General features: G+C 32.5%; 7 protein-coding genes and 2 pseudogenes across 7 annotated transcripts; 1 reads left to right on the plus strand and 8 right to left on the minus strand.

Moving 5' to 3' along the window:
• Window positions 1-38,212: 38,212 nt before the first annotated feature.
• Window positions 38,213-40,446, minus strand: LOC132316360 (F-box protein At5g07610-like). Its single transcript, XM_059814850.1, has 2 exons — window positions 39,323-40,446; window positions 38,213-38,330 (listed from the first exon to the last, which is right to left on the minus strand). Exons 1-2 carry the CDS (start codon window positions 40,444-40,446, stop codon window positions 38,213-38,215), a joined length of 1,242 nt encoding a protein of 413 aa, XP_059670833.1.
• A 12,413-nt stretch (window positions 40,447-52,859) lies between these two features.
• LOC132316362 (F-box/FBD/LRR-repeat protein At5g22660-like) lies at window positions 52,860-53,430 on the plus strand. The gene is made up of 2 exons (XM_059814851.1): window positions 52,860-53,268; window positions 53,360-53,430. The coding sequence occupies exons 1-2, from the start codon at window positions 52,860-52,862 to the stop codon at window positions 53,428-53,430; spliced, it is 480 nt and encodes a 159-aa protein (XP_059670834.1).
• A 689-nt stretch (window positions 53,431-54,119) lies between these two features.
• Window positions 54,120-55,319, minus strand: LOC132316363 (F-box protein At5g07610-like). The gene has a single exon (XM_059814852.1). The coding sequence runs from the start codon at window positions 55,317-55,319 to the stop codon at window positions 54,120-54,122; it is 1,200 nt and encodes a 399-aa protein (XP_059670835.1).
• Window positions 55,320-58,464: 3,145 nt separating this feature from the next.
• LOC132316364 (F-box protein At5g07610-like) lies at window positions 58,465-65,690 on the minus strand. The gene is made up of 2 exons (XM_059814853.1): window positions 65,593-65,690; window positions 58,465-59,704 (listed from the first exon to the last, which is right to left on the minus strand). Exons 1-2 carry the CDS (start codon window positions 65,688-65,690, stop codon window positions 58,465-58,467), a joined length of 1,338 nt encoding a protein of 445 aa, XP_059670836.1.
• Window positions 65,691-67,814: 2,124 nt separating this feature from the next.
• LOC132316366 (F-box protein At5g07610-like) lies at window positions 67,815-69,059 on the minus strand. The gene has a single exon (XM_059814855.1). The coding sequence runs from the start codon at window positions 69,057-69,059 to the stop codon at window positions 67,815-67,817; it is 1,245 nt and encodes a 414-aa protein (XP_059670838.1).
• A 3,286-nt stretch (window positions 69,060-72,345) lies between these two features.
• On the minus strand, window positions 72,346-91,680 carry LOC132266710 (protein farnesyltransferase subunit beta-like; annotated as a pseudogene).
• Window positions 91,681-95,169: 3,489 nt separating this feature from the next.
• Window positions 95,170-96,107, minus strand: LOC132316367 (uncharacterized; annotated as a pseudogene).
• Window positions 96,108-105,482: 9,375 nt separating this feature from the next.
• Window positions 105,483-107,778, minus strand: LOC132266711 (SCARECROW-LIKE protein 7). Its single transcript, XM_059767683.1, has one exon. It carries the CDS (start codon window positions 107,578-107,580, stop codon window positions 105,754-105,756), a length of 1,827 nt encoding a protein of 608 aa, XP_059623666.1. The 5' UTR covers window positions 107,581-107,778; the 3' UTR covers window positions 105,483-105,753.
• A 14,660-nt stretch (window positions 107,779-122,438) lies between these two features.
• LOC132266712 (succinate dehydrogenase [ubiquinone] flavoprotein subunit 1, mitochondrial) lies at window positions 122,439-130,960 on the minus strand. Its single transcript, XM_059767684.1, has 16 exons — window positions 130,753-130,960; window positions 130,177-130,344; window positions 128,765-128,852; window positions 127,588-127,734; window positions 127,357-127,497; window positions 125,984-126,069; window positions 125,808-125,900; window positions 125,651-125,714; window positions 125,304-125,447; window positions 124,733-124,920; window positions 124,451-124,625; window positions 124,203-124,373; window positions 123,861-123,930; window positions 123,649-123,769; window positions 123,527-123,564; window positions 122,439-122,765 (listed from the first exon to the last, which is right to left on the minus strand). The coding sequence occupies exons 1-16, from the start codon at window positions 130,834-130,836 to the stop codon at window positions 122,663-122,665; spliced, it is 1,881 nt and encodes a 626-aa protein (XP_059623667.1). The 5' UTR covers window positions 130,837-130,960; the 3' UTR covers window positions 122,439-122,662.
• Window positions 130,961-144,179: the final 13,219 nt, after the last annotated feature.

The raw sequence follows: 144,179 nt of genomic DNA on the forward strand, positions 1-144,179 counted from the left end.
TGGTGAAGTCCACTTCGTATGATTTTGGAATATTCACACTGATGAAACAAATGTCTATATTACAAATCAAATTCATTTTGTCACATACTTTTAAGTATTGCAATGTTACACTTTTTTTTCTTACTCACTTTTTTTTTCTGCTTATTTTTCCCTTTCTATTAATTTTTTTCATAAATAGTGATTTGCGCACTCATCCTCTGCACTCATCCTCCGCATTATTAATTTTTTTAGTTTCATAAAATCACTATTTCAGTTTCATAAATAGTGATTTTTTGCTTATTTTTCCCTTTCTATTAATTTTTTCAGTTTCAGTTTCTATTAATTTTTTCAGTTTCATAAATAGTGCTAAAAAATAGTGATAAAAATTTAAATGGCCAGGTAAAATTAAAACAAAAACTAAAGAAATTGGAAAAGACAGTCAGAAGACTCAGAACTTAAAATTAAAACTAAAATTAGACCATTAATGCAAAAGATTATCAAAACATGATGAATAATTTCTAAGAACAAGTAGATAAAAGGTTAGAATAATCAAGGTTAGAACAATCTTAGAATAATCAAGCTCCGAAGGGTTATAGAGATTAGAAAAAACTCTAGAAATTTCTTGATCAAGGAAGAACATACCTGGCCGAACCTGTAAGCTGCTATATGGATTCGATGATTCCGATCTGCTCGTTATAAGCCTCTGCACTACCGCCTCCTTTCAGTCCTCACTCCTCTCCTCTCTGAGATAGGGTCCCCGTTTCTAATATTATAATAGAGTAGGTTTTGTATTTTATGATTTATAGAATATATAATTTAGTAAATTTCTATACAAAATTTGGGACAGGCTTTGGCCCAAACAACTAAAAGAATAAAGGCCCAAAGACCAAATAGTATAAAAGCCCGCCCAAACACACATTTTGGTAGAATCGGTAGAATCATGTAGAATCGTACGATTCTACGATTCTACCAACGATTCTACCGATTCTACCCCCGATTCTACCAATTGGGCGATTCTGATCCGATTTGAGTCAATTTTAAGAGCTGAGTCGTAGAATCGTGCGATTCTACGACTCAGAATCGCGATTTTGATAACCATGGTAAAAAGCAATTAAGTATTTGATGATACATTGAATGAAGTAATTTTTATATTTGAATGCTTCTATAATTATTTGCCAATAATATTATTTAAAGTATTTTTATTATTAATTTTATTATATTACCTTTACATTAAACATATAATAATTTCTTAATATTAAATATTACAAAATTTTATTGAGTTCAATGAGTTATAAAGATGAACTTGTATGTTCTTTTTTTAAAAAAATATCACATATTTTGTTTATGATATCAAATTTGTATTAAGTACTAAAATATAAATGAATTAAACATATTTTAATGATGATTTTTTTGTATCTGATTGGGGATCTTTTAGAATAAAATAAACAAATTTGCTTATATTCTATCTAATAATGAAATTTAATAATATAATGTTTTGCAATATATATACAACATATCATAAAATAAAACTAAACACTCTACCCACAATAAATAATCTATTGAGATGGGAAGGCGGCTGAAGAGTCCAAAATAAACTAGAATCTTTATTTATTACTGAGTCGCACGCATTGTTTGCTATTTGTTTATAGAAGCCTAGGAGGGATAAAATTGTATTAATAAAAAGAGGATTGCAAAAGGACAGTTGCTTCACAGGCATTCTTCTTATTAGTTACTTTAAGTCTCATTAATTACTCTTTCTCTATTATGAAGAATGTGAAAAATATAATCTACTTTAAAACAAAACTCACCTTTTTAAAAATAAAACTACCCTTTAAATCATTTTTCATTACCATTCTTGTATCTCCTCTCTCAATTACGTGTCGTGTATATATATACACACACATATTACTGCCTTTGGTTCTTTCCTTTTTATTTCAATTGTTTTTTTCCTTCCTTTTTTTTTCTAAATTGTTGCCATTAGGCATTAGCCTTTTTTCCGTCCTTCCTTTCATTTTTTTTTTTTTTTTTAAACCAGAACAAATAAGAATAGGAGAATGTTCAGCAAATTTAGAAAAAAATATATTAAACCAAATTGTTATTAAATTTTAAACCAGAACAAATAAGAATAGGGGAATATTCGCCAATTTAGAAAAAAATTTAAGAATAGGGGAATGTTTGCCAAATTTGTTATTAAACCAGAATAATTTTAAAAAAATAGCAAAAAACAAAAAAAAAAAAAAAAGGAAAAAAAATGAAAGGAAGGACAGGAAAAAATATATATAAAAAAATAAAAAAATAACTAGTGACGACAATTGAAACAAAAAGAAAAGAAATAAAGGCTATATATACTACACCTATATGAATTGATGGAGATACAAGGTAATGAAAAAGGATTTAAATGATAGTTTTGTCTTTAAAATGTGAGTTTTATTTTAAAATAGGTTATACCTTGAGAAGAGCGACTTAACCTACTGTCCTTAGCATTCGTCTTAATAGAAAGAGCAAATTACACTGATCTCTCTTGAGGTTTCTTATTTGTCAAATAAGAATGACCTCCCTCGAGGTTTGTATACCTATAACAAAAGACTTCCCCTCCATTAACACAAAATACCGTTACTAACCAAAAATAATGATGTCATCAATTTTTTATTTTTAAATTCCTACTCTACCCCCTTAAAGAAATGTAAATAAATTAACTAAAATATCTAAAATACCCTCATAATTATTTATCCTCCCTTCTCTCAAATTCTCTCTCCAACGTCTTTTCTCTCCTCTCTTCTCTCTTTTTCCTCCATCAAAACCAAAACATAAAACGTAAAGCGCCATATCAATTCTGTCCCAGTTGGCTGGAAATGGTTCCGTTGCCGGTACAAACTCCTTGATGTCCCATGCACGCCGTTGTTCATCACTGGTTTATTTCCAAGCCGCTTGCTCGCCGGGAAAGAGATACCCATTTCCTCGCCGGCATTTCCTTGCTCCACTGTTGATCCGTCCGCTTCACTACCGGACATCTCTGTCTACGCCGAACTGAACAACCAAACTAGTCATTGCAGTCATCAACATCACAACCAAGCTTTCAACGCCGTTAAGTCAAGCCGCCGGCATCCTTGCTTGTCGCCACTGTACCTCATTTTACTGCCGTTGCCGAACAGCCCCGTGCCGTTCTTCTTGCACCCGCGAGCAGTCCAAATGCACCAGCACCGGGCCGATTGCTTTGAGGAATACTGGTATAAAAAATGTGGTGGCTAATACCAATGCGAAACAAGAAGGAAGAAATACAAAGTGCTTATGACCATCTTAATAAATTATTCTCATATATTTCGAATATTCCCAATATCTCAAATTGGGAGCAGTCCGATGACGAAAAACTCCATTAACTAGGGCACTCAACCAGTGATTGTTCAAAACTCAGACCAGACACAAAATCGTCTAGTGTGGTTCCATGGTCTGTGGACTGCAAAAATTTTGTTCTTGTGCTGAGAGTGTGAATTTGTGATTATCGTGAACAACAGGTAGAAAGGATTTGTTTATGATCTGTTTCGGTTCATCAGAATCCGGAAAACTAAGCTCCACCATCAGATCGGTAGCGGTAGAGCTTGCCGAAAACGTGGAGGGAGATCTTGAGTCCGACGGGTTTCGACATCTCATGCTCTGCAACGGCGAGGGGCAATTACAGAATATGAAAGAATGTCGTGATTCAGGCAGAATATATGCAACGAGCTTTGTGCTCAGCGATGGCTGCTGTTTGATGGGGCCGGCGATGGTGAAGATGATCGCATGGGTACGACGGTGACGGATAGAACAGGGATTCACAAGTATTTGGGATTTTTGGGCATTTTTGTCTTTTCAAATTACATTATGTTTTTAATAAAATACAATATAAATATAAAAGGGTAGAAAAGTAATTTCATTAGAACTCTTAACGCCGTCAATCCAAAAACTCTTATAGGGGAGGTCATAAAACCTCAAGAGAGAGCAATGTAATTTACCCTAATAAAAAATATAAAGAGATTAAATTGTATATAAGAAAATTAGTTACCTAAAAGTACGGACCTCTACCTTTAACGCATTTTTAGAAGTTACGGTTCTTCACTTTAATTAAACGTACTTTTACACCCAACCTCCACCATCTTTAATAGTTTTTTTTTTTCACCATTACTATGCAATTTTTTAAAATAAAAGTGCTTTTTAATACCACTTTATACATTATACGTTATATTTTATATAATATATTATACAGAGTATATTATTATATAATTTAACTTTACCTTTTGACTGAAATTAAAATAAAATTAAAATACAAAATAAACTCATTTTAAAACAATTCAACAAAAATTAAAATATGTATACAAAACATGCTGCTCAAATAAAATTACAAAGAAGAATAAACAATATAATTATGGGTTATTAGGGTTAGTATATCCATACCTTAAAAATAGATCTAAATCACTCAATTTCCAAAACTTCTCTCTAGTTGCGTAGGATTCGATTGAATTGAACAACTTTAATTCTTGTACCACAAACTAAATCTTACTCCCCTGACCTTAAATTCTAAAGAGAATGATTTTTTGTTTTTTTTTTTTCACCTTTCTCCTTATATATATACACAAATATGTGCCAAGGCAATCAAGGCAATCAAAACAAAATTAGCAAATATAATATATATATATATGTGTGTGTGTGCGCGCGCGCCATGGAAATCAAAACAAAATTAGCAAATATAATATATATATATATATATATATATATATATATATATATATATATATGTATTATTTTTATGTAGTTATTCTTTTGTTTTAGGTCATTTTTTAGATTATTATTCTTTTTTTGAGTTTTCATTCTTTCTTTTGAAGATGTTAAGATTTCAAACAAATGACATATGAAGTGAAAGTCAATTCATTAAATAATAGATATGTTATATACGGATGTTGTATGTAAATATATATTAAAAGTTTGATAAATATGAATTTAATTCAACCGCTAAGTCAGCTTTTTTACCTTTCACTAGACCAATCCAGTGAGAAAGCAATTGGAGAGGATTTTTTTCATATAATTTGACACTTGTCGAAAATAATAATAAATAAACAAATAAAATAACTAAGAATGACACTATTACAAAGGAATCGATGATGTTCGTGTTAGATACCAATACTTTTTCAGACGAAGGGCTAAGAATGACTTCATATCAAGCACGGACACTTCTATAAAGGAACCGATGGTGTCCGTGTTAGATACCGACACTTGTCAGACGAAGGAGCGGATTGTGTCCGTGTTGGATATCGACAATCATCATCATACACATGTTTGACATTTCATATACCTAAATAAATAAATAAAAATAAAAATTTTATTATTTTGAACAATTTTCTAACACTTCTTGAATACTTAGGCTGATACTTTCAAACATATCTAATACCCGATTATCTTAAAAAAAATATAAACACGTTACAAAGTGTTCAACTTTACATTATAAAATGTTCAACTTTTTGTTTTAAAAAAATTTGACATGCATTAAATTATATTTATTCATTTAAAATAAAAACATTATTATGACATATTTAGGAAAAAAAAACATTATTATGACAAAGTAATGGAATAACAGTATATATTTCTATATAAAAATAAAATGAATTAAAATAAAAGAATTTCTATAAATAAAATGAATTAAAATAAAAGAGTTTCTATAAAACTATTAAAACACGTTACCTATTAAAATAAAATAGGTAATTATTTAATAAAATAATTTATCAAATAATAAAATAAATTACCAATTAAAATTAAATAGGTAACTATTTAATTAAAATTCAATCAAAATGTTTCAAATAAATCATATTATATTCGTAATTTTTCAAGGTTAAAACAACTTAACTTTATTATATTTTATTCTATTTTTAACTCTTTCCTAAATATAAATATAGATCTAAATCTTTCCAAGGTAGTTGTATTAATTGAAATTCAATCCAAGACGTTTCAAATCATTCATACATAAAATAATAAAATGATTTACCAAATAATAAAATAAGTTACCAATAAAAATAAATCATATTATGCTTTGACTTTTTAAAATTTAAACAACTTTACTATTTCTATTTTATTTCTAACTCTTTCCTAAATATAAATATAGATCTAAATATTTCCATTATAATTTATAAAAATATTATTCTTATGTTTTATTATAATGTTATGGTGAGAAACATTAATTACATTTATATATGAAAAATTGAGATATGTCGATATAACGCAGGGTCTTCCAAAAGTGGAACAACTGATATAACGCATGATGGTTCAAAATTCTTTATTTTTAATTAATTTTGATTGATCTGTTTCGCAGCATGGTTCAAAATTCTTTATTTTATTACAGGTACATTGAATTAATCATGTTGAAATTATTATTTTTTTAATTATGTTTTATTCCTTGAATTTCATTAATAATGTTAATTTATTATATTTTATTTTTGTTTGTTTAATTATGTCATGTCGCCATTTATTTTTGAAAAAGCATCTTAACTTATTTTGATCGATTTGCTTCGCAGCATGGCTCAAAATTCGTTATTTTATTACAAATACATTATGTTTTCTTTCAACTTTAATAGTAATTTTTTTGAATTGCATATAGTTTTTCTTTTGGCTGAGTCCATTTATTTTTGAAAAAACATCTTAATTTATTTTGATTGATCTATTTTGAAGCATGGTTCAAAATTCTTTGTTTTATTATAGGTAAATTATTATTTGAATTGCATTAATCATGTGGATTTATTATTATTATTTTTATTATTATTATTTTTGTGTTTGTTTAATTTTGTTTTATTATTTGAATTGCATTCATCACGTTGATTTTTATTTTTTTTTTTATTTTTTTGTGTTTGTTTAATTGTTTCATGTCAGCATTTATTACCTAAACAAATAAGTTTTCTAATATTATATTTTTTCTTCCCTATAAGTTTTTGAATATTATATATTTCATTATCTAATTATATATATATTATACAAATAATTGCAACCCCTTAAACTTGAGGTTTTACTTTTAAATTTTAATCTTGGCAACACATTTTGTTTCATAAATAATTAAAATTTTAATTACTCAAACAAATTACTAATCAATTATTTGAAAAAAGTGATTTTATTTTAATAATTTTAATATATTTTTTTTAATTAAAATTATAAAATAACTTTTCGCACGTGTGTTTTACTAGTATGTTATAAAAGTCATTAGAACTCTTAATATAAAAATTATAAATGAATTAAAGTTTTATATTATTATTATTCAATACATGTATATATAAAAAATATTCATATTTATATATAGTCATGTCCAAACCATACTCGTGTCCAAACCATACTCATAACCTACTTTTTAAAAATTTGGCCTAACACGTATCTGTATCGTGTCGTATCCGTGTTCGGGCTACATAGATATTTCAATTAAATGCAAAATTAGAGTGAGTTTGGAAAGACACAGTTATCTTTTTCATTAAATGTAGAGATTTCATAATTTAAAGATGCACCGTAATCACTCTTCTAATTTTAATTGGAGTAGAAAATTCTCTCCTCCTATCAAAATTGGTCAAAAACTATCAATCTGTCCATTTCCGCTCGCTTTTTAATGGTTATAGGTGAATCATATTTGAGATCGGTAAAAAAATGGGTTGGGTAATTTTTAACCACTTAATTTGAGGGTCAAGATGGATTGGATATGGTTACTCACATTTCACCCATCACATAATAGATATATAGCACATATCAATTCTATATTACACACAACTCATTTCTCCCTCTCACGAAGGGCTGTAAGTTGGACTGGCCTAACCCAGCCCAGTCCTAGCCCATATTTTAAGCCGGTCGTGCGAGTTTCGTAGGTCGGCCAGCCCAGTCCTAGCCCATATTTTAAGCCGGTCGTGCGAGTTTCGTAGGTCTTTTTTTTATTATTATTTATTTATTAACAAATATACAAATTAAACATCAAAATTTTGGGCGAGTCAGTTGGTTTTCATGGATAAAATATATATATATATATATATATATATATATATATATATATATATTTCAAATATGCAAATTATATTTTCTTTTTCCATGTTTGTAAACATCAAAATTTTTAAGAAAATTTTATTTTTAAACATCAATATTTTGAGCGAGTCGATCGGATTTTACAAGTCAATTTTACTATTTATTTATTTATTATTATTATTATTATTATTTTTTACAAATACACAAATTACGTTTTCCTTTTCCATGTTTGTAAACATCAAATTTTTTAACAAAATTTTATTTTCTAGACATCAAAATTTTGGGCAGGTCGGTCGGGTTTCACGAGTCAAATTTTATTTTATTTTATTTTTTCAAATATGCAAATTACATTTTATTTTTCTATGTTTGCAAACATCAAAATTTTTAAGAAAAATTTATTTTTTAAATATCAAAATTTTGGGCAGGTCGGTCGGGTTTCAAGGGTCATTTTTTTTTTATTTTTAAAATATGCAAATTACATTATCTTTTTCCATGTTTGTAGACATCAAAATTTTTAAGAAAATTTTATTTTTAAACATCAATATTTTGGGCTGGTTGATCGGGTTTCACGGGTCAATTATTATTTATTTTTTTACAAATATACAAATTACATTTTCCTTTTCCATTTTTGTAAACATCAAATTTTTTAAGAAAATTTTATTTTTTAAATATCAAAATTTTGGGAGGGTCGGTCGGGTTTCACGGGTCAAATTTTATTTTATTTTATTTTTCAAATATGCAAATTACATTTTATTTTTCCATGTTTGTAAACATAAAAATTTTTAAGCAAATTTTATTTTTTAAACCTCAAAATTTTGGGCGGGTTGGTCGGGTTTCACGGGTTAAATTTTATTTATTTATTTTTTTTCAAATATGCAAATTACATTTTCTTTATCCATGTTTGTAAACATCAAAATTTTAAAGAAAATTTTATTTTTCAAATATCAAAATTTTGGGCGGGTCAGTCAGGTTTCAAGGGTCAAATTTTTTTTTTTTTTTTCAAATATGAAAATTACATTTTTTTTTTTCCATGTTTGTAAATATCAAAATTTTAAAGAAAATTTTAATTTTCAAACATCAAAATTTTGGGTGGGTCGGTCGGGTTTCACAGGTCAAATTTTTTTTTTTTTTTTTCAAATATGCAAATTACATTCTGTTTTTCTATGTTTGTAAACATCAATATTTTGGGCGGGTTGATTGGGTTTCAAGGGTCAATTATTATTATTTTTTTTTTACAAATATACAAATTAGATTTTTCTTTTTCATTTTTTTAAAGGGATAATTTCACTGACACCCCCAGTAGTTTGGCCAAATATCAATCTAAAACATCTTTCGAAAATAACTATCACTCAGGTCCATTTTCGATTTTTCGTTACAGTCTCCGTTAAAAACATGTGAAAAGACAACTTTGCCCCTATTTTTTTAATAACATTTATTTTAAAATATCATATTAGTTAAAAGACAATTATACCCCTGACAATTATACCACAAATAAAATCCCTAAACTTCATCATCTCTCCGACGATATCAATGCCCTCTTCGAATGAGCATTGGGTAGATGGTGCTATTGGCAGTCGTCGTGGTGGTGGGTGGTGGTTCCAAAAGTTAAGGCTTTTTTGGTGGTGTTTTTGAGTGTTGCAGAAAAGAGAGAAAGTGTATAGAGAGATTGGTGGTTGGTGGTCGGTGATGATGGGGTGGTGGTGGTGGTGGCGCCACCGACGACTATGGTTGCATAACCCAAATCCATTTTTGTTGTCAGGTGAGGTTGAGGCGGGGGTTGGAAGTGGTGGCATGGTTCACAGCAGAAACTTCAGGCGACAGAATCAGCAACGTGGTTTAGGGCGGCGACGGTGAGGACGAAATTGACTCGAACGACGATATCGTCTCCAGCATCGGCGAATCAGGCACTGAATGAACATCCTGAACTAACCCCTTTAGCATTCCCAAAATATTCAATCTGTGCCTCCACATCTTTGTAATTCACATTCATCGACACCGAATCTGAAGGCCCTCTATTCGCGCCTGTGACGGCCCAAGTTTTGTAAACCCGGTGCGTCAGTGATGACCAAAAGATGACCCGATAATGGATCCGAAATGCGGAAGTAAAAGGCGAAACAACGGTCTCTAGAGATACAATATGTCTCTAAGACACCAATGTGACCCTCAATGTCACGGAACCCAAAGGAAACAAATGCAGAAGTGTCGTTTCAAAAATGGACAAAAATAACCTAGGGGCAAAATGGTCATTTTGCAAAAAGTGGATTCAGATGCTATCGAGCACACCGCTGGAAAGACAATGATAAATTAGTCAAGTTCAAAATTTTTTTTACTCAATTTGGAGTCCGGACGGGGGAGAAAGGTCAAAAACAAAAATGATGTCGTGGCGGCCCGACGAGGACAACCCACCACTGCTGCAACTGAGAGTAAAAACGGGTATCTAAACAGACTTTTTTGGAAAAACTCAAAGAAGAAACCCCCCCTAAAATCAAGTTTCCTACCCCGAACGCAGACAGAAAAAAAAAAAAAAAAAAAAAAAAAAAGAAAGAAAAAGAAAGCATTGTAAAGTGCCCAGAATGCCCCCAAGAAAATCAGGTCAAGAGGAAAAAAACTAATCCGAGCTACTGCCTAAGTTTTGGAAATAGGGTTTCGGGAGGTTTTTAAATTACCTAAATTGAAAATGTAATCTTAAAATACACCCACAAGACCACCGGAAGTTTCGGATCGGTCATGACGATTTTAAAAAAAAAGTCGATGAATAGTACCAACTACATTTGTACTAAAAATTTGCAAAACCTGGCAGCAAGGATTTTTTGGAAAAATATTGATTTTTGAGGGCCAAGGTGATGTTTTCTGGAAAAACACAAATAAGAATCCCCCTCAAAATTGAGTTTTCTACGTGACTCGCGAGGAAAAATGAAAAAAACGCATTGTGAAATACCTGAGATGCCCCTGGAACAGAATATGGTAAAACTCCCTAAAAACGTTACTTAGATTTTTGTTTCATCAAGGAAGGTATTGTTTGCCAAAGTGAGCATGCAAGTGTATGTAATATGATAAAATAGATGTGCTACAATGGCTTATGGCCATATTATAATACATTTATAACATTTGACATGTCAAACCTCCAAGTTAGAAAAATTACATTTCATAGACAAATCATGAACACGCTAACACTTACATGTGAACAAGAATGCTTCTAAAGAAGCTCAACTCAGCAAATCACCCAAGCAATTGCAATCTCCAATCTTGTATCCTGTACTTGAAATATGCTCCAGTATCGTAGGGGTAAGTAACATAAAGCTACTCGTAGGAAATGAGCATGCATCGACCTAAAGTTTTACAAGATGCATGATTTAATTATTGTGGTTCATTCCACCTAACGTCTATGTCAAGGTGAGACTTAGGGAGCATCATAGCTACCTAAGATCATTTCTAGCATCAATTACCTCATTCATGCAATTTTAACAACATAGGATCATGCTTACACAAAGCAATAATATAGGAGTATGCTTACACAAAGCAACAACATAGTGGTTCTCAAAGTTATCAACTTGAAGTCTAAAATGCAACATCAACTAAATATAACAATTTAGCATAATTAGAATATCTAATACCACACATCAAGACATAGATTCTCTAGGCTATCAACTAGCAATCTAAAAGTGTGAAATCAACTAAATATATCAATTTAGTATAGATGTACTTAACAACATCAAATCGCCAATTACCAAAACCACAAGTCACAATTAAACATTGGTTGTCAACTTGGAATTGAACGTGAAATCAAATAGTGGAAGACTTGGACATCACAGCTTGGATTTCCGCCGAGACAAGGCAAATTTGGAGCTATTAACCCCCAGGGAGCCTACCCAACGCGCGAACTTTACAGGGCTAATTTGGAGCTATTAACCCCCAGGCAGCCTACCCAACGCGCGAACTTTTGACTTAGAGGACTCTTGTCCCCGTACTAGAGCCAAACCTTAGCCATCACAGCTTAACAATGTCCCAAGCAACTCCAAAATAAATAAGTTAACAACTTATATACGTATTAAATAGTACACGAAACTACCTTCATGCACAAGTAGGTAGTAACCACACAACACATGCTCTAAATCCACAACAACTATAGGATGACAATGTCGAATCTTCATAGCGCGATTCGTTACGCGCTATAATAACATCACATGTCGAATCTTCAGTGTGCGATTCGGTACACGCTATAACAATATAATCCAATATTGCAAAACATAATTTATAAATCTATTACAAGTCTAAAATCATGCTTCAAACATACTATCAATGCCAATTTCAGGATTTAATCATTAAAGCAATAGAAACGGAATTTAATCAAATAAACTAATTAAATTCCCTAACTTTCAAATCTCAATCAAATGGCCCCTAATCAATGCATATTATACAATATAGCATAGTATATACATACATTCACTAAAATCTCAATTAAGCCAATGGCATAACAAGGTAGAATTTAATTATATTATGATAATTAAACTTCTAATTTCAAAGCAACTTCAAATGGTCCCAATTTAATATATACTAGTACACAAGTCCTAGTCATCATGATTATCAAGTAAAAAAACTTAATTGGGCCAAGGGAACCATTAAATAGATTTTAATTAATCATTTAATTTAAAATCTCTAGATTTTTATACTTGTCCAAATACTCTTAAATTAAAGTATGTTAACAAACATGCTAAGACTTAATTTAAAAGTATATTACAAGTTCATTTCATGAAAAGTATGGCCATGGGATTTAATCTTTCACTAAAGATAAATTTTAAATAAAAAGTGCAATTCTTATTCAATTAATCCCAATTTAATATATATTAACAAATATATTAAAATATGATTTTCTAGCATGCCATAATTCCATTCTAAGTTATACACATCCTTGTGAATTAAATTTCATACAAAGAAATAATTAATACTAATTTTCTAGAATTGATACAAAGTATGCAATTAAGTTGTATAATCATGCTAAACACTCAATACAATACACACAAAAGCCTATAACATCCCCTACCTCAATTTGAGATGAAAATCTCAAAAGCCACCAAATGGAAACCGCTCCGAATCCGACGAAACTTCTAGGTTTTGTCGGGGACTACACTGTGCATATAACCCCCAAGAAAGCCCCATCAAAATCACAATTTGACTTCAAACCCAAACTCCAAGAATGGTCAGAAATGGGTTCTAATAAGGGTGAAAGAAGCGCGTAGTCAACACGAACACTAAACGCAAAGGCCCTTCTATGTTCTGACGAAGGAATGAAGCTCAAAAGAGGAGAGAGAAGGTGGCAGCCTCCCTTGGGCTGCCATGTAAGCTTTAGGTCGTGCAAAAGAGTGGGGAAGATGAAAAAAATAAAATATCTCACCCCCCTTTTATAGAAATCTCAAAAAGTGCCCCGAACGGGCCTTGCCGGGTCCGAAAAAGTGAAATTTGAGCAGACGCGCTCAAATGATAAAACTCTGTGAACAAAAAAGATTCAAAATGAGAAAATATTAATAACGGAAGAAACGACGTAAAAAACTGAGTCCTGAGCAGAAAATTATGCCCTAAACAAGTTTGGCGCTAATTGGGGCCAGAAACCTTGAAACTGGAAAACAATGACCAGAGGGAATTCCTAAGAGTACACGACTCGACGAAAAGTGAAAATGAATCCCGTATGAGGATCCAGGCTCAAAACAAGGCATTTAGCAATAACTTTCATTAATTGCACAATGGCCCTTCCAAAAAGTGAAAACTGCACTAATGGCCCAGAATGAAAATATCTTCCAAAAATATTTTCTTAAAAACCCCTGAAATAAAATATCTTCAAAAGATATTTACGAAAAAACCCCAAGAAAAGAAAATAATTTCAAAGAACTTTGCATCCATGTCCCTATGGACACCAGGAGCAACCAGAGTACTTTCTTGCAAAAGTAAAGATACGTATTTCGTGGAAACCACTCAAGATGGAGATACATGAAGTCAAAAACTAACTCCGAACACAAGAAGTGTGGTTACGCCAACAAAGTGTCAAACGGGGAAAAGACAAAATAGGGAAAAGGACGAAATAAGGAAAATGACGAAAAGTGAATAGTGTCGAAAAACGAAAAATGTGGAAACGACTTGGTCCTCAAAGGAAGTTGTCAATCCACAGAAAAGAGTCTCGGAAATCACTCCAGAGCACTCGAGACGACACTAAGTAAAGAGGAACTGAACTCAGAAAGGAAAGACAACGGAAAAAAAATATCCGTGAAAATCCGGGTTATTACAACCTTCCCACCTTAAAGGGATTTCGTCCCCGAAATCCAGCCCTAACCAAAACAAAAAGGCGAAACCAGGATAACTACGGAGTACATCTCCGAGTATCCCACACAACGCGATACAAAAGCAATCCCAAAGCTGAAAGACAACGCACAAATCAATGTCATTCACACCCACGTGCTAATGACAGGACAACCTCTCAAAAGGAAAGTGACTAAATGGCCACCCAACAAGCCAGAACTCACACACAGAACCTAAGGTGAGACAAAGGAACGGAAGACAACAACCGTAAACATCCCTCTAGATGAACCATCATACCGATCCAACAACGACCACCAAAAGATCTCCAAGATAACCACGTATCATATCAGGGTACCGAACAAGACGATGCGGTAGTACGAATAGCGACCAGAACCCACCCACGACGTACTCAAATGTGTGGTAGCAACGACAGTGCCTAGTGCCCGCCCACACTTATTCGTCAGTAAGGTAACATCGACGGCAACTAGTACTCGCCCACAACACACAACTTGTACGGTAGCATGGCAGTATAAGGCACTAATTCATAACCTGCCCCCCACTAGGTCTACCCAAGAAACCTCTCGATACAAATGACATCAATGTCAAAAATGATCATTGCCAAAAGCACTACGGAGACTAACATTTTGTGAGAGTTGAGATATGGTCCAAAGATGTCTGGCCAGACTATCCTAGCCAATCCCAAAACTCTGACAACAATGCCATAGGTACCGCTATGCTTAAGGCATTAAATCCTCAATACAACAAAACCAACATCTCCAATGTCTCAAAATACCCCTATTAACAACATTAATCAGGAATCCAAAACTTGACAAGCAAATCAACGCCTACAGAAATCAAAACGAACCTCACAATAAGACATTTCATCGAAAGTCCTTCACATCTCCCTGAAACAGATTAACTACAAGACTACACCGTAATCAAACATCAGATCCACATCTCTATCACGGATAACTAAATCCTCAAAATACAAATCCACCAAGTGGCACACACATCAAAATGCCAACAACTAAGGTCACAAGATGAATCTCTCAAAACCATGCTTGGCAACACCAAGCTAAATCAAAATTCCTCAATTTCTATCGATCCATAAACAACCACTGGAACTACGATTCCTCGAAACCATGCCTAGTTATAACTAGGACGAGAAACTCCACAACAAGCCATATCCAACAGCGATCCTCCAAAACTCCTCCTAAAAGTTAACCACATCCAGACCTCCAAAATAGAAACAAGTCTCTAAAAGACATTCTCAAAAGATCATCGAGCTCACCTCACAATCAAACAAATCCTCAATGATATGGACACAAGTCCCCATAAAATCATCTCACACCAATCAACTCACTCCGAGCACCACAATTCCGTCAACAACCACAGCAAAAACTCCCCAAGGAAGACACGAAAGAAAGGGAACCACCAGTTCTAAAAAGGACAACACCACAACCCCATCTTTGAAATGAAAGACAACAAGGTCAAAGACTTCACCCCCTACATGGAAGTAAGTCGACCAAAATCCATCAAATCCTCACCAAGGACTCAAAACAACAATGGTGATCCTCACGGACCAACCAACCAAGAACTGTGCACAACGTAACGAAAAGAAGAGACTCACTCCTTGTAAAGTCCTTAACACGAACCAAGAAAAGGGAAGAAACCCTATCCTCCTACAAGTGTCGATATGACAAACACGAAAATGGAGCATCATTCCCACTGTAGGGAAGTGGACAGCTCAAGATGGAACAAATGTGACAACTCCTCTACAAGGAATCTCACAACGAAATTCTTACGGAAACCCACATACACACTACGTGCAACTGAGGAGAAACAAATGGGAACCTAAACCTGGAAGTCATGCATGTGACAAGGAATGCAACTACCAGAAAGAAATCTACTCACATAGATAAAAATCAAAGGTACATGCAACACGTCTCCACGTAAGCACAAAAGTATGTCATTAAAGCGTAATAACAGTATGGCATCTCTAAGCATATAAGGAAGCCATACTAATGCCACACAACAAGAAGGTAAATGTGGATACACCTCCATCTACTCATGCATCACAATATCATAAATCATACTACTAACATGGTAGTAAACGAAACTGCAAAAGACAAAATGATGCAACAATGAACCCTATGGACATCGTGTCCTAGAGTGTCTAAGTAAAAGGAAGGACAAGTCCTAGCCATAATCTGTCTCCAAAAAATAATACGACATCAACCTGTCTCCAAACAAATGTGAGCCCTTACCACAATGGTAAGACTCTAACAATCTAACTCCAAATCTAGAGGTCACACTACAAGTGACGCTAATAATGCAATGCTCTCCCTACCCGAAACATCAATCAATCGACTTGATCCCAAAAGCGTCATCACTTAAGGAGAACTCCAAAGAAAATGGCAACTATAGCCATGCCAACAACAACCAAATCAATCACCACGACTGATCCCCAAAACAAACACCATCATCATCGATCAAAAGGATAACGCTTATCAAAACAAAATCGACACTGATCCATCCGAACTGCACATGTAGCATGCCAGTATGGTAACATAATATTGCCATGCACCTACCCATAACGTACCCGCCCACGAAAAACGCAAGTTCCAGAGGAATCATCCTGAACAATCAAGGATCTTAAGAGGTCCATAACCTCATAATGGCCCCAAACCAACAAATCCAGCACTATGGTAACGCTAAACAACTCATCTTGCGAGAGCCTAAACAAAAGGTGACCATCCACCTACCTTAAAACCAATACTAGGTCGACAACAGCTTATACTACCACGAAACTGTAACTACAATCACCATCAACCTCAACTCGTGCCTCAATGACCAATCCCGTGTCATGTCAAATATGCAACATAATTATGCATATACAATTCTAATCTAGTATACGTCACATGTCATGCTCTTTACATTAGAATAAAATAATGCTAAACGAACGGCAAACAACATGTAGCACGTAAGCACATAAACATGTTATCAACAAAAACATATTATCATAAAGCATATAAACACATAGAGCATGGCAACAAAAGCATGATATGTACCCAAAACCCATCGTCCTAAGGTTTTCAAATCTAGGAGCTCTGATACCACTTGTGGCGGCCCGACGAGGACAACCCACCACTGCTACAACTGAGAGTAAAAACGGGCATCTAAAAGGACTTTTTTGGAAAAATTCAAAGAAGAAACCCACCCTAAAATCAAGTTTCCTTCCCCAATTGCAGACGGAAACAAAAAAAAAAAAAAAAAAAAAAAAAAAAAAAAAAAAAGCATTATAAAATGCCCAGAATGCCCCTAAGAAAATCAGGTCAAGAGGAAAAAAAACTAATCCGAGCTACTGCCCAAGTTTTGGAAATAGGGCTTCAGGAGGTTTTAAATTGCCTAAATTGAAAATGCAATATTAAAATACACACATAAGACCTCCAGAAGTTTCGGATTGGTCGTGACGATTTTCAAAAAAAAATCGATGAATAGTACCAACTACATTTGTACTAAAAATTTGCAAAACCTGGCAGCAAGGATTTTACGGAAAAATATTGATTTTTGAGGGCCAAGATGATGTTTTTTGAAAAAAAACAAAGAAGAAACCCCCCTTCAAATTGAGTTTTCTACGTAACCCGCGAGAAAAAATGAAAAAAACGCATTGTGAAATACCCGAGATGCCCCTGGAAATGAATAGGGTAAAACTCTCTAAAAATGTTACTTAGAGTTTTTGTTTAATCAAGGAAAGTATTGTTTGCCAAAGTGAGCATGGAAGTGTATGTAATATGATAAAATAGATGTGCTACAATGGCCTATGGCCTCATTACAATACATTTACAACATTTGACATGTCAAACCTTCATGTTAGAAAAATTACATTTCATAGACAAATCATGAACACGCTAACACTTGCATGTGAACAAGAATGCTTCTAAAGAAGCTCAACTCAGCAAATCACCCAAGCAATTGCAATCTCCAATCTTGTATCCTTTACCTGAAATATGCCCCAGTATCGTAGGGGTGAGTAACATAAAGCTACTCGTAGGAAATGAGCATGCATCGACCTAATGTTTTACAAGTTGCATGATTTAATTATTGTGGTTCATTCCACCTAACGTCTATGTCAAGGTGAGACTCAGGGAACATCCTAGCTACCTAAGATCATTTCTAGCATCAATCACCTCATTCATGCAATTTTAACAACATAGGGTCATACTTACACAAAGCAACAACATAGGAGCATGCTTACACAAAGCAACAACATAGTGGTTCTCAAGGTTATCAACTTGAAATCTAAAATGCAACATCAACTAAATATAACAATTTAGCATAATTAGAATATCTAATACCACACATCAAAACATAGATTCTCTAGGTTATCAACTAGTAATCTAAAAGTGTGAAATCAACTAAATATATCAATTTAGTATAGATGTACTTAACAATATCAGATCGCCAATTACCAAAACCACAAGTCACAATTAAACATTGGTTGTCAACTTGGAATTGAATGCGAAATCAAATAGTGGAAGACTTGGACATCACAGCTTGGATTTCCGCCGAGACAAGGCAAATTTAGAGCTACTAACCCCCAGGGAGCCTACCCAACGCGCGAATTTTACAGGGCTAATTTGGAGCTATTAACCCCCAGGCAGCCTACCTAACGCGCGAAACTTTGACTTAGAGGACTCTTGTCCCCGTACTAGAGCCAAACCCTAGCCATCACAGCTTAACAATGTCCCAAGCAATTCTAAAATAAATAAGTTAACAACTTATATACGTATTAAACAGTACACGAAACTACCTTCATGGACAAGTAGGTTGTAACCACACAACATATGCTCTAAATCCACAACAACTATAGGATGACAATGTCGAATCTTTAGAGCGTGATTCGTTACGCGCTATAATAACATCACATGTCGAATCTTCAATGTGCGATTCGCTACACGCTATAACAATATAATCTAATATTGAAAACATAATTTATAAATCTATTACAAGTATAAAATTATGCTTCAAACATACTATCAATGCCAATTTTAGGATTTAATCATTAAAGCAATAAAAACAGAATTTAATCAAATAAACTAATTAAATTCCCTAACTTTCAAATCTCATTCAAATAACCCCTAATCAATGCATATTATACAATATAGCATAGTATATACATACATTCACTAAAATCTCAGTTAGGCCAAGGCACAACAAGGTAGAATTTAATTATATAATGATAATTAAACTTCTAAATTTCAAAACAACTTTAAATAGTCCCAATTTAATATATACTAGTACACAAGTCCTAGTCATCATGATTATCAAGTAAAAAAACTTAATTGGGCCAATAGAATCATTAAATAGATTTTAATTAATCATTTAATTTAAAATATCTAGATTTTCATACTTGTCCAAATACTCTCAAATTAAAGTATGTTAACAAACATGCTAAGACTTGATTTAAAAGCATACTACAAGTTCATTTCATGAAAAGTATGGCCATGGGATTTAATCTTTCACCAAAGATAAATATTAAATAAAAAGTGCAATTCTTATTCAATTAATCCCAATTTAATATATGTTAACAAACATATTAAAACATGATTTTCTAGCATGCCACAATTCCATTCTAAGTTATACACATCCTTGTGAATTAAATTTCATACAAAGAAATAATTAATACTAATTTTCTAGAATTGATACAAGGCATGCAATTAAGTTGTATAATCATGCTAAACACTCAATACAACACACACAAGAGCCTATAACATCCCCTACCTCAATTTGAGATGAAAATCTCAAAAGCCACCAAATGGAAACCGCTCCGAATCCGACGAAACTTCTAGGTTTTGTCGGGGACTACACCGTGCACATAACCCCCAAGAAAGCCCCATCAAAATCACAATTTGACTTCAAACCCAAACTCAAAGAATGGTCAGAAATGGGTTCTAATAAGGGTGAAAGAAGCGCGTAGTCAACACGAACACTAAACGCAAAGGCCCTTCTATATTCTGACGAAGGAATGAAGCTCAAAAGAGGAGAGAGAAGGTGGCAGCCTCCCTTGGGCTGCCATGAAAGCTCCAGGTCGTGCAAGAGAGTGGGGAAGATGAAAAAATAAAATATCTCACCCCCCTTTTATAGAAATCTCAAAAAGTGCCCCGAACGGACCCTGCCGGGTCCGAAAGAGTGAAATTTGAGCAGATGCGCTCAAATGACAAAACTCTGTGAACAAAAAAGATTCAAAATAAGAAAATATGAACAAAGAAAGAAATGGCGTCAAAAACTGAGTCCTGAGCAGAAAGTTATGCCCTAAACAAGTTTGGCACTAACTAGGGCCAGAAACCCTAAAACTGGAAAACAATGATCAGAAGAAATTCCTAAGAGTATACGACTCGACGAAAAGTGTAAATGAATCCTGTACGAGGATCCAGGCTCAAAATAAGGCATTTAACAATAACTTTCATTAATTGCACAATGGCCCTTCTAAAAAGTGAAAACTGCACTAATGGCCCAGAATGAAAATATCTTTCAAAAATATTTTCTTAAAAACCCCTAAAATAAAATATCTTCAAAAGATAATTATGAAAAATACCCCAAGAAAAGAAAATAATTTCAAAGAACTTTGCATCCATGCCCCAATGGACACCTGGAGCAACCATTGTACTTTCTTGCAAAAGTAAAGATACGTATTTCGTGGAAACCACTCAAGATGGAGATACATGAAGTCAAAAACCAACTCCGAACACAAGAAGTGTGGTTACGCTAACAAAGTGTCAAACGGGGAAAAGACAAAATAGGGAAAAGGACGAAATAGGGAAAATGACGAAAAGTGAATAGTGTCGAAAAATGAAAAATGTGGAAACGACTCGATCCTCAAAGGAAGTTGTCAATCCACAGAAAATAGTCTCAGAAATCACTCCAGAACACTCGAGACGACACTCAGCGAAGAGGAACTGAACTCAGAAAGGAAAGGCAATGGAAAAAAAATATCCGTGAAAATCTGGATCATTACAGCGCCGTTGAGGAGCCAATCCTCCGATCTCGTAAAGTTTTAGCAGAGACCCAATTGCGGAGGCCGACTTAGGTTTCGACGGGAACAGAAAGAGGCGGAGGCGAAACGACATTCGAACTTTAAACAGAAAGAGACGGGTTTCGCCGCCGCTGTCTCTTGTGCCAACATCCTCGCCGGTGTCGGTGGTGGTGTAAATCAAACCCAAACTCGGCAACGATGGCTGCCACCGAGACCCGTAGAACCCAACAAACCCCGCCAGGGATGAATCCGAACCGGAATCGGACTCAAACCATGGCAAAGACAAGTTCAGCACCTCGTTGCACCCCATCGCTGGAATTGCACCACACGCGCCGATCGACATCTTCTTGAGGAGAGCAGTCACGGAGTGTTGTAGGTCATTTTTACCGCGATCGACGGCGATTGGTGGTGGTGTTGTGCTTGTGTGAGTGTGTGTGTGTGTGTATATATATATATGTTTGTATGTGTATAAAGGAGTATATATATGTCTGCTGTATATATACTATAATTTGTAAATTTACAAATTTTTAAGGGGTCATATTGTCTTTTAATATTGATATTTTGTAAAAAAATAAATTAAAAAAATGAAGGTAGACCAAAGTCAAGGATCAAACCAAATTCAAAGGGTAAAAATGTCTTTTTACATGTAAAAAGTGGTCTGACACACTTGCAAACTAACTTTTGGAATGTGAGTGAAAAATGGAACAAACGTTTGTAATGTGAGTGATAGTTATTTTCGAAAGATATTTTAGACTAATATTTAGCCAAACTACTTGGGGTGTCAGTGAAATTATCCCTTTTTTAAATACCAAATTTTTTAAAAAAATTTATTTTTTAAATATCAAAATTTTGGGAGGGTCGGTCGGGTTTCACGGGTCAAATTTTATTTTATTTTATTTTTCAAATATGCAAATTATATATTTTTTTTCCACGTTTGTAAACAGAAAAAATTTTAAGCGAATTTTCTTTTTTAAACATCAAAATTTTGGACGGGTCAGTCGGGTTTCATGGGTAAAATTTTATTTATTTATTTATTTTTCAAATATGCAAATTATATTTTCTTTTTCCATGTTTGTAAACGTCAAAATTTTTAAGAAAATTTTATTTTTCAAGCATCAAAATTCTGGGCGGGTCAGTTGGGTTTCACGGGTCAAATTTTTTTTTTTTTTCAAATATGCAAATTACATTTTTTTTTTCCCCATGTTTGTAAACATCAAAATTTTTAAGAAAAAATTATTTTTAAACATCAATATTTTGGGCGGGTTGATATGGTTTCACGAGTCAATTTTTTTTTTTTTTTTTACAAATATTCAAATTACGTTTTCCTTTTCCATGTTTGTAAATATCAAATTTTTTAAGAAAATTTTATTTTTTAAACATCAAAATTTTGGGAGGGTCGGTCGGGTTTTACGAGTCAAATTTTATTTTATTTTATTTTTTCAAATATGCAAATTACATTTTCTTTTTCGATGTTTGTAAACATCAAAATTTTATTTTTTAAACATCAAAATTTTAGGCAGGTCGGTCGGGTTTCACCGGTTAAAATTATTATTATTATTATTTTTTAAATATGCAAATTACATTTTCTTTTTCCATGTTCGTAAACAACAAAATTTTTAAGAAAATTTTATTTTTAAACATCAATATTTTGGGAGGGTCGATCGGGTTTTACAAGTGTTTTTTTTTTTTTTTTTTTTTTTTTATATTTTTTACAAATATACAAATTACGTTTTCCTTTTCCATGTTTGTAAACATCAAATTTTTTAAGAAGATTTTATTTTTTCATCAAAATTTTGGGCGGGTTGGTCAGGTTTCACGAGTCAATTTTTTTTTTTTTTTTTAAATATTGAAATTACATTATTTTTTTCCATGTTTGTAAACATCAAAATTTTTAAGAAAATTTTATTTTTTAAACAACAATATTTTGGGTAGGTCAGTTGGGTTTCACTGGTCAAATTTATTTTTTTTACAAATATACAAATTACACTTTCCTTTTCCATATTTGTAAACATCAAAATATTGGGTGGGTCGAACGGGTTTCACAAGTCTTTTTATTATTATTATTATTATTATTATTTTTTACAAATATGCAAATTACATTTTCCTTTTCCATGTGCGTAAACATCAAAATTTTTAATGGGTCCACGGGTCATAACGGGTTGACCTTATACATTTTTTACCTTCCCATTTTCAACCTGTTCTGAGCGGGTTGAATATGGGTCTTGACCCATGTTTGACCAGCCCATTTTCAATCCAGCCCAAATCGGACCCAACCCGCCCATTTGCCAGCCTTAGGTAAATTGCATTGATACCTTCAGGTTTAGGTTAAGGACAACCATTTACAACTTAAACACGTTTTGAACAATGACACCTTTCTAATTTGATAAAATGAACAAAGCCACTCTTAACCACGATAAAAGTACGTATTTGCCCTTTAACTTATGAATTGACTCATATGAATCATTAAATTACTTTTATAATCTCCTATTAATTGACCAAAATGACCCTTGAGAATGAAAAAACAAATATGATTTAATTGTGAAATGTTTTCTTTTCTTTTTTCTTTGTTTTTGTGGAAGAAAAATGTGACATGTTGTGTAAGTAATGTTCAAGTAAATACTAAGAAATAAAAACATTAGCTTGTGTTTGATTACTTGAAGGTGATATTTAATATTTGAATATTAAAAATGGTCTTTTAATATTTAATATATTACTACGGAATAATAAAGATATATATATATATTTGAAAAACATATTTCATATTTTTTTAGATAGGAAGTCAGAGTTTTGTATTAGAATTTTGTTTAAGTATTAGATAATATAACTAATCCATTTATTTCAGCGAGGGCATTAAACATGCACAAAAAAAAAAATTCTTACAATAATTTTATATTATTTTAAAATTATAATTTTGGATTACTAGTTTGGCCCCCCTAATTAAAAATTCATAACTCCACCCTTATCTCTATGCATATGGTGTTGGCGGCCACAACGGTGGAGTTTGTTTATTTGTATTATTATTATTTTTTTGTTAATATTATACTTAATAATTTAAATGGGTCAATTCAGAAGTCAAAGGGCAATTACGTACTCTAATTATGATTGAGGGAGTTTAAGTTTGCAAACTTGGGGGACAATTGGAGGATCATAGTCTCCATAAATTGTATCTACATGTCTTTATTGCAAATCTAAGAACGTGTGAGTGCAATAAGTTTAAATCTGTATGGTGCTATATGATTGATTGATATTAAATATATATATTTTTAGTTATTTCAAAATTTTATTTTTACAAAGGTGACACTCTTTGCTAATTTTATGATTGTATTAAATAAATTTTTTTTTTTTTTTTTTTAGTTTTTTCACAATTTTTAATTCAATATGAGGTTTTCATATTGAATTAAACCACCTAAAGAAAAATTTCATTTACCTTCAAGCTTTTTCACTTGCCCAACATTGGTAGTCTTAAAATTGGGAGTTGGACTATGTTTCAGTGCTATTTCTCGCTTGGTCCATTTTAAAAGTCTTAAGGTTCTCCATGTTTCAATTGATCATCCCAACAATGACTTCGCCCATAATCTCTTTAGTAATTGCCCTGTTCTTGAGGACCTGTTCATCCTAGGAAATGTTGAGAGTGGTGAAAAACTTGTATTTGATGTCTCCGTACCAGTCCTAAAGAGTTTTAAGTTTCTTTTAGCTGGAGAAGAATACAAAGTTTTAGTAGATGCACCGATTCTTGAGTATCTTTATGTTCAAAATGTTTGGATGCCTTCCTATGTGCTAAAGAACGTAACATCGTTGATTAAAATAGATGTTCATCTTGGAGGCTACTGTGTTCTATTAATGGATGCAGAACGACATGCTGATAAGTACTTGTACTTCTTAGAGGAATTTGTAGTGTCAAATTGTTGGGATTTGTATGCCTTGGCATAGTGAATTTCTATTTGGATTAAAGTGACATATATTCCTCGTAGGTGAAATATTTACGTTTTATACAATTGGTGAATTCAATGTATTATGATTCAATTCATTATGGAATTGATAGTGTCCACTTGATTATAAGAGATATTTATATGTATGTGATGACAATCAATACATGAACATAAATAGTAATCATAAATAGTTCATAGTCTATAATTATGGATGGACTCTTAATTAACTAAGACTTGAACCGGATCCGCGTTAGGTTAAGATATATTGCGAGAGCCATCATATGCAATTGTTCCTTATCACTGTCATGGCATTTGACTCTTAAGCATGAGAGAAGTATATACTCTTTTATTAATTAGTAATTACTTTAATTTATTCGGCGGATTCTTCAGAATCCAAAGACCGGCACTTTGAGTAATTCTGTAATTAATAATTTGAGGGTTATATTCTCAATATTTGTATCATTGCTACTTGTATTTATTTTATATTGATTATGGTTGGTCACGAAGTAAATTCGAAGGCCTTCGTGTGTTTTTAGACAAAATGATTTTCTATATATTTATTTACTAAATTATTATTTTTGTCAAACAAATTTTTATTATGATCAAGCCTGATATAATCAAAGGTACCAAAATAAATATATTATTTTAGTAGTCGGATTGATTGCTTTATTTATCCAATAATTAATTATGCATAAAGGGGTCAAAATGCAACATTCATTTAGAGGTTATTAATTACTTAATTGGAGTTCAATTAATTTCTTTTAGTAGAGTAGAAATTGATTTATGAATTAATTAAATTGGATCCATGGTATAATGAATCGGGCCAATTATTAATTCATTGTAGCCAATAAAATAATAAGTCTAAATGATTCTCACTTATAGCACAACTTAATATTGGAACCCATTAGATTTGAGATATCATGTGAATTTTAGAGATTGAGAAAAATATATTGTCTTCAATTATTATTTTTATTTTGCCTATATATACATTGGATCCATGTATATTTTAGGTTACGGCTTTGTACAATATTTTTTTGGAAGACAAGAAAATATTTTCTCTTAGTGTTCTCATCTAATGGAGGTCATTCATGAAAGTTTATGAGTAATTCCTAAAGGCAAGATTACCAAGAAGAGGAAAGGCCTATAGCAAAGGAATCTACAATAAATGAGAACATTTACTTTAAAGGAGAGATTTAATGTTTACTCAAACCTTGATTTAAGTTTTTTTTTATCTCTAATTGAATGGTTTATCATTTTTTTTTTTTTTAGATGGTAAAGCAAACACACACACACATTTTTGCCCACGCCGGGGCTCTAACCCCTCCCCTCTTCTTTGAAGATGGGGAGGTTATACCATTGGGCCAAAGACCATTTGGTAATGGATCATAATGTTTTTCATGCATAAAAATTGTCTCTACACATGAATCAAGATTTTTATTTGAAAAACCCTCTAATTTTTTTTTTTTAAAAAACTATTGTTTTCCCAGCACAAATATGTATCTATGGTCACTCGTATCAAGGGGTAGTTCTTTTCTTGATCATACTATTAATGTAGAATCTCTTATTCTTTTTATATTTGTTGGAATTAATTGTTATTTTTTAAATTTGATTTAGTATATGGAGCACTTTCATTTGACTATTATGTTAATATGTTACTAAAGCTCTCGACTATGTTGACGATATAAAACTGTTTTCGTTCCCTAATTTGATTCGGCTGGAGCTGCATTTTCACAATTACTATGGCTGGAAATGTCTACTAGACTTGTTGATCAATAACATGCCCTATATGGTGTATCTTGTTTTGAAGAAATTCAAGGTGACTAAAATTATGCTGAACAATATCAAGTATTCATGTAGTTTACGATTTAGAATATGTAAGCTTCTGATTTTTGTCTCCAGTACTTTCCAGATAATGACTCCGAGGATTTCAATTTTGTTGAACAAGAAGTGGTGCCTTGTTATCTATCGATACATTTTCAAGAAATCGAAATTGCTGGATTTCTTGGTCGGCAGTTAATGATTTTTGCTTTGAATACTTATCGAATGTCAAATTTGGAGAATTTTGGTCAACAATTTCAATAATTTTGAAATTAAATGTACAATGCGTTATAGGATTGTTCAGATTGAACCTCTTAAAATTCTCTAGTTGTGTCTTTCGATCCTCATTTGCTTTTATTCTCTATATTAAAAAAGGCCCAAGTACGAAGAGTTTCAAGCAAGTACACTTTTGTTTCATAACATTCCTAACCTAGTGTATCTTGTTTTGAAGAAATTAAAGGTGACTAAGGTTCCGTTTGTTTCGACGTAAAATATTCTTAAGAATATTTTTACTTTGACGATGTTTAACAAAACTCTGTTGGGTTTATTTCCTTCTATATCGAGGAAAGCCCAAGTGGGTTTTATTAAAAGCCCAAAGCCCAGCCTTTAGGGAAAAGAAAACCCTAAGGAAGTTAGTATAAAAAGAGAGAGAGGTTAGCCGCAAGTGGAAGAATAAAGAGAAGAAAAACGCAGGTTTTTTCCATTCTGCCCAGGTTTGATCAAACGTCCGATACCGCTTCATCCGTGGTCCGATTAAGCTGAAATTTGGAGGAGAGGTTCACGACTCAGTGACACACAATCTGAACGGAGATCAGATTTTGAGCTCAAGAATAGTGATTCGTACCCGTAAACAGTAACCGGGTTTTGGTAGAAAAACTCAGGTTTTTCTATTCTGCCTAGATTTCATCAAACGTCCGATCCTACTTCGTCCATTGTTCGATCGAGCTGATATTTGGAGGAGAGGTTCACGACTCAATGAGTTAAAATCTGAACGGTGAAGATCGGATTTTGAGCTCAGGAACAGTGATTCGTGCCCGTGAACAGTAACCGGGTTTTGGTATTTTTCTCTCCAATTCTCTTTATTTTTTGCCAAGATTGTTACTATCTTGTTGTAGCCTCTAATTGCGATTAGAGAAGACTTTGTGTACCCATTATTTGGTTGATAATGGAGATTTTAACTGGACTAGGTCCCGTGGTTTTTCTTCCTCACACTGGGGAAGTTTTCCGTGTAAAAATTGCTTGTGTTCTTGTGGCTTGGTGCGATTGATTTATTTTCTATTATTTTCAGCGCATATAAAAGTAGAGATATACTATATTTGCTTGCATATAGGGAGAAGAATTATTCCGCTGTGTTCGTTTATTGTCATCTCTTCCAACAAAGTGGTATCAGAGCTCTAGGTTCACAGATTGCAAGGTTGGCAGTTTGAGTTATGGAAGCAAATACGAGTAGAATGATTAATTTAAATGGAAAGGAAAAATGGAGGATCTTCTTTATGTGAAAGATTATTACCTACCGGTGTTTAGTGCTGAAAAACCAGAAAACAAATCTGATGTGGAATGGACTTTGTTACATCGACAGGTGTGTGGGTATATCAGGCAGTGGGTAGATGATAATGTTTTGAACCATATTAGTGGAGAGACACATGCACGTTCTCTATGAAGTAATCTTGAACAGCTATATGCTAGATAGACTGGAAATAATAAATTGTTTATGATTAAGCAGATGATGGCTTTGAGATACCAGAACGGGACTCCTTTATCTGATCACCTGAATACATTCCAAGGAATTATTAATCGGCTGGCTGGAATGGGTATTAAGTTTGATGATGAGATACAAGGGTTATGGTTGCTTGGTTCATTATCGGACTCGTGGGAGACGCTCAGAACTTCATTGTCTAACTCCGCTCCAGAATGTGTAATCATAATGGATATGGCCAAAAGTTGTTTGCTAAATGAAGAAATGAGAAGAAAAACACAGGGATCCTCTTCACAGTCAGAGATCTTGGTTACAGAAAAGAGGGTGAGAAGTAAGAGCAGAGGTCTGAAGAACAAAGATAACAGCAGAAGCAAGTTCAACAAGTTTGCAAATGTTGAATGTCATCATTACGGGAAAAAGGGACACATCAAGAAATATTGCAGGCAATTAAAGAAAGAAACAAGAATGATAAAGATGGTGATGACAGAGTTGCTACCACCACTCTTGCAGACTTCCTCATTGTTTATGATGATGAGATGATAAATGTTGCATACTATGAGACTAGTTGGGTGATTGACAGTGGTGCCTCCATTCATGCTACATCTCGGAAGGATTTCTTTACATCTTATAAATCTGGTGATTTTGGAACAGTAAAGATGGGCAACGATAGCTTGGTTAAAGTCATTGGAATTGGGGATGTGTATCTGAAGATGAATAATGGCACGAGGTTAGTTCTCAGAGATGTGAAGCATATTCCTGACATTCGCTTGAATTTAATTTCTGCAGGTAAACTTGATGATGAAGGGTATTGCAGCACTTTCAGTGATGGCCAGTGGAAGCTCACTAGGGGTGCTATGGTTGTGGCTCGAGGTATGAAGCACTCTGCACTGTACGTTCTGCAAAAAAAGATCTCCAACGACATTGTTAATGCGATGGAGGATAATGATACAACAGAATTGTGGCACAAGAGACTGGCTCACATGAGTGAGAAATGATTAGCTCTACTAGGGAAGAAAAGTCTACTATGTGGACTGAAAAGTACACTTCTGAAAAAGTGTACTCATTGTTTGTCAGGGAAGCAGAGCAGAGTCTCCTTCAAGAATTCCTCTAATTCGAGAAAATCAGAGATACTGGATTTGGTACATTCAGATGTGTGTGGCCCTATGAAGACGAGAACACTTGGTGGGTCTAGATACTTTGTGACCTTCATAGATGACTATTCAAAGAAATTGTGGGTATATACCTTGAATTCAAAAGACCAAGTGTTGGCAGTGTTCAAGCAACTCCAAGCCCTAGTTGAGAGACAGACTGGGAAGAAACTGAGATGCATTTGTACTGATAATGGCGGAGAGTATCTGGTCCTTTTGATGAGTATTGTAGACAACAGGGTATCCTGCATCAAAAGACAACTCCAAAAACTCCTTAGTTAAATGGCGTAGCAGAAAGGATAAACAGGACACTGGTTGAGAGAGTGAGATGTTTGCTTTCACAAGCCCAATTGCCAAAATCTTTTTGGGGGGAGGCATTGAGCACAATTGTTCATGTGTTGAATCTTACACCCTGTGTTCCTCTACAGTTTGATGTGCCAAACCGAGTTTGGACAGGTAAGGATGTATCCTATAATCATCTGCGGGTTTTTGGGTGCAAAGCATTTGTGCATATTCTAAAAGATGAAAGGTCCAAACTTGATGTGAAAACGCGACAATGTATATTCCTTAGCTATGGCCAAGATGAATTTGGGTACAAGTTTTATAATCCAGTTGAGAAAAAAATTGTGAGAAGCAGAGATGTCGTGTTTGTAGAAGATCAGACGATTCAGGATATTGAGAAAACAGGGAAATCTATGTCTCAACAAGGTGATATCTTGACTGATATGGATCCAGCTCTTCTGAAGAATCTACCATCTCAGGTTGAGAATGATGGTCAGGATGACCACCGGTGTACAGGTGATATGGATGTTCCCTTACAGGTTCAGGGAGATATTGAGACTGATAAGCAGTTGACAGCGCCAGAGATTCCACCGGTGATTCCATCTAGGAAGTCTGCCAAAGACCGACGTCCTTCCACTAGGTATTCAGTAAAGCAGTATGTGTTATTGACTAACGGGGGAAAGCCCCAGTGTTTTGCAGAAGCCATAGAAGATGAACAAAAGACAGAGTGGGTTGAGGCCATGCAAGATGAGATGCAGTCATTGCATGATAACCACACCTTTGAGTTAGTGAAGCTACCTAAAGGAAAAAGAGCTTTGGAAAACAAGTAGATTTACAGGAAGAAGCAAAATGAGTTATCTTCACGGCCATGGTACAAAGCTAGATTGGTTGTCAAAGGGTTCAGTCAGAGAAAAGGTATTGACTTTGATGAGATCTTCTCTCCAGTCGTAAAGATGTCATCGATCCGTATAGCACTCGACCTAGCAGCTAGTCTTGACTTGGAAATTGAGCAGATGGATGTGAAAACTGCCTTCCTTCATAGTGATTTGGAGGAAGAGATTTATATGAAGCAGCCAGAGGGTTTCAAAGTGAAAGGGAAAAAGGATTATGTGTGCAAGCTGAAGAAAAACCTATATGATTTGAAACAAACACCGAAACAGTAGTATAAGAAGTTTGAGTCTGTTATGGGGAAGCAAGGGTACAAGAAGACAACTTCTGATCATTGTGTATTTGTTCAAAAATTCTCTGATGATGATTTTATTATTCTACTGCTTTATGTGGATGACACGTTGATTGTTGGCAGGAATGCTTCAAGAATTAAACAGTTGAAGAAGCAATTGAGTAAGTCATTTGCTATGAAGGATTTGGGGCCAGCAAAGAAAATTCTTGGCATAAGAATCAGTCATGACAGGAATGCTAAGAAGTTATATTTGTCACAGGAGGAGTACATTGAAAAAGTGCTTTAGAGGTTCAATATGGACAACACTAAAGTGGTTAGCTCTCCTCTTGCTACTCACTTCAGACTGAGTACAAAGCAATGTCCTTCTACAGATAAAGAAAATGAAGACATGGAAAGAGTTCCTTACGCCTCAGCAGTAGGAAGTTTGATATATGCAATGATTTGCACAAGACCAGATATAGCCCATGCAGTTGGTGTAGTTAGCCGATTCTTGTCAAATTCGGGAAGAAAGTATTGGAATGCAGTGAAGTGGATCATGAGATATCTTCGAGGCACTTCCAGTTTGAGACTTGGTTTGGGAAACGGACAACCATTGTTAGTTGGCTACACAGATGCAGATATGTGCTTCAGGTTATTTGATCACTTTTGCAGGTGGGGTTGTAGGTTGGCAATCGAGACTTCAGAAGTGTATTGCTCTTTCTACGACAGAGACAGAGTTGCAGCAACAGAAGTGACTAAAGAGTTCCTATGGGTAAAGAAGTTCTTGAGAGAACTTGGTTTCAAGCAGCAGAGGTATGTGTTGTTTTGTGATAGCCAGAGTACTATTCGTTTTGCTAAGAATTCCAGTTTCCATGCAAGATCTAAGCACATCGATGTACGATACCATTGGATCAGAGATGCGTTGAACAATAAGTTACTTGAACTCGAGAAGGTTCACACTGATGATAATGGCTCTGATATGTTGACAAAGACATTACAAAGAGAGAAGCTTGAAGTTTGTTGTTCGATCGCCGGGATGGTGATTCCCTACACATAGTCGGAAAGGGAGAGATTTGTTGGGTTATTTCCTTCTATATGGAGGAAAGCCCAAGTGGGTTTTATTAAAAGCCCAAAGCTCAGCCTTTAGGGAAAAGAAAATCCTAAGGAAGTTTGTAAAAAAAGAGAGAGAGGTTAGCCGCAAGTGGAAGAACAAAGAGGAGAAAAACACAGGTTTTTTCCATTCTGCCCAGGTTTGATCAAACGTCCGATCCTGCTTTGTCCGTAGTCCGATCAAGCTGAAATTTGGAGGAGAGGTTCACGACTCAGTGACGTACAATCTGAACGGTGGAGATCAGATTTTGAGCTCGGGAACAGGGATTCATACTCGTGAACAGTAACTGGGTTTTGGTAGAAAAACGCAGTTTTTCTATTCTGCCCAGATTTCATCAAACGTCCGATCCCGCTTCGTCCGTGGTCCAATATAGCTGAAATTTGGAGGAGACGTTCACGACTCAATGAGTTAAAATCTGAACGGTGAAGATTGTATTTTGAGCTCGGAAATAGTGATTCATGCCCGTGAACAGTAACCGGATTTTAGTATTTTTCTCTCCAATTCTCTTTGTTTTTTGCCAAGATTGTTGCTATCTTGATGAGATATTTTGTAGTCTCTAATTGCGATTGGAGAAGACTTTGTGTACCCATTATTTGATTGATAGTGGAGATTTTAACTGGACTAGGTCCCGTGGTTTTTCTTCCTCACACCGGGGAAGTTTTCCACGTAAAAATTTGCTTGTGTTCTTGTGGCTTGGTGTGATTGATTTATTCTATATTATTTTCAGCACATATAAAAGTAGAGATATACTATATTTGCTTGCATATAGGGAGAAGAATTATTCCGCTATGTTTGTTTATTGTCATCTCTCCCAACAAGGTCAACGTCGAGCTTGGCGGAAGTTAAGACGAAAAAAAAGAATCGACCGTTCAAGTATTCGAAATTGCATGGAACCTAGGAATTTCAATTGCGCTTATATTCATCACTGTAGGAATTGGGTTCAAGCTTTCTCTAGACCCTTCTCATCAATGGACTCCTGACGTATACGAAGGAGTGCGGTTCGTTCGATAAATTCCTAGATCCGGTTGTATTTTATTGGAATTGAGAGAATAACCCAAATGAATTTGACTTTACTCTTTTTGTTTTCGAAATAACTCTCATCAACTAGCACTATTTTGATGTAAACCTTTAGGAGTAATTCATCAATTTGGTTAGATAAAAAAAATAAAATCCCCTTAAAGCGAAAAGAAGTTCATCAAAAATTAAGCGAATAATTCAAAATGACTCAGACGTTGAGGCGGGCGGACGCTAAGATGGAATAGACTCGAGATCTCGATTTTTCATATATAAATGTAACTAGTGTATCTCCTTCGTAAAGGGTTTCACCATAATGGCCATGAACAGTTGCTCCTAGGGTAGCCAAATAAGGCTTAGCTGATCGTATTACTAATGAGTCAATTTGAACAATTAGAACTTGACCCGATTTTAGGTGTGGTCCGTTTTTGGCTATACATACATTTTCGCAAATAAACTGTCCAAGATTAATTATTTTTTATTTTAGCCTACTTAAGTCCAACCCAATTGGACCCCTTAAAGGTTCTAACCAGGGGGCACGCAGATCCCAAAAACGCATGGTTTCTCCTCCAAAAATGACTTCTCCAGTCGGGGAACGCATTAGATATTTACCTAAACTAGTAAGTCCTTGAGCGGATCCCACGTTAGCCCCAAGACGTTGGTCTTTAATCTTAAGAATATTTTTACTTTGATGATGTTTGACAAAGGTCAATATCGAGGTTTAAGTCGAGTCCATCGGGCGGAACATGAAAAATAACTTGCCAAAAATTTATGAAAAAATTATTTTTGTTAAATTTTAATATTTTTTTTCGTCATAAATATTTTACCATATTTTTTACGTGGTATGTAAGTTGTTGTATAACCAGTTGGCATCAATAGAACTGTTCTTCTTGATAACTTTTCTGTGTGGTTTCTTTTTCTTTTTTTTTTTTAGCCGTAATTAAAATTAAAGGGCTCTTTTGAATTGGAGATGTGGAGGGTAAGGAATTTTTATCTTTTGCTATCTGTTTTTGAAAGAAATTTTTTTGTTTTCGTTAATCTTATTGAATTTCAGTAAGATCCCAAGAGTAAAGTAGTTTAATGCTATGCTTGGCGACCACGTGTTTATAATAAATAAAAATTTAGTCATTAGAAAACCTAAGAAGTTAAAAGAAAATTTATAACATAAGAAAATTGAAAAAGAAAAAAAAAAAAAAAAAAAACACTAGTTAATATAAAACTTGCTTTCAAAATTAGAGTTAAATGCAAAAAAAATCTCCCTAAATTAATAATATATTACAATTAGGACTCTTGAATTATAAAAATTTTCTATAAACTATAAATTTATTGCGATCAAGGACACTCCGGTACATGAGTTGATAGGAAAACAAGATTACCCTTACATAAAATGACAAAGTGGGAGACAATCTGCAAACTGAATCAAATGAGGTGGCAATTGTAATCTCAACAACCAATGATTATTTCACAACACAACCAACCTAATCACTTTTCCACAGACAGTTATCATTTTTGGCATCAACCAAACAATTCCTTTGGCGAATTTGATGCAAACAATGGCTTTGGAGAGGAAGATCATGGCATCAATGGAAAAGCTACCGAAGTCGAGGTCGCCGAAAGGGTTAGGAAGGTGACGGTCCGACGGAGATCATTAGTGTCGTTCGTTCTCTCTAATATATATATATATATATATATATATATATATATATGAGTAATAGAGATGAGTGACTGATTTATTTTATTTTTATTTATTTATTTATTTTGTCTTTAATCGATTTGGAGTTTGGTGATTTTGGATGGAAATTACTTAATTTGAGAGCAGTATCAGCGTGAGAATAATTGGGTGGGTTGAGAAATCTAAGATTAGGGTTTCGGTTATGGAGATTGGGATCAATGAGACCAGAGGGTTTTGGAGGTTCTTTGGACAATCAGTGTTGGAAAGAATTGCAATACCAGGTAGTTCATACGGGGAATTCAATCTGATATATAGAGTGATATATATATATATATATATATATATATATATATATATTACAGTTAGAGAGAGTGAGAATTATGAATTTTTGAGGAAGAAAGGTCTATACATATAGAACGATATATATATAAAGGGAGTGAGTGATTTAACCCATCTCTTCAACTTTCTTGCTCCTATTTGGCCTAACTTTTCTGTAAAAATCAAAACAACAATATACATATATACACACACAAGCACACATATATATTCTGTTTTTGAACCTCGATGCTCCTCCTCCGGTGCCGCCATCGGTTACCTTTTCACGCTCGATTCAGTCATGATTGAGGAGGAATTGGAGTTTGATGAAGCAGACAATTAGGTTGTCCTCTATACTGAAAAGGATATTGAGGAAGAAGCATACAACTTGATGAAGCTGTCACTGGATCTAGTTGGGTTTTCGTGACTGATAATGCAGAGGTTATGTCTTAGGTGGTGTTTGGGTGATCAGGTGTTTTGGTTTAACTTATACAAAAAATAATAATAATAATAATAATAATAATAATAAAAGGGTATTATTGTACTTTAATGCTTACAAGGGTATTATGGAATTTTAGTTTTAAATATTGGTCACGTGATCGTGATCGCACTTGCTACTTTTTCCGGTTATATTAACTGGAGCATCGCCGGATGGACTAATTTGTAATTAAAATGTAAAATTCAGTGGATTTTTTGCAATTTTTATAATTTAAAGGGATTTGTTGCATATTTCCTAATAGTTTACGAATTTTTTTTGTAATTAACCCTAAAAATTATATATAAATAAACAAGAAACCTAACTAATAAAATATAGTATTAAATACAATAAAATTGAACTACATCTCAATAGGCAGGGGCGGAGCTGGTAGGGGGCCATGGGTGGCCATTGCCCCTCCAAAAAATTTCAATTTTTTTAGTACCCTTCAAAATATTTATATTGTAAATAAATTTAATTTATAATCCCAAAATTTATAATAAATTCTAATCCCCCTCCAATATTGTAAAATTATTATTTTATGGTAAAATAGCATGTAATTTTCCATAAAAGAAAGGGCATTAATATTGTAAGTTCACAAAACTTTCTCAATAAATCAAAATTTTCATGTGATTTTTGGAAAAAAAATTTATGGGAAAATTAAATAGTTATGGAAAATGATTTTCCTCAAACATTTTACTTTTCTTGCTAACAAAACTCCTAAAATGTTTTAAAAAATTTCATTTACTTTCTTTTCTTACTATTTTCATCCAACCAAATGAAGTCTAAAGATGGTGTTTATAAGAAAATTATTTAGAATTATATATAAATGTCTATCAACAAGTCTAGGGAGTGTGAGAAGAAAGAAAAACTAAAGTACTGTGAGAGCACAATAGCAAGAATGCCAACAACAATAATGATATTATATAGGGTAAAGTGTATAAAAAAATCCCTTGAACTATGTTTGAATTTGCAAATAACCCGCTTGAACTATATTTTGTGCATAAAACTCCCTTAACTATCTTATTTTGTTGCAACATATCCCAAAGACTATATTATATTTTATTAAATGACCATAATACTCCTTCCTATTGAATTACATTTAATATATTTTTCTTATTTAAATAAATTATGAAAAAAATCATACTAATTTGAAGAGATATTTTCCATTAAATTTGCACAAATTTACCTTTAATTTTTTAAATTAATTATTAAAATAAAAAAATTTAGTACAAATTTTTTTTAAAAATCAATTAATTTTTTAATTTTTAATGATTATATTACATGAAAAGAAGGTATTTTTTTAAAAGTATTTTATTAAATTTTCATCAATATATTGTATGAAAAGGATGATATTTTTTTTACGATAAAAATATTTAAATTGGTTATGATATGTTTTATTATAAATAATAAAATTTTAATAATAAGTTAATCAATTTAGAATATGGTAGTTACAAATCCATTTATTATTTTTTTTTTCATTTTTACAATAATTTGATACTAAAAATAAAATTAAGGTAAATAGTATAATTAATATTTATATAAGAGAAAAGATAATATAAATAATTTAATAAGAAGTGGAAAATTTTAATGAGAAAGGGTAAAATAGTCTTTTGTGATGAATTTGTCCTTAATTGCAACAAATCAATAGTTCAGGGAGCGGTTTTTAGTTCAGAGGAGTTATTTGCAAAAGGGTAATAGTTTAGAGGTTTTTTTTGCACTTAACCCTATTATATATGTTAATCTTTTTAGTTATAAATAAAAATAAAAAAATCTATAACTACTCATTATATAAATTATTAAAATACTTCTCCATTTTAATCATAATAATTGTGTTTTATTAAAACTTGTGAGATTTGTTTAGTTAGAATTATTTATTAAAGTTTTTAAATCTTTCATCAAGCTAATAATGATATATATTTGCCAAATTAAAATCAAAGTATTCAAAAAAAAAAAAATCAAAATTAAAATTTTGAAAATTTGAGACAATTACTAAAGAAAATTTGATTTTCTTTCTTATATTAGTTTTCCATATATATTTTTTTAGGTTGCACTTTTTTTTTGGATTATATATTTTCAATATATATGTATATTTACACACCTACTATGATACAGATCAGATACAACTCCCATTGTTTGAGATTGAAGCCATGGTTATGTAATGCTGAAATGAGAATTTTTGTAGTAGTCAAGCAATTATAAAAATAAAAAATAAAAAAATAAAAATAAAAAAAGAATTATCTTTTGTATTTAACAAATGAACTCCTATGAGATAAAAGTTTACCTGCTTGAAACACTTCGTACTTGGCCTTTTGCTTCCGCTAATCCTTCTAAATTTATGGATGTGATTTTGGATGATTGGTCTTCCGGCTGCTTCTTCCTCTTCATCTTCCTCTTCCTAAGATAGCAATTGTTCATTTCAAATGGAGTTATGAGTCATGACACAGTCACCATGGAGTTGTATTGTAGTTGACTCTTGAAAATAGAAGTTTAACGCTTAAAGTTCCCAAAAAAAAAAAAAAAATGAGTGGTGTGGTATTAAAATATTATTCATCAATCCCTTAGAAAGACATGTCACAAAATCATTCTGTTCATGGAGTGGGACACTCTTTGCTAATTTTCTGATTGATTGTTATTAAATAAATTTTTTTTTAGTTATTTCACAATTTTAAGTCAATATGTTTATGCACTGTGATTATACATAGAAATAATGAAGTTGGAGAAAATTGTATATACTATTGTATATAATTTTTTGAATAAAGTACCTAGAATGTGAATCGTTCAAAAACTTGCTCTAACATGTTAAGGCCTTTGAATATGATAGGCGTGACCAATTTCATGAGAATAACCAATTTCTAATGAATCATATTTGAGTTAACTCATATAATAAAATACTTTTATTTCAACGTGACACGAATACAAATTTATCACCTCTAACTGTTCTTCTTGATAACTTTTCTGTGAATGTAATTAAAATTAAAGGGCTCTTTTGAATTGGAGATGTGGGGGTAAGTATCTGTTTTTGAAAGAAAATTAGTAAAGTAGTATAATAGCAACACAACCAAGTAAACATCTGTGAACCCAAAGAATAAGAGAATTTTTCTAAGTAGAACAAGGATAATAGTTACAGCCCAAGTGATCAATGAATATCATAAAACAAAATAATATTAATATAATAAAATTGATGGACATAAAACAATTAAAATAATAAAGTAAATAGATTTTAAGATTGGAGTTGAAGCTAGAATTAGAACACTGAAATAGAAACCACCCAACCCTAAGGGATTAAGATGTACCACCACGATCAATCAAACAGGAAAGAGTGTCTCAATGTAACTATGGATACAAGAGTGTTTACGCCACCGAAAACAATCAGACCAAAGATCATACCAAGATGCAATAGGATGGCGTGGTACATCAACACGCTTCTTAAAGGTGTTCTCCTTAATGTTGTAGGAGATGATCATATAATTCATCTCGGTACGTACAAGAAGTACCAAAAACACATCCCCTTCATCTTCAACATGGATTAAACTAAGCGCTGTATCCATGCGGACAACCTCTAATGAAAGATCAACAACCATCGTCGTCGAATACTTGGGTGTCCACTTGGAGTAATCACTTTCCATCTCCAAGACGTTGACATTGAATCCCATATTATCATAATATCTAATATAATGCAAATGACCTCCGAACTCCCCAAAATTCCGGCATTTAAAACCTGTAGTGTAGTTATGCGGTGGAGATGGCATTGGGCAAAATCTTTCTTGATCAACATCCCAGTATAAGGAAGTTTTTTCTTCGCGGAAAGAAAGCCAATGGATGGAACCATTGCAATAGACTCCTTCACTCAAGTCCACACTATGAAAATCACCATTTAATGGTGATCTCCGCCAGTCATTGGTTTCTGACGAATAAATATGTATTTGAATCGAGCAGGCACTACCAGGCTCTGAAGCCTTAATTACCAAAACAACTTTGTAGTGAAGTGATTTTAAAGGATCGAAAACCAAATATACATTGTCACCAAGGAAAGAAGTGAAAGTGACCGGAAAAGGCCACGGAAGAGTAGAGAATTGCTTGGTAGTAGGATTATAAACGTGGTACGAGTACGACTCCCTCCAAACGGAACTACAGCTCTGCAGCTTAGAAAAATAGACAAGTAGAAAACCATTACGAGAGTCTATGATTCTAGCAGCAGGTGAATTGTTTTCTTCTCCACCATTAATAACGGTTGCAATATCACATTGATTCCTTAAGTCGTCGGAGTGAGTGAGAGGAACGTATTTGATGGTTTCAGGTCGGGATCTAGGGTTGAAGAAAAGGCCGGAGACTTTGGGATGATGATGGGATTGCCAGAGGAGAGAGAAGCGAGGAGCGGAGATGAAAGAGAGCCATGCTTTCGAGACTGACTTGAACCGAATGAGGGATTTCGCTGGCAGACGCTGAAGGATCTCCACCGCCAGCTTCTTGTTGCCGCCGATTATTTCAGCAGCAGCGGTGGAAGCAGCCATTCAATCAAACTTTTTCGTCCCTCTCTTGGGATTTGAATCTCTTTTTTTTTTTTTTTTTTTTGAAATTTTTGGGATTTGAATCTTGTGACTATGTTTGGTGTAACACACGCCGTATTTATAATATAAAAAAAAAATTTAGTCATTATGAAACCTAAGAAGTTAAAAAAAAATTTATAACATAAGGAAACTAAAAAAAAAAATAAAGACAAAAAGAAAAAACTACCGAATACAGTATTAAACTTGCTATAAAAATTATATATAAATAAACAAGAAACCTAAATAATAAAAACTAGTACTAAACACAATAAAATTGTACTACATCTCGATAGGGTACTCCAAAACTCCAAATCATTCCTTCTCAGCAGAGGGCGGGGCTAGGGGTGGCCATGGACCCCCCAAATATTTTCAAAATTTTTTTTAGTAGCCTCCAAAATATTTATATTGTAAATAAATTTAATTTATAATACCAAAATTTATAATAAATTTTAATTTGCCTCCCAAAAATATTGTAAAATTATTATTTTATGGTTGAATAACATGTAGTTTTCCATAAAAGAAAGGGCATTAGTATTGTAAGTTCACAAAACTTTCTCAATAAATCAAAATTTTCTTGTGAGTTTTGGAAAAAAATTTATGGAAAAATTAAATGGTTATGGAAAGTGATTTTTCTCAAAAATTTCTTAAAAAATTCCTATTTCCTTTCTTTTCTTACTATTTTCATCTAACCAAATAAAGTAACCAAATAAAGTCTAAAGATGGTGTCTACAAGAAAATTATTTAGAATTATATATAAATTTCTATCAACAAGTCTCGGGAATATGGTAAGAAATAAAAACTAAAGTATTGTGAGAGCTCAATGGCAAGAATGCCAACAACAATAATGATATTATATATGTTAATATTTTTAGTTATAAATAAAAAAATCTATAACTATTCATTATATAAATTATTAAAGTACTTCTCTATTTTAATCATAATAATTGTGTTTTATTAAAACTTGTGAGATTTGTTTAGTTAGAATTATTTATTAAAGTTTTAAATCTTTCACCAAGCTAATAATGATATATATTTGCCAAATTAGAATCAAAGTATTAAAAAAAATCAAAAATCAAAAATCAAAAATTAAAATTTTGAAAATTTGAAACAATTGCTAAAAAAAAATTGATTTTCTTTCTTATATTAGTTTTCCATATATATTTTTTTAGGTTGCACATTTATTTTGGATTATATGTTTTCAATATATATGTATATATTTACACACCTACTATGATACAGATCAAATGTGATTTTGGATGATTGGTCTTCCGGCTGTTTCAATATATATGTATATATTCTAGGGTAAATTACATTACAAGGTTTGCCATTATTTTGGTACAAAATTTCATATTATATTATTGTTAACTGTTGTTCCTTTGATGAAAATTTCTCACTCTCTATTGTAGTTCTCTTAATTGTATTCTTGGAAACTTTGACCTTTGAGTTAGTGGATTTGACATGTAAATATGTCTCAAAAATGAATTTATCAATATATATGTATATATTCTAGGGTAAATTACATTACAAGGTTTGCCATTATTTTGGTACAAAATTTCATATTATTGTTAACTGTTGTTCCTTTGATGAAAATTTCTCACTCTCTATTGTAGTTCTCTTAATAGTATTCTTGGAAACTTTGACCCTTTGAGTTAGTGGATTTGACATGTAAATATGTCTCAAAAATGAATTTATCAAAAAGAAAAAGAAGATATTTGGTGATCCTCAGCGTTATTAGTTGAATTAATGGTCATTAACCCTGATTGTATGAGCTCTCTACAAAGAAGACGATTTTGATTTTGAATGCTCGGTTCGGTACAGGTGCATTTGTTTGAATTTTTTTTAAAATAAAAATAGAAAATTGCACATTCTGATTTATAAGATGGATAAATGAATGAATTTCAAGTACAAAGTATAAAAGAGTTATTTGAAATTTATACCCAAAATAACTGCATCATAATTGTTATAATATATATCACTCATACCTTTGATTAATAGTTCTCAAAGAAATAAAAATATAGCAACCCTAACCTAATCCTTGTTAATATAATGGAAAATAATTTCCCAATAGATTCTAGATTCTATAACTCCCGGATGTCCAATCTAAAGTATTTCAGAATAATAAAAGCAATATGAACATAATTTCGCATACCAAAAGCAATATACCTATATACCATAATGCAATAATAAAAAAATTCTATTTATGTAAATAAATCATTATTTTATTTAAAAATAGTACATTTAAAAGTTTTGCCGTGATTTCATTTCTACAATCTCATTTTGTTTCACATTGAGAAACAAAAACAATAAAAACGAATTGCTTTTTTAAAAATTCTCATTTTTGTTTCTCTCTCAAAACCATTTACAATACTTTCAATTTTTTCCAACAGAAAATACAATAAGACTACAATAAAACATAAACCGCAAATATGCAATGAATTTTTTTTTTTTAATAAAAAGATTCCACTAAAGTAAATGAAAATTTCAACAATGGCACACAACACAGACTTAATTAATAAAAGAAAATAAAAAAAGAAAAATGCAAAGGTAAAACTGTATGTGAATTAGGATACAGAACCGAGATGCTAGTAAAGAGCAGCTCCCAACTATTTGTGCCGCTTGTGAGAAGACATAAGCAGCTCTTGTGCCGGTGCTACTAAGTGACGAAGCAAACTTAACAAAAAACGACGACCAAAATACAGCCATAGCCAACTTTCTTAAATATACATATACATATGTGTGTGTATATATATATATAGAGTAATGATGGAGTAAGAAAATTCATCCGCACTTTCTATAGTGATCATTTGATCTAATCTAACGATTATTATAGAAACCTACTTACATCATTTTCTTTTAATATAAAACCATTGTTACTATTTATAATTTCTAAATTTAATATTTTCATACCACTAATTACAATAATAAAAGGTAATTACTCCCAAAAAAAATTGAAACCTCTTCTTCTATGGAAATCACGTCTCTCTCCAACAAAAAATTACAAGAAACAAGAAAAAAATAATAATAAAAAAAGATATTTTAATCCATTAAATTTTAATTATGATTCATTTTTATTTACTTATTATTATAAGGAGACAAAGGCGGTAGAGAACTTGCAAATTCAATTTGTATGGAGAAAGAGAAAGTACTCTTGTAGGTCTTTGTTTAAAACAGACGTTATTTTCATAGCTGAAGAGTTTTCTATATATATATTTTTGAATAATGTTATAATTAGTGGTTTGGTAAATGTTAAATTTGGAAACTAAAAATAGTGATACTGGTTTTATATTAAAAGGAAAGAATATAGGTGTGTTTTTATAGTGAACATTAGATTAGATTTAACGGTCTCAATAGAAAGTGCAAATAAATTTTCTTACTCCATGGGGAACAAGAGATCATTACTCTATATATATATATATATATTACTAAAAATGAAAAACTATAGAACATATGGTAAATGATAATACAATAACTTCAAAATCAAAATCAGTTGTGTCCAAAATATATATTTGCACAATAAAACAGTGTCGAAAATACAACTCAATGTTGCACAATAAAACAGACATTGAGAATTGGCCAAAACAAATAATATATATTATGGGAATCGATTATTTTATTTACTTTTTTTAATTATATTTTAACTATATATATATTTGTGTGTGTGTGGATTCACATTCAATTCGTATAATGTTATTCATTTTGGCAAATCCAAAAAGAAAGAAAATAATATGTATTGTGATCATAGGAATTGAACGTGAATTTATATATAGCGCGCGCAAGCGTGCGCACACACACACATATATATATACATACACTTAAAATATAATTAAGAAAAGAAATAAAATAATTCATTCCTATAATATTATTTGTTTTGGCAATCCAAAAGACAGAAAAATATATATTCCTGAAAGTGTTTTTTGGCAATCAAGAGTATTATTGATATAAGGGATAAAATGAATAGAGGAAAATAAAGGAGAGAGATAAAAAAAGATTAAATGATAATTTTATCTGAAAAATTTATATTTTTAAGTTTTTTTTATCTGAAAAAATTATATTTTTAATTTTTTTTAAAGATAAAAAACATTTCCAACGTGTAATGGTAAAAATTGTGATGAATAAGAAGCGAAAGGACAGCAGCACTCCTCTTTGGAGGATGGTCTGTGATTAATGAATGATATCGACAAGGATAGATTTGGCAGTTTTTCCTTGGAACTTGAAATGATTCATTGGCAATATAAATACACAGGCCAATGTGTTGGACTAAGACTAATTATACCCAACCAGAAGTGGACATGTGTCAAAGCTTAAAGCAATGCTCATCATGCTAAGTTTTTATTTTCTTAATTAAGTATTACTCCGTATTATTATTATTATATATTTAGGTAAGTTTCCCGCGCAGACTGTCCCTCCCCTTCCCATTAGGTATATTATTGGATTAACACCTATTTTATATATTCTTACTTAGTTAATTGAAAATTGTAAAAAATTATCTACTCTGTTAAATATGTTTTTATGTGAAACTCATTTTTTATACTTAAATATATTTAAGGACATAAAAATTAGTGAAATGATGTTTTAAGTTTGAATTACTTATTAGAGTAGAGCATTCTAGTTAATTAATAAATAATGAATCAAAGTTTCACATACGAATACATCTGAGGGTCGGAGTTGCATTGGCCCTTGGTTTTGGTGCATTCCCTCAGCACCCAAAAAATATAAATAAATAAATAAATTCTATAATTCAAGCTATTACCTACTTGAACAAAAAAAAAAAAAAAAAAAAAAAAAAAAAAACCTATTACCTACTAAAGCGACTCTTGGATAAGAGGAGCCCACATTAGTTAGGGATTAGGAATAAAGAGGTGCAATTACTCAATTTAAAGGTAATGTCTATACTTCATCATTAATGTAATGATGTGATATAAATATTACTATTTTATCAACGCGATTACTAGTAGTAATGATTTACAGGCAAGATTAATTACTAGTAGTAATGATTTACAGGCAAGATTAATTACTAATGATTTACAGGCAAAGGCTAACTCTCTTTCCCATGGTAATAAAAACACAATATTCTTTTTTGTAAAATATACTATGTCGTAAATTTTTTTAATTTCAAGCTACACTGTCATATCACCAATGTATAAAATTATTGTGTATTTTACACAATTTTTTTACACATCAACATATTTTTTTTCTTCTCCCTCTTTCTCATTACATTAAGGAATCAAACCTATATTAAGTAAATTTATAAAAATTATGCGGATCCTGATATGACATGTGATTGGTTATTATTGAAAGATATATTTTTACACATAATATATAAAATAACCAATGAAGTTAAAAATAAATAATCTAAATTTTTTTTGTGTAAATCTATCATGACACATCAGATATATATATATAATGAATTGGCCCTTCGTTTTGGTGCAATCACTAGTAAGAAGGGTTCAAGCTACTACCTACTTGACCAAAAAAAAAAAAAAAAACAAAAACAAACTATTACCTTCTAAAGACTTAGCGGGAGCAGCCCGCATTAATTACGCATTAGGAATAAAGAGGTGAAGTACTCAATTTAAAGGTAAATATCTCTACTTCATCATTAATGTAATGATGTGATATAAATATTACTATTTTATCAACGCGATTAGTAGTAGTAATGATTTACAGGCAAGATTAATTACTAATGATTTACAGGCAAGGCTAACTCTCTTTCCAATGGTAATAAAAACACAAAATTTATGAAACTTGTATTTTATTTTTTAAAATGAGTGGATATTATGCAAGAGGAAAAGAAGAGAAAAAGAATAAAAATAAATAAATTTCTTCCCTTGAAAAACAAAATTTTAAAAAATCATATACTAGAAACTATCTTCTTCTGCAACAAACAGCATCCCAACAAAGAGGGACAATAACACACAGTAAAACTCAGCTTCATTTCCTATATATATTTTTTGGTTTACTACCAAAAACAAAGCTTCAAACACAACAACTATAGTTTTAATACAGGGCATGCCCCACTTATAACTCATTCTGATCATAAGATCATATGAATATTAGTCTCATATTACAGATTTGCAGCATTCATGCCACCTCCTTTAAACTTAAACAAAACTAGCAAAACTAAAAATTGGCCCAAGGCCTTGACAAGAAGTCATGAGCCTCATAAAACCGATCTAAGACAAACATTGAAGAGGGGATGAATGGGTTCCAAGAGATTGGAATAAGGGCCCATTACTGTCCTGGGCAGAGGTGGAGAATCAGCATCTTTTGACCGGCTGTACTGACACACGGCTAGGCCGCTTAGACAATAACACGTGTAATCATTATCATCTACAATCTGCATCCCATATTGAACTAGGCACTAATATGTGGCGAATTGGTAAGTATCTAACTAAACACAATCTTCAGCTGGGCAGATGTCTAAATAGTTAGAGCCCAAGTGATCAATGAATACCATAAAACAAAATAATATAAATATAATAAAATTGATGGACATAAAACAACTAAAATAGTATTAATAAATATAATGTAAAGTAAATAGATTTTAAGATCGAAGTTGAAGCTACAATTAGAACACGGAAATCGAAACCATCTAACCCTAAGTGGATCACAATGTACCACCACGGTCAATCAAACAGGAAATAGTGTCTCAATGCAACGATGGATACGAGGGCACGGCGTCCACGAACAACCATCACGCCGCCACGAACCACCATCATTCCAAGACGTAACATGACGGCGTGGTACATCACCAAGCTTCTTAAGGGTGTTCTCCTTAATGTTGTAGGAGATGATCATATAATTCATCTTGGTGAGTACAATAAGTACCAAAAACACATCCCCTTCATCTTCACCATGGATTAAAGTAAACACTGTATTGTTGCGGACAACCATCCAATCCTCTAATGCAAGATCAACAACCATCGTCGCGTCTACGATCAAAATATATAATATTATGCAAATGACATCCGGACTCCACAAAATGCCACAATTTAGTGTTATATGGCGGAGATGGCATTGGGCGAAATCTTTCTTGATCGACATCAAAGTACAAGGAAGTTTTTCTTCGTTGTAAGAACCCCAATGATGGAGCCATTGCAATAGACTCCTTCATTCAAGTCCACACTATTTAATGATTTATTTAATGATTTCGGGAAAGGATGAAAATCACCAATATCATCATCCAGTGGTGATCTCCGCCAGTCATTGGTTTCCGATGAATAAATATGTATTTGAATCAAGCAGGCACTACCATGCTCTGAAGCCTAAACCAAAACAACTTTGTAGTGAAGTGATTTTAAAGGATCGAAAATCAAATATACATTGTCACCAATGGAAGTAGTGAAAGTGACTGGAAAAGGCCACGGAAGAGTAGAGAATTGCTTGGTAGTCGGATTATAAACGTGGTACGACCACCACCTCCAATCGATTCTACAGCTTTGCTTCTTATTAAAAGAGATGAGTAAAAAACCATTACGAGAGTCTATGATTCTAGCATAGATATCACGAGGAAAGAGAGGTGGTGAATTGTTTTCTCCTCCACCATTAATAACGGTTGCAATATCACATTGATTCCTCAAGTCGTCGGAGTGAGTGAGTGAGAGAAACGTATTTGATGGTTTCAGTTCGGAACATAGGGTTGAAGAAAAGGCGGAGACTTTGGGATGATGATGGGATTGCTAGAGGAGAGAGAAGCGAGGAGCGGAGATGAAAGAAAGCCATGCTTTAGAGACTGACTTGAACCGAATGAGGGATTTTGCCGACAGATACTGAAGGATCTCCACAGCCAGTTCCTCATTGCGCAGCGGTGGAAGCCATTAAATCAAACTTTTTATTGGGATTTGAATCTTGTGACTATGTTTGGCGCACGTATATATATATATATATATAATAATATTTTATATAAAAGAAAGGACATTAATATAGTAAGTTCACCAAAGTTTATCAATAAATTAAAATTTTTTTTCTGATTTTTGAAAAAAAAATTATAAAAAAATTAAATGGTTATGGAAAGTGATTTTTTTTTTAAATATTCTTTTCTTGTTAACCAAACTCCAAAAATATTTTATATAAAAGAAAGGACATTAATATAGTAAGTTCACAAAACTTTATCAATAAATAAATTTTTTTTTTCCTGATTTTTGAAAAGAAAATTATGGAAATATTAAATGGTTATGGAAAGTGATTTTTTTCAAAAAAAAAAAAAAATTCTTTTCTTGTTAACCAAACTCCTAAAATATTTTTAAAAAAAATTCCATTTCCTTTTTTTCTTACTATTTTCATCTCACCAAACGAAGTTTAAAGATGGTGTTTATAAGAAAATTATTTAGAATTATATATAAATTTCTATCAACAAGTCTCGGAGTATAGAAAGAGAGAAAAACGAAAGCATAGCATTGTGAGAGCACAATGGCAAGAATGCCAACACCAATAATGATATTATATATGTTAATATTTTTAGTTATAAAAAAAAAAAATCTTTAACTACTCATTATATAAATTATTAAATCATTTGTATATATTAATCATAATAATTGTATTTTATTAAAACTTGTGAGACTCGTTTAGTTAGAATTATTTATTAAAGTTTTTAAATACTTTATCTAGCTAATAATATTTTTTTCCAAATTTGAATCAAAGTATTAAAAAAAAAAATCAAAAATTAAAATTTTGAAAATTTGAAACAATTACTAAAGAAAATTTGATTTTCTTTCTTATATTAGTTTTCTATATATATATTTTTAGGTTGCACTTTTTTTTTGGATTATATATTTTCAATATATATATATATATATACATACACACACCTACTATGATGCAGATCAGATACAACTCCCATTGTTTGAGATTGAAGCCATATGGTTCTGTAGATGAATGAAATGAGAATTTTGTAGTAGTCAAGCAATTATAAAACAATAAAAAATAAAAAATAAAAATAGAAAGAGTTATCTTTTGGTATTTAACAAATGAACTCCTATGAGATAAAAGTTTACCTGCTTGAAACATTTCGAATACAAATTTATCACCCATAAACTCTTTAAATAAAATTCATTGAGATAAATTTATATTGTGTGTCAGTGGAGCAATTTACTTTCTTTTTTTTTAATGTCAATAACTTAAGATTTTAAAATACAAACTTTATTCTTATTATATCAATTTTATTTTAATTTTAAATAAAAAGTATTAGGGTAACTTACATTACAAGGTTTGCCATTATTTTTGTACAAAATTTCATATTATATTATTGTTAACGGTTGTAAAGAATATTTCTGACTCTGATAGGAATGTCTATAATGGTTCTCTTAATAATATTCTTGGAAACTTTGATGCTTTGAGTTAGTGATTTGACATGTAAATATGTCTCAAAAATAAATCTATCAAAAAGAAAAAGAAGACATTTGGTGATCCTCGGCGTTATTCATTGAATTAATGGCCATTAACCCTAATTGTATGAGCTCTCTCCAAAGAAGATGACTTTGAATGTTCAGTTCGATACATGTACGTTTGTTTGAATTTATTTAAAAATAAAAATAGAAAATTGCACATTATGATTTATAAGATTGCTAAATGTATGAATTTCAAGTACAAAGTAGAAATGAGTTATTTGAAATTTATGCCCAAAATAATTGCATCATAATTGTTAAAATATATATCACTCATAGCTTTGAGTAAGAGTTCTTATACCAGAAGGCAATAATAGAAAATTTCTATTTATGTAAATAAATCATTATTTTATTTTAAAATAGTACATTTAAAAGTTTTGCCGTGATTTCATTTTTACAAGCTCATTTTGTTTCACATTGAAAACAAAACAATAAAAACGAATTGTTTTTTTAAAACTTCTCATTTTGTTTCTCTCTCAAAACCATTTACAATAATTTCAAAATTTTCCAACAGAAAATCCAACAAAAAACACTACAATAAAACATAAACCACACATATGCAATGAATTTTTTTGAATAAAAATATTCCACTGAAGTAAATGAAAATTTCAACAATGGCACATAGCACAACCTTAATTAATAAAGAGAAAATAAAAATAAAATAAAAAAAGAAAAATTACAAAAATGCAAAGGTAAAATTGAATGTGAAGTAGCATAAGATCTGAGATGCTACTAAAGAGCACCTCTCAACTATTTGTGCCGTTTGTGAGAAGACATAAAGTAGGAGTGGGAGCAAATTTGAGAGTGGGAGTGTAAGAGCGGCAGAATTAAGTCATGAGTCGTGAGAATTTGAGAGAGCGCATGCGTAGCGTGAGAGCGGGAGAGCGTTCGGAGAGAGAGAGCGACACCTATCGAGAATGATTGTGTGACTTAGTGACGGTGCTACTAAGTGACGAAGCAAATTAAACAGAAAACGATGACCAAAATACAGTCATAGCCAACTTTCTTATATATACTTACACACACACATATATGTATTACTAAAACAATAAAAATGAGTTGTGTACAAAATATATACCTCAATGTTGCACAATAAAACAGTGTCGAAAATACAACTCAATGTTAAAACAAACATTGAGAATTGTAAATTTAATGATGGCCAAAGAAATATAACAAGTGGAGACTTAACTGGCATGAGATTGGCATGAATAACAATCTATTTTGGATTAACACCTATTTTATATATTCTTACTTAGTTAATTGAAAATTGACAGTTTAATTGATAATTCAGGTTTAAAAGATAAAAGTAAAAATTTATTTACAGTTATATATGTTTTATGTTAAACTCATGTCTTTATACTTAAATATATTTAAAGACATAAAAACTCGTGAAATGATGTTTTAAGTTTGAATTACTTATTAGAGTAGACTATTCTAGTTTATTAATAAATAATGAATCAAAGTTTCACATTATAGGAGCCCACATTAGTTGGGGATTAGGAATAAAGAGGTGCAAGTACTCAATTTAAAGGTAATGTCTATACTTCATCATTAATGTAACGATGTGATCTAAATATTACTATTTTATCAACGCAATTCATGATTACTATTAATATTTACAGGCGAGTTTAATTACTAATGATTCAGACGCAAGATTAACTCTCTTTCCAATGGTAATAAAAGCACAAAATTTATGAAACTTTTATTTTATTTTCATTTATTTTTTTAATTGAGTGGATATTATATTATGCAAGGGAAAAAGAAGAGAAAAAGAATTAAAAAAAATTTCTTCCCTTGAAAAACAAAATTTTAAAAAATCATATACTAGAAACTATCTTCTTCTGCAACTAACAGCATCCCATCAAAGAGGGACATTAACACACAGTAAAACAACCAAAAAAAAACTCAGCTTCATTTCCTATATATATTTTTTGGTTTACTATCAACAACAAAGCTTCAAACACAGAACAACTATAGTTTTAATAGAGGGCATGCCCCACTTATAACTCATTCTGATCATAAGATCATATGAATATTAGTCTCATATTACAGATTTGCAGCATTCATGCCACCTCCTTTAATAAACTTAAACAAAACTAGCAAAACTAAAAATTGGCCTAAGGCCTTGAGAAGAATTCATGAGCCTCATAAAACCGATCTAAGACGACATTGAAGAGGGGATGAATGGGCTCCAAGAGATTGGAATAAGGACCCATTACAGCCCTGGGCAAAGGTGGAGACGACATATGCAAAATCATTATCATCTACAATCTGCATCCCATATTGAACTAGGCACTAATATGTGGCGAATTGGTAAGTATCTAACTAAACACAATCTTCAGCTGAGCAGATGTCTAAATAGCTGTCCTATATTGGAGCGTTGGAACAGAAGCGTGTTAATAGTAGATTGAACGCACTAGCCAAAATAGAAAGCTTGAGAATGCGCACAAGTTGAACATGTTCAGTCACTGTTGAATGTTCACATCCGACCCCCCCATCTAGCCAAATATGCCCTTCCTCAAGCAACTAACTAAAATCAGGTTTGGCAAGATCAGGTGCCGTATAAGTCTTATTTCACTTATTCACAAGCCACGATACCCTTGGTCAAACAACCAAAATCTTCATTTAGGCAGTGGCAGCCAAATCTGGCCCTTGTTATCATTGAATCTCGCTTGGAAAACATGGAGCTAAAAGCTCGTGTCTCATATAAATTCTAAAAAGAAAAAGGACAATTTCTTTCCTTTTAGAGGTGAGGCGGGTAATTTTGCCTTTTTAGCAATGAAAAATTTGGTTGAACCATTTATGATTACTAATTTATAACTTAATATTAATTGCCATTACATACATATATAAATTTATCTTGCATTCAAGTGGACACAATCAATTTCATAATGAATCGAAAAATAATATATTCCATTCACCAATTGTATAATGCCTTAATAATAATATTTAGATAAGAAACATGACTTTTACAATCCAAAATAAAATTTTGCTATGCTATGGCACACATATTCCAACAGTCTCAACAATGACTTCGCTCAAAATCTCTTTAATAATTGCCCTGTTCTTGAGGAACTGTTCATCCAAGGAAATGTTGAGAGTGATGAAGAACTTGTATTTGATGTCTCCGTACCGGTCCTAAAGAGTTTTAAGTTTCTTTTAGCCGGAGAAGAATACAAAGTTTTAGTAGATGCACCGATTCTTGTTTATCTTTGTGTTCAAAATGTTTGGATGCCTTCCTATGTGCTAAAGAATGTTACATCGTTGATTAAAGCAGATGTTCATCTTGGAGGCTACTGTGTTCCATTAATGGATGCAGAACGACATGCTGATAGAGTAGTTGCGCTTTTCAGAGGAATTTGTAGTGTCAAATATCTATCTCTAGGGCACTCGTATCATGGGGGTACTTCTTTTCTTGATCATACTATTAATGTAGAATCTCTTATTCTTTTATATTTGTTGGAATTAATTGTTATTTTTTAAATTTGATTTAGTATATGCAGCACTTTCATTTGACTATTATGTTAATATGTTACCAAGGCTGTCGACTATGTTGATGATATAAAACTGCTTTCGTTCCCTAATCTGATTCGGCTGGATCTCCATTTTCACAATTGCTGTGGCTGGAAATGTCTACTAGACTTGCTCAATAACATGCCCTATATGAGGTATGTAAGTTGTTGCATAGTTGGCATCAATATAACTGTTCTTCTTGATAACTTTTCTGTGTGGTTTTCATTTTTTTTTTATTTTTTTTATTTTTTTATTTTTTGCCGTAACTAAAATTAAAGGGCTCTCTTGAATTGGAGATGTAGGGATAACGAACTCTTACCTTTTGCTGTATCTATTTTTGAAAGAAAATTTTCTTATTTTTGTTAATTTTATTTACATTGTAAGAACAAATGTCAATTAAAATCGAACACCAGCAGTACTTTAGAGAGGATTAGTCAATTCATAATGCAGTGTTAAAATTAAAATAATAATAATAAAAAATAAATAAATAACACATACATGAGAACTCTAGTAATAAGATGATTTTTCTAAACAGAACAAGGACAACTAAAACTCTGAAATAGTTACAGCCCTCAATGAATACCATAAAACAAAATAATATTAATATAATAAAATTGATGGACATAAAACAACTAAAATAGTAAAGTAAATAGATTTTAAGATTGGAGTTGAAGGTAGAATTAGAACACTGAAATAGAAACCACCCAACCCTAAGTGATTACAATGTACCACCACGATCAATCAAACAGGAAAGAGTGTCTCAATGTAACTATGGATACAAGAGTGTCTACGCCACCAAAAAGAATTAGACCAAGGATCATACCAAGATGCAATAGGACGGCGTGGTACATCAACACGCTTCTCAAAGGTGTTCTCCTTAATGTTGTAGGAGATGATCATATAATTCAGCTCGGTACGTACAACAAGTACCAAAAACACATCCCCTTCATCTTCAACATGAATTAAACTAAGCGCTGTATTCATACGGACAACCTCTAATGCAAGATCAACAACCATCGTCGTTGTGTTAAGGCAAACTCGATACTTGGTTGTCCATTTAGAGTAATCACTTTCCATCTCCCAGACTCTAACATTGAATCCCATATTATCATAATATCTAATATAATGCAAATGACCTCCGGACTCCCCAAAATGCCGGCATTTAAAACGTGCAGTGTATGGCGGAGATGGCATTGGGCAAAATCTTTCTTGATTGACATCAAAGTATAAGGAAGTTTTTCTGTCCCGGAAAGAAAGCCAATGGATGGAACCATTGCAATAGACTCCTTCACTCAAGTCCACATAATAAATAACATCCAGTGGTGATCTCCGCCAGTCATTAGTTTCTGACGAATAAATATGTATTTGAATCGAGCGGGCACTACCAGGCTCTGAAGCCTTAATTACCAAAACAACTTTGTAGTGAAGTGATTTTAAAGGATCGAAAACCAAATATACATTGTCACCAAGGAAAGAAGTGAAAGTGACTTGAAAAGGCCACGGTAGAGTAGAGAATTGCTTGGTAGTAGGATTATAAACGTGGTACGAGTACGACTCCCTCCAACCGGAACTACAGCTCTGCAGCTTAGAAAGATAGACAAGTAGAAAACCATTACAAGAATCTATGATTCTAGCAGCAGGTGAATTGTTTTCTTCTCCACCATTAATAACGGTTGCAATATCACATTGATTCCTTAAGTCGTCGGAGTGAGTGAGAGGAACGTATTTGATGGCTTCAGGTCGGGATCTAGGGTTGAAGAAAAGGCCAGAGACTTTGGGATGATGATGGGATTGCCAGAGGAGAGAGAAGTGAGGAGTGGAGATGAAAGAGAGCCATGCTTTCGAGACTGACTTGAACCGAATGAGAGATTTCGCTGGCAGACGTTGAAGGATTTCCACCGCCAGGCTGCCACCGATGATCTCAGCAGTGGAAGCAGCCATTCAATCAAACTTTTTTGTTCCTCTCTTGAAATTTGAATCTTGTGACTATGTTTGGTGCAACATACGCGTATTTATAATAAATTAAAAATAAAAAAAATTTAGTCATTATGAAACCTAAGAAGTTAAAAAAAAAATTATAAGATAAGGAAACTAAAAAAAAAAAAGAGAAAAAAAAACTACCTAATACAGTATTAAACTTGCTATAAAAATTATAAATAAATAAACAAGAAACCTAAATAAAAAAAAAATAGTACTAAATACAATAAAATTGTACTACATCCACTCCAAAACTCCATATCATTCCTTCTCAACAGAGGGCAGGGCTAGGGGTGGCCATGGACCCCCCAAAAATTTTCAAAATTTTTTTTTAGTAGCCTCCAAAATATTTATATTGTAAATAAATTTAATTTATGATCCCAAAATTTATAATAAATTTTAATTTGCCTCCCAAAAAAATTGTAAAATTATTATTTTATGGTTGAATTACATGTAATTTTCCATAAAAGAAAGGGCATTAATATTGTAAGTTCACAAAACTTTCTCAATAAATCAAAATTTTCTTGTGAGTTTTGGAAAAAAATTTATGAGAAAATTAAATGGTTATAGAAAGTGATTTTCCTCAAAAAAATTTCTTTAAAAATTTCCATTCTAACCAAACGTCTAAAAATGGTGTTTACAATAAAATTATTTAGAATTATATATAAATTTCTATCAACAAGTCTCGGGAGTATGGGAAGAAATAAAAACTAAAGTATTGTGAGACCACAATGGCAAGAATGCCAACAACAATAATGATATTGTATATGTTAATATTTTTAGTTATAAATAAAAAAATCTATAACTACTCATTAAATAAATTATTAAAGTACTTCTTTATTTTAATCATAATAATTGTGTTTTATTAAAACTTGTGAGATTTGTTTAGTTAGAATTATTTATTAAAGTTTTTAAATCTTTCATCAAGCTAATAATGATATATACTTGCCAAATTAGAATCAAAGTATTCAAAAAAAAAAAAAAAAAAATCAAAATCAAAAATTAAAATTAAAATTTTGAAAATTTGAAACAATTAATTACTAAAAAAAATTTGATTTTCTTTCTTATATTAGTTTTCCATATATATTTTTTTAGGTTGCACTTTTTTTTGGATTATATATTTTCAATATATATGTATAGTTACACACCTACTATGATACAGATAAAATGTGATTTTGGATGATTGGTCTTCCGGCTGCTTCTTCCTCTTCCTCTTCCTCTTCCAAAGATAGCAACTGTTCATTTCAAATGGAGTTATGACACAGTTAGCCTTGTATTGTAGTTGACTTTTGAAAATAGAAGTTTGACACTTAAAGTTCCCAAAATAAATATATAAAAAAAATAAAAATGAGTAGTGTGTTATTACTCATCAATCCCATTGAAAGAAATGTCACAAAATCACTCCGTTCATGGAGTGGGACATTCTTTGCTAATTTTATGATTGATTGATATTAAATAATTTTTTTTTAGTCATTTCATAATTTTTAATTCAATATGTTTATACACTGTGATTAGATTACACCGTGAAAATAACAAAGTTGGAAAAAATTGTATATTATTGTTGTATATAATTTTTTGAATAAAGTACCCTTGAATGTGAATCGTTCAAAAACTGGCTCTAACATGTTAAGGCCTTTGAATATGATAGGCGTGACCAATTTCTTGAGAATAACCAATTTCTTATTTTTATATTTGTATTTTGTATTAATAAAAAATATTAAACATATTGTTAAATGGATCATGTCGGATTAAGATGCAACAACACGAACTGAACAACAACAACTGCTATTAAACAAACGAAATGGAAGACGGACAAACGAAAATACGATACCGCCTCGGAGAGAAAACGAGACGAACTAGAGGACGAAGGGAGGATGAAGGAGGGAAGACAAGGTGAACCAAGAACAAGATAACAGAAGTTGAGGAAGAAAAGTCAATGACCAAAGGGAAGCCGCCGGTGCACGGTTCGGACGAAAAACAGAGGACGACGAAGGAAGAAGAGCAGAAGCCTGAAGAAGAAGAATACGAAGAGAAGAGAAGAAGATAAAGTAAAAAGTGTAATTTGGGCCCACGTATAATTTTGGTATACTGTATTCGTATATGGTAAGTATGTATTTTGTTTGTAGTATTTGTACATGGTAAAAAAAATACGGTCAAAAACTTAATGCTGAGATGGCGCTTCGTCATCGCTGACAAGGCAATGACATGACAAGATGGGCTGATGTATCTTCATCCTAGTCCTTAGATCTGTCATGGTAAGAGGTGCCATGGAGAAGATTATTGCCCGGAGTTGGTGCCGTTAGAAGTGAAATCAAGTATATGCTGAATTCAAATTAGGGTTTAATTCGAGACTACATCCACAATCAAATGGCAATTTCCTTGAAGACTACTATTTAGTCATAAAGTAAAATCCACTTCCTTGTCAACTCTTTCTACGCCCAGTTACAGAAATAAGCCACATATTTAGGGATCTCATGCTTAAACATAGCAGTAGTAACAAATTAGTAAACTCTATTAATCCATTCCTATATTAAAAAAAGGCCCAAGTACGAAGAGTTTCAAGAAGCAGGTACACTTTTGCTGTATATTGTCGATTTCTTGATAACTAATTTTTTTTTTTTTTCCCCCTTAATTAAAATTAAAGGGCTCTTTCAAATTGGAGATGTGGGGGTACTGAACTCTTATCTTTTGTTGTATCCGTTTTTTAAAGATGTTTTTGTTAATCTCATTTACTTTGCAAGAACAAATGTAAATTAAAAATGAACACCAACCAGAAATTTAAATACTTAATTTCAGTAAGATACCAAGAGTAAAGTAGAATAATAGCAACACAATTAACCAAATAAACACATGAGAACTCTAGGAATAAGAGGATTTTTCTAAGCAGAAAAAGGACAACTAAAACTCTCTGAAATAGTTACAGCCGAAGTGATCAATGAATACCATAAAACGAAATAATATTAATATAATAAAATTGATGGACATAAAACAACTAAAATAGTATTAATAAATATAATGTAAGGTAAATAGATTTTAAGATTGGAGTTGAAGCTACAATTAGAACACTAGCTGAAATAGAAACCACCCAACCCTAAGTGATTACAAATAATCAAACAGGAAATAGTGTCTCAATGTAACTATGGATACAAGGGTGTGGTGTCCACGAACAACGATCATGCCACGAAACATGACAGCGTGATACATCACCAAGTTTCTTAAGGGTGTTCTCCTTAATGTTGTAGGAGATGATTGTATAATTCATCATCTTGGTGCGTACAACAAGTACCAAAAACACATCCCCTTCATCTTCACCATGGATTAAACTAAGCGCTGTAATACTGTTGCAGACAACCATCTTCATCTCCTCTAATGCAAGATCAACAACCATCGTCGTCATATTAATGCAAACTCGATACTTGGTTGTCCACTTGGAGTAATCACTTTCCATCTCAGAGACATTGACATTGAATCCCATATTATCATAATATCTAATATAATGCAAATGACCTCCAGACTCCCCAAAATGCCATTTAAAACATGCAGCATATGGCGGAGAAGGCATTGGGCGAAATCTTTCTTGATCTACGTCAAAGTACAAGTTAGTTTTTTGTGAGTAGCAAGAAAACCAATGGATGGAACCATTGCAAAAGACTCCTCCATTCAAGTCCAAGTCCACGCTATTTAATGAATTATTTAATGATTTCGGGAAAGGATGAAAATCACCAATATCATCATCCAGTGGTGATCTCCACCAGTCATTGGTTTCCGATGAATAAATATGTATTTGAATCAAGCAGGCACTACCAGGCTCTGAAGCCTGAACCAAAACAACTTTGTGGTGAAGTGATTTTAAAGGATCGAAAACCAAATATACATTGTCACCAAGGGAAGAAGTGAAAGTGACTGGGAAAGGCCTCGGAAGAGTAGAGAATTGCTTGGTAGTCGGATCATAAACGTGGTACGACCGCCTCCAATCAGAACTACAGCTCTGCTTCTTATTAAAAGAGACGAGTAGAAAACCATTACGAGAGTCTATGATTCTAGCATACATAGCACGACGAAAGAGAGGTGGTGAACTATTTTCTTCTCCACCATTAATAACGGCTGCAATATCACATTGATTCCTCAAGTCTTCGGAGTGAGTGAGAGGAATGTATTTGATGGTTTCAGTTCTGGATCTAGGGTTGAAGACAAGGCCGGAGACTTTGGGATGATGATGGGATTGCCAGAGGAGAGAGAAGCCAGGAGGGGAGATGAAAGAGAGCCATGCTTTAGAGACCGACTTGAACCGAATGAGAGATTTCGCCGGTAGATACTGAAGGATCTCCACCACCGGGTCCTTGTTGCCGCTGATGATTTCAGCACCACGGTGGAAGCCATTCTATCAAACTCTTGGGATTTTAATCTTGTGACAGCCAAATCAAATCCTAATAAAACACTGAATTGCATTAATTCTATGTTTGGCGCACCATACACTATTTAAAAATAAAAAATAAAAAAATAAATAGTCATTAGGTAACCTAAAAAGTTAAGAAAAAAAAAAAAAACTACCTAATATTAAACTTGTTATAATAATTATATATAACTAAAAAAGAAACCTAAATAATTGGTACACCATCTTAATAGGTGCTCCAAAACTCCATATTAAATAGTAAATACAATAAAATTGTACACCATCTTAGGTGCTCCAAAACTCCATATCATTCCTTCTCAATAGAGACTCTTGTTGGCGGAAGGTGACACGAATATCAATTTATCACCCATAAACTCTTTAAATAAAATTCATTGAGATAAATTTATATTGTGGGTAGCGAAGCAACTTTACTTTTCTTTTTTTTTTAATGTCAATAACTTTATTTTTATTATATTAATTTTATTTTAATTTTAAATAAAAAGTATTAGGGTAAATTACATTACAAGGTTTGCCATTATTTTGGTACAAAATTTCATATTATATTATTGGTAACGGTTGTTCCTTTGATGAAAATTTCTCAGTCTCTATTGTAGTTCTCTTTAATAATATTCTTGGAAACTTTGAGTTAGTGGATTTGACATGTAAATATGCCTCAAAAATGAATTTATCAAAAAGAAAAAGAAGATATTTGTTGATCCTCAGTGTTATTTGTTGAATTAATGGTCATTAACCCTGATTGTATGAGCTCTCTACAAAGAAGACGATTTTGAATGTTCAGTTCGATATATGTGCATTTGTTTGAATTTTTTTTTGAATAAAAATAGAAAATTGCACATTCTGATTTATAGGATGGATAAATGAATGAATTTTAAGTACAAAGTATAAAAGAGTTAATTGAAATTTATACCCAAAATAACTGCATCATAATTGTTATAATATATATCACTCATACCTTTGATTAATAGTTCTCAAAGAAATAAAAATATAGCAACCCTAACCCCTAATCCTTGTTAATATAATGGAAAATAATTTCCCAATAGATTCTAGATTCTATAACTCCCGGATGTCCAATCTAAATTATTTCAGAATAATAAAAGCAACATACCTATATACCATAAGGCAATAATAAAAAAATTCTATTTGTGTAAATAAATCATTTTTTTATTTAAAAATAGTAAATTTAAAAGTTTTGCCGTGATTTCATTTCTACAATCTCATTTTGTTTCACATTGAGAAACAAAAACAATAAAAACGAATTGCTTTTTTAAAAAATCTCATTTTGTTTCTATCCCAAAACCATTTACAATACTTCCAATTTTTATCAACCGAAAATACAATAAGACTACAATAAAACATAAACCACAAATATGTAATGAATTTTGTTTTTTGAATAAAAAGATTCCACTAAAGTAAATGAAAATTTCAACAATGGCACACAACACAGACTTAATTAATAAAAAGAAAAATGCAAAGGTAAAACTGAATGTGAATTAGGATACAGATCCGAGATGCTACTAAAGAGTAACTCTCAACTATTTATGCCACTTGTGAGAAGACATAAGCAGCTCTTGTGCCGGTGCTACTAAGTGACAAAGCAAACTTAAGAGAAAACGACGACCAAAATACAGCCATAGGCAACTTTCTTAAATATATATATATATATATATATATATATATATATATATATTACTAAAAATGAAAAACTATAGAACATATGGTAAATGATAATACAATAACTTCAAAATCAAAATCAGTTGTGTCCAAAATATATACCTCAATGTTGCACAATAAAACAGTGTCGAAAATACAACTCAATGTTGCACAATAAAACAGACATTGGGAATTGACCAAAACAAAAAATATTATGGAAATGGATTATTTTAATTACTTTTTTTTAATTATATTTTAACTATATATATATATATATATATATATATATATGTGGATTCATCTTCAATTCGCATAATGTTACTTGTTTTGGCAAATCCAAAAAAAAAGAAAATAATATGTATTGTGATCATAGAAATTGAACGTGAATCCATATATAAGCATATGTGTATATATATATATATATATATATATATATATATATACTTAAAATATAAAAAAAAATAAAAATAAAATAAAATAATTCATTCCCATAATATTATTTGTTTTGGCAATCCCCAAAAATATATATATATATATATTCCTGTAAGTGTTTTTTGGCAATCCAAATAGAAAGAAAAATATATATTCCTGTAAGTATTTTTTTGACAATCTAAAATATTATTGATGTAAGAGATAAAATGAAAAAAGGAAAATAAAAGGAGAGACATAAGAAAAGATTAAATGATAATTTATTTTAAAATTTTATATTTTTAATTTTTTTAAAGACAAGGGACATCTCGAAGTGTAATACCAATAAGAAAGCACAGTAGCACTCCTCTTTGGAAGATGGTCTGTGATTAATGAATGATATTTTATTTTTTTTACCAAATTAATGAATGACTCACGAGCTCTCTATTTTCAGCCGCACGATGTGCTTTCTTGGGATTAGAGAGCACCAAGAAAACTGATCCGTTGACCCTTAACCCAACTCTCTCTCTCTGTTAACCCTTAACCCAACTTTATCTTTTTGTTTAACCCTCAACCCACTTTATCTTTATCTCTCTTCTTTTGCCTTCGTTTGTTATCGTATACCGTATTAGTTTAATTTTTTATTCATTTTTTCTGTGTCATTTGGCCCAGCAGTTTCTCGATTACTCTGTCTCTCCTCTCTCTAACCTCTCTGCAACTCATTTTCATTCTTCTCCTTCCCCTCCCCTCCCCGACCAGCCCAACGCTTTTATTCTCTCTCTAACCTTTCTCCATCTTTCATCTCTTTTTTATATATATATATATATGTACACACACGTGTCTTCTTTTGCTGCTCAGAGGGAAAAAAAAAAAAAAAAAAAAAAAAAAAAAAACAGATTCAAACCAAATTGATTGAAGAATACTTTAAAATTGTTAGATCGCGGCAATGGTGGTGTTGGATTTGTTGCGGTGGTTTTTTTTTTTTTTTTTTTTTTTTGTGGGTTTTGATTGTGGTGTTTGTCGGGTGGAGATTGTGGCGGTGATTTGGGGGTGACCGGGTGAGGATGGTGGTGGTTAGTGGCTGTTCATAGACAGGAGAAAGGGATGCCAAAAATATTTTCAGTTTGAGAAATACAGAGGGTAACAAAGAGGCATTTTTTTTTTCACCCAAAGATAGATGACTGATTAAAAAAAAAGCAAAACAAAGAGAGAGAAAAAGAGGAAAGCAAAACAAAGAATTTGTTTTCCTGTACCGGAAGAGAGAGAGAGCGAGAGGAAGTGAGTTAAGGGTAAAACACGAGAAGGATAAAGTTGGGTTAAGGGTTAACAGAAGAGAGAGAGTTGGGTTAAAAAATGTCTGTTTCTTTAGTGCTCCGAATCTCAAAAAACAAACACATCCTGCGGCTAAAAATAGGGAGCTCGTGAGTGCTATTGCGAGCGCGCGCTCGCAGTAGCACTACTCGCACTATAAACACACAGGTCAATGTGTTGGACTAGGCTTATTACACCCAACCAGAAGTGGACATGTGTCAAAGCTTAGAGCGATGCTCACGCTAAGTTTTTATTTTCTTAACTAAGTATTACTCCATAATATTATTATTTATTTAGGTGAGTTTCCCGCGCAGCCTGTCCCTCCCCTTCCCCTTATTCCATTAGGGTATATTATATGATTAACAACTATTTTATATGTTCTTACTTAGTTAATTGAAAATTGTAAAAAATTATATACTCTGTTTTTATGTAAAACTCATTTTTTATACTTAAATATATTTAAGGACATAAAAATTCGTGAAATGATGTTTTGAGTTTGAATTACTTATTAGAGTAGAGTATTCTAGTTAATTAATAAATAATGAATCAAAGTTTCACATATGAATACGTCTGAGGGTCGGAGAATAAAATAAAATAGTTTAAAAACTCTATAATTCAAGCTATTATCTACTTGAAAAAATAAAAAAACAAAAAAAAAACCTATTACCTACTTAAGCAACTCTTGGATACGAGGAGCCCACATTAGTTAGGGATTAGGAATAAAGAAGTGCAATTACTCAATTTAAAGGTAATGTCTATACTTCATCATTAATGTAATGATGTGATATAAATATTACTATTTTTTCAACGCAATTCATAGTTACTAGTAATGATTTACAGGCAAGATTAATTAGTAGATGATTTACAGGCAAGATTAACTCTCTTTCCAAAGGTAATAAAAACACAAAATTTATGAAACTTTTATTTTATTTTATTTTCTTTTTTTAATTGAGTGGATATTATGCAAGGGGAAAAGAAGAGAGAGAGAATGAAGGCGGTGAAGAGAGAGAGAATAATAATAATTTCTTCCCTTGAAAAACAAAATTTTAAAAAATCATATACTAGAAAATATCTTCTTCTGCAACTAACAGCATCCCAACAAAGAGGGACAATAACACACAGTAAAACAACCAAAAAAACTCAGCTTCATTTCCTATATATATATTTTTAATTCCTGCAGCAATAGAGGGCATGCCCCACTTATAACTCATTCTGATCATAAGATCATATGAATATTAGTCTCATATTACAGAGTTGCAGCATTCATGCCCCTTCCTCTAAACTTAAACAAAACTAGCAAAACTAAAAATTAGCCCAAGGCCTTGAGAAGAATTCATGTGCCTCGTAAAACCGATCTAAGACGACATTGAAGAGGGGATGAATGGGTTCCAAGAGATTGGAATAAGGACCCATTACTGCCTTGGGCAAAGGTGGAGACGACATGCAAAATCATTATCATCTACAATCTGCATCCCATATTGAACTAGGCACTAATATGTGGCGAATTGGTAAGTATCTTACTAAACACAAACTTCAGCTGAGCAGATGTCTAAATAGCTGTCTTATTGGAGCGTTGGAACAGAAGTGTGTTAATAGTAGATTGAACGCACTAACCAAAATAGAAAGCTTGAGCATGCGCACAAGTTGAACATGTTCAGTCACTGTTGAATGTTCACAACTCACCCCCCATCTAACCAAATATGCCATAACTAAAATCAGGTTTGCCAGGATCATGTGCCGTATAAGTCTTCTTTCACTTATTCACAAGCCACAATACCCTTGGTCGAAGTATGAGGAAGTTTTGTTAACGCGAGAAATCCAATGGATGGAACCATTGCAATAGACTCCTTTATTCAAGTCCACACTATTTAATGGTTTATTTAATCATTTTGGGGAAGGATGAAAATCACCAATATCATCATCCAATGGTGATCTCCGCCAGTCATTGGTTTCCAACGAATAAATATGTATTCTAATCAAGTAGGCATTAACATGCTTAGCCTGAACCAAAACAACTTTGTAGTGAAGTGATTTTAAAGGATCGAAAACCAAATATACATTGTCACAAAGGGAAGAAATGGTAGTGACCAGAAAAGGCCACGGAAGAGTAGAGAATTGGTTGGTTGTAGGATTATAAACGTGCTACGACTGCCTCCTCCAACTGGAGCTACAGCTCTGCTTCTTATTAAAAGTGACGAGTAGAAAACCATTAAGAGAGTCTATGATTCTAGCATAGATATCATGGAAGTGAGGTGGTCCACCATTAATAACGGTTGCAATATCACATTGATTCCTCAAGTGGGGAGAGGATCAAATAGAGGAACGTATTTGATGGTTTCAGCTAGAGATCTAGGGTTGAAAAAAAGGCCGGAGACTTTAGGATGATGATGGGATTGCCGGAGGAGAGAGAAGCGAGGAGTGGAGACGAGAGAGGGTCATGCTTTAGAGACTGACTTGAACCAAATGAGGGATTTTGCCGGCAGATATTGAAGGATCTCCACGGCCAATTCTTTGTTGTCGCCAATAACTTCAGCAGCAGCGGTGGAAGCCATTCAATCAAACTTTTTCGTCCCTCTCTTGGGATTTGAATCTTGTGATAGCCAAATCAAATCCTAATAAAACACTAAATGGCATTAATGCTATGTTTGACGTATTTATAATATAAAAAAAAATTTAGTCATTAGGAAACCTAAAAAGTTAAGAAAATTTATAACATAAGGAAACTAAACAAAAAAGACAAAAAAAACTACCTAATATTAAACTTGCTATAAAAATTATATATAAATAAACAAGAAATCTAAATAATAAAAACTAGTACTAAATACAATAAAATTGTACTACATCTTAATAGGTGCTCCAAAACTCTATATCATTCATCTCAACATAGATTAGCTGGAAGTGGCCATTGCATAAAACTTGTCCCTACACATAAATTAATTAAGATCTTTATTTGAAAATTCCTCATAAGGTTTTAAAAACTTCCGTCTCCACAACACTTCCAACTTCATGAACTTTGTTGATCAAGTATTTCTTAATCATGAATTGTCAGTTATGTTTATACTCTAGAAGATCTGGACCGGATCAATGTTATATTGAAATTGATATATGAAGAATATATAAATGGATAAATTTAGCCATAAAATGTGGAGTTCAAGAACTTGATATAAGGATTAAACCACCTAAAGATACCTTCAAGCTTTTTCACTTACCTTCAAGCTTTTGCACTTGCACGGTCCATTTTAAAAGTCTTAAGGTCCTAGCTCCATGTTTCAATTGATCGTCCCAACAATGACTTTGCGCGAAATCTCTTTAGTAATTGCCCTGTTCTTGAGGAGCTGTTCATCCTAGGAAATGTCGAGAGTGTGAAGAACTTGTATTTGATGTCTCCGTACCGGCCCTAAAGAGTTTTTAGTTCATTTCTTTTAGCCAGAGAAGAATATGAAGTTTTAGTAGATGCACCGATTCTTGAGTATCTTTCTGTTCAAAATGTTTGGATGCCTTCCGATGTGCTAAAGAACGTAACATCGTTGATTAAAGCAGATGTTCATCTTGGAGGCTACTGTGTTCCATTAATGGATGCAGAACGACATGCTGATAGAGTTTTGTGCTTCTCAGAGGAATTTGTAGTGTCAAATATATTTTTAAATTTGATTTAGTATATGCAGCACTTTCACTTGACTATTATGTTAATATGTTACCAAGGACAATTGCTGTGGCTGGAAATGTCTACTAGACTTGCTCAATAACATGCCCTATATGGTGTATAAAATTATGCTGAACAACTATTCATGTAGTTTATGATTCAGAATATGTAAGCTTCTGATTTTTGTCTCCAGTACTTTTCAGATAATGACTCTGAGGATTTCAATTTTGTTGAACAAGAAGTGGTGTCTTGTTGTCTGTCGATGCATCTTCAAGAAATCGAAATTACTGGATTTCTTGGGCTGAGGGATGAGATGAAGGCAGTTAATGATTTTTGCTTTGAATACTTATTTCTAGCCCTTTTATGCTCAACGATCTAATGTCAAATTTGGAGAATTTTGGTCAACAATTTGAATAATTTTGAAATCGAAAGTACAATGTGTTATAGGATTGTTCAGATTGAACCTCTTAAAATTCTCTAGTTCTGTCTTTCGATCTTCATTCACTTTTATTCTTTCAATATCACGGTTCTTGAAAGCATGGCTAACCTGGTGTTTTTTTTTTTAAATTACAGGGCTCTTTTGAATTGAAGATGTGGGGTAACAAACTCTTATCTTACAGTGTAAATAAGATTAACAAAAACAAGAAAATCTTCTTTCAAAAACTGATACAGCAAACAGCAGTACTTTAGAGAGGATTAGTCAATTCACAATGCAGTGTTAAAATAAAAATAAAAATTAAATTAAATAAATAAATAATTTCAAATACTTAAAGATACCAAGAGTAAAGTAGTATAATAGCAATACAACCAAGTAGACACCTAATAACTCCAGGGATAAGAGGATTTTTCTAAGAACTCTCTAAAATAGTTAGAGCCTAAGTGATCAATGAATACCATAAAACAAAATAATATTAATATAATAAAATTGATGGACATAAAACAACCGAAATAAGATTGGAGTTGAAGCAACCATTAGAACATTGAAATAGAAACCACCCAACCTTAAGTGATTACAATGTACCACCACGATCAATCAAACAGGAAAGAGTGTCTCAATGTAACTATGGACACGAGGGTGTGTACGCCACGAAGACGAAGCAGGGCCATCATACCAAGACCTAACAGGACGGCGTGGTACATCACCAAGCTTCCTAAGGGTGTTCTCCTTAATGTTGTAGGAGATGATCATATAATTCATCTCGGTGCGTACAACAAGTACCAAAACCGCATCCCCTTCATCTTCACCACCGATCAAACTAAGCGTTGTTTCCTCTACTGCTGTATCCTTTATTGCAAGATCAACAACCATCGTCGTCGTGTTAAGGCAAACTCGATACTTGGTTGTCCACTTGGAGTAATCACTTACCATCTCCCAAATGTCGACATTGAATCCCATATCATCATAATATTTAAAATAATGCAAATGACCTCCGGACTCCCCAAAAAGGTCACAACCTGCAGTGTAGTTATATGGTGGAGTTGGCATTGGGCAAAATCTTTCTTGATCGACATCGAAGTATAAGGAAGTGTTGTATGCGCGGTAAGAAATCCAGTGGATGGAACCATTGCAATAGACTCCTTCATTCAATTCCACACTATTTAATGATTTATTTAATGATTTCGGGGAAGGATGAGAATCACCAAGTGGTGATGTCCGCCAGTCATTGGTTCCCGACGAATAAATATGTATTTGATACAAGTAGGGATTACCATGCTCGGAAGCCTGAACCAAAACAACTTTGTAGTGAAGTGATTTTAACGGATCGAAAACCAAATATGGATTAATGTCACCAAGGCCAGTGAAAGTGACCGGAAAAGGCCACGGAAGAGTAGAGAATTGCTTGGTAGTAGGATTATAAACGTGGTACGACCGACTCCAACCGGAACTACAACTCTGCTTCTTATTAAAAAAGACGAGTAGAAAACCATTACGGGAGTCTATGATTCTAGCATACATAAAGAGAGGTGGTGAATTGTTTTCTCCTCCACCATTAATAACGGTTGCAATATCACATTGATTCCTCAAGTCGTCGGAGTGAGTGAGAGGAATGTATTTGATGGTTTCAGTTCGGTATCTAGGGTTGAAGAAAAGGCCGGAGACTTTGGGATGATGATGGGATTGCCAGAGGAGAGAGAAGCGAGGAGTGGAGATGAAAGAGAGCCATGCTTTAGAGACTGACTTGAACCGAATGAGGGATTTTGCCGGCAGATATTGAAGGATCTCCACCGCCAGTTCCTCGTTGCCGGCGATGATTTCAACAGCTGCGGTGGAAGCCATTCAATCAAACTTTTTCGTCCCTCTCTTGGGATTTGAATCTTGTGACTATGTTTGGCGCACCATACACGTGTGTGTGTGTGTATATATATTTATTTATTTATTTATATAAAAGAAAGGACATTAATATTGTAAGTTCACAAAATTTAATCAATAAATGATTTTTGGAAAAAAAATTATGGAAAAATTAAATGGTTATGGAAAGTGATTTTCCTCAAAAAAAATTCTTTTTCTGCTAACAAAAACTCCTAAAATATTTTTAAAAATTCCATTTACTTTTTTTCTTACTATTTTTATGTAACCAAACGAAGTGTAAAGGTGGTGTTTACAAGAAAATTATTTAAAATTATATATAAATCTCTATCAATAAGTCTCGAAGTATGGAAAGAAAGAAAGAAAAACTAAAGTATTATGAGAGCATAATGGAAAGAATGCCAACAACAATAATAATATTATATATGTTAATATTTTTAGTTATAAATAATAAAAAAAAAATCTGTAACTACTCATTATATAAATTATTAAAATATTTCTCTATTTTAATCATAATAATTGTATTTTATTAAAACTTGTGAGATTTGTTTAGTTAGAATTATTTATTAAAGTTTTTAAATATTTCATCAAGCTAATAATGATATATACTTGTCAAATTAGAATCAAAGTATTCAAAAAAGAAAAATCAAAAATTAAAATTTAGAAAATTTGAAACAATTTAAGAAAAAAAAAAAAAAATTTGATTTTCTTTCTTATATTAGTTTTCCATATATATTTTTTTAGGTTGCACTCTTTTTTTTTGGATTATATATTTTCAATATATATATATATATATATATATATATATATTTACACACCTACTATGATACAAATCAGATACAACTCCCATTGTTTGAGATTGAAGCCATGGTTCTGTAAATGAATGAAATGAGAATTTTGTAGTAGTCAAGCAATTATAAAACAATTAAAAAAAATAGAAAGAATTATGTTTTGGTATTTAACAAAAATAGAAAGAATTATCTTTTGGTATTTAACAAATGAACTCCTATGAGATAAAAGTTTACCTGCTTGAGACATTTCGAATACAAATTTATCACCCATAAACTCTTTAAATAAAATTCATTGACATAAATTTATATTGTGTGTCAGCGAAGCAACTTTACTTCTTCTTTTTTTAATGTCAATAACTTAAGATTTTAAAATACAAACTTTATTCTTATTATATCAATTTTATTTTAATTTTAAATAAAAAGTATTAGGGTAAATTACATTACAAGGTTTGCCATTATTTTGGTACAAAATTTCATATTATATTATTGCTAATGGTTGTTTCTCTGAAGAAAATTTCTGACTCTGATACAAAGTTCTATTGTGGTTCTCTTAATAATATTCGTAGAAACTTTTATACATAAACCAAATAAACACGTGAGAACTCTAGGAATAAGAGGATTTTTGTAAGCAGAAAAAGGACAACTAAAACTCTCTCAAAATTTCTGTGACTCTTATATGAATGTCTATTATGGTTCTCTTAATAATATTCTTGGAAACTTTGATGCTCAAAAATGAATTTATCAAAAAGAAAAAGAAGACATTTGGTGATCCTCGGCCTATTCGTTAAATTAATGGCCATTAACCTTGATTATATGAGCTCTCTCCGAAGAAGACGACTTTGAATGTTCAATTCGATATATGTGCGTTCGTTTGAATTTTTTTAAAAATAAAAATAGAAAATTGCACATTCCGATTTATAAGATTGCTAAATGTATGAATTTCAAGTACAAAGTACAAATGAGTTATTTGAAATTTATGCCCAAAATAATTGCATCATAATTGTTATAATATATATCACTCATAGTTTTGATTAATAGTTCTTATACCATTGGGCAATAATAGAAAAATTCTATTTATGTAAATAAATCATTATTTTATTTTAAAATAGTACATTTAAAAGTTTTGCTGTGATTTCATTTCTACAATCTCATTTTGTTTCACATTGAAAACAAAAACAATAAAAACGAATTGCTTTTTTAAAACTTCTCATTTTGTTTCTCTCTCAAAACCATTTACCATAATTTCAAATTTTTCCAACAGAAAATCCAACAAAAGACTACAATAAAACATAAACCACCCATATGCAATGAATTTTTTTTTAATAAAAAGATTCCACTAAAGTAAATAAAAATTTCAACAATGGCACACGGTACAGCCTTAATTAATAAAAAGAAAATAAAAAAATAAAAAATACAAAAATGCAGAGGTAAAACTGAATGTAAATTAGTATACGGATCCGAGATGCTAATAAAGAGCACCTCCCAACCATTTGTGCCGCTTGTGAGAAGACATAAGCACTGAGTCACATAAAGCAGAAGTGAAGGCGAATTAAAGAGCAGAAGTGTAAGAGCGGCAGAATTAAGTCATGAGTAGTGAAAATTTGAGCGAGAACGCGCACGTAGTATGAGAGCAGGATCGCATTCGGAGCGGAGAGCAGCACCTATTGAGAAGGATTGTGTAACTTAATGACAGTGCTATTAAGTGACGAAGACTCAATGTTGCACAACAAAGCAAACATTGAGAATTGTAAATTTAATGATGGCCAAAGAAATAAAACAAGTGGAGACTTAACTGGCATGAGATTGGCATGAATGACAATCTATTTTATATATTCTTACTTACTTAATTGAAAATTGACAGTTTAATTGATAATTCAGGTTTAAAAGATAAAAGTAAAAATTTATTTACTGTTAAATATGTTTTATGTGAAACTCAATTTTTATACTTAAATATATATTTAAAGACATAAAAATTCCTGAAATGTTGTTTTAAGTTTGAATTACTTACTAGAGTAGAGTATTCTAGTTTATTAATAAAAAATGAATCAAAGTTTCACATTAGAGGAGCCCACATTAGTTAGGGATTAGGAATAGAGAGGTGCAAGTACTCAATTTAAAGGTAATGTCTATACTATGTAATGCTGTGATATAAATATTACTATTTTATCAACCCAATTCATGATTTATTTACAGGCAAGATTAATTACTAATGATTCACAGGCAAGATTAACTCTCTTTCCAATGGTAATAAAAACACAAAATTTATGAAACTTTTATTTTATTTTCTTTTATTTTTTTAATTGAGTGGATATTATATTATGCAAGGGAAAAAGAAGAGAGAAAGAATTAAAAAAAAAAAAAAATTCTTCCTTTGAAAAACAAAATTTTAAAAAATCATATACTAGAAACTATCTTCTTCTGCAACTAACAGCATCCCAACAAAGAGGGACAATAACACACAGTAAAACAACCAAAAAAAAAACTCAGCTTCATTCCCTATATATATTTTTTGGTTTACTATCAACAAAGCTTCAAACACAGAACAACTATAGTTTTAATAGGGCATGCCCCACTTATAACTCATTCTGATCATAAGATCATATGAATATTAGTCTCATATTACAGATTTGCAGCATTCATGCCACCTCCTTTAATCAACTTAAACAAAACTAGCAAAACTAAAAATTGGCCTAAGGCCTTGAGAAGAATTCATGAGCCTCATAAAACCGATCTAAGACGACATTGAAGAGGGGATGAATGGGTTCCAAGAGATTGGAATAAGGACCCATTACTGCCCTGGGCAAAGGTGGAGAATCGGCATCTTTTGACCAGCTGTACTGACACACGGCTAGGCCGCTTAGACAATAACATGTGTGGTAGTAATCTATCCTTCACCGGTTTGTCTCTGAATCCTCCGTCGTCCAGCTGCATCAACCACATCATGTGAGAATCCAACTCTTGCAAGAAAAGGAAAAATCTACTAATTAAATACATATGCAAAATCATTATCATCTACAATCTGCATCCCATATTGAACTAGGCACTAATATGTGGCGAATTGGTAAGTATCTAACCAAACACAATCTTCAGCTGAGCAGATGTCTAAATAGCTGTCCTATATTGGAGCGTTGGAACAGAAGTGTGTTAATAGTAGATTGAACTAGGCACTAATGTGTGACGAATTGGTAAGTATCTAACTAAACACAATCTTCAGCTGAGCAGATGTCTAAATAGCTGTCCTATATTGGAGCGTTGGAACAGAAGTGTGTTAATAGTAGATTGAACGCACTAACCAAAATAGAAAGCTTGAATGTGCACAAGTTGAACATGTTCAGTCACTGTTGAATGTTCACAACCGACACACCCACCCCCCAATCTAGCCAAATATGCCCTTCCTCAAGCAACTAACTAAAATCAGGTTTGGCAAGATCAGGTGCCATATAAGTCTTATTTCACTTATTCACAAGCCACAATACCCTTGGTCAAACAACCAAAATCTTCATTTAGGCAGTGGCAGCCAAATCTGGCCCTTGTCATCATTGAATCTCGCTTGGAATACATGGAGCTAAAAGCTCGTGTCTCGTATAAATTCTAAAAAGAAAAAGGACAATTTCTTTCCTTTTAGAGGTGAGGCGGGTAATTTTGCTTTTTTAGCAATGAAAAAATGGCCATATCTGTTTTAATAGGCTAAGAACACTGGAAAATGATAATTTTGAACAAGTTGCGCTACTTAACAAGGTTTCCCAGAAGGTACGCTAAGGTAATGAAGGCAGATAATAGGAAGACAAAACCAGACGTGCAAAATTAACCAACTGGGTAGTAGTAAACAATAGTTTAAAGAATCTTTAAAATTAAACACACCTGAGAGCACAGAAGAATATATTGTTGCAAAGCAATGCTGTTGAAAAGAGGTTCCATTTTAGAACGTCCTTTAATAAAATCAAAACCAATGTTGAAAAAATTTACTGGATCAGAAACATTCTGTTCTCCTGCAGGTGGGTCTAGAAACCACAGAAGAGAATCTATCATAAGGAATGCAGTTTCTATCTGTTTTTTTAAATAACAAAAAGTAAACATCAAGAATAATAAAAAAGAACAGAACATATAAGAGGTGAGGGAGATCAGATCCCCTAGCTTGAGGAAATAGATAACATTAATTCTCCCTTACTCTTCTAAGTTAGCATACCTTCCTGCCTGGAACAGCAAGTTTCATTAGCATGAGATGAAGTTCCTTCCAAGCCTCGTTCACCTTCAGACAAATCGGATGCTACAGATTGTGCGCTATCTGAACTGCAGTCTCCTTCAGTATCCGACAGCAGCAATTGTTCATCAGTGAAACATAATCTTTGTATCAATACAGAAACTCCTCCCTGGTTCACTTTATATATTATTACTCCATTATAGAAATTGAAACCAACATTGATACATGATGAAAAGAACAGTCATCACCTGCCAAAAGGAGTAGCAGCCATCGACCAATTTATTTGTTCTCCCTTGAAATCCACGCTCCGACCCTTGTCTAAACACAACCCAATCCTGGTACCATAGTAAAAGATAAGCTGACACACGCTCAAGGACATTATCACAAATAAGCATTACAACTAAGGGTTTCATCTAACAACAGAAAATATCGGTTTTTACTGCCAACCCTTTTAAAAAGAACACCATCTCAGGTTTTTGCTGAAATTTGTTGTTATATTCTCAATGGAGATTTACCAAAGGAAGGCTCCCAATGTAGTGAAGCATTTCCTAACTTTTAGTTTTAACCTGCAAACCTGGTTTGAGGAAAGAAGCTTCTGCAAAAGGCTTCCCACCACCCCCAAAAATAATAAATGAAAAAGATAACTTTTAGTCCAATTTATATGCTTCAAAGATGGAGCTAGAAAATAGATTATACCCATAAAAACAAGCGGTCCATGAGATGATGAGAACCAACACTGAATGCTTTTTACAACAGAATTTTCATCCCAGATTTTGTTCCTTCAATTTTAGCCGCTGACCTTTAACAAATTCTCGATCGTAAGCAGGGAAGCTAATTTCAAGATTGAGGAATATTTGAATGGTTTAATATTATGATGAAGGGATATATATCCTCACTGATTCAGGGGGAAAAAAAATATATATATATCTTAACTGGCCCTTAGTTCAACAACATCATCAGTTAAACATTTATTTAAAAGTAAAACTTGATCAGCACAACATTAATACTTTGTGCCCATAATTGAGCCCAAAAGTGAAAGACGGACAATTAGAATATAGCAGATAAGCAATGCATAGTCAGAGAAACCATGATAATTTATTACAAGACAGATAATGAAAAAGTTCATAGAGAAGCAACATCTAAGAGAAGGAAAGATCCTCTTACAATTAAACTAGTCAAGTCCAAACGATTAACCTCGTTGATTAGAATCATCGTGGCCAACCCGCAAAAGGTGTACCTAATAAAGAAAAAAATTAGATTAGTGGTTTTTCCAAATACCATAAGAGCATGAAAGAGACACCTGAAAGATATCACACCAAAGACAACGTCGTGCATAAAAAGGAGAAGTATCTCATCCCAATGGTTTACCATCACAAGAAACAGAATCATAGCCCCTTAGCAGATACAAGAACAAATATAAGTGAGAAACATACCCACCATGAGCTTCAGAACCAGGCTCTCCAGCAATGCCTCCCTCATAGGTCTGACAGCTGCAGGGTAGATGCAAGTGAGTACAGCCATCTATTATTCATAATGATTAAAAAAAAAACATTAAGAAAACACTAAAATTCGTAATCCACTATAATATCAACATTCGTTGCAATGGGAAAATTTTACTAAAAGCTTGATCATACTGTGCAAATCCCCCACCCCTAAAACTAATGGCATTAAATTTCCTTCTCAAACAAAGTATCATACTGATTTATTATTTAACCAACTTTAGCAGTTTAGTCATCTTCGTAACAGATCTCTTGCAGGAATTCAGCCACAAAACCGAGCCTTAAGGTAGGTATTTCTATTTTTTTTCAGGAGCAACAATAATAAAAAGACGAAATCTCTTTCTTTTTCTTTTTTTTGATAAGTTAAAAAGACGAAATCTCTTGCAGAATATAATCCTCTGCACCAGCACCAAAATCTTTTCTTCCCATAAAGGTAGAATGATTAGAATCTGAACTGCATATGTCACTTTGTTCTCACTTCCATTTTTTCCTAGCAGTTACTTGTAATAGCTTTTATATTTCTCTAATGGCGATAGATACAAGAATTTTGTTGCTTCAATACAATCACATGCTAATTAATAAAAACAAATTCAAATTTACCGGTATTAATGTATATATATATATATATCACAAACTCAACAAACTTAGGGTAACAAAAAGGCAAACCAGAGACTGCTGGACACTGGAAGACTGGAAAAATAACTAACTTTTGACATGATTTTGCATGAAGTAATTACTCATACTTGAATCTGCGTCCCCGTGCTTGTAACCCAAGCTTTACAGTTGCACCAAGCAATAAACCATTATTACGTATATTTTCATATATTTCAAAAAATATAATATAAGTCCATCCTCCTCGTGTCGAGCCCTTGTGTTATCTTGATTTTCTATTTCTTATAATGGCATGAGTTTTAGATAATTCGATACTATATATATATATATATATAGATATAATTATTTCTGACACAACACTAATTTACAATATCTTGAAAGAAAGGAAAAGAAAAAAGTTTCATCTTAACATGTTGCATACACACATGTATTTGCCACTATGTTACATGGACACTGATATCCATAGACTATCAGGTTACTCAACATGAGTAATGGTTATGGATATGCATCTGACACATTCATTTTAGACACTTCGAAGTGAGACTGTCCTCCAAAAAAATAAAGAAGAATACAACTATTTCATTCAAAGATGCATAGGATACTTCCAAATTTGTTCCTTTCATTACATGGATTATCCACGTCTAAGAAGCTATATTGCATAGAAGTTTCATTACACCTAAATTAACAACAATAGAAATCAGCCATGATTTAATTTGTCCATGTCCGTGTATAATGAGATATAGCAATTAGATGAATGTGAATATGCAGACTGCATCTGCAACCCACACAGTTACCCAAAGTCCATATAATGTAAAATTTGTCACGAGTATAATTATATTACTTTGCCCATGGAATATACTTGGGGCAAGTCCAACAGAATTGCAGAAATGTCACTAATGTGCTAAATCATGTCCAAAGCCTTTTCTTGACACTTGCTGGATTTATATTACATGATAAGTTTCACATAAGTTCCATAAACACATTAAAATACGTCCACTTGTGACTTTGGGCCTTCAGCTCATACAAAATTCAACTGAAGAAAGCCTTGTTTCAAGTTTCAACTATTCGCAATTAGCTCCCTTCTGCTCTATGTAAGGACATAACTTCATAAAATTATGCTTACATGTTTAAATAAACCTGGGAGAGGGGGAACCTATGCATCAATACAAGGTGTAATATGCACTGCATTTCAGATGCGGTTATTCTAAGTTCATAGTGTGGATATATAATAGTTCATGCATCTGAAAACATCTTCGGGTTCAAACATGCACGTAGAATTCAAAACAGCTCAAGCAGGTAAAAAACAGCACTACAGAGAAATGAAAAGTAATTAATACATATAGAACAAGCATGAAACAGATTGCTGAATTAGATGGCCCCAGCAGTAAAATTGAGGGTAAAAGCTAGTTGAGACCAACCTCAAGATGTAATTTCCAACATCTTTTACAAGTTCATAGTCCAAAATGTTCAGAATGCTTGCAGCCTGGGCGGAAAAGTAAAACGGTAGATATCAATAAAAGATTGAAAGAGCAGTATTCAAGAAAACAAAGATAAATAAATAAACCATTTAAAGTATATGGATCCATGAGAAAGTAATACATAATATTAAACCTGATACTATGCTTCTAAGTTTATCAGCAACCCCTTTAGTTGCAAATGTTAATGCGTGTACTGGAAACAAGTGACTAATGCAAGTCCAATCGAAGGAATGTGCATTTCTAACAGAGTGGAAAGGCTGAAATGAAGATGAATTTGTATCTGTCCTCTTTTAAGTTTTAGCTAAAAGAGAATTTCCTTTTGTTGGCATTCCATTAATTTCCCATCTTTTTTCTTCTTTATTTTTTTCTCATATTACCTTGTTAATACGTGGTAATTTGACCCACATTTAGATATAGTACAACCACCACCCCCTCTCATAAAAACCACTATTCTATCCTTATATTTCAATTACATAGATATTGTTAACTACCTACCCTAAAAGCTAAAGCTATTAGAGAGGGTGTAACTTTAATATTTAAATCCTTCAACACGCCCCCTCACATGTGGCTTTCTTTTGGTCCAACACGTGTTTCAATTTTTTATTAGGGTGACGATGAGGTTTGAACTCGAGATCTTTGGCTCTGATACCATGTTAACGACCATCTACTCTAAAAACTTAAGCTATTAGAGAGGGTGTAATTTTAACATTTAAATCCTTCAACAAATATCAACACAAGCACGCACGTCTTTTTTTTTTTGGAGGGTTGTTGGGGGGGGGGGGGGGGGGGGGGGGGGGGGGGGGGGGTGGTTGGGGGGTTTGTTTTAGGTGGAATAGAAAGAATTAAACTTACAGAAATGGCAGTATAGCAAGCACGAACATCAACTTCTCCACCGTCATGCATCCTGATGAAAAGTAATATACAATATAAAAAAGAGTCTATACTAGGCTCCTTAAATTATATATACACAAAAAGTGAACAAGGAACCATTAAAAGGTTTATTCTTTGAGTAAAATTTACCATATTGTCCAGTCAAACTGATAACTGATTCAAAAATTATAAAAAGATTGTGGCAAACCATACTAATTTGAATCAAAGAAGTTAAGAGTCAGCAAGTTTTCTGTATTTTTATGTATCAGGGTTTATGGTGAAGATTTAGGTATAGATCTAAACACTTCAACAAGATGAGAAGGAAAAAAAATTAGAATGAGAAGGAAAAAAATTCTCAAACAATTAAGAATCAAGAACCCTTTGCTATCTTTCAACAAACTTTGTTCCAGATATATTACCTTTCTAGGCCTCACAAGCAAACCAGTGAACCACCAACTCAACCGGAATGTTGAAAAATGGGTCATGTAGTTTGGTAGTTGCCAAGGTCCTCAAATTCTCAAGGAAATTGGAATATATGAATAATTATTTAAGAGATAATATTTTTTACTTTAAAGCTCATTCGTGAAAAATTCTTCTACATATCAACTGTAGTCAGTATCCTCGAACCTTATAAAATTCCCAAGAAGAATTTCCTGCTTTTGAACTTCCTTCCAGCATTTTATTCAATTGGGTTTGACTACCAACCCAATAGTTGCAATCCTGCAAAATTCTAAGCCTAGAAAATCACGAGTTAATTTTTTTATTCTATTCTCCCCTTAAATGATAAGACCACTGCACCAAAATGACATAGGCATTGTTTGATAAGTGCCAATAATCATTAGAGGAATATTTTTTATTGGACTACATATATACATGCCATAATTATGCATACACAAACACAAATGACAATGAAAACATACACAAACACCACGCTTTCCATCTTGGATTATAATCAATTATTAGCTTGCACAGAAATGGGGATGCAAAAATGAAACGATATGTGGTATCACAGTGAAATTATAAATTCAAAATACTCTAATGAATATGAGATCACACCTGAATCCCCCACTTGGATGTTTCATTCGCAGTAAGAATGTGTATAGTTTACCTATGTAAAAATCCATATCAGATAACTTTCTAAAGGGCAGAAGAATGTGATAAAATAGCAAATTTCCCCGAGTATAAACTAACCACCTATTAATTGATGACAACGCTTTGTCACCACCCAAAGTTACAAGTGAATTAACTGCAGCATAAGTTGTTGCAAGATGTGGCAGCTGAGAAAAACTGCATAAAAGTTAGTGGCTGCCATAAAGAAAAGCAGCTCAGCTAGACTAAGTATGCATCATTAAACACTGATCTAAATAAAATTCATTTGGAAAAAGAACAAAAGAATGTGAACTTAAAATTTTTAGTTCATGTAACAAAAATAGCTGTCAATATCCTCTTCAAACAAAACCGGGACTTCGAATACTTGATATATAACAAAATTTATGGGATTTGATTAAAGGAAAAGAAAACAGCATTAATGTTTAAATAATAAATGAAAGAAACCTTATAGTTACACCTTGCATATTATTTTCTTCATACCTGCCGATTGAAAAAAAAAACTCATTCCACACCATAATAAGTGTCACGCTCTCCCTTTGGGGATGTTCCACAATAAATGTCCACTTTCCTTTTTGAAATATTCCAAATTACAAATTTTTCAAATTCTCTCTCAGCTTTTCGAAAATCTTTTCAAATCAATAAAGTAAATTTGTAAATTTTGTTGGTTAGTTATTTATTTTTCAAGGGGTAAAATGCATTTCCCAACAAAATTGGAGTCCCAAAGGACAACACTTATTATGGAAGGGAGGATGAGAAACCAAAACCACAAGCTAAACTGAAAAAGAGGAAGGCAGACAAGATTTATCCATTAGAGTGGCTTCATCTTGTAACAATATAAATTTTTTTTTTTTTTTTTTTTTTCCTAGTTGGTACTCACACACACATGCCTCCGCTAAGGTTCGAACCCCTGACCGCTAGGCCACAGGCCTGTTGGTATAATTTGTTAGATGCATAAAAATTGAGATGGTTGCAGGTTAAACTCCAAGACTTCTGACTTTATTGTTTTCTCAAGGAAACATGTTCATAAAGAAGTCACAATAATAATAAGTTAGTTAAGATACAAGGAAGCAGACACTGAAGGGCCAATGAACAAAAAGAACAAGTTCGACTACTGTGGAGCTCAGATAAAAATCAATTCAAAATTTTCATGAACCTATAGAACTCAATTGCCACTTCAAAGTGCTGAAAATAATGATAGTAGTAGCTAAATAGACATTATGTTATGAATGATATCAGTAAGGCATGTTGCGTAACAATAAAACATTAACTTGCCTGTCCAGGTCCTCCACCATATCCGCCATCTGGATCCTGTAAGCATAACAAGACAATACAATTGAAATCAAAACCCACAGAAAGCTTTCACATTGCCCAGAAGAATAACTTAGTCATAAAAAAAGAGAGGAAGCTAAAGATTACAACTAAATAATCCAATAGTAATAACAAGAGCTTCACCAAAATGGTTTTGAAAAATCATTTCATCATTCTCTCAAAGAAGTAAATAATAATAAAAAAAAATTAATCCCAAACATGAAATTACCAAACACACAGATGCTAATTTTAAAGGCTGAAGTTGAGGTTGTTGACCTATACAATTGAATGTGTATTACCCTCCTCTAACCCAGTGTTATTAAAGGCCCAAGGCGCTAGAGGTCCTTCGGAGCCTAGGCGCGAGGCGCACGGCAAGGCGCGCGCCTGAGTGAAGTGAGACGCACAATTGAAATTTTAAACTACCATAAAAGCATTCATATCTCATAAGTCGTATCAATATTCTAAAAATTAATATCAAATATAAAAAAGTAAATCCATCAACCATATAAAGCATGAACCATAAAACAAAGCACAAATTTGTTTTCTTGAAAGGCAAAACAGAATTTGTTTTTTTGAATGGAAAAACAGAGCACAAATAGAAATAAATCTATTAACCCAAAAAAAAAAAAAACTGTTAACAAGAAAAGGTAAAAAAACAGAGCCCAAAAAAAAAATGCAGAGACAAAAGAAGTAGATGAAGTGAGAGAAATAGATGACGAGAAAGAAAGTGTGAAGAAAAAGGTGGGAAAAACAGAGCCCAAAAAAAAGAAAAAGACAGAGAGAAAAGAAAACTAGACGAAGAGAGAGAAGCAAGCAAAGATGAGAGGAGAGAGAAGTAGAGGAGAAGAGAGAGAAGAAAGAACTGACATGGTTTCATCGTTTGTCTCTGCAACTAGGGCATTGTCATTGGTCTCACAGTCTCACTCTTTCTATGTTCGCACACTCTTGGGCTTTCCTATTTGTTTATTCTTTTGAACAAAAGTTTCTTCTTTCACAAGCTTAGGCTTTCTTATTAGTTTATTTTCCAAAAGTACCCTTTTTGGCTTAAGAAATAGAATAATTATTTAAAAAAAAAATGAGGTGCGCCTAGGCGCAGCCAAACAAATAGGACAAGGCACAACCGAGGCGCGCACCTAGTAAACATTAGTGAGCCTGGGATGACAACAGGCGCTAGACCTGCGCCTTGAGCCTAGGCGCGCCTTTAACAACATTGCTCTAACCTAAGGGACATGTTGTGATTGACTTACCAGACTTGATGATCGTTACATTGCTAGTAGAAGAAAAAAGGGAAAGTAATATTGATCACACTAAGATTCATTCATTACTATTTAATCATTATCACATTATTAACAAGCCATAAAACTCAAATGGATCATAATTTTGTGATAAAATATTTTTACTTATCAAAAAAAAAAAAAAAATGTGATAAAATATTACTTATTACAAATGAGATTAGAAATAAAATAAGTTTAATTTCTGATATAAATTGAAATACAACGGGTTAGCAAGATTGGTTATTTCATTACTTGATAAAATAAAAAATAAAAATGTCATTTCATTACACACACACTGAGATAGACATACACTTTATTTAGGAGATGTTGCTAAAAGAATGATGCAGCAAGATTTAGTGGAAACTCCAAACCTGACAACGATTTAGGAAGTCAATGGCATTACTTTCCAATTCAGCATCAAGGGACTCCCCCAATAGAGCAATTGAATGAATGATCCAGTAGCAAAGCCAAGGCCGACTGATATATATATATATATAATCAATGTCAAAAATATAAAAGAAAAAGATATACATATATATGTATATATAGAGAGAGAGAGATAGATGAGAGAGGAGGGTTACTTGGCATCCAAAAAGGCGGGGCTGAGTTGTCTGAGACCATTGGTGAGGTACACTATGTGCTTATCACGTTGAAGCTCCAACCTTTCCCATATATACCATCAAAGATCGTATAAAATGGATGGGCAGAGACTGGCATATATAAATACATATATACATATATATATATTTATGAAATCAAACCCTAGAATTGTTGAAGAGAGGCGAGAGCTTACATGACGGCTTGGGAATTGGGTGGGAGGTTGAAGAAAGGTTGGTAGATGTGAAAAACCTGGTTCTCTGTCATCCATTGTTCTCGCTGAGTCACTGTCACTCTTGGCGGCGGCGACATTCGGACCAAATATTTGGTCGCTACTCACTGTACTTTACTCTCTTGCTCTGCTTCACTCGTTTTTTCTCTATTAAGAAAATTTTGTTCGAAGAGAACATTATAATTTTATGGTCTAACCAAACTGTTATTAGAGGCAGCATGGTTGTTCAAGATCTCAAAAGACCGTATACCAGGGCAACTATCCAATTATGGAACATAAAAGCAAAAGGTTCTGCCAGATCATGTATATTAATGTTACAACACAACTTAATATCTTGCCAAAAAAATATCTCATATTAACCAAACAAATTATATTCATGTTCAGTTGCTCCATTGTGACCTGGAGGTCACGGGTCGCAGCAAGGAAACAGCCTCTCCGATTGCGGAGGTAAGGCTACGTACATCTGACTTCCCCTAGAACCTGCAATGGCAGGAACCTTGTGCACTGGGTTTGCCCTTTTTGTAGGAGAAAAATGGAATCTCCGTACCCATGCAATGGCTAGCAATTTAAAATATATATAATGTAATTAATTTTTACTACTTTGTAACACATTGAAGACAGCCAACTTCATAAAAAATTGGTTTCCTTCCAAAAACAAGGACGGACAAATAGATGAACATTTAGCCATTTTTAAAGCTAAACCATTTGTAAATAAAAAGGTTGGAAGATTAAAAAGCAAATACTCGTGCTAAAAAATTAAAACCTTCGTTCTTTGGAAAGAAAGCCTATGCTCTTTCCTCCCATTTATTTCCCCATCATCATGGTTCATATTAGCTCATTGAGAGCACCAAAAACAGAGATACGAATCGCATATGGAAGAAAGGACTATCAAAATCCATACATATGCCAAAGGAAATGTTAAAGCATTTCCAAACTAACCGAATTCAATAATAAATAATTCAGTTAGGACATGAGTGCATGACAGACCAATAAGGCCTGAGGTCATTGCTTGGTATATTGGTTTGAATCATTTGTGTAATTACAGGCTCTATGTTTGACAAAAAAAAAAAAAATGAAGAAGAAAACGCCCATGCAGTCCTCTATTCATAGGGAATAACGATTTGATTCATAATTACAAGCGTGGACAAAATAATGAACAGTTCAAATTCATAACATCATTAAAATGTCAAATCAACTTTACTACATAATAGTTACAATTAAACTAAACAGAAAAGATCTTAAGTTCAACCATGCTTCATGTTCGTAGTAGAATTGACAACAAAATAAGCTCACCATATTGGATGTCAATTCAACTTCAGAACAACTATGGTTAGGATTGTTGAGAAGAGAGATTGCATAAAAGTAAATAGAAATAGCAAAAATTGAATTGGTAAGAAAATAAAATAAAATGATTTCAATTCCCCCAGGAGCACTCCCAGAGAATTTTATATTACTTGTCTGGTGCATTGAAAAAAAAAAAATTTCACTACTAAAAATTACAGTACTTCTTTCCTAACATATCCTATGTACTAAAGACCATCTCATCTAATAGAAGCATGTTAAAATGGTGCAAATAACAATCCTATCTATTCAATAAAAAGAAACAAAAGAAAAACGAAACCTTGATAAATTTTCCAATACATCATGAAAACAATTTGTAAAATTATCAATTAATAAAATGTAACATCTCATCAAACAAGTAAAATATTGTCAAAAACAACATACTTATAATTTTCCGAGACCGTCCATTCCAATTAGATTTTCCCGAAGTAAAATATTAAGCAGACATAATTCAAACACGTCAAAAACATCGGAAAGATATGGAAACTGGACTTTAATAACAATCAGAATCATAATAATAACAGAAAGTAGAAGAATATGAGGCAAATGAAGTTGAATCGAGTTCGAAATGATTAAAGAAACATGCAGAATATGAATTGAATAACAACATATCATCAAAACATTTGAATCAGGAATCTACAAAGAAGAAAAAGAAGAATAAGAGAGTAGAAGTTGGCTACCTGATGATCAAGGAGGCATGCCTCTTAGACCTTCAAAATTCCCCCAACCCTAACCCTAATAGGAAAATAGTGAGACCAATGAAGAGAATCGGTTTCACTCGTAGTTATATACAATCCCGTACACACATTATATATATATATATATATATATATATATATATATTCGGGTTAAAAAGTTATTTGCGTTACAAGGAAAATTTTGAAACGCAAATTACTTTAACAGAAAGACTCTTTGGTGGAAAAAAAAAAAATTACCAGATCATATAATTTTCGTAATCAATACCTTGTAACAGATCTACAAGATGACGAAATATATCAAAATTGAAAAAAAAAAGAGTCAAAAACTCATATAATTTTTGAACAAAATATCAAAATTGAAACACCAAAATATTAAGATCTTATGGCAAAACTAACAACAGATCTACAGAAAAAAGTCAATAGATCATATAATTTTCGCAAGCAATACCTTGTAACAGATCTACAAAGTTGACGAAACAACAAATTGAGAATTTGTATTTGAATCGAAGCTCAATATGATCAATCCAAGAGATATTGATGGCGAAAATCACAAATCTTAATAACAGATCTGTGCAAATTTTATAGGGAAAATATATTAATGAGAAAATACACGACGCTTATATGTATAATGATATTGCGAGGAAAGGCCTTTTTATAGAGCATTTGGGAGTATTGGACGGAAAACAAAACTGCGTAAAACAAAGCACTTGCCAAACAGCCTTAAATTTCAAGTACAAAGTAGAAAGAGTTACGAGTATTTGAAATTTATGCCCAAAATAACTGCATCAGAATTGTTATAATATATATCACTCGTACTTTGATTAACACCCACCCTTCTTTATTTCTTAGTGACTGTAGTTTCAATTGAATTGGTAGTTGGACAATAGTTCGTAAAATTGAGGATCCAACCTCATTAAACAGTAATTTTTTTTTAACTCAGATAACTTCTTTTCAAATCTAGAAATTCGCCGTCTCATTTAGGGCAGAAAACGAATCGACGTCTTTTGATACAGCCTTTTCTATTTGAGTTGGGAACGACGAGGTCCATCCGAGCAAAGCTACAATAAGCGCATGTACCGCACACATTCTTCTGATGATCATAAATAAAAACACACATATATATACGAATTTTTTTTTTTTTTCCTAGTTGGTACTCACACACACATGTCTCCACTGAGACTCAAACCCGTTACCTCTCTTTGAGAAGTAAGGGGTCTGGTACCACTAGATCATTGACTTGTTTGTATATATACGAATTATACTAATTAGATATTAGATAACAAATTAATATGGAACAACTAGTACTATCTAATGAGAATGGGCGATTCACTACACATAAGAGGGTGAAGATCATCACTCTCCCTCGGAAGACGAAACAGAGGAGCACAACCCTTGGCCTATTGGCCTATATATACAAAGGCTAATAACAAAACGGGTGGGGGTGTTATTTTGCTACAAATGGATGGAAGGGAGAGGGGTAGGGATGGATGAGTCATCCCTAGGGAAGGGAAGGTGTTTCTCTCACTTTTGGTTGGATGGAATGGATAATAGATATCAGGGCCGGCCTGATATTCCCAAAATTTTGAGAAGCCCTAGGCGAACTTTCAAATGCGAGCCCTTTAAGTTTCACACGCTCAAAAAAAATTATAAGAGTGCGAAATTTTCAGACAATATTTTCAAATTTTACCACTAATATAATTATGTGTATGAGCCATGTGCATAAGACAACTAACTAATAAATATAAATATAACTATAAATTTATCACCACCAACAAATAATTGTGCGTCAGTGTGCATAAGACAACTAACTAATAACTACAAATCTATTAAGTACTCATCCCAGTAGCATATATATATATATATATATATATCACAAAGGTCATCTGATGCCCCCATGTTCCATCTCCGTCACTTACTCCCTCTAAACTTCATTAACACCACTCTGCAGCTCATCAGACCTCCGTATATAGATGTTACTAGTTATCAATTAAATCCATAATTCCATACAACTCAACAGCTCTAAACAAGACAAACTCTAACCAATCAACTTCATGACCTCTTATACAGATGTAGAACTTTGTCAAAACTAAGGCAAACAATCTCACTTTCTATTTAATATTAAACACCCAATTCACACTAGTACTACTCTTTCTTTCACTTTCACATGCATCGTCGAAGACAAATACCCACCTCGAAAAAACCCTCCAATTATTAACACAATCTTCAATTCATAGTTCTTTCTTGGAATAGTAGGTATGACTTAAATTATCTTCATATATATAACAGCCCTTTCCCAGTTTTCTCTGCAAAATCATCTAAGTCCAAGGCAAAGTTCAATCAACATTCCTTGAAAAGAAAGAATTAATAGAAATAACGCCAGAATGATTGCCTTGTATCCTGCATGATTTCAAGCAATACACTATGTGGAATAACTTAATTATCCAATTTATCCTGCCTTTTTTGTTCTAAGCCTCTAAGGTAAGGTATAAATCTTCTATTTCAAGCATCCCATAAATTTTCAAAATTCAATAATCAACCAGACCAATGAAACGCGCCATCAAGAAAAAAATATCAATTTCAGATTGGAAAAAGCGAAAAAGGACCCCAGTACCATAAATTGGAATTACTGGATGAGTTACTTACTTGTAATCTTTTCGGCGCTGCTCCTGATGAAACTGAAGCTAATCTCCCAAACACAAACCCAAATCTTATCCTTCGACTTCGAGGAGCGCAGGAGCCCTAGAACACAATTCGTTTTTTCAAAAAAATTTCTTGATTCGAAAAACATAAAAATGGGTAAGAAATTCAGTGGATAAAACTTAAAAGACAGCCAAACTGAACAAAATTGGGCCCATCAACCCAAACGTTTTATTTTTATTATGGGCCAACATTTTTTATTTCTGTATCAGCATTTTTTTCTGTAGGATCAAGTTTTGTTTTGGGCCAAATTTTGAGGCCTATTTTAGCTATATAGGCTGGGCCAAAATTTGAGGCCCCCAAATTTGGAGGCCATAGGCTACCTCCTGGGCCGCCTAGGCCCAGGGCCGGCCCTTACTCCCGGTACCATACACACACGGGATACGATCCCGAGTGTGAGTCGTGACATAAAATCAAACTAGCAAACGTGAGGTGGGTCTAATGCAAAAAAATTGTTTGGAAATCGATAGATACATGTTTTGATAAAAATGAGCTGTTGGCTATCCTCTCCTCTCCCTCATTTCCGACCAGTACCAATGGAGGGAGTTGACCATGTGTTAGATCCCAAAAAATAAACTTTTTAACAATTTTAAAATTGTATTTTTATTTAATTAAAAACAACCCAAACATTCATTTTTAAAATGAAGCATATTTTGATAAAAATAAAAGACCCGGGTGGACTCGAACCACCATCCTCTCAAATCAAAAGCAGATTTGAGCGCTCTTTACCAAACTTGAGCCAACAGATCTTCAAAGGCAGTCATCTCAAAGAAATAAAAATATAGCAACCCTAACCCTTACTCCTTGTGACTACTCTAATATAATAGAATATTATTTTCGTTTAAAGATAGTAATTTCTACAATCTCATTTGTTTCGCATTGAGAAACAACAAAAATTATAAAAATAATTGCTTTGTTAAAATATTCGCATTTCGTTTCCCTCGAAACAATTTATAATAATTTCAATTTTTTTACACTAAAGTGGATGAAAATTTCAACAATTAGCATACCTTCATTAACAAAAAGAAAAATAAAAATTAGAAAGTAGTAAATGAAAATTTCAACAGTGGAAGGCCTTAATTAATTAAAAGAAAAAAGAACAATTACAAAGATGCAAAAGGTAAAACTGAATGTGAATTAGTACCAAGTAAATTTGAAATATCACAAACAACTTTTGAGTCTCATAAAATCATTCCCAAATCATTCCCAAGCATAAGAACAAGATAGACAAACACGAGACGCTACTAAAGAGCAGCTCCAAACTATTTGTACCGCTTGTGAGAAGACATAAGCAGCTCTTGTGCCAGTACTACGTGACCATCTCTACAAGCAAACTAACCAGAACACACACACACACACACACACATATACATATATATATATATTACATATGGTAATTGATAATACAATAACTTCAAAATCAAAAATGACGCGTCCATAATATACCTCAATGTAGCACAATAAAATACAACTCAATGTTGCACAATAAAACAAACATTGAGAATTGTAAATTTAATGATGGCCAAAGAAAAATTATAACAAGTGGAGAGTTAACTGACATGAGATTGAGATTACTTGGCAGCATGAATAACAATTGTACCCAAAGTCAGATGAGTTTCTTTGACAACTCCTCTGAGAGAGTGCTACAGAAAGGATTTGCATGTCCTCCTTGCGCTGCGCTCAAAAATAAAGTAGTCCACAACCATTGACAACCTTCAGCTCCGCCTTCACCATCACCTTCACCACGGCCGGCCGTTGTAAGCATAAGTCATCCCCAAGAAGCAAAAACAATACCAGCCAGAAAACGACCAGAATACAGCCAAAGCACAAAACTTTCTTGCATATACTAAGAATGAAAATACATACCAACATAAATGATGCACTACACTACAATACAACTCAACTGGATTACACTAGGCCACAATTGCTAGTTCAAAATCTAATCAGTTCTCTATCAAAAATATAGATAACCATTGCACAAAATTTGTAAAACTGAGCACAAATTTGAAGCTTCCCAACAAATTTAATGGTACCCAAAGAAACATAACAAATAGAGACATAACCGGCATGAATTAACAGAAAAAATTGGCGTGACAAGTTTGAAAACTCCGGTAGTGCTGTGCATAGTTTTGTGAAATATTACCACATCAATGAAAACATAAAAGTAAAATTTAAGAGAGAGACAGAGATACAGCCACCATACAAACTCGTGCAGTCCGTCTCATTGAGTGTCCAATCATTCCTTCATTTGTTTGGAGAGCTAATTCTGTATCCGAATAAATTTTCCCCATGAAACTTTGATATTCGCGAGGGTACATAGTTCAAAATATATTGAAATGGATGTACCATCATTGAATCGGTTGAGGCCTTTCGTATAATCATCACAATTGACACCGTTTAGGGATTTATAAAAATAGGATGAAAGTCTATCCCGTATAATAAAATACTTCTGCACCAGAACTAGTAAGTTGAGACTTCCCTTTCATTGAATCGTGCAATTTTAAAACCAAAATTGTGTAATTTATGATAAAATCTAGTATTGAGAAGAGTTTTTTTGTTCTAGGGAATTTTTATTTTTCCAAAAATGTTGAAACAATAGACACGATGTGGGGGCAAAAACCATTTATACAACTATAGAATTAATAATCTAAAGATTCATAATTACTGAAAAATTAAAGATTTTTTTCCCTTTCTGCAGGTAGAATTAAAGCTTGTGTACCTGAAAATGTATCGTTGCTTGATCATGATCCTTCCGGTCGCTGAAATTGTTGGCTATTGTTGCTCGTAATTGCTTTGCTTTGTGTGCGAGATTCAGAAACTATGAGCGAAAAGGGGAAAGATGGAAAAACAACACAAGGACACACACAACACACAGTGGAGGAGATCCCGGGCAAATCCCCGTGCGATCTCCCCCGCAAACCAAAAAAATGAATACTTTTATTAGGGTATGGGTGACCTGCCATGCAAGCGCACCTGTCATGGCAAAGGTCGGTGGATCACAACATCAATTGAATCCCGAGCCATCCTTTCTGATGCTTTACATCTTCCAAACACAAACCAACCATCCCACTTGATATGATTACAAACATACTCTTCAACTTACACATCTTTTCGCCATAGATGTCACTTGGAACTCCAAGTCGCCATAGATGGATGCCCACATACAGCCAAATGTATAGGTCTTCGTGTGACACTCGTCATGTGGCTTCTTGAGAATTCAGATAAACACATCAAAAACGCCATATCTATTCCTGTAAAAACCGAATAGAAATACAAAGAAAACACAAGAAAAAAAAGGGATTTTACCACAAACGGAGGATAATAAAAGTAACGAGAATATATATATATATATATACACACACACACACACACACATATATAATGAATCACAAGCAGCAGATCGACATGAAAAAAGTCTCAACGAAAACTATATCGCAAATCTAACAACAGAGAAAAAGTCCAAACCGAATCAAATATTCAAAATAAAAATACAAAAAAAATCATATCTTTATGAAGAAAATATCAAAATTGATATCAAAATTGAATCACCGAAATATAAAGGTCATATCGCAAACGGATCTAACGGGAAAAAGTTTTCAAAAAAAATCATCTTTCTATGAGGATAATATCAAAATTAAATCACCAAATATTAAGGTCATATCGCAAATCTATCAACAGATCTACATGAAAAAGTAGATAGATGACATAATTTTTGTAATCAATACCTTGTAGCAGAGAGTTCGTATTCGAATCGAAGCTCGAAACTATGGCGAAGAGAGAGAATATCGAAAATCAGAGACCTGAAGAACAGATCTGTGCAGAATACAGGGACAAAATATAAAATTATAAAATAGACGACTGTTAGATGTATGATGATATTGTGAGGACCAGGCCGTTTTATAGAGGGTCTGGGAGTGTTGGACGGATGAGATTGACCTTCTAGAAATAAATCGACGGTCGATATATAATCAAATCGCATGGGTCGGTCGGTCGGTCGGTCGGTCTGTGATTTTTTGCTGAGGCGGTTTGGTACGAGGTGGGCAACTTTTGTTTGACAAATGGGTAGTCGACGCGTGTTCGAGCATTGTCCATACAAAATAGGGCATTTTCAACGTTAGCGTGGCCTCGTTAAACACGCCACTTGCAAGTTGCCAATGTGTTGGCATCTCTATCTTTTGGTGTTTGTTTCTCGGAATTATTCCACTCCCGTCCGGATTACGAGCTTCTTCCTGTTTTTGTCTTTTCTCATTTTTGTATGGCTGTTAATTAGGAAAAAACTTAATTGTACCGGTGTATTCGGTCCATTTGTATAATACATATTGATAATGAACAATTTGATATACCCTCGCAACGGGCACGATGAAGTTTTTTTATTTTTTTTGTTAATTAGGAAGCACGGACTCCCACCTCGGGATGCCATGTTAGTTTGGAACATGGAGAGGGTTAGATATGTTGTGAAATTTAACTATTTTTTTTTTATTGATAGGGCAATGACACATTTTGACACATTTTGAACACATTTTTAAACGCAATTGGATAATTTTGTAATTATTTTTTTAGAATAATGAAATTCAATGTAATTTAAAATGTATTATTGACTAATACACAAAAATAATATAACAAATAATTAATCCTTTGTCTCATAAAAATTGTCATGTTTGAAAAACTGTGACTCAAAAGTATCATGTTGTGAGTCACGATCCCCCAAACATGACACTTTTTATGGAATGGATGGAATTTTTTTTATATATTATATTATTAATTTTGACGTATTTATGCCTTATTTGTGTACAATTTATTTTAAATTTATTGTATCGCAATGTCCATGTATGCATTACCTAAGTTCTAATGGTGCAATCACTATTCTAATAAAAGTATAAGGCGATTCAAGCCGTTTAAATCGGTATGGTACATACTATAAAGTTCATCGTAGGTATTAATTTACTGAACTATCGAAGTCATCAACTTATGATATTATATATTACTAAAATTACTTTTAGCTAATGTTATGATTGAATGATATTAATATTAATCGCTTTTGTTAAGGTGTTAATGTACCCTCTAATTGAATTTGCTATCACGTCTTTGGCAAAACACATTTTCTAAGAAATTTGCCTTCCAATATGATAGTCATCACCAATTTCATCCTACCATGTGATAGTATAATCCATCAAATAACCAATTTATTTTGTTTATATTTGCATTTTGTATTAATAAAAAATATTAAATAGTTGTTGAATGTGACGTGTTGGATTAATTATTTAATAAACGTATTTGAATTGACTCATATAATAAAATATTTTTAATTTATTCTATTTTATTTTTTCAACAAGACACAAATACCAAGTTATCACCCTAAATTCTTTAAATAAAATTCATTGAGATATATTTATCTTTTATGTCAATAACTTAAGATTTTAAAATACAAAATTATGTCCTTTGAAGACTTTTAGAACCTTCTTCTAACTTTCGCTTGCAAAAAACAACAAAAAAGTCACGTTGGTTCAGTGGGGCCAATTACCCTAGGACTTTCCATTTAATGATATTTTCTATTCAAAATTTGTAATGATTATAGTTGTGCCCTTTATAAACTCTATAAAAATTCATAAACGTCCTTACAAAAAATTCAAAAAGACCTATCCTCTTCTAATTCACTGCCCAACTAATTTCTCAAAAAATTCAAAAAAGACCCACGTCCAGTTGGGCCTTTCTATACAATTTTTTAAAATAATTCTAGTTATGCCCCCACTAAACTCCTTAAAAATTTACAAAAGTACTTAAGAAAAAATTTTAAAATCCAAAAAGATCACATTAATTTCGATTTCACTAGTCCAACAAGTTTCACAAAATTAAAAAAAGACCCATGTCTTTTCTCTTCCATTAGTACAACATATACTCAAAGTATTTAATGAATCAAAATTTAGAAAAGACCCTTACTTTGCTATTTATTATTTTGGCTAAAAATTTTCCATTAACTTGTGTATAACATGTTAAGTGGTCAATAAATAATATATAAAACCAACTAAATACATTTTTTTTTTTTTTTTTTTTTTTGACTCAAATGGATAGTTGTAATGGGTGGGTGCTAATCCATTTACCCACAAGTTTAAGCATCCAAATTCGATGTAGGACAAGTTTCATTTGTAAGATTCTCCCCCATCCGAACCCTTGTAATGCCTTCGTTATGGTTGGATTACCTTACCTACCCGAAGTCAAACCCGAACAACCTTCGGGCGAGACATTTGGCGTGATACCAGATTAAGGATTGTGTCTAACTCTGATACCAATTGTAACGGGTGAGTGCTTGTCCCAAAAATTTAAGTTATTAAGTAATATTGTATACTTACGCATTTATATATGCACTTCAACCTCCATCCAATTCGGAACAAATTCCACTTGTAACAATAGTACACCTTCAGATTTGTAAGTACTCAACACAACCAATACGAATTAGAAGAATATTCAATAGAAATAAAATAAAATTAGAAGAATATAGGGACAAATGTTCCAACCCATATAAAAGAGGTAACTAGTCCAAATTTATTGGTGCGTGTTGCGGCCCAAATTAAAAAGGCCCAATTATCCAGGCCCAATTTTCATATCATTCTAGTGGATCCTACCAGACTTCTTTCGGCCCAAATCTTCGGCATTATTCATTGGAATTAATGGGCATTAGCTCTGATTTTATGAGCTCTTTCCAGAAAAAATTTTGGATATATGTTCCATTCAAGTTGTAAATGTATGTGCTTTTGTTTGAACTTTTGAAAGAAAAAAAAAAAATAATAATTGGACATTCTACCGATTTGAATTCCAAGACTCCAATTCCATATAACCGAAGATAGCTTAAATATTTAAATTTCAATTACAAAGTGAAAAAATGTTATTTGAAATTTATGCCCAAAATAAGTGCATTGTAATTGTTATAATATATCACTCTTACCTTTGATTAATAGTTATTAAATTTTGAGGATCAAACTGCAAGATTTATTTCTTTTCAAATCTATTCCTTTATTTAATTCAAGCTTAAAGATTATTCATTTATTTAAATCGAGCATAAATTCTTAAAGTTAAAGGCATTAATGTTGAAGGCATTATGCTATCAATCTTTGTCACATTAACGAAGATGTCTCCATAGTCGAGTAGGTTAGTGCATTCGATAGATTTTGGAGTGGTAGGTTTTAACTACCAGCATCTACTAATCTAACTCCTATCTATATGTATAAGAATTTTAGGTAGAGAATGGTATTGGTTCTAGTAGATATCAGATGAAGGGCAAAACTAGCCTTTCTTTTTTTTCAATAATTGGGGTATTCGGGACCTTGTCTCAACTAATTTACGGGAATCGAGCAAGCCCCCGACACACAAAACTAGCCTATTGCGGCACATTCTTTTGGTTTCGTCCCTTTTCCTGCTCTTTCGTTTCGCTTCCTTGGCTCTCGCCACACCCTCAACAAATCAACAAACAAATAAACACACACGCATGTATACTTAATTAGAGATTAGATAACAAATTAATACAGAACTACTAATAATTAATCGCTAATGGGAATTCGGAATTCAATAATTAGTTGCACAGAAGAGGGAGAAGATCATCGCTCCCTCTCCAGACCATCTCTTATGTGTATTGATCTCCATCCTTTCTTTATGCATATAGAATCGTTCTCAGAAAAAAAAAAAAAAAAAAAAAATGAAGTTTATAAATAGAGAGATACCGGGATAATTTCCATGGATAATCTTATCCTACTCCTTATCGGGAAGAGACTGGTTCCCTCCATACATTCCTCCAAATCCTTCTTCATCAGACCTCGTTGCACAGCCCTCCCCAAATGATTGACTATTGAGACATCGCATTCCTTCCCATACCATGCATCATGCATGTGTCACAACAAGACTAAATAAATAATCACTCCATGAAATGGAAAAATGTCTCACAAGTTAGATTCCAATCACGTAAAAATGTCTCACAAGTTAGATTCCAATCACGTAAAAAGATTCTTTGTTTTTTAATAGTTAGCTGAATGTGTCATAATATATTATAACTTGATACTCAAGTAAATGTGTTCAAGTACCAAATAGTAAACCCTTACACAGCACATACACATGCTGTTAACGGGGAATTAAGAGAACCAACCCAGTTTTTCCATTGGGGTTCTGATTCTGTTCCATGTTGTCGACCTTCTGATAAGTTTGATTCATTCCCGCCGCAGCCTGCCGGAATCTGACGCATGAAGTTCTCCGGCCAGATGTTAAATGTGATGAAAACAGAGTTGGTCGATGGGTGAGAACTACTGATCCAACTGCCTTGAGCATCTTTAAATTATTTGAATAATAATTATTGAATTGAATGCATTGTTATTACCATTATATATGTATTTTAAATCTTTTTTTTTTTTTTTTAATATTAAAATCTAAAGCAAATGGTTTGAAATTGCAAGAAATTGCTATTGCAAAAGGTTTAGACTTTAGAGTCATTACAACTATAGGTGCACAAAGAACCAAAGGAATGGATAAATTTTAGTTCGGTTTTAATTCCAAATCCTTTGGTGCCGAACCATTTCCATTATATTGTCGGTCATTAAAATAACAATTTACAATTATATTAACTTCTTACAATCTATATATACGTTTTTTTCAAAAAATAAATAGAACCATTGGCAATTTTATCTAAAGAAAATCATTTCGATTTCATATTCCAACAATTCTGATTCTAATTCTTTTTTTATAAACGTTGAAAATTCGATTTCGATTTAGCCCTAGTTACAACTTTGACTATTAATCGTGTTATGTCACAACTTCTATGATGGAACTTCTTGTCGAAGGGGAGAGTCTAAATACTTATCCGGACTTTGAAATTACAATTTTGTCCATGGATTAAAAGCGTTAAAAGTGTGCTGCACAATACACATACACACACAGTAAAAAAAACAAAAAAAAATAGAGTTGGTGATGGAAAATCTTACGTAGTACGCGGGACACAGTAATCTATGGACACATCTGATAAGATGGGTACTACCCGACCGTTGCCACAGTAAATGACGTCACTAATCCTCCCAAACCACCGACTTGACGGATTAGCCCACTTGTAACTTCCTCCTGCAGCTGCGTCAACACACTCATTCACTCACATCAAAACGGCTACTTTTTTGTACCACTGGCAACCTGCTGTACTGGTTTGTCGTCCATGTATGTACATAGTGTAGAAAGTATGTGTATATACTGTATATATATATATGAATTTTTATATAATGAAGTTGCAGAGGGTGTCTCCCTCCAAGTTGTTAAGTTGCAGTGGACTACAGGTTGCAGAGGCAGGCTGTATTCAAAAGGTTGTTCACATCACATCATCATATTGTATTTACTGATCAGTAGTAGTAGTAGTACACTAATGCCACCCGCAGAGGGGCTCTTCAAAGCCATTTCCAACCAGCGGCCTAGCTAAAGGTAATGGAGTCAATAGTAATCGCGGAACGACTCGCAATAATCTGTGAGTCGGGTCGTGATCGCTGTAATTTATTTTTTTATTTTTTTTAATACAAAACGGCGTCATTTTGCATTAGGCGTGTCTTGTTTTTATATGCAACGGTTATGCACAAGGTACTGTTTGGCAAAAAGAAAATTTGAATTAAAATCTAAAAATAGGTTATTTAGAGCTTTTTTTAGAAAAAAAATATAAAATAAAATTCATTAAATAATAAATATATTATTTAGGCATTGTTTGTCCAAAAAAAAATAGGCCAAAAATAAATTAAAAAACCTTTTTTTTCCCCTTAAAATTTAGTTTTATTTTTTATTTTTTTGCTTTAAATTTTAAATATGTAAGCGAAATAGTATATTTGGCTGTTAAGGCACTATTTGACTGGCACAAACAGTGCCTTAACGATTATAATTTTTTTTAAAAATTTTAAAATTCAAATTTTTTTAACTTTATTCAAAAAAAAAATTAATTAAAAATTTTAAAAACTCTATAAATACCCCAACTCCTACCATCACTCATCACATCTAACACATCTCTATTATCTACCATTCAACTTATTTCTTCTTGTATATTCTCAATCTTAACTATTATTTTCAAAGTCATTTTGATTTCATAGATTCTAAATATCCATTTTATTACAATACCCAATTCAACCCATTAAATGATGAGTTTTTGCCATTTCACGAAAACAATATCAAATTTTATGGAGGAGATTCTTAATTTCCTTCTTATCAACCATCCCAAACTTCTCATCAACCATCCCAAACTTCTCATCAATATTGTGGTACTAGTGTTCCACAATCAAGTAATTCAAAACCCCCGTTAAAACAACCGGTTATCCAACATAATAATTGGACCAAGGCTGAAGATGAGGCTTTATGTTGGGCGTGGCTGTCCATTACCTCTGATACGATTACAGGGGCAGACCAAAGTAAGAAGAAGTTATGGGAACAAATTATGGAACAATATAAACAACATATTGGTGTTCCAACTGAGCGAAATGATGGAGGTTTGATGAATCGTTGGTGGGTGATCCAACAAAAAATCAGTAAATTTTCCGGCTGCATGACTACCATAGAAATGAATCATCATAATGGCTTCAACAGTGATGATATGGTGAGTTATTTATTGTTTAAATATAACTTGTAAATATTTTAAATAGTTGGCTTTTAATTTTTTGTTATTTTTTTCGTGTAGATAATACTAGCTAAAGACCTGTTTCGTAGCCAAACAGGTGGTGAATTTAAGTTAGAAAGTTGTTGGGAGATCTTGAAGCATAACAATAAATGGAATTCACATTGTGCCGAACAAATAGGTAAAGGAAAAAAGAAAAAAGAGCCGAAGAAGAGGAGTGGATTTGACTTTGACATTAATGAGTCTGTTGGACACTCATTACCATCTACTCTGTCAAGTCATGCAGCCACGACAGATGGAACTTCAACTGAAAAATCACCACACGTAGGGGAAAATGATTCACTTGGTGTGGAAGAATATCAACTACAAAGACCAGCAAGAAGAAAAGTGGTGAAGCGGTGTCGAGCAAAAATTAATTCAGCGAATGAATTGCAAACTTCATTCGTTTCGAAATTTAATAATATCAGCACCCGTTTTGAGAGTCGTCAGGAGAAAATGCAGGATGCCCAAGTAGCACGAGAGGTAAGAAAAATGGAGAAAGAGAAGACAAGACAGCTAGAGATTAAAGAGAAACAAAGACTTGAAGAGAAGGAAATCATATTAACAGATCCAAATTCGGCACCAACAGAAGCGGGGAAAGCTTGGATTATTGCACGACAAAATGAGATTTTAGCATCTTTGAATTCATGGTCCACCCCAAAGTTCCCATAGAATTTTGTAATCCTTGGTCTATTTAATTTCTTATTCTAATATAGGATATTGTATTGTTTAAGTTATTTTTAATTGTTTTGTTTAATTTGCTTTTTTTAATCCATAATGTATAATCTATTGTTTCAAATTATAATATTAATCGTAGTTTTTTTAATAATTTGAAAAATTATTGTTTGATTGAAAAATATTACCGTTGAGAAAATATAGCCATTGCAAATATAGCTGTTAAAAATATAGTCGTTTAGGAAAAGTTAAAAAAAAAAAAATTAATTTTAATTTATTATTATTATTTTTTCTGGAGAACGAAAATTCGGAGAGCCTGATGGAGTAGAGAGTGAAAACTGCTGACGTGACTCTTGCAATTGCTGATGTAGCTCTTGAAAAGCTGATGTGGCGTTTTTAGAGAGCAAAAATCCGGAAAGGCTGGTGCAGATGGCCTAATGGTAGTAGTCCTGCATTGTACACTTAGAAGAAGTGTAAAAAAAAAAAAATAATAAATAAAATTTATTATTAGCATTTTAATTTAAGATTAAATGGTAAGATCAATTTTTTAATTTCAAAATTAACGGGTCGGTCGCGTATATGATGGCAACTTGATAAAAAAAAATTACTTTATGGAGTTTTTTTAAAATTTTAATAGGAATTTTATACACAATTTTGAAAGTGTATAGAGTTTTGTGATTTTTTGCACAATTTTAAAAGTATACGAGAGTTTGGTGATTTTAACCCTTAATTTACTTTTAATAATCAATGCAGTATTTTGAAACTTGATTTAATTTATTATTTTTTAAAAGAATAATATTTGTCTCCGTCCGCATAAGAAGGAATCTCCTTCTTATGATAAAGTGGTCCAATAAAAAATCAACATGTGTTAAAGTTTTAAAAGAAAAGAAAATGATAACTACAGGAAATAGAAACCGATTCTTCCCCTCTTTTTCTCTTACGCAACGAAATATATTGCTTTAGTATTTTGAATCACTTTTGCTGAGACCATTTGTTGAAAGCCTCAAACCAAATTTAAAATCAAACAATGTTTTTTACTTTAGTGAATCGGACAATGTGAGTTATGAGTTGAATTGATCAATGGCGATGTCTTCGTCTCAGGATAAGTAGTTTACCATTCCACCGCCGAAAGCCTTCGAGTATGTACTCCTCCACATTGATGTTGTCTTTCATGGACAGTGGTGGTGGTAGGCTAATGCCTCGCTCGTGTTCATCTTCGATAATGTTGTTTTACGGCTCTAACAATGGGTTCAACTTTAGATGCATTGGAATTTGGAACGATTCCACAGAGCTCGTTCACCGGTGGTTTTCTCATCGGAGGAGGAGCCGATTGAATAGTCTGTGAATATTTCTAGAAGTTTTTATTTCTTGTAGTCATTATTTTCTTTTCTTTACAATTTTAACACCTTTTTATATTTTATTGAACCACCTCATTATAAGAAGAAAATTTTTACTTATATGACCTGAGGCGAGCATTCTTCGTTAGTCTAAATGATACTATGTCTCCCTTTTAGAGGTCTAGTGAATTTTCAAAAAAATAAATATATAATTCTTTTCTTAACAATAATTTGCTTTTAATGATGTCTTCAATTGAATCATACAATTAAGATATTTGAAAACTGAGATTTAGATGTCAGTCTATTAATCTGATTTGTGTCAATATTGGGCTGCCAAAGCATGTTGCACTTTAGTCACTTTCAAAATCAAATCTATGAAAGTGGGCTGGTACCAAATCTAAACCATTAAGATCTAATCTACAGACTATAACAAATGACGTGGACACCTTCATCTATTTGATCCCAAATCCAAAAACCTACCATTTGGTTATAAGAGACATCAACCAAGAAAGTTTACTATACTTCGATGGTACCGCACTCCGGAATTTTTCGACCGATCGATTATTGATTTGGTAAATCTTATCATTGCATCCAACGGTTAAAAATCTTAAAGGTACAATCCCCATGAAGTATTGTAGATTTTCACAAGTTAACCATATGTTTACTTAACATTCAAATAAATTTGGTATACTTGTTTTTTGCTTCGTCAAATTCAAACTTGGTTTTAATGAAGTCGATTTTTTATTTTGGAAGTCAATAATGTTTTTTGTTTTAATTTTTTTTATTGTGCGTGTGACAAGATAGTCTTCCCTACTTTAGTGATACAATATTTTTGTGTTATTAACAAATTATATTTTGTTATATAAGAAAAAATATATTTATTTAGTAAGTTCTATCACCATGTGTCAACATTCAATTAGCTTATGATACCATCTCATCATAATGATAGAAGCATTAAGGTACTTCTCGTGTTTGACTTCTTTAAGCATTCCATAATATATCATCGGATACATACTGGAAAAATCACACAAGGAAAAACATTTGCTATTCGTTGGTTATTAGCGACATCCCGAAAACGTTCAGGTCGAAAAATGGCTTCCAAATTAAGTTCCAAATTAGTGGATGCTGCCAAAGGGAGTGGCGATGCTGTACCCAAAAAGAAAGTGACTAGTAGAATGGCAGAGGCAAATAGAGTTTTTGCACATTTTCGTTAATCCATGAACATGATCTATATAGATCCATGGACCCATACATTTCAATCGAAAAAGAATCAAGAGAAAAAGAAAGAATTGGAATTGACCAATATATTTCTCGAAACAAACAAAAAGGAAACAAAATATGAAACATATATCATGGATCAACTGAAATTTAATTCTAAAAAGTTTAAAACTATCAATGTCGAGGATGTGAGTTGAGAGAGTTTTGCTATTACACTATCCGGTTTGGATTGCGGGCATGATATGGTTGTAGCCATATCTCTGCAGGTAGAGATTTTCGAATTCAAATATGAGATCAAATCACAATAAAGCAGCCTTATCACTGCAAATGAAAAGAATTGTGAAGAAATAACAGAATTGAGACATGCATTGTTCTCTGTTTTACATTCAATATTCTCATAATTAAATAACCATTTACTCAATTATTATCCTTTGTATTTATCCAAACAGACTCTAAAACACAAGTAATATTTATTTTGAAAAACAATGTTAGATTGAAGAGTTGATGAGAAGGCACTGTTAAAGTGAGATCCTAACTTTTTGGTTGCCAATTATTCCTACACAAGGACTTTAATTTTTTAAACTCTTTCTTGATATTATTACCGTTGCAAACACCATGAGTTTATATATATGTGTGTGTGTGTGTGTGTGGTACACAACTTTTTTTTTTCTTCCTAAATTATATGGTACACAACATGTTCTAATAATGCCTTCAACAACTTAAATACTATTTTAGGAGTCAACAAATTACTTCAAAACTCAATTTAGTTTGATAACTCTCATAATAAGGTGTTAATTAACATTAAAATATTATTTTGAAACATCAACGAATTACTTGAAATAAGTTGTTGAACGAGTCCACAACATGCAACATAATGCCCCATTTTTTTACCTAAAAAAGAAAAAGTATGATGGCCCACTAAAAAGTTTGAAAAAATTATTACACGATTCTAGCCAATCATCAATATCATCAATTGACATGTAAATAAATAAAAAGTTAAATAAAATTTATATACAAATAGCATAATAGGCCACTAAAAAGTTCAAATAAATCATCATCCCAGCTGACGTATAAATAAGCAAAAAGCTAAATAAAGTTGAAGTAAAACTTATACACTTGCATACAATAATGGGTCCAGTGGCTAGGGCTCATGAATTGATGGTGGAGGTTGCAGTGGTGTTGGAAGTCGGCCCGAAAACTTCTCCTCCTTATCCCCGAAAATCAAAAACATATCCAATTGAGACTAGAATAACAATTTCCTCCTATTAATGATTGAAGACAGTTTCAAAATTATAAAAATACTATTTAACCACTATCATTATTTTTACTCTCGACAAACATGACTTTTAAAATATAATTTGACCTTGTTTACCACTGTGGTCACACTGTGTGATCACATGGAGGGTAATGACACAAATCACCACCGGTTGTAATAAGTTCAATCCAGTGACTAGGTGTGAGGGGTATAAGGAGGTATCCCGTGAGCAATTTAGATTCAAATGGCATTGGGGAGGTACCCCTTACCAGGGATGATAGCAAATTCTCCTTAGGGATGAAGTCCATCCGATTATTAGATCGGCAAACGGACTTCACCATTGCGTCCAAATCACCCGAAAACCCTAGGGCACGCTTTCCTCAAGGTTTCTTCCCATCTCCATTACCTAGTTTTCAAACCCTTGTTGGGGGCCATATAATAATTTCTTGATGGATGATTGTCATGCTTTTTTTCACTTTGTTTTTCACATATTGAACAAACTGGTCCACAGTCTTACATTAAAGCTGGAAAGAAGGAAGTTTCCCGTCATGAAAAAAGACAAGATCAATGATCAGACACAGAGAGAGAGAGAAAGAGAGAGATGGGAATGGTCCTTTGGACTTGTAGATGCATTCTTGACTCTATCATCTTATTTTACAAGTCATGATGATTTAAAACTCCTTTTTCCTTCTTTTATTTATCTATTTATTTTTTATTTTTAAACACACTTTAACAAAAAATAAAGTAAAAAGATGGAAATAAAGTATTAGAAAAACAATGTTCGTATCAAAGCTGATTTAAAGAACACAATTTTGAAGTAAAGAAACTTTAAAACTTTCAAAGTTGACAAATTACATATTAATAGGAAGAATCCAGAAGCAAGACAAGTGGTTCAACACGGAACATTTTTTTTTTCTTTTCTCTTTGCGTTTTTTTTCCTCTTTCAAGCTCTATATCATGCTGATCAAGAACTAGGCTCATAACACTATTAGAAATGAGAGTGACAATATACATCAACAATCAACTATATGCCAGATAGGGCTAAAGAAACTCTAGGGTTTCACTTTCTAATGAAAGTATTCTCTTTTAATATTTCTGGAACAGACAAAATCAATTTGGTTCTGAATCATCTTAAAATTGGACAAATTGAAATCAATTTGGTTCTAATTCATCTCAAAAGTCAAAACCGAAACTAAACTAAACCGTATATACCCCTTTCATAGAAAGGACTGTGACAACATACAGCAATAATCAACTATAAATAGATTTTAGGGCTCCACTTTCTAACCATTCTATTTGGTTTTAATATTTCTAAAACCGTTAATATCGATTTGGTTGTGATTCATCTCAGAACCAGATTCAGATTTAAACCAGAACGTGTGCAAGTGTCTATAGCATACTAAAATGCTAATCAATAATTAGGATTACAAGACTATATAGAAAGGAGTGACAATATACATCAATAATTAAGCATAAAGAAATTTCAGGTTCCGCTTTCTAATGGTTTTATTCGATTTTAATATTTTTGAAACTGTTAAAATCGATTTGGGTTTTATTTGATTTTAATATTTCTGGTTAAAATCGATTTGGTTTTGATACATCTCAAAACTAGACTAAACCAGACCGTGTGCAATCCTTCTAATGCATGTTAAAATGCTAATCAAGAATTAGGCTCATAAGACTATATAGAAACAAGTGTGACAATATACAGCACCATTCAACTATATACCAAAAAGGGCAAGACCTAGAGAGCTTCTAGGGTTTCATTGCTTCTAACAGTTCGGTTTCAATATTTCTGAAAACGTTAGAATCAGTTAATCTCTGAATCCATCTCAGTTCGGTTTCCATGCGACAATATACATCAACATTCAATCATAATACCAAAAAGCTAGAGCTAGAGAACTTTTAGGGTTTTCAACTTTTCACTGCTTTTAATATGCTTCGGTTCCAATATTTCGATTTGGTTCCAATTTCTAAAATCGTTAGAATCAATTTGGTTCTGGTTCATCTAAAACGGTACCAAATCGAACCTTGTGCACTTACAAGATTTAATAGCAACATAAAAACAGAAAAATTCAGGCCAAAAGAGGTTAGACAAAACACAACATTTTTATTCGGTTCCAATTTATAAAACTGTTTGAATCAATTTGGTTCAATCTCATCTAAAACCCCGTAAACCAAACTAAACCGAACCGTGTGCAGCTAGAAGATTCAGTGGCAACATAAATCATAAAAATAACTTCCGAAAATAAAAAAAACATAAATCATAAAAATTCAAGACCAAACGAGGTTTGACAAAAACACTACACATTCTAGGTAAAGAACCAAATAAAGAACCTGGAAGACAATGACACGTTTCTACCTCAGAATTCTGATTTCACTAATTGCACAAGCAAGTAAACACTAGGAAGTCGTAGACATACCTCAAAAATAGAAAATCAATTTCACACCCACTATCAATAAATTAAATTTCCTCTCTGCATATGGATCAAAATTTAGAAAAACTAAAAGCAAATACACATGAATGCAACAAAATTATATACAAAATCTGATACACCAAAAGATTAGCCATATAAACAGATAGATATAAAATCAAGCTGCAAAAGTTAACAAAAGTAGCCAAAAGAAAAAGAAATTCAAAAGATCTATCTATAATGGTATTCTTTTAATCAAATCAGACCAAAGATTGTTTCTTTCTCAGATCCGATTGAGAAGCTCCAAAAGAGATCATCAATGGCGGAGACCTAATCACAAAAGTTGATTCCACACTGGAGAAAAATGACCAGGTGGAAAGGAACCCAACAATTTCTAGTCAGACCCAGATCAACGCCATGATGAGACAGAGAGGAGAGAGACATCGTTCCAAGCTAGAGAGAGAAACCCAGGAGATGATTTAATCAGAGCGTACAATGAACTGTAATTGTAGTTCCAGAGAAGTATTTCAGCTTGACTCACTGAGTAATGGCTGAGTGGGACCGATTCGAAACCGGCACTTTCCATCAGAACCCTCCACTGGGTTTTGTCCTCCATTCGTTCTCTTCCGATTCCCGATTCGTCCGGTCCGATGACTCGGGCGATTCGCCGGCCGAGGAGGAGTTTTTCGACCTGGTGTCTCTCCGGCGAGTCACGGGTCAAGTTGGGTTCAAGCGAGTCAAATAGAGCTGAGTAGTATTTCAGTGCGGATTTGAATCGGTTCAGAAAACCCACCCGGTTCAACCTTGCTTCGTACTCGCCGAGTGTTACAATGCTTGGGTTTAGCGATTTGGCCAGTTTCAGAGCTGTTTTGACGCCGACATTAGTCTCGTCCAGAAGGTTATAGAGCTGAAGCATGAAATTCACGGCCAATACCTCATCGGGTTCGACTTGAAAACTCGACCCGTTTAGCTCCTCGATGGGTGTAAGAACCGGAACGAACTCGAAATCCAAACCCAGAAGCTTTGCGAATTCGTGGAGCCGATTGCCGGTGGCGCACAACGCCGGCGCCGGAGAAGTACCCAGTGCTGGAGCTGGGATACCGGAGATCCGGATTTTGGTGGGTTTTCCGGCGGGTCGAGTCGCCAGAGCTTGCAGAAGAGCCGCCCACTGAACGCCTTGAACGATCCCAAAATCCACGATGTGAATCTTCGTTGCTCTCTCAGTGGCTTCGAGGATTGCTTGGTTCGCCGTCAAATGGGCGAATTTGGAGTACGGACAAGCGTCGTTGAGAGCTTTGTATGACAGCGTGAGTTCATCGGAAATGGCGTCGACGGTGGTGGTGGTGGTTGGTCTTCTCTCTGCTCGGAAAGAGACTCTGCTATAGAGAGCTTCGGTGAAGTAGAAAACCACTCTCTCAGTCGGGTCTCCGTGGTCGCTCACCGATTCCCTGAGCCAAATCAGTGATTTCACAGCCATTTCTGGTTCAGAGTCTGCAATTCGGGCACAATCGAGTAAAGCTTTAAGCAACGGCTTTGACGAATCTGTTTCCGGCGAACTGGAAGAGGAACCCCCTGCAACGTCGTTCTTCTGTGTAGGGAGAGTGGGCTTAGAATCCGCCACCGCTATCGGCGGTGGGGGAGGCGGTGACGTTGGGACCCACGTGGGTTGATTCGGAGGTTGCAGAGAGTTGACATTCTTCTGGGTTTCTGAAAAGAGCACTCTGTTGAGTTCCGTTGGCGGAGATGAAGCGATACTGAGTCGACTCGGGCAAGTAGGAAACGGATCGGCGCCGTAGAGAGTGAACTCGGGGTTACTCTGCCACGCGTCGCAACTAGAAGGAAGATTCGAACTTTCCGTTGAATCTCCACCGCCCATCAAGCTCTCCACCCACTCATCCGAGTCAAACTCGCCACCAGACCCACCACCAAAATCAGCAAATCTAAACCCCGTGGAGTGGTGCTCCAAGCTCGGGAACTGAAACCCATGTTCTCCGGAGGCGTCCGCCGCTCCGGCGACCTGAAACGGATCCGTGAACCCGGCACCCGTTAGTCCGTAACTCAAAGTGGGGCTATTAGACAGACCCTGGTGGGTCGTGGTCCATGGGCTGAGACAGAAAGGGTTGACAGTGACGAGCTGTTCTTGCTGCTGTTGCTGTTGCTCTCTCTGCTGCTTCTGCTTGATGACTTGTTGAGCGATTGCCATTAGATTTCCACTGTCCGCACACATATATGCCATTCTCCGGCCAAATCTCGCCGGAAAAACTTCACTCACATCACCGGAAAAGCAGAGTCGAGAAGCAAGACTGAGGTGGAGTGTTCAAAATTACTACGAACTCTCTATGTGACAGTAAGTTTGATTGAGAGAGAGAGAGAGGAGCCTCAGAGATGAAATAACGAAATAGAGAGAGATTTAAATGAACGAGATAGATATCTCAAACACAGAACTAGGACAGCCGCTGATTTAAGACAGTCTGAATAAACCGGTGGGTCCCGCTTAAATTTATATAAATGAGAAATTACACAAACTCCCCTGAAGTTAGTAAAAGTACATACTATACTCTTTTTTTGTTGTTTTTTTTTTTCAAAATTACTCTAATAGAGACTATATAGAATCCTATCTCTATATGTGTGGGACTCCAAATAAATTGATTTTTTTTCCTCTATACAAAATTACTCTAATATGGTATCGTAACTTTTTATGGGACTCCAAGTAAATCGGGTTGTTCATAGTATTTATTGTATCTATATGGATTATATTTATATTTAATTTTATCAAATGAAAGTTTTTTCTTGCCTTAAAAAGTAAAAAGCTCCTTTTAATTATATTTGCAATAAATAAGTGGACCTCAAACCTAATTTTTAAATTAATCTATCAAATAGTCAACTGTAAATTTTGTTGAGCTCAATTAATGTAATTTTGTGAATACTAAATTTTGTAATATCAATTTATATGATTTCAAATTCAAACTTATTTAATATACGGCTATTTTAATCATGTTAATGTACTTCCTCCGTTTCAAAATAAGGGTTTATTTTGGAAATTTTAACTTTTCAAGAGGATGATTTTATTATTATTTTTTTGTATTAGTAGTGACTAAATTATCAAATTTATCTCTAGTAGGTCCACAGTGATGATCGGTTTACTTTTTATAGGTTCAATGTAAGAAAATTAAATTGGTAATATATTACAAAAAATTATTCATTGACTTTTCAAATTAGAATAATAAAAATAAAAAAGATCCACACTTATTTTGAGACGGATAAAATAATGATTAATATGTATCTGTAATTTATTATTGCAAATATAATGTTATTATACAAGCCGAGCCATCTTATGTATGAACTCAAACTAAACCGAACACAAATTCAAACTAGATCTAAAAATGAATATGACATCAAGCTTGACTAATTTATTACAATGAATCAAGTCCGAGTTCTAACAAGCTAAAATTCGATTTAGTTCGGTTACATTGGATTCACTTATACCCTTGTTTTCAAAATAATAATAATAATAATAATAAATCTAAAAATGAATATAACATGAAGCTTGACTGATTTATTACAATGAATCAAGTCCGAGTTCTAACAAACTAAAATTTGATGTAGTTAAGTTATATTGGATTCACTTATACCCCTTTTCCAAAAGAAAAAAAAACACAAAACTCCGTTAAAATTCTCACATAGAGTGCTTAATTTTTATCAATAAAGAGTATTTTTTAAAAAAATCATGCCAATCAATAAAATAAATAAAAGGAGAAGAAGAAAAATAAAACACTTTTGTCATTTTGTGTAGTTTCATTAAACTAAAAGGAGGTGAATGCAATTTATCAAAAAATAAAAATAAAAAATAATTTAAAAAATAAAAAAACAGTGACAATTGAAAAGATATGGTAAAATGTGGGAAAGACTTGGAAATGATGGAAACTCTAGAGACAGTTACCCTACTAGTCTACTCCTGGTAGTAGTAAGTCTAACTTTGTAGATCTCTTTATGGACTAGTACAGTTTTTAGGGGTTATGAGTGACGTGGCGTCCACTCATAAAGTGGGGTCCACGTGGCCCTTATGTGACAGCACCAGGTCATCAGCGTCCACGTTGATCCACTTTTCCTCCCGCCCTGTTCGGAAACCTAAGCTTCAGGTGGGACCCGCTTTTGAAGTCGGCGTGACACGTCTACGTACCGCGAGTTGTGTGTCCACCGTCTCCCGTGACGTCATCTTTGGGAAGCGCAAAGCTGATCCCAACCGCTCGTTTCAAAAATCGAGCGGCTCGATTTGTTCTTGAAAAGACTGCCAACGGCTGTACTCTTGTAGGTGACGTTGTACGATAAAGCAACGAAATGCCGTCAGAGCTCGACACGTGTACGCCATCTTGTAAATTTATAGCCGCTTGTGAGTTGTGAGTCTATATGGTTGTAATTTGTCGGGTTCGACCCGAACCCATTTCATTGCTTCATCATTTTTTTTCTTGTTTTTTTTTTTTGGGAATATTAGCTCTTTCAGTCCTTGTGACAATATACCTCATCAAATCTTCTCTCCACAATTGAGTTAATTTGAGTTTGAATTGAGAAATTTTTGGTACTCTATATCATCTAAAATGGGAGTCGGAATAATTTGAGAACCGAAGGTAAAAATAACAAAACTTAAGTAGAGTAACACCTATTTAAAAAATTGTCTACCTTAGATTATGATATTGAATTTTTATAAATTTTTTTTTTATGATTTAGGAAAATATACAAAATAGGTTGAAAATATATATGTATATACGTAGAGAAAAATTCTACAAAGCAAAGAAGTTAAATTAGTAAATATAAAGAGTCAAAACTTAACATTCTAAAATTTACTAGAACCACTAACTTACCAAGCAAAATGACTACCTTATCTAAATTACACATTAAATTTTTGTTCAAGATAGCCTAAAATAGAGATATGACAACTAATGCTCCATTTATATTATTTAAATTTATTATAAATAAAGTATACTTACTATCAACATTTTACTAACTACTTTCTGATCATATTTATATAGCCAAATAGTTAGACATGATTGGATTGGGATAAAGTACTCAAGTTGAAATGTTATTCACGAGTTTCTTTTCAAGTGGCTATTAGAGTTCAAAACTTTTGAAAACGTTAAACTGAGAATGCTCTTACCATGAATTCCATTCCTAGCCGTTAGATCTCACTTCCCAACCTAATAGTCAAAAAGTGTAATTTCACCATGAAATCACCCTTGTGATAAGAGAATTAATTAAGGTGAGGATGAGCTAATTTCCCCTTTTACACTTACCACATGATTTCATTCTCATTATTTATAATTTAATTTTATAATTTTTGCATTTTTATTTTTGAATTTGCTCTCGCACGTACTCTCGCTCTTACATAATATATAAGTAGTGACTAAAGTAGTCTAGACGTTAATACAAAAATATGAATTTATTACGATATGAATATATTGACACATATATTTTAAAATAAAGTTGGATGCAGCGTGAACTTGATTATATATAAACAAAATTTTATTTATGCACAATTATTAAGTGAGACTATTACCGAATTGTAATTAATTTAAAAAATTTATACTAAGAATTATTCCGATATAATTTAGATGATGAAATTATGAGAATATTGTAATGAAACTTGTATAATAGGTGCTAGTATTCCACTACTTTGTCATTATCCCCTCTGTAGAATAATTCTTAGCTATTCCAAAATTCTCTCTAATTGTCCAATTTAAAAGTTAATATATTACTTTTGTAAAAATAACTAAAGAATAAACTATCACTATCACTTCCACTACCACTAGATTTGATAATTCCAAACTTGTGACTCTATGTATAATGTTTATTCTTTGTAAAATAATTCTTTTTTTTTTTTAAATGGACACTTTGGGATGTTTTAATATTTTTTCAAAATTAAATTGCCGGCCATATTTTTGTGTTTTACAAGATTTGTGCTAAAGATTGTTCATCAAGTGTTTGAAAGTGGAAGTATTCAATGTAATTAAATTTATATTTAATTTTAAACAATTGAAAATTAAATAATCAAATTTTAATAACTGAATTTTAAGTACGAAAGTCTTTTAAGTGGTAACAAAAATTATTATTATTTATATATTTTGTTAAATTTTTAGTGTTCATTATTCTCACGATTACTTAAAACTTTATTCAATTTAAGTAACGCTTATCTTCTCAAGTAAAATTTATTTTGTTAGATAAATTATACTCAACGTGGTAACATTTAAATTGTATTATCAAAAGTATTTAATTAAATAAATAAATAATTCATTCAAAGCATTAAATTGCATTATCAAATAACAACTGGTGTATGATGATTTAGGTAGGATTTTTATAGGAGGAGGAGAACTTGCATCGTAATGTGGCTAATATATGCTTAGTGCAACGCACATAATACAACAAAGACATAAAAATAAGAGTTAATTTAACTAACACTTCTTTAAATTTGACCAAATATCATATTAAAATATCTTTCAAAAATTACTACTATTCACATCCCAAAACATTTTTCTGTCACTTACACTGTCAAAATGAGTCTGAAATGACATTCTTACCCTCAAATTTTTAATGCCTTATAATATAAGACAAGCCTATCTCCAAAGCTTGGGTTATGTAGTGCTACATATATCTGTTTATTTACTACTATGTGTGTGTGAATATATATTAATAATTAAGCGACTTATTTTCTGTATTTTATTTCTCTATTTTTTGGCTTTATGTATTTATCTATTGTCTGAATTTTGTTCAATTTCTTATAAAATTATATATATATATATATATATTATTATATATATAATGTAAAAATATCCATTGAATATGGGTCCAATGGTGTCAAATGTCATTTTACACATCAAACAGCCCTTTAGTAAGTAAAAAAAAAAAAAGGTCAAATGAGTAATAATATATTTTTACATGTAAAAAGTGATTTGACACATCTGAAAAGTAATTTTTGGGGTGTAAGTGAAAAACAGATCAAATATTTATAATGTGAATGATAGTAATTTTCGAATGGTATTTTAATGTAATATTTGGTCAAACCTGAGAGGTGTCAGTATAATTAATTCTAAAAAAAATATTACATAAATAATGTAACTAATTATTGCATAAATCACAAATTTATATATATATATATAAATATAAATGATGTAATAAGAAATGAATGTCACGGAAGAATACTCTTTCTTAGATTGTTGCAGGTGTCTTTTTCACATAATGTTTGGGTCAAATTGTGAGATGGAGTTAAAAGGTAAAACATGAAAGAACAAAAGGTAAATATTTGAAGTCTCTTTTGGTTAGGGAAGTGGGGAGGATAGTGGGCTCCACATCTGCCAATTAACGTCCGTTCTTTGGAAGGACGGTTGGTGGACCCACATGGACCACACATGGTCTCACATGAAGCTAACCCAAATGGGGCAAAATGGTAAAGTGGTGGGACCACCAATGGGAAATATGGACCAACCAAAATGGAACAACTAAAAAGCAACGGTGTATGATTTTTTCTTTGACGGGCAATGTTAGCCCACAATCTGATAGCAACCCATCATTGACATGAACTATGGTGGAACCTCTTTGTTGAACCCTAGAAAAAGTTCATTACTCGTAAAACTAATGGAACTTTAGCTAACTAACCCTAATCTAGCAACTTATTTGAATTTTAAACCATCTCTCTTTTTTTGGAAATTTGCAATTTGAGTTGTGACTTTATGGTTTTTTTATACTGAAATGGATTTTTTTTTTAAAATAATAAAAACTATTATCTATAATCTTACTTAAAATAGAATTCGAACCTAAGATTTCAACATACCAGCCTAAGATCGTGCTATGCAAGTAATTTAACACGTTAAAACAAATTATATGTTTGCATATTTAAAGAATTTGAAATTACAAAAATATGAAAAACCATTCTTATAGTATCACGATTTTTTTCTTTTCTATTTGATAAATAACATAAAAGGTATTGCTGATCAAGGACGGATCCATATTGAAAGTAGTGGGGGCAATTGCCCCCATTGAATTTTTTTTTAATTTAGTATTCTATCCTTATAATTTTTTATTTTTTATTTTTGTAATATACTTATGAATTATTACATTAAAATTATTTTAAAACATTATTCCAACCCCCCCCCCCTAATTTTTTTTTTTTTTTTTTTTGTAATATACTTATGAATTATTATATTAAAATTATGTCCCCCCCAATCCAAATTTATTTTTGTTCCCTTACCTTACATCCTGACTTCGTCCCTACTGCTGGTATATATTTTTTAACCCATAAAGATAACTTGACACTTGATAGTGACTTTAACAAGTTATATGCTTGTTTCTTGCGCAAAAGTTTAAATTATTTAGCAATGTTGTTTACCCGCTAATATATACCCCATTTATCTTTCATATAAATTCGGACCCCTCTAACACAAAGGTTAGTTGTTCCAAGTACTATAAATGGACAATAATTAATGTAGGATGTCAATTTAACCATTAATGTAGTATGTCAATTTAACCATAAAGTGGGTTTGAATGCATCTAATGTCGCTATTAACGTATTTAAAGAGACAAAAAAAACTTGAACCGACCAATTAGTAATAAATAGTACTCCTATATAATATGTACTCTACTATTAATTAAAGTTTTTTTTTTCTATTCAATATTTTTCATGATAATTTAAAATTTTAGCCACCTCGTGATTCTAATTATTAAATATTTGTTTAAATTTTATATTTTTCTAAAAATTAGTCATAAATTTATTAGAAAGTGATTTATTTTATTTTATTTTTGTTTTGTAAAAAATTATATATAGCAAAATGGCCGGAAACCTAACTCGACTCTAAATAAAGCGATTTAGACACGAGTAAAAGTTTACAATACCCGAGGTACCATAACCCCAAAGTTTTCGGCCATTACATGTGATACTGAGACCCACCTGATAGATAATCCAATGACCGAGAGGTCCTAGAAATATTGTAAACGTTATCCACACACAGATCTATGATGTGCTAAGTGGGGCATTTGTCCCCACCGAAATTTTGTTTAAAGGTTGCCCCCTCTCATGTAGTATTTTTTTGGATCAGTCCTGATTCACTCTAAGCATTCAATTAGATGAGAAACATTTCATTATGAATAAATATTTAATTACTTAGACTAATTAAGGATTAATTAAGAACTAAAAAGACATATCATTGTCACAAAGGAGTGATTTTTCATTATTTAAATTATAAAAGTGGTGTAGATGATATAAAAGGAGACAAAACTAGAATTAAAAGTCTAAATCCGCCGTCATTCAATGACTTGACAAAAAATCAAGTTGCTCCATCAACATTACAATCGGACCACCCAAATTGGACCCTCCTCACCTTATCTTCACTTCTTTTCTCAAGTTCTTTTCAAACTTTCTTTGTCATACATTTTCTAATTTCTTTGCATTAGGCCAAAATAGAAAAATCTGTTAAAGACTGCTAATTTATATATATATAACCAACAAATTGTAATTTAATTAGATTTAGGAGTGTCTCAACTATAGAAGAAGAGGTCAAGAGGACAAAATTGTCATGCTGTGAGCAAATGGGATCCACAATAAGATAAGATGACTGCTAAAATTATATGTCAACAAATTATTAGGGAGACTCAAATATTGGTCTTTCTATAATTATTGTAAGAATATAAATTATTGTTGAAGTGGAAATATACCTACAAAATAACTTTTGGGAATCGAGATATTACAATTTTATATTTCTCCTAACACTTTGTCCATCTAGGCACGACAACGCGGTGTGAAGGGTTCAGGTCAGTAGAAAGGTGGTAGAGGCATTATTGGGTCCCATTTCTAAGCCATATAGCTTATTTTTCAATCGTGTCCAACCCATCACTCAAGTTCCTGCACCGGATAACCATTTCAAACCCATCACTTTAGTTGCAGGCATACCTAGAACGTCATATCCGCGTCATCCTTGTACATGCATCGATAGCCTTTATTACGAGATCATCCCGGTCGTCCATGTGGCACACATCCAACTCAGGACCCAATATTTCTAGTATTGTAATTAGTACAGTATGCCCGTGCATTGAGAAATTACAAGTGCTCCCTTTGAGGGCACACTTGGAGCAAAAAAAAAATCTAAATAATTTTGAAAATAGTAATTTTAGACATCCAAAAAGTAATGTGTTTTGTAAGCCCTGCTAAATAATAAATCTGATGAAACTTTAGAAGAAATAATAAGACAGAAAAAGTTTCTCAATAACAAAACATAGGAAAATAAAAGAAATGATGGAGTAGAGAGAACTTATTACCTCAAGTGACTAGTTTAATGGCAAAAACTTTGGCCTTACAAGAAGGTTGAAAGTTCCAATCCTCTTAAGGCCGCCACCTCCCGAGGTAATTACTCGATACGTGTGAGTAGGTGGAACTACATATGCCTTGGCCCGAATTATTTATTTATTTTTCTAAAAGTGAATTTTAAAGATGCTGAGACATGGGAAAGTCTCAACTTCCATAACAGTTGCAGTATGTGAGAGGAAAAAGACTAGTATCTAAACTCTACCCTAATGTCACACCATCTTACAACTTTAGGAACATACCCAAAATAGAAAGTGTTACCCATAAGTATGATACAATTGGATACTCCATATTACTGATACTCCATATTACTTTCCATCATTTGAGTATTGTTTAAATATATGGATACAAATTTGACAAAAATAAGACAAAGTTAAAAGCACTTGAGAAAAAGAGGAAGCAAAAAGCAAGTGTTTCTTTCTTTCTTTCCTACCCTCCTTTTGAGTTAGTATTAGGGTAAAACTCCAAATTATAAAGAGTTTATGTTTGGAAACATCAAATCATCGGCTTGGATTTGAAATTGAAGAAATTTTTTGTTCAAAGTTTATACTAAGAGTGTGTTTGATTGCATAAAATTGAAACCTTAGAATTAGAATTGATGAAATTTGTGAAAAACAATTAAGAAAATTGAATCAAAATTTTATCAAATTTTACCGATTCCAATTTCAAAGCTTTAATTCCATACAGTTGAACACAATCTAAATTTTCTACAATTTCAAATCCAAAGTTCCAATATGATACTCCTAAACTTTTACACAGTTAAATTCATGATGGTAACTTGGACCTCACAAAATTAACTAGGAAGTCATATTAATGTAGTTAAGAATTGTTAATAAAAAATTGTGAAGAATCAATTCTAATGAAAGGTGTAAATAAGCTTTTAGGCTTAATTAAAAATGTTGTGAGAGATAATTGTGAGTATGTGACCCTAAAAAAAATATGGTTATAATTGGAAGGAAAAAAAAAGGGAAAAATAACAAAATCTATGAAAAAAAAAAAAATTACAAACAAGGCTTGGTAAAACAATGGTTCGTGATATCGGTCGATACACGACATATCGGTAGATTTGTAACTCTTTTTTAAGAGTTCGATACCGTTGCACACTTCCATGAACCGGCTTATTTGATCGATTCACGTCGATATTTGTTCCAATCTGTTACACCGCGATTGATCCTGCAACTGCGAATCATGGATAAAACATAACTAAGAAAAACCCTTATCAAATGTATATCATGCTAGCTCCAGTACATTCCTAATCTACTTTAGTTCCTTTAACAAGGTTATCTATTTTGTTCTCTGAATCAAAATTCTAAAAACAAAGAAATAAAATAATTTGAATTAACACAATATATATATATATATATATATGAAATATTGCACGCCTGATATTGTTGAATGAGGGTGAAACTGAAAGCAACTATGATTCAAATGTTACTATTTTCTTCCAGTAGCCGTTACGTTGAAAAGGACATTAATTTTAAAATTAGTACTTCCTTAATCAGTTAAAGTTAGAAGGATTTGTCTGTAATTTTCTCACTCTCCCCACCACCACCTCACAAAGCTACAACCAAATCTATCTCTCTCTAACATATAATTGTTAATTTTTTTTTTTTTGTTTAATAAGCATCATAGCTTACCATTTTTAAATTTGTTTTAATTTGGCATTACGTGATTGGTTGATGTGGGTAGGTTTACGTGATTTTATAATTAAAATGCGCTCATGCAATTATAGTTGAAATTGTACCGTCATGATTGCACACGAATATGTTTACTACTATTCACTTTTATATTCATTTTAGCCGAGATTGAGGTTGAATATCTTGAAAAATTATTCATATTTTACTTAATTTAATTAAAATAATATTAGTTGTTCACTCAATACAATTTAATTTTCATTATCATCTTTCTAAAACGGAATTTAGAGAACTTTGAGGCAAAGTAAACGTTATGGGAGCTCTAGTTATTAAATAATAATAATAAAAATAAAATAAAATAAAATAAAAAATAAAAAAGAAAGAAAGGAAAGGATGATATAAAAAAAATTGGGGATAAAAAAAGGGTAATGAAAAAAAAAAAGTGAATAAATTATAGATAATCACTAAGGGCTGTTTGGCAACTGCTTTTACTTCGTACTTTTGCTTTGATCCAAAGCAAAATCACTGTTTCTGCTTTAGAGTGTGTTCAACACTATTTTGAATCTTGTTTGGTAACGTAAATTTATTGTAAGATTTTTGGAAGAAAAAATATGAAAGCATGTTTGGTGAAAAGTGTTGCATATTTGAAAAATTGAATGACTAATTAAAAATGTCATTTTAGATAATTTTTATTTATTTTGAAACAGTATTTTGCTATATTGCGGAAGTAAACAAAATCATTATTTTTATGCTTCCGATTTTTACCTCAATTTCGGAAACGCATTGGTATTATTAAAATGACAATAAACATTACTAAATATACTTTGTGCTTTTGTTTCGCTACAATACACTAACAAAAGCAAAAAAACACAAAACTAAAGCAATAACCGAACATCCCTCATATCTTTTTTCTCCATATTCTCTAATTTTTTTAAGGGATATTCAACGGGTTAAGCTATTGATCATTTCCCTTCTCTTCCTTTTTCCCTCTGTCTTTAGTTCAAACCAAACATGATTTAAGTTACTTTTTTTTTCATTATTCTTTTTTATTTATTTTCCTTCTCATTCCTTTCAATCCTAACAGCATCAGCATGAGGGTCTTGGCTTTGACTTGGGCCAAATACTTATTTTATTTGCTCAAGGAAAAGAAATATAATGGTGAGTGTGACCTAAAACAATATATTTTCAAATATAAATAAATAAATAAATAACATGATTAGAACCCTAGCAACTCATAGAATTTATAATGAAATCATGTATTACATCATCGAGACTTATATGATCTCATTCAATCATAATTCGACACACAAACAAATATGTCAATTTTATTTTAAATTTTACGTACACATCACGATCGATCTGATTGTACAAAAATTTCTAGTACTAGTGGGTTTGAAAAACATTTGATTGGCGCTGATTGTTTTGACTCACATTTTTTTTTTGAAAGATGTTCAGTTTTTTGTACGCATACAATGCATATTATATATATATATATATTAATTACATAGTACATATACATGTGATTGTCTAGTCACAAATCGTCTAGATTCATATGTCAAGCGTGTTTTTTAATTGCTAACACTTATATAAGCATGTATATAAATCAGAATGTAGAAATTTTATCTTACCATACATTTAAGTTGTAAATAAGAAAGGAATGCTATGTTGGTAACTTATTCTTAGGAAGTTAATCATGTACGATCTTTTACCTACACAAGGAAAACCATATATTTTTTCCTAATAATAGATGTGTGTGTATGTGTGTGAGTGTAATATTACTCTATAGTGTTACGAGTTTGAAATCAAATATTGTACGCGTGAAAGAGGTTATGAATTTCATATAGTATTAGAAGAGTAATGATACGGATAAATTCGATTAATTTTTTGAAAGTAGGAACTGAAGTCATCATGATGTCAGAAATATTAGCGATGTCATGATAACGTGTAGTATGAAGCCTGATAAAAATTGTACACCGAAGGTCTTATAGGAATGTTATTCAGTAGGGTACTATATCAAAAGTGAAATTTCTAAAATTCGAGAGTAAGCCCGGAGGTAACTCCTCCTTTTTCATACAATATATTCATGAAAATTTAATAAATTACTTATAAAAAAATATATCTTTTTTTTCATGCACTATATTCATGAAAAATAAAATAAAAATATTTAAATTGTTTTAAAATTTTCTACTTAAGATTTTTATTTAAATAATTAATTTCAAAAATTAAAGGTAAATGTATGCAAATTTAACAGAGAATATGTCATCAATACAGTATGAATTATTTTCATAATTTATTTCAATAAGAAAAATAGATTAAGTGTAACTCAATAAGAAATGATATTATAGTCATTTAATGAAAAATAGTCTAGTTATTGGAGCATTTTGCAACAAAAAGTGATAATTCATGTGGTATTATGTACAAATTATACTTTAAGGAAGTTATTTACAAATTTGGACATAGTTTAAGGATTTTTTTGTACTTTACCCTTTATTTTAACTCTCAGTATTGTGTTCCGTTTTTATGAAAATAATGAAATTCCTACAACCCATAGATGTAATTCTAATTTTTTTTAAGTGAATCACACTAAATTTGTGTGTTTGATCTACTTTTCTGTTTAGTTTAACAACCGTCGATCTCTACTCATATAAATCAGTCATAATTGTCCGATATTATTATTACATTAAAATAAAAATAAACCAACAATTGTGACTCTGTCGATTATGGAGTCTCATTTCATCCAACAAGTACACGTGAATGTGGGTTTCATTTATCGAATCAATAAATCATAAGATTTCATGAATCAATTTTTATGAATCAGTGTCATTTCTATTGAGATTTCATCGAAAGAAAGAAAAAAAGTGAGACACACATAATATAGGTTTTGTGTGGGCTCCACAGATTTCAACGGACACACCAACCATTGCCTCTCTAAATTATTGTACTATTGGTGAGCAAAAGATGAATATTAAAATTTTATTTATTTTAATTATTCAAAAGTTTCCACATAAATAATGACAAAAGTGGTTGTTAGTCAAAGCAGTAATAGAGTGTTTTATTGATCCAAAGACTTAGCTTTAGTGGTAGTATATATATATATACATATAGTTGGAACAAAGCAGAGACAGTAGTGAGTGAGTGAGGATTGGCTTTTTGATTTAAATGTCTTTAGGGTTGGACTTTGGTGACACACAGAGACGTTGGTAGTGGAAGTTACTGTACTCACCTTGACAAAATCAAATCATCTACTCATTAGGTCTATTTTACTTTCAATACTGTTTATGAAATATATATATATATTTACTTGTTGATTGGTACTGAGTAGTCAATAGAACAACCATGCAAAGTTTGAATATATATATTGATTAATGAGTTCAACTATATATATACAAACACCAACTTGATTAGAAGATTTATCTTTATCTGTAGTGTTGTTACATAGTTTATTTTTTTTAATGGATCTCACACATACTTGCAAGTGTTCATATGAAAGTGATTTTATTTGTATACAATGACTTCTTTATACTTTGGATAAATCACATTTATCTTCTTTACAGCATAGCATAATCAAGAATGTCTCTTCAATCAGTAAGAAATTTATCTATATCAAGCATAATGTGAGAATATGATCCAAAATAATAGAAATTAGGTCGATCAACATAGACATTATATACATGTGTAAAGAAAGGAAAGAGATATATTGGATATAGTGTACGAAAAACTTTTCGTTAATAGAGAGAGAACTTTTTGATATTACATATGTGAGACACCGAATACGAAAGATATTCAAATTAACAATGGTAAGACACATGGAGAGACCTAGAGGATCCTACCGGAGATGAATGAGATAGAGGAAAGAACATAACAAAAAATGACAAAGGAAAGTACGCTCTCTGGGTAGTTTGGTTCCTTTCCCGAGGTTAGTTCTTTCCTTTGTCATTTTTTTTTTTCGTTTGCTTAATATGCAAGAGATCATGTCAATAGCACAATTTTATGATATTTTTGTTGATTTAAAAATTACGTTGATAGCGGAAATGATTTTATCTTTTTGTCCTCAATGGTTATTATGTTATTTTAGTTGAAAAAGCCATGTTAAATGAAAAAAAAAAATGAAAAAAATGATATTTTGTAATGTAATTTGCTATTGTGAAAAGATTTTGTGCATTGACGTTATTGGCAATTAATGTAGGTAAGTGAAAGCTAGTATAATTTATTAATCAACAAAAATGTCTTGTGTAATTTTTTTATTATTATTGTCTAATTTGTCTTCCTAATTTTTGTTCCATTATAAAGAGTGCATGCAACGCATTTCATCATTTTTCTATTTTTACAAAATTTGTCACTTCTATTAGCAACATACTACTACAGTCAACCAATAAACATTGAAACAATGTCCAAAATAAAATCCAAAGTGTGTATAAATATATATATACATATACATATATGAACAGTCTATTAAGAAGCAACCCTCCGCTGCTGCAACCTGCAAGTCGTGACAAGGTTAAAGTCTTGAAAACTTTGAAAATATATACACAGGTGTAAATCTGTATGTGTGTGTATATATTTAGGATGCGATGCCAAGCGATAATGCTTTGAAAAAGTAAAGCATATCAACACACACTTGTGGATGTGTTGCATATTATATTTACAGAATGATTCTAATCCCATATAATTTGCTGCTTTTTTAAAAAAAAAATTTCTCTATTTTGTAGAAATCATGCCAAACATTGAAAATTAAAGAACATTCTCAACTTAAAAGTTTTACATGAAATATATTTTACATCAAAACAAAGGGGAGCCTAAATTTTCATAGATCTACTTCACGAAAACACTTCCTGAGACGGTGAAAACAAATGCAACAAGTAGCTTATAAAGTCATGAGGAGAGAGCAGGAGAACGAAAACTGAAAAACCTAAGTCACACAAGATGAGCAGGAATGAGAATGAGAGCAGCCCTCATTGAGAAGAGTTGTGTAACTTAGTATATAACATTCCCGTAAAACTGAACCATGCAGACTTTATGGAAATAAAAGTAGCTAATGTTCTTTAACAAAATGCATTTGCAATACTAGCTAAACTGAATTTATAGTTCTAACTTCTAGGCTATATGCTAGTCAGCAACTCAAGAATGAATATAGAGCTCTGCATATTGATTACTGAAAGATGGTACCCGAAAAATATTCGTTGCTGCAGAATATAAAACGTAGACCAAGTTACAAGAGATTTACAGATTCGTTGTTGAATGCAATAATCATTATCATAATTGCATTTCAAACAAATTATTACAACCTTAACAAAAAAAAAATCATACGCGCTCGGCACCTTTCCTGGTCTTATAAGCATGTATCAATAAACGCGAGCTTTAGGTGGGAATGTCTCAACCTCATCGTCTAATGTGTTCAGGTGAACCGGCCTATAGTCTAGCCGGACTTTCTCATTCTCCCAAAATCTGCAAGATCGTATTTAACATAAGCTAATTTTAATTGACAAAATTTTAGGAGAAGCAAATGGTATTTTCCAATAATGCATCAAACGCAAATCAAGACAACAACAAATAGGTTTTTATGTAACACAAAGTATTTCCTCATTACTAAAATGCATAAAACACTTGTGAAACTGCCCATCATTGTTCAACAAGGAAACCAAAAACCAGTAAACACCATTGATGGTGAAATCAATATCTCATATTTCAGATATCTACTGCGAGTATGCTCAGATTAAACACAAAGTACATGATGCTATTTTTATCACTATTCTACACCAGTTAAAGATGATAAAAGGTCACATTCTTTTTCATATTGGTTTTTTAAATTTACAGGAAACGGGCTGTGTCAACAGTGAAAATTAGAACACTCCAAAACAAATGAAGGCTAAGAGAATGTGAGTGGTTCAGTTGCGCTACACATACATTTTTCAACACACTACAAGTTCTTACCACGCACTCGATTTAAAAAGTTATACCTTAGGAGACTATTTTTGCAGTCCCCTAGACGCTACCCTAAACTTCCATTTGTGTTAAGCAGACAAATTCGTAGCTTTCATAAGAAAAGTCAATTTAGCCAATTTTTATACCAAGCACCAGAACTCTAAATTTCTTAATAACCCTAATACAAAAATATTAACATTCAAGATAAGGAATTCAAAAGAGAAAAAACAAAACCACACCAGCCCACTCCCAAACAAAAAATTAAGGGGAAAAAAAGGACTTACCCTAATGTGTGTTTCATCCAGTTCTCATCATCTCTTTTCTGCAAAGTCACACAATTTAAGTTTCATTATCACAGAAGTGGGGAGGAAAGGGGGATTTAAACTGAAAGTGAATCCAAACTAACCGTAAAATCTTCGCGAGCATGTGCTCCTCTGCTTTCTTTCCTGGCTTCAGCAGAATGCATGGTGATACATGCATTGATCAAAAGATTTTCCAACTCTATAGTTTCTATCAGGTCCGAGTTCCTAGCCAAAGATGTATGAAAACAAAAGCCAATGAAAAATGGTAATTTTCATGGAATTCTATAAATAATTTTCCTCATAAACAAAATTTTACCATATCAAACTTCGATCCCCCAACTTAACATCGTGAAAGCTTTCACATACTTTGTCAATTAACTGACAACCTGCAAAAGCGCATAGATTAAAAGGATAAAAAGATTGATGTGAACGGCCAAGGAAAAAAAAATGTAGTAGTGTTGTTTTCAGGCCTTTTTGACATTTCTGATAAGCATGTTATAGCAAAACTGGTACAGCACAATGAATGAAGTTAAATGTGCCATGGCATAGCAACGAAGCGAAAGAAAAATACACGTTTTCCCTTCCACGCTTATAATTTATTTATTTATGTATTTTTTGGGGAGGAGGATTGAGTAGTGGATGGGGGTTCTTCATATACCTTCCTCTAAAGTTTCCTGCGTGCGGAATACAGCAGCATTGTTTTGCATTACTCGTTGCATATTCAACCGGATTTTTGAAGTTGGAATTGAACCATTTGAATTTCTTATCTTGTCCAACCATGCAATAGTCTTCTCTCCGGCATCCTTTTCCAAAGGATTTTGTTTCTCCCCTGGACACATAAAGTGGAGGCATCTTAATTTGTATTCACATAATGTGTATTCAAAGAAATTTGATACGATGACTTGCCTGGTCTATGGACCTCCGCAACCCTATTTGCACAAGCTCGACCAAAAACAACAATGTCAAGAAGAGAATTTGCACCAAGCCGATTGGCACCATGAACTGACGCACACGCTGCCTCCCCGGCAGCCATCAGTCCAGGGACTACTACATCAGGATCATCACCTTTAATGGTAACTACCTGGAGAGCAAAATATCTTAGTTACAAATGAAAAGACTTTCACCACATGTACTGAATAAAGCAGCAATCCCACGATATCAACTGCACATGGTACAATTAGATTTTACCTCTCCATGATAGTTCGTGGGAATTCCACCCATATTATAATGAACAGTAGGCAAAACAGGGATAGGCTCCTTTGTAACATCAACACCAGCAAAAATGGCAGCTGTTTCAGAGATACCAGGAAGCCTCTCCTTGAGAACCTCTGGAGGTAAGTGATTCAGGTGGAGATAAATGTGGTCCTTATGGGGCCCTATCAAAAATCAACATAACCAAGTCCAAGAAATCCACTATTATTCTGTAGAAGTATAAGTTATGCACAAAATAAATAATAACTAAATAAACAAAATGGGTATTTATTCTTCCACCAGGTACAACCAAATACAATTTACCAGTAATGGCTGTTAATTGATCTATCTTCTGGGCCGTGATTCAGGTGGTAAAACGGTGGGTGGGGTCGGTAGGTCTTAGGGATGGAACTTTCTTTGAAGGAAAAAAGACATGGCTACAAATTGAACTAAGACCAGAAAAGCGTGCATGCATTTAGGATACCATAGACAACAAGACAATTTCTCGCCATCTAACCTGTGCTAACTATATGTCTACTATAATCTGATGGTAGCAAAGAGATCATACCTACACCACGACCTTCTCGGATTTCCATAGTCATGGATCTAGAAACAACATCTCTCGATGCAAGATCCTTGGCTGTAGGGGCATACCGTTCCATGAATCGCTCACCTTCACTGTTCCTCAAAATGCCACCTTCACCGCGAGATCCTACAGGCGGCGGAAAGAAATCAGGAAAGAAGAGCAGAAAATTTTGTTTGAGAGTGAATACGAGGATAGTGTGTTAAATTAGTTACATATAAAAGACTGGTAACATAGAGAAGACAATGGAATGAGACATCGGAATTAGATCTGCATTTATCATACAGTACAAGCATAATCAAGTTCAATACTATGATGTATAAAGCACCAACCTTCAGTGATGAGGCACCCAGCACCATATATACCTGTTGGGTGAAACTGCACAAACTCAAGATCCTACAAGAAGAAATATTATAAGCGACAGTCAAAGAAAGTTAATGAAATAAAGTCATACGAACACATTTCAAAAAGAAAGGCAACAAAACATACCTCAAGACCGAGCCCAGCACGTGCAACCATGGCATTGCCATCTCCAGTGCATGTATGAGCAGAGGTTGCGGAAAAGTATGCTCTACCATAGCCCTGAGAGATATGTAAAACATAGTAATTAGATTTAAGTATCACTAATCTGAAGTCGAATAGAGTTTAATGACAAACATAGATACCCCAGTTGCCAGAATTGTTGAAGCAGAACGGAACCGATGTATTGTACCATCCTCCATATTTAATGCAACTACTCCTTGGCAGTTACCTGATATCAAAACCAATAGTCAACTAGCTTTACCGAAACAAATGATAGGCAGCATAAATAAGTGCCTTTGTAATAGAATACCATATACATGTGTGTGCATGTATTGTGAAGCAGGACCAAATTACAGTTGATAAGAATTGGTTGTCTTAAGCCCTTTAATAACATTGCAAAGAAAACATTGTACATTAAGTTCACAATTCGAGTATATGTTCCTTCCATGCTTCTTTTGCGTGCCAAATTTGAAATATCATGTCATCCTGGAATTGGTGGCTATTCTATTTACTTCCTTCTCCAAACCAGAATTTTTTTTTTTTTTGATAAGTTTCTCCAAACCAGAATTTCATTTTACCTTTTGACTAAATTAAATTCGACTTCATGGATCAAGTATCGAATAATCTCTAATTGTTAGTTTTCTTTCTTCTTTATTTTTCCCCGAATAAGTGAACCATCTTCAATTAACTTGTTATTTTAGTGTGCAAGACAAGCATGGTTTGGGTATTGAACCCAACAATGGACTAACAAATTATGACTTCAGCATGACGTTACCGAAGGCTCCAAGAATTGCAACTTAATAGTGGGTTTAATTTGACTATATATTTTGTACAAATGCTACATTGCGTTTTATGTACTTTGATCATAGAAGGACTATCAAACAGCCAAATCTCTAGTTACACAGTTAAGTTTGCAATCCCTCTCAGGGCATGAGCATGCACATGAGTCACAAAACAAACAACCCAACAATTATAATTTTCAGCTTAAGCAGAGAAAGGATGGTTGGAGTTACTCGAGTAGATAAGGTCGCTAATGAATGTGTAAGAGAAAAATTAGGTGTGGCATCCATTAACGAGAAAATAAGAGAGAGTAGAAGGTAAGAAACAGAGAGGGATACCAAAAATAAAGTCGGATGAAGTTATTAGAAATGACTTTAAAAAGTTAAACATAGTAGGTAATATGGCGGGTAATAGAAAGGAATGGAGACAGAGAATTCATGTGGCTGAACCTATTCATAAGGGAAATTAAGGCAAGGATGATGATGATGGAAGCAGAGAAAGGTTTTGCTGCTATAATCTCTCTGAATTTTGCTCCTAGAAAAAGTTCCAGACATCCCAGCACAGCTTTTCTTCAGGCAAACAAATCAAATAAGTGTCTTACTATCTCTTTCTTTTTCTATATTTCTAGTTGTCTAAGTGTGGCATATTATTCCCATCATCAAATAATAGCAAAAACGAAATAATTTTTTATTTTTTATGATGAGTAATACATTAGAGTGACTATGCATTAACATACCATTACTATCCATTATTAGATCCAAAGCAAAATATTCGACAAAAAACTGTGTATTGTGTTTCATAGCCTGGCCATAAAGAGTATGCAACAGAGCATGCCCAGTTCGATCAGCAGCACATGCACAACGATATGCTTGTCCACCTAAGAAATTGACATACAAGAAGCCATGATCAGGTAGCTTTCCACAGAAACCATGTAAAATATTCCAATTACAAATTAGCAGCTTAGTACCTTTCCCAAAGTCCAGACTTTGACCACCAAATGCGCGTTGATATATTTTGCCTTCTTCAGTTCGGGAAAATGGTAAGCCATAGTTCTCAAGCTCTATCACTGCTTTAGGTGCCTCCCTACACATATATTGAATAGCGTCCTGGTCACCTATATAATCACAACACTCCTTGCGTCAATATCAATTGAAATGATAGGTTAATAAAAATAGAAAAGCAGTAATTATCCCACAATATTAATAAAGAAAACTTCTTTGAACAATGTCAGAGAAAATGCAAGGAACAGCACCAGGATAAAATAATAATAAAAATATCTGTACTGGATAAACAATATTTTCTTAAACTTTGATGCAAGTGAGAAAGTGCCTCGATTGTAAACAATTCATTTATATAGAACCTAGGAAGCACGGACATGCCAAAATGGGCGAAGAATCCGTGTTCGACACATGTCGGACACAGACACGGACACGGACACGGACACGCCCCGACACGTGTCGGACACACCAAAAAACGTGTCTGGAATTTTTTTATTTTTTTTTAATTTTCGGACACTCTACAGACACGTCTGGAATTTTTTTAAAATTTTTTTTTTTTTATGCTAATATGTTCTGTTTTTTGTTTTGTACTACCCTTTTGGTATTATAAATGGTAAAAATCCTAGGTCAAATGTGGATGGGAATAGATGATAGTACACTGACTTGTTTTTGTATATTTTTTGGAGACTAGCCTTTAGGTTTTTGTGAATGTTGCTAACGGTTAAGTCATGAATGTTGATAGTCCTTTCTGTCTATGCTTTTGTATTTGGAGTAAAGTTGCAATGATGATTAAATGATGCTAATTATTATTCTAATGTCTTGTTTTTTATTTGGTTTTATAACTATGCAACATTGTTCTTTTATAATTTATTAGTCATGAGTTATGATTTGTGTTTTTTTTTCATTGTAAGGTTGATGAAAAATAGTAACACTTAGTAATTTTTAAAGTACTACATCACACACACACACACATACACACATATATATATCCGTGTCCTAATTTTTTTGGATTTGCCATGTCGCCGTGTCAGTGTCGTGTCATATCAGTGTCCCGTATCCGTCTCCGTGCTTCTTAGTATAGAACACTAGCTTCATATGCATGCTAAATAGAGATAAAAGAGGGTATAATCCTGACGAGCATTGTACCTAACCAGTCACTTCCTTTAACCGTGTCATACATGTGCCACCTCCAGTCATCCTCGGACATATTTCCTAGTGCAGCATTTATACCACCCTGTACAGAGTATTGCTATCAGAGACTAGAAACATAGCCAGATCATCAATAAAGAAACTTCATACGGTTACAGTAAAGCCTGTGCAGCTAGATGCAATATAAAATCAATGAAACAATATACTGCATGCCATTCCTAGAACAACATTACTACAATTTTTTATTACAACAATTAAGCACTATCTTGAAAAGCTATTGTAGCTTGTGTTAGTATTGGTATAAAACTGAATATGATATGAAGGAAACAAAAGCTACCTACTTACCTCAAGGAATGCATAAATCTAGCAGCTTCCAATGCCAGATGTAAACAGGCTGGTTTCTGAAAATCTAATATCCCATTTTAATGGTAAAATCCTAATAAGTATGTATAAAGGACCAGGATGAAGCCATAGATTCACGGGGGTAGGCTTTCTAGAAGGGAAACGTATGGTCCATCCATGTTGTGGTGAGAGCAAGAGTTCAAGGGCAATTTTCAATTCCTATGGAAAGTGGTACTCCCATAACTTTCTTCAACCTCCTCAGTGATTAATAGTTGTAAGAGATCTCTAATTCCTTCAAAATCACTTTGCCCACAGTATGAAGAGAATCGTAAATGAATTCAACTATGCCATACTGACAACTCTCCTGAATTCTTATATACAGTTCCTACTTTTATACACCTAAAACCTGCAATACTTAAATATAGTTGTGTGTGTCTGAGAAAACAGAAAACTCATATCATAGATGTCCAGATTGCCATTAATAATACTCGTGTCGACTACTCTATTTGCTGAAGCTTAAAGGTGGCTAAGGTTTAAACAGGATCTTTTGTATAAGGATGCTCATCCCTGAAATCACTCAAATCAACTCAACAAAGCTTAATCCCACAACAACTGATCCTTCCAGTCCAACCTCCAGCCTTCATTTGGTGGTCAAGCTATGCATAGTGAAGTTCAGGTGAAAACAAAAGGTCATCAATTATTGATCTAGAATGCTCCAAATAGGTATAAAATCCAGAAATAGAATTGCTCTGGTCAAAATCAAGACATGAAAAAGGCTAGAAGAACCATTACCATTGTCAAAATAGAACACCCCATAAACGATGCTGTACCATTGCAAGTCACAGTTACACATGAACCCAAGAATCGTTGATAAAGGACAAATTCTACAATCCATTGAAATTCGGAACCCCACTTAATTAATGGACGCTATGAAAACCATCTTCTTGTATAAGGGATCCACAATTTTCTATAGTTAACAATATGCATAAAGAAATGTAAACTTATAACCTACATTGAAGAGTAACCCAAACACACATGATACATATAGTGAGCTGATAACTTCATACCTGAGCTGCAACGGTGTGTGACCGAGTTGGGAAGAGCTTGGTAATGCAAGCGGTGTTGAATCCATGCTCAGAAAGCCCAATGGCTGCTCTGAGCCCCGCGCCGCCAGCGCCTACCACAACTGCATCATACGTATGATCAACTATCGTATAGGACGATCTTCCCACAGTCTGTACCAAACAAATTTTGCAACAAAACTAATTTCAAACACAATAAACTAAAAAATCTAAGTCCAAAACATTCGAGCAAGTCGGAAATACACTAAGCTAAGAATCAAAATATATATACAAAAATTAAATACAGCTGAGACACTAAAACACAAAACATATTCACAAATTTGTCAAACAAACTGAAAGAATGTAGATATAATGAGCAATTGGTGATAGAAAAGTATCAGTAAGAAACACAACGAGCCCTTACAATCGTCTCTAGATAAAAATACAAAATTAAAAAAAAAAATGTTAAGATATATATATATATATATATATATATATATATATTATACTACGATATGAGCTTTCGAAAACTGTAAGATTCAAAAAATGGTGATTGATCGAAATTAAGGAGAGAGATCTTACCGTCTCGGTGGAGAAGAATCTCTGAATGCGAGGTTTGACGGATTCCGTGGGGATTGATCTCAGGCGAGAGACGCAGCGCCACATCTTCCCCTCTCTATATCTATATGTGTAGGTATATATCTATATATCTGTATCTATAGATCGCAGCAAGAAGAGGAAGAGAACAGGAGATACAAAAAGGAAGGGGAAGGGAAATGAAATGAACAGAAAAGGGCGTTGATGAAAGCTGATGCTTTTAACTCGCCTTTTTGTTACAACTACCCCTCTTCTTGAGATTAACTACCTTAATGCCATTCGGGTTAGCATCTATCCATTTTAATTTTCTGGACTAAAAGTTATTTTTATTTTTTATTTTTTATTTTTTAAAATAATTTTCTGGACATTCTGGAAATAGCAAAAAAAAAAAAAAAAAAAAATTTGAATGAGTTCTTGACAAAAAAATCATTATTTCTCTTCATTAACATTTTAATTGAGAATAATCTAAAAGATAACTATTTGAAATACGACAGGTAGACATCTCCGAATAATTTAATTGAAGCTGACATCATTAATATTTTTGATATTAAGATGAAATCAATAGCTATTTATATCAATATCTATTTATATAAAATAGTCAAATTTATCCTATTAATAACATCAGCTCCACTCAAATAAATAAGTAGAATTTGTAGACTTTCTAATTTTCTATCGTTACTTATCTAAAAAAAAAATAACATCATGCTGTCTCTTTTCTTTATTTTGGCATTATTCATTCGTTAGGTTAAAGATAGGGTTTGAGAAGAAGAGTAAAAATATGAAATTAATAGACTCCAAACTTCATCCATGTTAAATAAAAGCTGGTTTTAATATTAATTTTAGTTTTATTAAAGTTATATTTTGTACATTCTTGTTTCCGATCAAATCTCTTTCCTAAATTATACAAATTTTAATCATGCATTTTGCGTTTTAAATTCAACTAAATCTTGACCACTCTGACAATCCAAAAAGATATTTGGATTGAAAGGATCCATCTCCTGGTTTCTGATTATAGTGTGTGTATATATATATATATTCATAAGCTAACTTAACTATCCACATTTAACTAAAGGGTTAAGTGTTAAAAGAAACTCTAATATATAAGATTTGTGTTGAAATAGTTCTATTTTTAAAAATGTACATTTCAATCTATAAAATTCAAAAAAAGTGTAAATAAGCCCCTTTGACTACTTTTTGGTCAAAATTGACATAAAGTAAATTCAAAAAACTCCCCTCTACTATTGATACAGTGCAAAACAATCCCTACGTGGTATAAAATCCCCCTATACTATCAATTTAGTGCAATTATTCCTCTATTCGCATAAAAAGACATTAATACCCTCTCTAATATAAATGAAATAATATTAAAAAAATTAGGCATGTAAAATTACCATTGTAGATAATTTATTATTTTCTTTTTCCCTTTTTTTTTTTTCCCTTTGTATTTGGTTGATTGATTTGTATGCCGTGGTGGTGGAGGGTTCAAAGGCAGCCGACATGATAGAGGGAGAAGATGAAGGGGATTCGGAAGAGGAAGAAGTCTCGGAGGCCCCAAAGGTGGCAGCTACTTTAAAAGTCATGGTGGCGGTAGAGGTGATACAGAGAAAGAGGAAGGAGTAGAAGTGGCCGCGGTAGAGGTGATGAGGGAGAGAAGGAGGAGGAAGAAACCCTGGAGGCCCCAGAGGTGGCGGCGGCTTAAAAAGTTGTAGTGGCGGTAGAGGTGATGGAGGGAAAGGAAGGGGCAGAGGCGACCGCGGTGGACGTGGTGGTGGAATGAAGGGAGAGAGTAAAGTAGTGGTTGAGTGTCATAGCTATCGCAGAGGCTCTCATTGCCGCCGGATTGTACTTTGTCAACCCTACAGACCTCTTCCTCAGAGGCGGCGAAACCACTCTCGTCTAGAACCACCTCATGGGGTTCACCATCCTCCGTCTCATCATCGTAGAATGAAACCTCAATCTTTCACTGTCAACCAAACTTCGACGGAAAGCTCCCATCCTTACCAAACAAGAAACACCAATAGATCTAGACCCTTCTCATTAGTTACCATCATCGATGACATATTAATGTCGTTCCGAGCTCGTTGTCCTTCACCATCGCCAATAGCCACCAACTGCTGGGTTTGTGATGTGTCTTTGTTTGATGACACACTGAGTTAACTCAACAGATCGGCACTAAACTTTGGCTATGAGGTTGAATTGAATGGCCAGAATAAACTTAGTGGTGAGGATGGTGGTGGTGGTGGAGCGTAGGAGAAAAGGGTAAAATAGGAAAATAAATGGGCAAAATAGAGTTTTTGAATTTATTTTATGTCAAATTTGACCAAAAAATGGTCAGATGGGCTTATTTGCACCATTTTTTGAATTTTATGTACTGTAATGCACATTTTCAAAAAGTATAGACTATTTTTGTACAAACCCTATATATCAGAAGTTTTTTTGCACTTAACCCAACAATTTATATTAGAGAGGGTATTAATGTCTTTTTATGCAAACAGAGAGGGTAATTGCACCAAATTAATAATATAGGAGGGTTTTATACCACACAGTGACTGTTTTGCACTATATCAATAGTAAAGAAATTTTTTTGCACTTAACCCTTAACTAAATTGATTAGATAGTCTAATTGAAAACAAATTAATTAACTGATAATTGATAATTTAAAAGTGTGTGTGTGTGTGTGTGTGTGTGTGTGTGTATATATATATGTATAATTTACAAACTAAAAAAAACCTGATAGATACGGTTTCTACATAAATAGTCCTATTTTTTGAAAATGTGTATTTCAGTCAATAAAAATAAAAAATAAAAAGTACAAATAAGTCAATTTGATCACTTTTTGGTCAAAATTCACATAAAATAAATTCAAAAAACCCCATCTGCTATCGATACAGTGCAAAACAATCCCTGTGTTGTAATGTTTATTATATATATATATATATCTTAGTGGAGGGACTCACCTTCCACTTACTTTTTTAATGGTCATAAAGCCATTTAGACCTCAAAATCTCACCCTCTCGGCAGAATCTCTCCCCCCTCATTTCTTGCATTTTTTCTTTTTCTTTTGCTACGATTTTCAAGACTTGATTCCCCCTTTGTCTTTGAGAATTTGATAGTACTTCCTTGGGCAAAGTTGTAGAGCTCGTTGAGGTCGTCATTTTGATTGGAGTAAAGTTTAATTTGGTTACCCTTTGGATTTCGAAATTTTGAGCATAATTGGGGTTTTTTTTTTGCATTCATTGAGGTAGGGGTGCTCTAATCCACAATTTCTTGGATTTCTTGTGAATTTTTCCTTTAATTTTACTCTAAGCATGCTTAATTTTAATTATCTTGATTATGTTTGTTGTGGTCGTTGGTATTTAAGGTGATAAAGACATGTTATGTGTTAAGTGAGCTTATGAATATGATTAAATTCTTGTGGTGAAGAAACATGTTTAGTTGATGTATTATATGCCTTATGATTTTAAATTGTTATGGAAAGTGATGTTGTAGTTATGAAAATAAATGATTTTATTTTATGCCGTATGTAATTAAGTTGTTGGATTTGCGAATTGAAAGTATGTAAAATGCCATAATTTAGAAATATGAGAATGTGATATTGTGTGAAAATTCATGTTTTACACATGCTTAAATGATGTAGATGATATGTACGAAATTTTTATATTGTCATAGCATTGAAGAAATTGCACAATTCATGCATTGCCATTGGGAAAGTGAAAGGAAAAGTTTGTTTTAAAAACAAATGAAATTATTTTTGGAAAAAGTTTTTGAAAAGTGTTTGTGAAAACCGGACGCTTAGGAGGCGCTTAGTGTTCCGTGGCGTTAGTGTAATCTAGAGGGGACTAGAGATTGAGCTAACTAGGCCGGATGCAACGCCTTGGAGGTGCCTTGTGGTAGTGGATAGTTAACCAATCCTCCCTTCATGACACCTTGGAGGTGCCTTGGGTCGGATTGCACCAACGATTTGGAAGTTGAAACGGTAATGTTTCGGAAAATGGGGAGCAACATGGGCATGGCATTGCATTTCATTGGCATACATGGTATAATTGTGACTTGAATAACAATTGTGGTTATATTTGATGTTGTGATTATGGATTATATCTCTAGTATTGTATGATCCCGTTCTTTTGATATCTATTCTATATGTGGATTCACGGGGTCATAAGAGGTGTGTCTTAGACACTTCCTACCGAGCTTTCTGCTCACCCCATCATTTTAACATTTTTTTAGGTTTAGGAAAAGAATGGGCGGGCAACAATGCATCGTAAATTAAGACTGGACTAGAATTCTTATTTTGTTATCTTTTGTATAGAAATATGTTCATGTACCTTTTATAAAAATTAAGTGTAACTTATATAGTGTTGTAATGGTAGAATTTGTGCAAATAAATATATTTCATGGATTGTAACTTAATTAAAGTGATCCCTTGTTTGGATGAGATGGAGGAACGAGACATTTTGTACGTATGTGTTGATTTTGGGAATGTTGTATTTTATTGCATTGTGCGTTGGGACATGATAGATTAGTTTTGAGGCCCAGTGAGGTAATTGCATATTTTATGCATTTCAACAGGTTGTAGAGGGATTTTTCTGTGGAGGTCATGCCGAAATTTTATTTATTTTATTATTGTTATTGTTATATTTTTGGTATCATTTTGGGTCGTTACATGTGTGGTATAAAACCCCCCTTATATTATCAATTTGGTGCAATTACCCCCCTATTTGCATAAAAAGACATTAATATCCTCTATAATATAAATGAAATAATATTAAAAAAATTAGGTAATGTAAAATTACCATTGTAGATAATTTATTATTTTATTCCCCCCCCTCCCCCCCCCCCCCCTTTTTTTTTTTTTTTTTCCTTTGTATTTAGTTGATTGATTTGTATGCCATGATGGTGGAGGGTTCAGAGGCGACCGACGGGATGGAGGGAGAAGAGGAAGGGGATTCGAAGGAGGAAGAAGTCTTGGAGGCCTCAGAGGTGGCAGCTACTTTAAAAGTCGTGGCGGCGGTAGAGGAGATAGAGAAAGAGAGGAAGGGGCAGAAGTGGTCGCGGTAGAGGTGATGAGGGAGAGAAGGATGAGGAAGAAACCCTGGAGGCCCTAGAGGTGGCGGCGGCTTAAAAAGTTATGGTGGCGGTAGAGGTGATGGAGGGAGAGGAAGGGGCAGAGGCGGCCGCGGTGGACGTGGTGGTGGAATGAAGGGAGGGAGTAAAGTAGTGGTTGAGCCTCATAGCCATTGCAGAGGCCCTCATTGCCGTCGTATTATACTTAGCCTACCCTACCGACCTCTTCCTCAGAAGCGGCGGAACCACTCTCGTCTAGAACCACCTCATGAGGTTCACCGTCTGCTGTTTCATCGTCGTAGAATGAAACCTCAACCTTTCACCGTTAACCAAACTCCGGCGGCAAGCTCTCATCCTTACCAGACAATAAACACCAATAGATTTAGACCCTTCTCATTAGTTGCCATCACTGATGACACATTAACGGCATCCCGAGCGCGCCGTCCTTCACCGTTGCCAACAACCACCAACAACTGGGTTTATAATGTGGTTTTGTTTGATAACATACTGAATTAACTCAACAGATCGGCACTGAACTTTGGCTATGGGGTTGAATTGAATGGCCAAAGTAAACAATTAAACATAGTGGTGGTGGTGGTGGTGGAGCATAAGAAAAAAGTGTAAAATAGGAAAATAAATGGGAAAAATAGGATTTTTGAATTTATTTTATGTCAAATTTGACCAAAAAATGGTCAGAGGGGCTTATTTGCATCATTTTTTGAATTTTATGGATTGAAATGCACATTTTAAAAAAGTATGGACTATTTTTGCACAAACTCTATATATCAGGAGTTTTTTATATTAGAGATGAGTTTTTCCTAATTGGGACTCACGTATACTGCTTTCGCTGAGGTTCGAATCCCTGACCTCCTTTTAAAAAGTAGGAGCTTTGTACCGCTAGGTCACAGGCCTGTTTATTTTTTTTTTACACTTAATCCTTAACTAAACCGATTAGATAGTCTAATTGAAAATAAATTAATTAACTGATAATTGATAATTTAAAAGTGCGTGTGCACGCGTGTATATATATATATATATATGTGTGTGTGTATAATTTGCGAACTAAACCCACTAGGATTAGTGAATCCAACTTAGCATTTTTTTGAATTAACCAATACTTTTATAAAAGATAAAATTCAGAAAACATATATGCAAATCTTTTGTTCAATTATCGTTTCGCTAATTCAATTGTGCGCACATGGTACGAGTTCATCAGTTTCATGTAAGAGAGAAAAAAAAAAAAAAAAAAGGTTCAAATGTCTAAAAATAAGATGCATATTAAACCACGTGCACATTTTTGACAAAAAGGTAGTCAAAATAATCACGGCGCGTCGGCGTCGTAGTTTACTGGTGAGAAGAGGGAACGCGATGCCGCTAATCTAGCCACGACGGAATTGGTCGGGAAAAATGGCCACGTGGCGCTTTCTACATCACTATTTACTTAGGAAACTGCAAACAAAACAATTGCCCATGATATTTGGGAAAATTATTGGAAGGTCAATTGGAACATCTTTGGGTCGGGGCATGATCCAAGTTTGATCCAAACTCTATAATTTTTGTTTTTGTTTTTGTTTTTTTTATAAAAATTTATTTTTCTAAATATAAGAAGTCAACTAAAAATTAGGTAAAATTCAAAATACTTCTCAAACTAATTCTCAATTTGGCCTTGTTTGGGAGAGCTTTCAAATTCTAAAATTCCTTCCATTGAACAGACTTTCAAGAATATATTTTGACGGAATTAAAAACAAAAATGTTGTTTAGTGGATAAGTTTTTTGAAGCTATTTTAAATATTAACATAATTTAACTTGACAATTATATCATTAATAAACCATGAACAATAGAAAAGTTATTGAGAGAAAGAAAAATTATTTAGAATTCTACGCAGGTTGAATTAATAATAATTTTTCTTGCAACTCCACAATCTCTTTTTTCTTCCTTTTGTTGAATCATTTTTTAACAATAATTTTTTTTAAATTTTGCTCAACATTATTTTTTTATTTAATTTTATTTTTTGAGTAGAGAACAAATGAAGAGAATGATAAAAGTTTGCATAAATAGATATTGGTTAAATAATGGATAATATAGAAATTTTATATTTATTACTTAAAAAAATGTATGGTTTGGGGGAAGTCGACTAGGAAACATGTTTTATTGGCTTTGATCAATCGAGCTTCTAAACTATTGAGACTTTTTAAAAATACGTTTTCAGAAATTTTACCAAACGCTATTTATTATTGACAAATGACTTTTTGGGCTTAGAAGCCCGTTTTGAGGCTACATAAAACTCAACCAAACAGGCCCAATAAAGATGCTGTGAAGCCCTAGTGGGTTTTTTTTATTTTTTATTTTTTTATTTTTTTTTATTTTTATGTAATAAGAGTAAAAACGTTCTTCCCAAATCAAGTAGTCAAGTCGAGGCCGAAATGGTCTTTGTTGTCACTTTATAGATTAGAATTCTTATATTAAAGTATAATTAGCGACCATGATCATTTCATTATTTTAAATTATAAATGTGTTTTATATAACTTAATTCTAGTTTTTTACTAAACTCAAATTTTTTTGGGAATGGATTTGATTGAAATTGGTTTCTCATTGAACTTGGCACGATAATTTTATTATTTATTTGCAATCAAATCATTCTGAATAAATTTGTGCTATTTCTAAATATCTGTCAACTTTATATATATATATATATATTGGAATTGGGTTTTTTTTGTCGATTATGCTAGCTCTATGTCATGCTCCTGGTTTGCAGAGAGTCTATGTCACCCAAATGACATATAAGCATACATGTCATGCATATGCACTATAATGTTCTAGATTATTTTAGAATTGCAAGAGTAGTGTATAGATGGTTGAAATATTCTAAAATGTTAGGAGAACTTGTATAAGTTAACAGATTGTAGAATATTGGACATGCAAAGGTTTTGTAGAGTAAAAATACGTAGGACAATTAAGGAGAGAGTTAGAAAAGGTAGGTTGGAAGCTTATAAATAACAATAGAGTCTCATTTGTAAGCAATAAACTTTAAGAGTAGGAAAGCAGCAATAAACTTTAAGAGAAGGAAAGCTTTATGCAACAATTTTGTAGCTAGTTTATTTTTCCTCAAAAATTGTCATTAGGAGAGTGAGTTTGAGAGAGAGAAATTGCAAAATGAGGAGAGATAAATTGTAAGGAGATAGGAAGACTCAGTGAAATGATTGATGAGAAAATGTGGAAAATTATGCAATGGAATTTTTGTGGATTATTGACCCGAAGGGAGGTTCAGTTATTCGATCAAATCTGTAATAATTAAATAGTAAACAGTTTTTAGGGAATTATAAAATAACAGTTTTACAAAAATTCTAGCAAAAAACTTTCACCTTTTTCCATTTTTAGGTCTCTGAAAAAACATTAGGATGAGGACCAAAAACCTGGTCTTTCCCTCCTAATCCCTTTCATATATCTTATCATTTTGAAACAACTGTTTTCACTTGGGCTATTTCTGTTTGGATGTAAAATAAAATTTTATTTTTATGTTTTAGGGTTTGGTTGTTGTAAAATATTTACAAAAAATATATAGACTAAAATTTAATAAAAATAACTTACTCATCAATTTTCGACAAATTATTTTATATATCCCATCCAATGGACTCGACTTCAACCTCGACCTCTTTTCAAAAAAAAATTTCCAAAAAAAAAATTTATGTTGAAACAAATGGTGCCTTGAGCCCACACTTTAAATCTTTGATTTCTATACAAATTAATTACTCACCGAAAAAGAAAACAAAAACAAAAACAAAAACCTAGAGACAAATTAGTAGCTATAACGCACCAACACATACTTTTACGAAGAAGTTAGTGTTCGCCAAATACTTACTATCACTTTTTGAATACGTGTCTGATATTTCATTTACTGGTTCATAATTGAAAATATATATGTAGAATAATCATGCTAAGTAAGAAAATACATGTGTAGAATAATCATATTAAGTAATGTATCTTATAAATAATATGAACTTCACTTGATTTTTTGGAGACTTATTCTCACCATCTACTTTAGAAGGTAGATTAGATACAGCAAGGACCTTAATTTATGGGACATTATAATCTTTCAAAAAAATAAAAAAATTTGGCGTAACAGGTGAAGCATAAATTTAAAACAAAAGTATTGTAGACTTGACAAAGCAGTAGAAGATGATAATGAACTTAATTTTCTAAATCATATAGAAAAATTGTACTGTATTTAAAAATTAATTAAAATTCTATAATACCCTTATACAATATATATAATATAAATATATAATATAATATAAATATTATTATTATTATTATGACATAACTTAATTTTCTAAATCACATAGAACAATGGTATAGAATTTAAAAAGTAATTAAAATTTTATAATACTCTTACTCAATAAATATATATATATATATATATATATATATATATATATATATATATATCTCAATATCTATCCTATTCTAAAAGTGTAGAGAATTTCTTAACATTTTGGATTATTTGATATATATACTTTAATTTATTACTTTCATATATTAATATATACGCATACAGTAATTAATTGATGGTTCGTATTCATAACTCATGTCTCTCCATTACTATATGTATACTTTAATTTATTGCTTTCATATATTAATATATACACATAGAATTTCTCTCTTTTTTCCTTTTTTTTTTTTTTTTTTTTTTTTTTTTTTTTTTTGTTTGTTTGTTTGTTACGTATATTTATACCTAAAATAATATATTTTTTACTCTAGAAATGTAAAGAATTTTTTGAAAAACATTTTTCATATTTGTTAAATAAAATAATTTTGTTAATTGTATCTTTTTGGTTATATATCTATACCTAAAATAATATGTTTTTACTCTAAAAGTGTAAAGAATTTTTTGAATTTCTAAACTTTTTTCATATTTTTGAAAATTATAAAAATAAGGTTTTTGATTTGATTCAAAGTGTACAAAATATTTTCTAATACAATTTATTATTTGATTAAATATAGTTTTTAATCATAATAATTGCAATTCAATTGCTTTTTATTATGATTTAACACTTGTGCCTTTTGAGATTTTTTTTCACTGTTTTAACTGAAAAGTGGTAATATACATTTCTGACTTCATTTCCTACACTGGACCAAATAAGTTGTATATAGTCTGCTAGCTTGAATTGCACAAAACTGTTTCTGAATTTGAGAGGTTTTCTGGAGTTGCAGTAATGGAAAATTATCTATACCTTTTGATTGGCCAAAAAGGAAAGCAAAGCTTCTCTCTTTGATGTTTTATCTGCTTCCCTCTTTGATGTTTTATAGCTATGATGTTTTTATCCAATTATTCATTACCAATTCTTTATTGTTGTGAGACTTGCACATTCTTTCTTATACATGGTAACAATATATTCTAACATTTCTGCCTTGAACTTTTAGGAGACTTTGCTTCAACAAATGAAAATGGACCTTGTTGACCAACCCTCAAGGTTTTGATTGGAATTTTGGAGGGGAAGTAGATAATAAGCATTAACGATTAGTACATGCTTTTTAATCATGACAAATTTATATTCAAATATTAGCATTTTAAGCTTTTTTCCATGTAAATCTTTTACTAATCTCTTGTTTGCACTTGACTATTTATTTATTTTATTTTTTCTTAGTCCCTTTTTATGGTATTGTAGGAATTAAGGATTGCCTGAAAGCCATGGAACCTGTTGATGGAAGGGTTATGAAATTGGTGTTGACATCCATGGGATCAAGATGGTCCTCCTTAACTTGAAAGATTTAAAATCTTAAATAAGGTCATTTCATATCTAGAATTTTAGTAAAATATTTAAAAATTATAGACTATTGAACAAATTTGACATTTGATATATGATGTGTAAACTCATGAAGAAATCCCATAATAATTACAAATGATGGTATATAAGTTTTTAGGTATCCTTTTAAAAGTGTAGAGAATTTAACATTTTTTTTTTGTCACATAAAAAAGTTCATTAAAGCATAATAATTCATGCCTGAGTATAAATTATAAATGTATATATTATATATGACCTAATATTTTATGAAAAAAGTTGAGAAAGAACAAAAGAACATGTTTTTAATCTGATTAATTATACTATTTGATTGTTCAGATTCTTCAACTCTTATATATATGTATATATTTAAACCATAATTTTTATATTAAAAGGATATTAAAAGTATTTTTAAATCAAATTAATTATACTTTTAATAAAAAAGAAAAAAATAATAATATTCCCATTATTTAAAAGCAAACGTGTTCCTTCCCAAAAATTTCCTCCCAAAAAATTCTAGAGCCTAATTCACATTATTCCAAAAGGAAAAATAAAAAAATTATGAAAGGAAAAATAAAATCGTACCAACTTTGTTTTTTTTTTTATTTAAAAAAATGCACAACAAACGGAAAAAGAAAACGTAAAAGGGAAAGGAAAAACTGTACCATTTTTTATTTTTAAAACACATGTCCACCCAACTTCAGACATTTTCTCTATTTCCAAATATTTTTTCTTATTTTAAATTTAGAAATTTTATTAATGTATATATCAACTATATATAATGGTTTATAATGCCTGCAGAAAGGTTAAAACAAAAAAAGTACATTAAAGCATAATGAATCATGCCTCATTCATTAATAGTATAGCTTATAAATGTATACATTATATATGACCAAATATTTTATGAAAAAAGTTGAGGAAGACCAAAACATGTTTTTAATTCGATTAAAAATGAAATGGTACTCTTGGAATTTTCAACCTTAAATTTTATTAAAACTGTATTATTTTTATTTTGATACTTGAAATCTCAACCAAGTATTTCTTAACTCTTTTTTTTTTTTCACTTTAAATTAAATCCAATTTTATTAAAAAGTATTAGTGGACATTAATTACTTGAATTTCATTTCATTTTTTTAATGGTTAATAACCTTTGGGATTTTCAACCTAAAAAAATGTCATTAAAAGTGGACTACAAAACATGTATAACCTCTTGGAATTCTTAACCTTAAAATTCATTAAAAGTTTATTATTTTTATGTTTAATGCAAAACTTTTGTAACTCTTGAAATTTCCAACCTTTAATAGTATTTGATGTCTCTTAAAATTTTAAACAATAACATAAAGGTCTATTATATAAATAAAGGTAAAAATTCTAAGATCAAGCTCTAATATTAAGGGAGCAGCAAGATTAGATATCAAAAAGAGCATTACAAGTAAGGATCACAAGAAGAAGAAGTATCAAGGAGTATTTTTCGTCAATTAGCTTTGGTAGTGAAGATGAGAATTCATATGCAACAAACCAAGAGCATTAATTAGCTTGGTTAAGTTATTTGCATGTTTTGAATCCTCTACTCAGTTTAACTCATACTAATGAATTCATATTAAATTGTTTTAATATTAGGTGTAGTGATGATCAAATGATTGTTTTCTTCCTTTGGATTACATGTACTTTTTTTTTTTTCCCTAATAAGGACTTGAGTTTGGTTGTTGATGTTATCCAGAGCCTTCAATTGTTTTAGTTTTCATTTGATTTGCATTTGTTAATTCAATTTTTAAAACATTTTGCCTCAATCTTCCTTGGTCCTGTTCCTTGGAAAAATTTAGATAGTATTTGTATGTCAACTTGTTTTTGTGAATTTTGGATTGTGATTTTTTCTTTTTTCTTTCTCCATTGTATTTATTTTTTGAAAGTTCTCTTAACAAAAATGTTAAAGAAAAAAGAAGTGTCTTCTTTCTTACAATGCAAAATGCTAGAAGGTTATTCTTTTTGTGCTTGATCCATGTGGATTACAAAATGCTATATATATATATATATATATATATATATATATAATTGATTAGAATCTATATTTTAAAATATATCTTAATATATATAATTTTGAGTTTAAAACCCAAGAAGCAAAATAAAATATCTTTTGGTTGGCATGATGATCCATGAAAATATATGAGAATTGCTTTACTAAAATACGAGAGATTTCTACATAAAATGATTATAGATAGAAGTGTGATAAAACTAAAAAAATATTTAATCTGAATAACAAAAAAAAAATTTAAAAATAGAAGCTCATTTGTTATATAGATAACATATGAATATATATTTTCAAATTCCTTTCACAATGAAAAGTATCAAATCAAATAAATTACAGTTTATCAAAGTTTTCTTAACCATTGATCAAATAATTTTTATTTTTATTTTTTTTATTTTATAATTTATTACAATCTTATTAATAACTTGGATTTACACCACGTGCATATGCACGTGCTCTTTTGTTAGCTAGTACTATTCTAAAAGTGTAGAGACTTTCTTAATATTATTTTATTTTTATTTATTTATTTATTTTGTCTCAT

This window comes from Cornus florida, unplaced genomic scaffold, assembly GCF_030987335.1.
Source record: "Cornus florida cultivar Cherokee Brave unplaced genomic scaffold, ASM3098733v1 CherokeeBrave_3.0.0_Hap2_Chr07, whole genome shotgun sequence".
In the NCBI taxonomy this organism is placed as follows: domain Eukaryota; kingdom Viridiplantae; phylum Streptophyta; class Magnoliopsida; order Cornales; family Cornaceae; genus Cornus; species Cornus florida.

Coding starts and splice junctions, on each gene's coding strand:
- LOC132316366 (XM_059814855.1), bottom strand. CDS start 69,059: ATGGCTTCCACCGCAGCTGTTGAAATCATCGCCGGCAACGAGGAACTG.
- LOC132266712 (XM_059767684.1), bottom strand. CDS start 130,836: ATGTGGCGCTGCGTCTCTCGCCTGAGATCAATCCCCACGGAATCCGTC. Junction 127,498..127,587: donor AAGTCTGGACTTTGGGAAAG/GTACTAAGCTGC, acceptor TCAATTTCTTAG/GTGGACAAGCATATCGTTGT. Junction 124,921..125,303: donor CCGAGAAGGTCGTGGTGTAG/GTATGATCTCTT, acceptor GATTTTTGATAG/GGCCCCATAAGGACCACATT.
- LOC132266711 (XM_059767683.1), bottom strand. CDS start 107,580: ATGGCATATATGTGTGCGGACAGTGGAAATCTAATGGCAATCGCTCAA.
- LOC132316364 (XM_059814853.1), bottom strand. CDS start 65,690: ATGGCTTCCACCGCTGCTGCTGAAGTTATTGGCGACAACAAAGAATTG. Junction 59,705..65,592: donor AAATCCCTCATTTGGTTCAA/GTCAGTCTCTAA, acceptor TGAAATCATCAG/CGGCAACAAGGACCCGGTGG.
- LOC132316362 (XM_059814851.1), top strand. CDS start 52,860: ATGCTATGGCACACATATTCCAACAGTCTCAACAATGACTTCGCTCAA. Junction 53,269..53,359: donor AGGGCACTCGTATCATGGGG/GTACTTCTTTTC, acceptor AATTTGATTTAG/TATATGCAGCACTTTCATTT.
- LOC132316363 (XM_059814852.1), bottom strand. CDS start 55,319: ATGGCTGCTTCCACTGCTGAGATCATCGGTGGCAGCCTGGCGGTGGAA.
- LOC132316360 (XM_059814850.1), bottom strand. CDS start 40,446: ATGGCTGCTTCCACCGCTGCTGCTGAAATAATCGGCGGCAACAAGAAG. Junction 38,331..39,322: donor CGCCATCCTATTGCATCTTG/GTATGATCTTTG, acceptor TTGCTATCTTAG/GAAGAGGAAGATGAAGAGGA.